This window comes from Perissodus microlepis, chromosome 10 (genome assembly GCF_051167445.1).
Source record: "Perissodus microlepis isolate ML-2025 ecotype Zambia chromosome 10, ASM5116744v1, whole genome shotgun sequence".
In the NCBI taxonomy this organism is placed as follows: Eukaryota; Metazoa; Chordata; class Actinopteri; order Cichliformes; family Cichlidae; genus Perissodus; species Perissodus microlepis.
Window position 1 is genome coordinate 32,292,279 of NC_140470.1, and position 144,179 is coordinate 32,436,457.

The 144,179-nt window shown below is 42.5% G+C and overlaps 9 protein-coding genes and 2 pseudogenes across 9 annotated transcripts; 10 read left to right on the plus strand and 1 right to left on the minus strand.

Moving 5' to 3' along the window:
* The first annotated feature begins 6,626 nt into the window (after positions 1-6,626).
* LOC146379710 (olfactory receptor 8G17-like) lies at positions 6,627-7,742 on the plus strand. The gene has a single exon (XM_084941313.1). It carries the CDS (start codon positions 6,801-6,803, stop codon positions 7,740-7,742), a length of 942 nt encoding a protein of 313 aa, XP_084797439.1. The 5' UTR covers positions 6,627-6,800.
* A 7,066-nt stretch (positions 7,743-14,808) lies between these two features.
* LOC146379711 (olfactory receptor 8G17-like) lies at positions 14,809-15,753 on the plus strand. Its single transcript, XM_084941314.1, has one exon. The coding sequence runs from the start codon at positions 14,809-14,811 to the stop codon at positions 15,751-15,753; it is 945 nt and encodes a 314-aa protein (XP_084797440.1).
* A 2,365-nt stretch (positions 15,754-18,118) lies between these two features.
* LOC146379712 (olfactory receptor 8G17-like) lies at positions 18,119-33,782 on the plus strand (annotated as a pseudogene).
* Positions 33,783-34,520: 738 nt separating this feature from the next.
* LOC146379713 (olfactory receptor 8G17-like) lies at positions 34,521-35,465 on the plus strand. The gene has a single exon (XM_084941037.1). The coding sequence runs from the start codon at positions 34,521-34,523 to the stop codon at positions 35,463-35,465; it is 945 nt and encodes a 314-aa protein (XP_084797163.1).
* A 6,087-nt stretch (positions 35,466-41,552) lies between these two features.
* Positions 41,553-44,525, plus strand: LOC146379714 (olfactory receptor 52P1-like; annotated as a pseudogene).
* A 687-nt stretch (positions 44,526-45,212) lies between these two features.
* LOC146379715 (olfactory receptor 8G17-like) lies at positions 45,213-54,487 on the plus strand. Its single transcript, XM_084941117.1, has 3 exons — positions 45,213-46,153; positions 49,446-49,525; positions 54,444-54,487. The coding sequence occupies exons 1-3, from the start codon at positions 45,264-45,266 to the stop codon at positions 54,485-54,487; spliced, it is 1,014 nt and encodes a 337-aa protein (XP_084797243.1). The 5' UTR covers positions 45,213-45,263.
* A 416-nt stretch (positions 54,488-54,903) lies between these two features.
* LOC146379716 (olfactory receptor 8G17-like) lies at positions 54,904-55,848 on the plus strand. Its single transcript, XM_084941039.1, has one exon. It carries the CDS (start codon positions 54,904-54,906, stop codon positions 55,846-55,848), a length of 945 nt encoding a protein of 314 aa, XP_084797165.1.
* A 7,234-nt stretch (positions 55,849-63,082) lies between these two features.
* Positions 63,083-64,021, plus strand: LOC146379717 (olfactory receptor 8G17-like). Its single transcript, XM_084941041.1, has one exon. The coding sequence runs from the start codon at positions 63,083-63,085 to the stop codon at positions 64,019-64,021; it is 939 nt and encodes a 312-aa protein (XP_084797167.1).
* Positions 64,022-91,815: 27,794 nt separating this feature from the next.
* Positions 91,816-92,760, plus strand: LOC146379718 (olfactory receptor 8G17-like). The gene has a single exon (XM_084941038.1). The coding sequence runs from the start codon at positions 91,816-91,818 to the stop codon at positions 92,758-92,760; it is 945 nt and encodes a 314-aa protein (XP_084797164.1).
* An 11,625-nt stretch (positions 92,761-104,385) lies between these two features.
* Positions 104,386-113,022, plus strand: or6at1 (odorant receptor, family 6, subfamily AT, member 1). Its single transcript, XM_084941042.1, has 3 exons — positions 104,386-104,421; positions 104,520-105,182; positions 112,688-113,022. The coding sequence occupies exons 1-3, from the start codon at positions 104,386-104,388 to the stop codon at positions 112,850-112,852; spliced, it is 864 nt and encodes a 287-aa protein (XP_084797168.1). The 3' UTR covers positions 112,853-113,022.
* A 16,336-nt stretch (positions 113,023-129,358) lies between these two features.
* On the minus strand, positions 129,359-130,303 carry LOC146379720 (olfactory receptor 52J3-like). Its single transcript, XM_084941118.1, has one exon. It carries the CDS (start codon positions 130,301-130,303, stop codon positions 129,359-129,361), a length of 945 nt encoding a protein of 314 aa, XP_084797244.1.
* Between the last annotated feature and the right edge of the window lie 13,876 nt (positions 130,304-144,179).

Genomic DNA, 144,179 nt, shown 5'->3' on the forward strand with positions numbered 1-144,179 from the left:
ATTTAGTTTTTGTTGATCTTAAGAGAGAGAGATAAGATAAGATAAGATAAAACTTTATTAATCCCTCGGGTAGGTTCCTCTGGGAAATTCGGTTTCCAAAAGCACAGCACCGACAGAAGTTACAGAGCGTGAGCAGAATATTATATATATACACACACACACATATATAAATACAGAGACATATATAAATAAAATATACGAAGGGGATAAATAGAATAAATAGGAATAAAAATAAAAATAAAAATACAAGTGAATTGCACATTTAAAGTATTGAGGTCTATTGCACCGTTGACTATTAACAAAAGTATTGCACAAAAGGTATTGCACAGTGAGGTGAAGAGGCTCTACAGCTTAGTTGTCCCCCCCTCCTTTGTCCTCCTGTCTCCCCTCCCTCTCCCCTCCAGAGAGGAGTTAAACAGTCTGATGGCGTGTGGGACAAAGGAGTTTTTAAGTCTGTTGGTTCTTGTCTTTGGGAGAAGCAACCTGTCGCTGAACAGACTCCTCTGGTTGTTTATGGCCGTGTGCAGAGGATGCCCAGCATTGTTCATAATGTCCAGCAGTTTTTTTAGTGTCCTTTTCTCTGCCACTGTCACCAGAGTGTCCAGCTTCATGCCGACCACAGAGCCAGCCTTCCTGATCAGTTTTTCCAGCCTGGATGAGTCCTTCTTTGCTGTGTTGCTCCCCCAGAACACCACACCATAGAAAAGTACTCCAGCAACCACCGACTGGTAAAACATCCTCAGGAGCTTCCTGCAGATGTTAAAAGACCTCAGCCTCCTGAGGAAGTACAGTCGGCTTTGGCCTTTTTTGTACAGGTGCTGCGTGTTGCATGACCAGTCCAGTTTATTGTCCACCCACAGCCCGAGGTACTTGTACATGTTGACCACCTCCACCTCCTCCCCCTCTATCTGAACTGGCAGTGGACCTGGTCTGGACCTCCCGAAGTCCACAACCAGTTCCTTGGTCTTTGAGGTGTTAAGTTGCAGGTGGTTTGTGTGACTCCATGTGACAAAGTTCCTCACCAGACTCCTGTACTCCTCTTCCTGATCATCCCAGATACACCCCATGATGGCTGTGTCATCTGCAACTTCTGAATATGGCATAATTCAGAGTTATAGCAGAAGTCAGAGGTGTACAGGGTGAAGAGAAGAGGGGACAGCACAGTTCCCTGTGGTGCTCCTGTGCTGCTGACCACAGTGTCAGACATGATGCCCTTCAGCCTGACGTACTGTGGTCTGTCGGTGAGGTAGTTGGAGATCCAAGTAACCAGGCAGGCGTCCCCCTGCATCCTGTTTAGTTTCTCCTGGAGCAGACAGGGCTGGATTGTATTGAAGGCACTGAAAAAGTCAAGAAACAGGATCCTGACCGTGCCTTTTCCCTTGTCCAGGTGTGAGTGGGCTCTATGTATGAGGTATAGGATGGCATCCTCCACTCCGACATCCGCCTTGTAGGTGAACTGTAGTGGGTCCTGGGCATGTTGTACCTGTGGTCGGAGGAGGTTGAGGAGGAGCCGCTATAGAGTCTTCATAAGATGTAACGTCAGTGCCACCGGTCGGAAGTCATTCAGCTCATTGGGCCGGTTCCTTTTGGGGACCGGGATGATGCAGGATGTCTTCCAGAGGGCGGGCACTCTCCCTAGTCGCAGGCTGAGGCTGAAGAGGTTTGCCAAAATCCCCCAAGTACTCACATGTGACACCATTGTTATCTCAATCACAATGGCTTCCTGTTGAATTTAGAATTTTAAGATCCTGGTCTTGACTTACAGAGCTGTGCATGGACTAGCACCAGCCTACATCTCTGATCTGCTACAGCCCGATGTCCCCAGCAGGGCCCTGAGGTCATCTGATCAGGGCTTACTTGCTATAAAAAATACTAAGAGGAGGACTAAGGATGACAAAGCTTTTGCCACTGTGGCCCCGAGACTGTGGAACTCTCTCCCCCAAACATTAAGAACTGCGGACTCAGTAGCTGTTTTTTAAAAAACAACTCAAAACTCACCTTTTTAAAACTGCTTTTGGTTCATTTTTTGCCTGTTTTATTTTGTCTTTTTAAATCTATCTTGTAATCTTGTGACTTGTAATCTTATGTGCAGCACTTTGTGATTCTGTCTGTGCTATATAAATAAAATTTTTTTTTTTTTTTTTTTAAGACTCGTTGTAGCGGCTCCCCAAGTTCAGCAGCACACACCTTTAGCATCCTAGGACACACCTTGTCTGGGCCTGCTGCCTTCCTGGGGCGAAGCTTCCCCAGTTGTCTCCTGACCTGGTCAACTATGACACTGGGAGGGGATTGGAAGGGGGGGAGGGAGGCTGTCATGCTGTTTAGAGAGGGGTTGGAGGAGGAGGAGGGGGTGTCATAGTGTCAGGGAGGGGGGGGAGCGAGGGGGGTACGAGAGTAGGGAGAGGGCTCTGTAGTAAAGGTGAGGGTGGGGGGGGGTTGTGGGCTGGTCAAACCTGTTGAAGAAGTTGTTGAGTTTGTTTGCCTTCTCCACAGTCCCCCCCACTGTGCTGTTCTTGATGTTGTGGCCTGTGATGGTTTTCACGCCATTCCAGACTCCCCTCATATTGTTCCTCTCCAACTTCTGCTCCACCTTCCTCCTGTAGGTGTCCTTTGCTTCCCTCAGGCAGCGTTTCACCTCCCGCTGTGCTGCTTTCATCTCCTCCTTCACTTTGCTCCTGAAGGCCTTCTTCTTCATGTTGAGGACAGCTTTCCCTATCCTAATAACAAACCCACTGTTTGCTATTAGGATAACCATCTTAGCAGGGGCGACCGCGTCCTCACAAAAGTTGAGATAGTCTGTCAGACAGTATGTCTGTGAAGGTTCTCAGTCATCCAGGTAATCGTAGTCAAAGGAGCTTGCAAAGAAAAGTGTCTGGACTTCTTTAAGTTACTTGAAGACGTTTCACCTCTCATCCGAGAAGCTTCTTCAGTTCTAAGGTCAAATGGTGGAGAGTCCCAGATATAAACCTAGTGGGAGTATCCCCCCACAGAGGGACAAAAGGACCCCCTGATGATCCTCTAATCGCCTGAGCCAAGGTGTGAAACTGGGTGTGGGTCCCAATCAGCCAACACAGAAGAGCCACCTCCACAGGACAAGACTCAGCAGTCCATCTGCATCTTAAGGATAAAGGACACTCTTTCGAGGATGCCAATGTTCACATTTTGGACAGAGAGGACAGATGGTTTGAAAGAGGAGTGAAAGAAGCCATCTATGTCCACTGTGAGCGACCATCTTTGAACAGAGGCGGTGGTTTACGACACCAACTGTCTGCCATCTATAATCCAGTTTTGAGTTCCCTCCCCAGACGCCTTAATGCCCACTCACATCCTGGGCCATCTGACCTCAGGAATTCACATGATAAGGTGGGGCCAGGTTTCACAATGAGCTCACCCGAAACTCTGGCTGATTGGGACCCACACCCAGTTTCACACCTTGGCTCAGGCGATTAGAGGATCATCAGGGGGTCCTTTTGTCCCTCTGTGGGGGGATACTCCCACTAGGTTTATATCTGGGACTCTCCACCATTTGACCTTAGAACTGAAGAAGCTTCTCGGATGAGAGGTGAAACGTCTTCAAGTAACTTAAAGAAGTCCAGACGCTTTTCTTTGCAAGCTCCTTTGACTCTGTCAGACAGTGTGTCGCCCCCTCTATGTCCTCACCCTGCGGGCTCAGAAGCACATCCCAATCTGTGGTGTCATAACAGTCCCTCAGAGCATCCTCCTTTTCTGGGGTCCATCTCCTAATGGAGCGTGTTGTCACAGGCTGCCTTTGGACAAGGGGTGTGTATTGTGGCTGTAGGTAAACCAGATTGTGGTTGGACTTCGCTAGTGGGGGGATCTCTCACATTAGCATACAGTAGGTCAATTGTCCTGTTACTCCGTGTGGGACAATTCACAAACTGGTGAAAAGCAGCCAGAGTAGAATCCAGTGTGGCATGATTAAAGTCTCCAGATATAATATAATGAAAGCCTTGGGGTGTTGTGTCTGCAGTCTTGCTGTAACTGTGTGTATTGTCTCACAGGCAGCCGCTGCGTCGGCCCTCGGAGGGATGTAAACACACACACAGATCACATGACTGAACTCCTGAGGTAGATAATATGGCCGCAAGCTAACGGCTAGCAGCTCCAGGTCCGGTCGGCATACCGATACTTTAACGGAGACGTGTCCAGGGTTACAAAATGTACAAAATGTTAAAATGTAGACAGTGAGTCCCCCACCTCCGCTTTTTCCGCTGGCCTGTGTCCCTATCGGCTCTCACGGATGTGAATCCACATAGGTCTATGTTAGCCTGCGGCGTTAGCTCGGTAAGCCATGTCTCCGTGAAGATAAACAAACTGCACCCACGGTAGAGTCGGTGGTTGTTCAGAGCACACAGTTCATCAATCGTATTCTGTAACAAGTTCACGTTGCCCATTATCACTGTCGGGATTGATGGCTTGAATCGCCTTTGGTGATCCGCTTTCCTCACTCCAGCCTTGCAGCCTCTGTAGCTCCTGTTTCGCTCGGCCGGGATGTTGTGTCTCATGCCAGTCTGTGTCTTTGTGTTTAGTGCCAGCAGCTCCATTCTCGAGTAGATGAAGGAGCTGGTTCCAGAAGTTTTAAAAAGTGCGTTATCCATACTATATCTAAAAGGTAGAAAGTAAAGTAACTAAAGGAAGGTGGAGAAAAAAAAGTTTGAAAGACAGCGCCATCTTGAAACTTCTAATGCTATTAATACACAGGTTTAACGATCAAAAGAAACTGAATCGTGTTTAGAAGATAAAATGCCTGTGTTCATTTAGTGCGTTTTCATGAGGAGACAGGCTGAACAAAACACATGCTCTATTGTTCACATGTTAAAATGTGTGAAACGAGGGAAGGTTAGGGTTGAAAATGTTTGATTTATTTTACTAAAATAAGCAGTTATAATTATTTTCATACACACATTGCGAATGTGCTCATAAGAGTTGGCACTCAGTCTTTTGAAGGCCAAAAGCTTTGTTCCGCGTGACTGTCCGGACTGATATATTGTATACTGAAATGACTTAGAGTGCAGAGGGGTAATTGCAAACACACTTAAACACATAGATTATGATTAGAATAAGTCTCTGGGTCAGAGAGCTCTGAATATGATATTCGAAACCAACTTTGAATCACTAGAAGAACAATGGATAATAACAGTAGATTATTAAGGCTAGGCAGAGAGGTGTTTTTGTTTTCTGTCTCTTACAGAGAAAGGAGCAGACACTAGATGAGGTCACGGAGATACGAGGATCCTTGGCAGCAGAAGCCGAGACTGCCAAGAAAGCAATTGGGGTCAAGGGTCATGCCATTTGGGCTCCTGCTAGTCACCTCGTGAGGATTCTAGAACCACAGCAATAATCACGAAGGGGGTTGGTGGAAATCCAGAAGCACTGCACCAAAGAGGCCGGAGGTCCTGACTTGGCTGAGTCAGAAAAAATCCCGGACCTCAGGGTATTCCACCCCTGAGTTTGAAACAAGAAGAGGAAAAGAGCTGCCCGCCCACATGTATTCACTGAACCTGGTCCTCTGTATCCCATTGATACATGGGGACTTGGTTGTATGTTTAAATTAACTGGAAGTGCTGTTTCTACAGGAAACTACTCCACTTTGGCCAGGCTGTCCCCACAAATTGACAACAAAACAGGTCCAGGACATTTCACCCCAAGAAAAGCTAACTATACTTGTTTTAATTTTACAGTAAGCAATCAGGGAAGCCACAAGCACGACGCGGGAGATGTCGACTCTGACTGGTTGGCTGTGACGTATCTGTCCAGAGGAAAGGTAAATCAAATCGGTGAGTACAGGCTGTTCGTCAGAATCCCTAGCTGGACTTCTGGCCTGTGTGCCATGGTACGTGTCGGGGTGCCTTTAGTTTTAGTGGGTGAAAAGGGGGTGCGACTGGGTGAACCCGGCACTGCCCAATTAACAGCGAGGCGTGGATGCCATGTTTTGAGGAAGCGCTCGATAGGCTCATTTGACCTTTCTGTGGGTTCACCAACGTATATAGAGGCTATTGGGCTGCCTAGAGGGGTTCCAAACGAATATAAATTGGCTGACCAAATTGTGGCTGGGTTTAAAACGTTGCCAGTAGTTGTGGGGATTATTTCAATTATCCCAATTACTCCAAATTAGACTGTGGACCTTATTAATTACGTCCACTACAATGTGCTTAGGTAGGCAAACTTAACTTGTGATGCAGTAGAAGGATTAGCAGAGCAATTAGGACCCACTTCTCTTCTCAACAATACTCCCCCTGATGAAACTGTGACCAGAGCACTGAAAGGCCTGAAGACCTTGTCTAAACTCATGTATGAGCTCTTGGGAGTTGACAATCCGCTGGAGGAGGGGATGACCTCTTTCTCTGGGCAATGGAAAGGTTGCATTATGTCCATTAGGGTTTTCTTATCATAGCTATTTTGGTAACTTGTGGGTGTTGTGTGCCTTCTATTGGAGGATTATTGGTAAGAGCCCTGATAACAAAGGAATTGCCTTGAGTTTTCATGAACAAAGCACCTTTGATCTTATTATCATTGCAATTACATCATTCAAAATCTGAGGCAATGTGGACACCCTCTGGGAGTCTGTGCCTATAAGACAGCGGAGAACAGTGACAAACAAGCTGTGCGTTGATGTATTAGTCTACCAACAGCTTTACATCAGCTTTTCTATAAATCAGCCTCATTGTTTTCACTACTATAAAGTTCCTTCTGTAACTTTTATTGTTTCTGATAAGATCATATGGACTTACTATCTCATAAGATCTGTAAGTGTAAAATAACAGCTTCGTTCTTTCAGGATGATGGAGAACTACACCTACAACAGCTACACCCTCCAGTTAGAGGGCTTAAACACTTCAAAGGATTCTCTCTACCCTGTCTTTCTTTTCTTGTTTTTCTCCTACCTGTTTATAATGATTATAAATGTGGGCATTACTATTTTGATTTTCATGAACAAGAATCTTCACCAGCCCATGTATCTCCTTTTTTGCAACTTGCCATTGAATGATATTCTTGCAAACTCTATCGTGGTGCCCCGTTTGCTTATAGACCTTATGAGACCTCCATCTGAGCGCCTCATTAGTTATTATCAATGTGTTGTTCAGGCCTACATTGCGCACTTGGTTGGAACCACAAGTCACACTGTTCTCATGATTATGGCCTATGACAGATATGTGGCCATTTGTAATCCTTTTCACTATGTTTCCATAATGACCAACAAAATTATGATCAAGCTGACAGTTTGTGCCTGGGGAGTGGCCTTTGTTTTGGTCGGGATTCTTCTAGGTCTGACCACACGACTGAGTCGATGCAGGACTTTGATCACAAACCCCTACTGTGACAATGCCTCATTGTTTAAACTTTCCTGTGAAAGTGTGGTCATTAACAACATCTATGGTATCACTTTCACTGTGGCTGTTTATGTGGGCTCTATAGGGGCAATAGTTCTTTCCTATACAAGCATTGCAGTGGTTTGTCTGACCAGTAAGAACAAGTCTTTGAACAGTAAAGCGTTGAAGACCTGCAGCACTCATCTGGTTGTTTATCTGATTATGACATTTAGTGGAATGACACTCATTACTCTGCATCGCTTCCCTCAGTACACAGAGTACAGAAAAATCTTTGCTGTTCTGTTCCCTATTGTTCCAGGCAGTCTGAACCCCATTATTTATGGTGTGCAGTCCAAAGACCTACAAAAAGCCCTTTTGAAGTTGTGCGTATCCAAGAAGGTTTTGGCATGATAAACAGAATGTGTTTCTGTTTGTTTTTATAGAAATTCAACATCTAAAGGGAGATCATCTCTGACAGCTATTTTAATCATAATTAGATGGAAGTTAATGTTTTTGCTGCTGTAAGAAACTAATGTATAAAACTTTAGTCAGCATTTCAAAATGTGCGTGTGTTTGTGTAAAATAAAAGCTTAAGCCAATCTGTGGTTTTGTCTCATTCATGAAGTTTAATTTACATTAGATGACGTTAAAGGCAAAAGCAAATATTCGCTATCTGCTGGTAAGCCTTTGTTAAACACAGACACAAGGACTGTGCAGTTTTATTGGAGCTAAATACATAATTAGTATTTAAGAAAGAACATAATGGTATGAAACCAGCAATAACACCCGGTTATACCGATGTAATGAATCTTAAAGGCCAAGAGAATACCTTTGCATGGAAGTAATTTTTAGTATTCTTACTTATACCATAGCTTTCATTTAAAACCAAAAAAGACAATCTCTGGACTTAAATCTGAGTGAGATGTTTATATGAACTTAAACAGGCCGTTTAAAATACAGCTGAATTAAAACAATACTGCAAAGGAGAGAGAGAGCTTTAATTAATCCAGTGACAAAAGACTCATTGGGAATAATTCACTAATATCAGCATGAAAACCTTCTTACCCCGTGAATAAATGTGTTTATTTACTTGCAAAAATTAGCTTGTATGAAAAATCCCTCACATTTATGACACATGCACACTAGCCAATTTTGTTCTTACTACTGTGCATATGTTGGCTAATCAGACTGGAACAGTGAATTAGGAACAGTTCACAAAATCAGCACATATCACCGTTTTGGTTCAGTATTGTATATGTAAGAAACTGAACCTAAACTGAAAGAATAAGGCAATTTGGCATTAGGCATGTCATTGTGATAATCTTAAGTGAGATTCTTGTACAGTAAAATTTGAGAAGTTGTTGATTTCCAAATGCATTTCATTTGTGAGGTAAACAAAACCCCCATTAAGATTGTTTTCTTTAAAATCATAAAGTTACTGCATAAAGTACATCAATAGTTACTCTTTCTCTCATGTTAACTCAAAGGAAAATGTTTTTAAAGAGTATGATTTTTATGCTAAAATACAATGACCCTGCCATCTGTCAGACCTTTTGTGCATGTTCAGAACACAAAGTGTATAAAGTTCAGTCTTTTTTTTTGACTCTTGGTCTGCTTCACCTTCTTCACTTTGGGGCCTAGTTGTCTGTGACAAAAAGAACTTACAAACAGAGATTAACAATAACCCAGTTATTTATAATACAATAAGGTTTTGGAGGGAAATGCACAAAGGGTTGGGCAGAGAAGATTTTTTTGACTCCTTTATTGAGAAACAAAGACTTTGTTCTAGGAATGTCTCGCAGTCTGTTTGATATGTGGCATAACAACGGGCTAAGGGCGATTTGTATTTAAACAACACACTGATGAACTTTCAGCAACTGGATTCAAATTTTTATATTCCTAGAGACAACTTTTTTGGGCTTCCTCCATGTTTGTAATTTTGTTAATTCTGAAATTTCACAATCTGCAGAAACAGCTATATATGAAGATTTGGAGACTTTTCTTATTAAACAAAAGGACAGAACTCATTTTATTTCTGCCTTTTATTCTTTACTATATACTCATAGTAGCAGCACATTGAGTGCTATTCATAAATGGGAGAGAGATCTTAATAATCAATATGTGGAGGAGGAGTGGAAACATAGCTAGATCTACTTTTACTTGCAACTGTTTGCAAGATACCCAATACAAAATTCGACACCGCCTAACTCCTAATGTCTGCATAAGATCAAATCAAATCAAATCAATTTATTTATATAGCACTTTTCACAGGATAAAAACCACAAAGTGCTTCACAGTAATATAAAACAGAAATACATAAAATACATTAATAATAAAACACACAGCACAAATCTAATTAAAAGCCAATCTAAATAAATGAGTCTTAAGCTGCTTTTTAAAAGAATAAATACAATCAAGGCAACGTAATGATGGAGGGAGAGCATTCCACAACCTGGGGGCCACCGCTCTAAAAGATCTATCACCTCTGGTTTTAAAATATGTTCGAGGGACTACCAACAGCCTTTGATTAGAAGATCTCAGGCTGCGAGAGGGAGCGTGGGGTTCTAAAAGATCAGAAATGTAAGCAGGGGCATCACAATTCAAAGCTTTAAAAGTCAGTACCAAGATTTTAAAATGAATTCTGAAATGTACTGGAAGCCAGTGTAATGAACGTAACACTGGTGTAATGCGCTCTCTTTTTCGTGTCTTAGCTAAAAGCCTTGCAGCAGCATTCTGGACTAACTGGAGACGTTCAAGATTCCTTTTGCTCAAACAAAGAAAAAGGCTGTTACAATAATCTAAGCGAGAAGAAATAAAAGCATGAATAACCATTTCTAACTCAGACTTAGACAGCAAAGTTCGCAGTTTGGAGATGTTTCTTAGCTGAAAAAGGCAGTTCCTAATTAACTGGCGAGAGTGTTGTTCTAGGGACATGGCAGAATCAAAGATCACACCAAGGTACCTGAGGCTCGGGTGAACAGATGAGCCAAGAGAACCAAGATGCTGTTTGATTAGCGATATCTGGTTGTCGGGGGCAATAATTAATGTTTCTGACTTCTCAGAGTTCAACTGTAAGTAGTTGTCACCAAGCCACTGTTCAATGAAAGCTAAACATTTAATTAAAGAGGACAGTTTATGGACTTCCATTGGCTTAAAAGAGCAATAGAGCTGAATATCATCAGCAGAGAAGTGATAAGACACCTCAGGGAACTGCCTAATTATAAGTCCTAGAGGTAACATGTACAAAAGAAAAAGAATAGGACCCAGAACTGAACCCTGCGGTACCCCACATGTCAGATCTTTAGAATGTGACATAAACCGATTTGCAAAAACACTAAAAGATCTGTTGGAGAGGTATGACCGAAACCACTCCAGAGCCAGACCGGACACACCAACTACGTCCCGGAGCCTGTTAATCAGGATGGTATGGTCAATGGTGTCAAAGGCAGATGTCAAGTCCAACAAAACCATGACTGAGGATGCTCCGGAGTCAGCTGACATCATAATGTCACTAGAGACTTTAAGTAATGCGGTTTCTGTTGAGTGACTTTTACGGAAACCTGACTGAAATTTGTCATAAATTTCATGTTTTTCTAAAAAAGTGGTAAGTTGATCTGCAACTACTTTTTCCAGAATTTTTGAATAATAATGGAAGCTTAGAGATAGGCCTATAATTCTTAAGCTGAGTTGGATCCAAACTGCTCTTTTTTAATATCGGCTCAACAACAGCATGCTTACAGAACCTAGGGACAACCCCTGTTAAAAGAGAGGCATTGCATATCTCTACAATAGAGGGGCCAATGACAGAGAGAGCATTTTTAAACAGCCCAGCAGGTAGAATGTCATTTGCACAAGTGGTAATTTTCATTTTATCCAGCAGGAGTGAAAGGTCATGTATGGTCATTGGGTTAAACACTGACAGTAAATGAGGGGGAGGTGGCCCAGAGACACAAACAGATGGTATTGAAGAACCAATGCTCATACGGACATGATCAACTTTATCCACAAAGAAATTCAGAAACTCATCACTCTCAGATATAGATGTCACAGGTACTCGGTGGACCACGGGGGAAGCAATAGAGTTTATGGAGTCAAACAGTACCTTGGAATTTCTCTTGCTTGATGATGTTAACTGAGAAAAATATCCTGATCTGGCTGTTTTTATGGTTTCATGTAAGGAAACCCAAAGTTTCCTAAGGTGGAGCCTGTGAACTTCGAGTTTGGTTGATTTCCAAAGGCGTTCTACTTTTCTACAGATTCTTTTGACCTTCCTTACATCATCATTTATCCACGGATGAGCTCTTTTTGGGGCAGCAATGACAGATTTCATAGGTGCCACTGAATTTAAAATCTCCAAGCAGTGATTATTAAAACAGTGTGTAGCAACATCAGCATCAGTGCAGCCACTGATCACATGAGGGTCCAACATATTAGAAAACTTCAAAGCAACATCCTGATTTATGAACCGCTTATGGAACATGAGATTAGAAGGTGGTGCGTACAGAGGGAAGCTAAGACTAAAAGTAACACAGGAATGGTCACTCACTTGTACGTCTTTAACACAGACATTAGTTATGTCTAAGCCAAGAGAAAAAACAAGGTGCAAGGTGTGGCCTTTAACATGGGTGGGTCCAGAGACATGCTGAATAAAACTAAAAGAGTCTGTAATAGATAGAAAGTCAGAGGCTATGCAACAGCTAAGATCATCCATGTGGAGGTTGAAATCCCCAATCATTAAGACTTTCTCCAGTTTAATAATGGAAGATAAAAAGTCCGTAAAATCTTTAATAAAAACACCAGCGGGGCTGGGAGGGCGGTAAATTAAAACACAATAAAATATATCTGAAGAACCAACCTTAAGAAGTTGTGACTCAAAGGAAGGGAAAAACTCAGAGTCCATAGTCCTGCAAGTGAAATTGTCTCGGTGAACAGTGACCAGACCACCACCACGACGGTCCAAACGCGGAGTCCCGATGAAGCGACAGCCGACCGGGCAGAGCTCATTAAGGTGGATAAATTCATTCTCCCGCTGCCAAGATTCCGTGAGAAACATGAAGTCCAGACTATTACTGCTAAAAAAGTCATTCAGTACAAATGATTTGTTGGCTATGGAGCGAGCGTTCAGGAGAGCGATCTGAAGCGGAGGTGACAGGCTGACGTCATCAACAGCTGATTGACGGGGAATTGACAGCAGACACCTGGAAAGAGGACGTAGACTCCCGGTACCTCTAGCTGTGGAACTGTGGTCTTGTAGAATGATAGGCCAAATATTACACCTGATGTAGCAGTGGAGACACTGGCTGGAGGGGGCCGCACAGCCGTTTATTGTATGGACTGATCATAAAAACCTTGAATACATCCGCTCGGCGAAACGGCTCAACTCACGGCAGGCCAGGTGGGCTTTGTTTTTCACCCGGTTTAATTTCACCATCACTTACAGGCCAGGCTCCCGAAACGTTAAACTAGACGCTCTTTCCCGGCAATTCGCCCCAGTCGGAGAGTCCAACCCCGGATCTGTTCTGCCTGCTTCCTGTATTATTGGAGCCGTTACGTGGGAGATCGAAGAGCTCATCCGGGAGGCACAAGAAACCGACCCTGATCCTGGCACGGGCCCGACTCTTCGTTCCGGCGGCTGTCCGGTCCCGAGTGCTCCAGTGGGCTCACACAGCCCGTTTTTCCTGCCATCCAGGAGTTAACCGCACCACTGCATTCCTGCGCAGGTATTTCTGGTGGCCCGCCCTCATTAAAGACTCACGGGAGTATGTAACCGCCTCCACCACTTGTGCTCAAAATAAGCACTCCAATCAACACCCGTCTGGACGTCTGCAGCCACTCTCCACACCCAGCCGACCCTGGTCCCACATCTCTCTGGATTTCGTCACTGGTCTGCCACCATCTGCAGGTAACACTACAATATTGACCATTGTTGACCGTTTCTCCAAAGCTGCCCATTTCATTGCGCTTCCTAAGCTCCTTACAGCCTTGGAGACTGCCCGACTCCTCACCACACATGTTTTTCGGCTCCATGGCATCCCTGAGGAGATTGTCTCGGACCGGGGCCCTCAGTTCGCGTCACGGGTGTGGAAGGAGTTCTGCTCTGCCATAGGAGCCAAGGTCAGCCTCTCCTCTGGCTTCCACCCGCAAAGCAACGGCCAAACGGAGCGCGTCAACCAAGAGTTGGAGGCCGCCCTCCGCTGTGTCGCCTCTCATAACCAGGCCATCTGGAGCGAACACCTGGCATGGATGGAGTATGCTCACAACAGTCACACATCCTCTGCTACCGGCGTGTCACCCTTCGAGGCGTCTCTGGGATACCAACCACCTCTGTTTCCCATGGTTGATGGTGAGCATACTGTTCCATCTGTCCGACATCACCTCCGCATGTGTCGCAGGGCCTGGCGGGCCACTCAGGCGGCTTTACTCCGGACGAAGGAACGCAATAAAGCGCTCGCGGATCGCCACCGGACAGCCGCCCCTGAATATGTGGTGGGGCAGAAGGTATGGCTCTCCACTGCAGCTGATCTCGAGTGAATTGCAGTTGTTCTCTGGCTCTTCTTAAGGCTGGGGCTCTGAGCTATTCGTCGCTGGAATATTGAGTAAACCTCATCAGTATTGCCTGGCTTCATTGTGAATCAGTTGTTCCCGTGCTTGCCGCCGACTTACCCTCGTTTAAGTTTATAGGTTTATCTGGACCCGCCCGTTTTGACTCCTGGACCCCGTGAGTGTGAGTGGGTTGCTCGTGTGAGGAGTGTTTGAACAAGGAGCGGAGCAAGTGTGAAGAAGTGTGTATCCCCGGCCAATTGATTCCCGGGACCCTGGTGTTTCTCCCCCCCCTTCACGTGTACATAGCGCACCGGAGTGATTAATAAAGTGTTGTTGAACCGTGCTACCTCAGTCTGTGTCTGAGTCCGTCCACCACCGTGACAAACCTGGCTTAATAAATGAGATCTTTGCCAACTCGATCCGCTGTCACTATTACAAATTTACTTCTCCAATTCTATTAATATGAATTAAAGTCATTACATTTCTGTCAGTACCAGACTGCTAAAATAAAAGGGAGTAATGCAACACTGCTGAAACTGCTTCTGAAGCACTGCTTTTTGCACTCTATCTGCGTGTATCATAAGGAAAAGATGGAAAGAAATTCCAAAGGAATAACAAAGGAATTGCCTTGAGTTTTCATGAACAAAGCACCTTTGATCTTATTATCATTGCAATTACATCATTCAAAATCTGAGGCAATGTGGACACCCTCTGGGAGTCTGTGCCTATAAGACAGCGGAGAACAGTGACAAACAAGCTGTGCGTTGATGTATTAGTCTACCAACAGCTCTACATCAGCTTTTCTATAAATCAGCCTCATTGTTTTCACTACTATAAAGTTCCTTCTGTAACTTTTATTGTTTCTGATAAGATCATATGGACTTACTATCTCATAAGATCTGTAAGTGTAAAATAACAGCTTTGTTCTTTCAGGATGATGGAGAACTACACCTACAACAGCTACATCCTCCAGTTAGAGGGCTTAAACACTTCAAAGGATTCTCTCTACCCCGCCTTTCTTTTCTTGTTTTTCTCCTACTTGTTTATAATGATTATAAATGTGGGCATTACTATTTTGATTTTCATGAACAAGAATCTTCACCAGCCCATGTATCTCCTTTATTGCAACTTGCCATTGAATGATATTCTTGCAACCTCTATCGTGGTGCCCCGTTTGCTTATAGACCTTATGAGACCTCCATCTGAGCGCCTCATTAGTTATTATCAATGTGTTGTTCAGGCCTACATTGTGCACTTGGTTGGAACCACAAGTCACACTGTTCTCATGATTATGGCCTATGACAGATATGTGGCCATTTGTAATCCTTTTCACTATGTTTCCATAATGACCAACAAAATGATGATCAAGCTGACAGTTTGTGCCTGGGGAGTGGCCTTTGTTTTGGTCGGGATTCTTCTAGGTCTGACCACACGTCTGAGTCGATGCAGGACTTTGATCACAAACCCCTACTGTGACAATGCCTCATTGTTTAAACTTTCCTGTGAAAGTGTGGTCATTAACAACATCTATGGTATCACTTTCACTGTGGCTGTTTATGTGGGCTCTATAGGGGCAATAGTTCTTTCCTATACAAGCATTGCAGTGGTTTGTCTGACCAGTAAGAACAAGTCTTTGAACAGTAAAGCGTTGAAGACCTGCAGCACTCATCTGGTTGTTTATCTGATTATGACACTTAGTGGAATGACACGTGTTACTCTGCATCGCTTCCCTCAGTACACAGAGTACAGAAAAATCTTTGCTGTTCTGTTTGGTATATTTCCAGGCAGTCTGAACCCCATTATTTATGGTGTGCAGTCCAAAGACCTACAAAAAGCCCTTTTGAAGTTGTGCGTATCCAAGAAGGTTTTGGCATCATAAACAGAATGTGTTTCTGTTTGTTTTTATAGAAATTCAACATCTAAAGGGAGATCATCTCTGACAGCTATTTTAATCATAATTAGATGGAAGTTAATGTTTTTGCTGCTGTAAGAAACTAATGTATAAAACTTTAGTCAGCATTTCAAAATGTGCGTGTGTTTGTGTAAAATAAAAGCTTAAGCCAATCTGTGGTTTTGTCTCATTCATGAAGTTTAATTTACATTAGATGACGTTAAAGGCAAAAGCAAATATTCGCTATCTGCTGGTAAGCCTTTGTTAAACACAGACACAAGGACTGTGCAGTTTTATTGGAGCTAAATACATAATTAGTATTTAAGAAAGAACATAATGGTATGAAACCAGCAATAACACCCGGTTATACCGATGTAATGAATCTTAAAGGCCAAGAGAATACCTTTGCATGGAAGTAATTTTTAGTATTCTTACTTATACCATAGCTTTCATTTAAAACCAAAAAAGACAATCTCTGGACTTAAATCTGAGTGAGATGTTTATATGAACTTAAACAGGCCGTTTAAAATACAGCTGAATTAAAACAATACTGCAAAGGAGAGAGAGAGCTTTAATTAATCCAGTGACAAAAGACTCATTGGGAATAATTCACTAATATCAGCATGAAAACCTTCTTACCCCGTGAATAAATGTGTTTATTTACTTGCAAAAATTAGCTTGTATGAAAAATCCCTCACATTTATGACACATGCACACTAGCCAATTTTGTTCTTACTACTGTGCATATGTTGGCTAATCAGACTGGAACAGTGAATTAGGAACAGTTCACAAAATCAGCACATATCACCGTTTTGGTTCAGTATTGTATATGTAAGAAACTGAACCTAAACTGAAAGAATAAGGCAATTTGGCATTAGGCATGTCATTGTGATAATCTTAAGTGAGATTCTTGTACAGTAAAATTTGAGAAGTTGTTGATTTCCAAATGCATTTCATTTGTGAGGTAAACAAAACCCCCATTAAGATTGTTTTCTTTAAAATCATAAAGTTACTGCATAAAGTACATCAATAGTTACTCTTTCTCTCATGTTAACTCAAAGGAAAATGTTTTTAAAGAGTATGATTTTTATGCTAAAATACAATGACCCTGCCATCTGTCAGACCTTTTGTGCATGTTCAGAACACAAAGTGTATAAAGTTCAGTCTTTTTTTTTGACTCTTGGTCTGCTTCACCTTCTTCACTTTGGGGCCTAGTTGTCTGTGACAAAAAGAACTTACAAACAGAGATTAACAATAACCCAGTTATTTATAATACAATAAGGTTTTGGAGGGAAATGCACAAAGGGTTGGGCAGAGAAGATTTTTTTGACTCCTTTATTGAGAAACAAAGACTCAATAACGGGCTAAGGGTGATTTGTATTTAAACAACACACTGATGAACTTTCAGCAACTGGATTCAAATTTTAATATTCCTAGAGACAATTTTTTTGGGCTTCCTCCATGTTTGTAATTTTGTTAATTCTGAAATTTCACAATCTGCAGAAACAGCTATATATGAAGATTTGGAGACTTTTCTTATTAAACAAAAAGATAGAACTCATTTTATTTCTGCCTTTTATTCTTTACTATATACTCATAGTAGCAGCACATTGAGTGCTATTCATAAATGGGAGAGAGATCTTAATAATCAATATGTGGAGGAGGAGTGGAAACATAGCTAGATCTACTTTTACTTGCAACTGTTTGCAAGATACCCAATACAAAATTCGACACCGCCTAACTCCTAATGTCTCCATAACATTACACCTGATGTGTCTGTATCAAATGTCAAAAAGAAACTTGTACCTTTTCCATTACTTTTGGCAATGCAAACTAATTAAAAGATTTTGGAGTTTTATATCTCAAGATCTGAGTAATATTTTTAAGAATTGGATCCAAAAGGACCCTGGATATTTTATTCTTGGTTTACCTTCAAAAGAATTAACATTAACTTACTCACAGCGTAAATTATGTGATAAAACTATTGCTGTTAGCTCGGAAATGTTTTCTTATTCTTAACTGGGTTAACTTCCTAAGACCTGAACTCTTGCATTTTTAATTTCTCTTTGATATTTGGGCTGATTGGAACCTAATGAATGTAAAAACAAAGAATTGCTGTTTTTTTTGTTTTTTTTTACCCGATTTTTGTTTCTAAGAAAAATGAGAGCCACATATGAAGAAATTTGTTTTCAATTTTGATAAAACAGAGGCAGTGTAATGTTCTCGTAAGTGGATATCAGTCCATTGTGGAGCTAAATTTAGTATTTTGGTCTAGACAACCCAAAATGTGATTTTAGATAGTGACTGAATTGCTTTTGAAATGCCTTTGAAATTGTCTTGTTCTTTCAGGTCCATGCAAAATACAAACAACATCTTCACAATACAGCTGGAGGGTTTAAATGTCCCACAGGAAGCCACATACCCTATGTTTCTTTTTCTTTTTTTCTCCTACTTGTTTCTAATTGTTGCCAATGTGGGCATTGCTGTTTTTGTTTTTGTTGACAAGAGTCTTCACCAGCCCATGTATATCCTTTTTTGTAATCTGTCCATTAATGATTTATTTGGAAACTATCATGATCCCTCGTTTTCTTGTAGACATGTTGAGGCCTCCGTCTGAGCGCCTCATCAGTTATTATGAATGTGTGGTCCAAGCTTTCACCACACATATGTTTAGTACCACAGCTCACACAGTGCTTATGATAATGGCCTTTGACAGATATGTAGCCATCTGTAATCCTCTGCGTTATGCTGCAGTAATGACAAATAAGATGTTGACGAAGCTGACAGTTTCTGCCTGGGGGGTGGCCTTTGTTTTGGTTGGGATTCTGCCCTTGAGACTGGGCCGATGCAGAACTCTGATCAAAAGCCCCTATTGTGACAATGCTGCACTGTTTAACCTGTCCTGTGAGGATGTGTTCATTAACAATGTCTATGGCCTCACTTTCACTGTGCTTTTGTTCACAGGTTCTATCGGTAGCATGGTTCTTACCTATACTAAGATTACTGTGGTGTGTCTAACCACTAACAACAAGTCTTGGGATTCTGCTCAGTCTGACCTTGAGACTGGGCCGATGCAGAACTCTGTTGCAGCCCCTATTGTGACAATGCTGCATGTTGGGTCTGTCTAGCACAGGCCCACCGCTGGAACGAGACAATTTAAAACACAGCAAAAGCATTGAACACCAAGTAGGCAAAGTTCTTCGTGTTACTCATGCATGAGGGAGACCTGCCTGGAGCCAAGTGTCGTTCCACCCACTTGACCTCCGTCAGACTCTCGTCCGCTCCCCCGTAACACTGCTCTTTTATTAAGGTTAAGGTTACTTGAATATACATAGATTCATTAACATATGACGTCTACATACAAACAAAGAGTACCTTGCCTGTGCGTTGTGTAAGTGTGTGTGTGTGTGTGTGTGCCCCCATAAATGACTTCCCTAACCCTGCTGGTCTGGAAGTCCAGCAGTTCATCTAAACAAAAGGCACTTAGCCTAAAACAGATATAGACACGTTTATCCTACCATAAAACAATAAGACAAGGTACGACCTCTCCCATGCTCCCAGGGTGCTCTGGAATGCACACAAAGTTTGCAGACTATTAAGGATCAAACCTCTACCAATCTAAAACTCTAAGCATATATAAGTAGATATTTCTAAGCATAAATGACAATCAACAATACAAAACCTAACATTCCCCCCTTTTTGACCTTTATGCTAGAAAAGTTCCCAGTTATGATCACCTCATGTCTGACAGTGTCAATGCAAACATTTTTATACTCAGCATATGTCAAATCACCCTAAATTACTGTAAACGTACACAGTTTGACAAATGTATTAGCAGCTATCCCATTCCTCATTGATCTCATCCAAAGGCAAACTGCATCCTACAAGCAAACAAATGAATTGTTAATTTAATAGTTAAAATAAGAAAGTAACATTTTCAAAAACATCCCAGCTTGGTGGTGCTCCTCTGGGCATGCAAATCACATGTCTCTCTGCAGAGTGGTTTAAGTTCTGCAGGGCGTCATGAATGTCTCTTCCAGTTGTTTCCATCACTGTCCATAGGACCAGAGTCCAAACGTATGTAGAATAGAAATTCATACATACCAGTTGGTTTTGTTGTTTGTCAATGAGGCTTTCAGCTATCTCCAAAGCTGCAGGCCTCGTCAGCACTCTTGTTTTATGGCCTCTATCAACCCCCATCACCTCACTTCAGGCCTTCGTCCTGCGAGGGGGGTACTTATGACTCCTCCATTGTCCATGCTCTGCAGAAAAAATCCTCTGTGGAAAGGGTGCTGGATCCAGTCGTCTTACTGCTGTTATGATCCCAGCAGCCTTCAGAGTGTCATCGTATGCACAGTACAGTGGCACAGCATTAGGTGATGTTCATAGGAAACTGCTGTCATCACCACCATAGCTTCTGGTTCCTGTGCTTTTCACAGAATCATGATGCCATCCTTGGACTCCCTCTGCGATGTCGATGGAGCGTGGCATGCTCCCCTCACCCTTCAGGTGCCCGTCTGTTGTCCACAATCTCCTCTGTTGGCCTCTGGAAATCCCCCTTGGCACAGCTCTCATTCCAACGCAGTTTCGTGGTCCTTGCTGTGGCTCCGGAATCTGATCTCATGATGGGCCCCAAACAGCTCGACCTTTGACCTCAACCACTGCCTGGGCTGTCAGCTATGCCTGGAATGGTTCTCGCTTCTCACTGGGCCTCTGAAGATTTCTCATGAGATTCCTTTCAGCAATATTCTGACTGCTACACCTGTATTTCCTTGCTAGGAGGAAAAACTTCTATTTGGAGAGCATGTCAACAAATTTGGAGAGCATGTCAACAATCATCAAACCACATTTTTTAGTTCAGTGAACTTCACTTATAGGCCATCAAAGCCTCATCTGAACATGAATGCACCACTTGCATAGGTTTAATACCCGTTGAATGAACTGTTAATCACACAAATCACTGCAAAAATCATATAAAACATAGTTTAATGTTAATTCATTGTTTCATCTTAATCCTGGACCCCTCCTCTTGACGCATGGACACTCCCATGAGTCAACTCATCAAAACCAGATTCCTGTCTTAAAGAAAAAGGTTAGCTAGATCACGTCCCAGGCAACATCAGGGTGTCTCCTCCTCTGGAGCAGCACCACCCCGGACCTATAATCCTGCAATAAAAGATGTTAGTGTGTTTTGAATATTACGTTTGCTTAAAAACTGGCTCCGCCAGGAGCCTGCATACACGCCATCATGGCCTGAAATACAAGATCTGGAAGTGAAATCAAACTTCACACTTAAAGTAATAAAGTATTCAGCACCAGCAAGACAAGTGTCATGTGCAGGTTTTCTCAAATCAGTAAACTACAATTATTTCCATAATTTGCCTCAGACATGGATCATCCCATGTACTCAGTCAACATTAATGTAATCGGTGACTTCTCTTAAGCAAAGTCAGTCAACTCATCAATCACTAGGAGCTCAATAGTGGCCAGCTAATGAGCCCCATATTAAACTATTCCATAAACACTGCATCTATTATTTGTTTTTCTCATGTCACTTGTCCGCTTCTGCTGAATCCTCTACATGCACTCTTAGAAAAAACAAACATTAGCAACACACATTGACCATCCCGGTGGTCAGACGCAGGTCGACAGGTTCCAGAGGTGCTATAAAAAGACCATAAAGCTAGCCATCCATAGCTGTGGAAAGGAGTGACACTAGTTTCAGCACAGGGAATGTCTCACATGTTATTCACATTGTCAAAATAACCTTTACATTTCCCCAAAAACACAGTGTAACAGCATCACCAACTCATAACCTGTAAACACAGTTTTCTTCATACATGAACCCAGAAATCCTGTCGTAGAAAAACATCAACCAGCTGTTCTGTTATAAATCACATGATCAACTCACATGAAGAACTGTAATGCTGTAGAGAAGAAAATGCAAATGTTAGCGCTGCACAGATGTATACACACTTTCTCACAGTTACCTCTGTAAGCAACACAAGATAGTGAATAACACCCCTGGTAGATGCACAGACACAGAAAGTGGCATTCAAAAGGTTAAATCGTCATGCAACCTCGGATGTTGCTGTCATCTTTCTGCTCCTGTAAAAAGAAACACACATAGATTCATCTGCACCTTTGTCAGGTGGGGGTTAACTTCGCACAGTGATGTCAGTCAGTCTGTCAGCTTCTGTCAGCTTTTACCAGTCATTTTTTCTCTTTCACTCATTCATTCCTACATTCATTCATTCTTTCTTTGCTGATAGTGAAACCTATCATCACATTTAGTTTCCACTCTCAGCAAAATGACATCATTCAAAAGAAAAAGAAGAATTTTAGATCGGATTACCTCGCTGAATCCTTTTTGGGCAGGGACCCTCTTTTTAATTGTCCCAGATAAGTGGCTTTCTCCTGAGCCCATTTTAATGTGGAGAAGCTCACTTGCAACAATTTTCTCGACGACGTGTCGTACAGCGCTTTCTGTTCTAATCGTGCAGATCTGCTCAGAGATTATCGAACAAAACTTTCAGTGCACTGTGAAAGTATCAAAATAAAAAGGCCTTGTTAAGTCATGACACAAGCTCCTCATCTCAGGAGGGTAAATCATACCATTAGCATGATTTATCATACCATCATGCTAATTGGCAGGCTCAACTTCACAACAAAAGAAAAACCATCAGCTAGATTCACTCCAAACCATCCATCAGCCACACAACACACAACATAACCCTAATATGTTATTAGATATGAGTTTAATCCCCAGGTCTGTGCTTTTCACTCATTTACGCCACAGATCTATTTTATCCAGTTTTTCTTTTTTCCCGTCATCACAAAACATGTGACATGTTGTCATGCACTTCACAAAAGAAGTTTGTTCTGACGTATTCAGAGTTGTGTATCTAGGTACAGGATTCACTCGCACATCAAACAGGAAACTCAGTGTTTTAGAGTCTCCACTCAACACACAACAAACTCCAAACATCCCATTCACTCGTGCTAGAATTCAATCACCTTTCATTAATCTAAGAACGATCAACTAATTTGCATATCAGCTATTAACCCACTAAGATGACAGGACAACAGAAATGCATGTTCAAAATCTTATCACAAAAATTCCCTCAGTAAATTACTTGTACTGCATCAATCAAGCAGGAAGCATCTCCCAATTTACTATATCAACGACTAAATTTATTGTCTGATCACTGGATGGTCAAACCAGAATCTTTTTTTTCCACGAAAATTAAACTGTTGTCCTGCAACCTAGAGAGTTAATTGTCAGCATTGGATAAATTCAGTATTTGATAACAAGTTTCTGTTAAATTTACACTATTTTAACACTGATGAGAGATAACAAGCTGATCTTCATTGCATGTGTGTTTGTGTTATTAGGCGGGTTTAATCAATGTCTGTGGAGCTGCATCTCCAGCAGGGCATGTTCTTAAAGCTGCCTTTGCTACACACTTCTCTGCTATTATTTGATCATTTCTTAACTACTTTGCTATGAGTCCACTGGTCTTTGCATCACTTTTCATCACACTAAGTGACTTGGACAAGATGATAAACAGACTCACATGCTCAAGATGCTGCCTAATCTTCATGAGCTCTCTTGTGTTTGTGTTAGTAGGGTTAATGCATGTTCTGCTTGTGTGTGTGATTTTGTATATGTTTCTTTTTTGCAGTGTTTCAGATTCCTTCTCAATTTTCCAACTTAAGCAGTCAGTTTTCTTTTCCCCTGGTTTGCTAACCCAAATTTTGATTTCCCACATTAAACAACAGCATTCTCACTTACTCTCACTCTGTTGTCCTCTCCCACTTCAGCAGTCCAATAGCCAGCAGTTCTCCTTCAGCTTCGTCCTGTGTTCCACTGTCTCTTCTTGCCATTTTCTCCAAAGGTGGCAAATGTCAAACTCCAACAGTCTCCTCAGTTCTCCTCATAAGTTCTTGTCACATGCACAGTGAAGTTGCAGCTTGTTGGAAACACAGTGCCATTCATCCAATCAGTCAGGATGATGGGTTTGCTCTTCTTCTCCGATGCAGTTTGTCCACACTGCTGCTGCTTGCTGGGTCTCTTTGCTCAGGACTTTGCTGCTGTCTCTTTATCTGCCATGTTATTGCTCTTTGGAACTGCATTCCTTGTCTTCAGGGAGGAGTGAGAGCTCGCTTGTGAGTTTGAGAGACACATGGTGCTGTAAATAAGTTAGCCAGAAACTTGGCCTGAATGTTTCCAATGATGTTAAACTATAACTGTCTTCCGACCGCTGCATGTGGAAAATTGATTCAGGTCTGCTTTTCACCTGAAAGTGACAAACTAAGACATTTTCATTATTATCATCACTGCTTAACTCACATCTCTCTCTCTGTTTTTGTGAACAGTCCTTTCTTAAAAGCAGAAAATGAGATTGTAGTTGTTCTTGGCTGATCAACACAAAACCTTTTTCCTATGATTATTTTTCATCTACAATGTAAATTTAGTCTCTTTTTTACTCTTTTGTTTTTTGTTTTTTTCCTTTACAATAGCTGGTGACCTGCAGAATCACCGCTCTCACAATCAGAGGCAATTACTTTTACACAGCGCACAAAAACACTGTGACGTCAGACACATTCACACTCCCTTTTTTCATCTGTGCAAATAAATCATATGGCTGATGGCATGTGCCATGGTGATCCATAAGTATGAGCACAAGTTTATTTAATAATTTTTCAACCCAACAAAACAAATAACAAAAACATGATGCTGATGCTATGAACACTCTACACACATGAGTCAAGATGCAGAAAAACTGCTGCGCATCTGAAAGAAGAAGCTGAACTCACGGACACGCTGCACACTCCAGTTATCATAGTTCTGTTTCCCTCTCTTTGATGAGTTCTCAGCCAGCTCTCGATCTGATCATGTGTAGCTTGCTCATCAGCTCAGAAGAGACTGCAACGCAACCTCACACAGTGGTTGCGTGCTTTGCCCACAGTGGCAAAGACTTGCACTTTCATATTCAATTCAACTTCCTCGTCAAGTAGTTTTAGCTGCTTCATACAGGGTTCAGCATGTTAGTTGTTTTCATAGGTGTGCTCTATATCTCAGCAATGGCTCATAATAAGACGACAGTCTTTCACACAGGTCAAGTGCCTCTATGCACGTAATTAGTTAAAATATTTACCTGCAGATTACTTTTAACAACTGACACAGACGTACACAAACAACACAAAATAGGCCTTTAAATTTCCCCAGCCTGCGTGAACCCGCACGGCCGTTGAGCTCCTGGACTCGCGTGTACCCGCGCAGTCACTAAGCTGCACCTGCCTGCGTGAAACCGCACGGCATAGGCGTCGCTCTCTTTTGTTTATAAGCCTGCGATTAACCGCACAGCTCAGGTCTGCGTGAAACCCGCGCGACCGTGCTCGCGTGTACCCGCGCAGCTAAGGAGCCGTCGCTCTCTTTCCTTTATAAGCCTGCGATTAACCAAACGGCTCAGGTCCGCGTGAAACCTGCGCGACCATGCTCGCGTGCACCCGCGCAGCTACAGCGCTCTTCTTTGTACAGTACTTACTTGGTGTTGCTCTTGCATTAATCTCGAATCCCGTCAATCACCATCCAGCGAGGAGAAAAAACAGACAGCTAATCCACCGGCCCGATGACGAATTCTCACGTCTCGGGACTTTACTACAGGAACTTCTATACGTCCTGGCTGACGTCTTTCGGCGTGTCTCTTTTTCCCCTCGGTGAATGTCAATTCTAGGGCTCTGGCTCCGAAGGACCAATTAATGTTGGGTCTGTCTATCTCAGGCCCACCGCTGGAACGAGACAATTTAAAACACAGCAAAAGCATTGAACACCAAGTAGGCAAAGTTCTTCGTGTTACTCATGCATGAGGGAGACCTGCCTGGAGCCAAGTGTCGTTCCACCCACTTGACCTCCGTCAGACTCTCGTCCGCTCCCCCGTGACACTGCTGTTAAGTCTAATTGTTGAATGTTGCCATTGTGTTTCTTAAATTTGTACAGTCTTAGTTCAAGCAGTAGGATCAAAGCCATTCCTTTGATCCTGACCACCTCTCCAACCACTCTGTGCTGGGGGAGGTTTTATTGCAGATACATCCTATCTGAAAGATCTGTTTCTTTTGATGTAAGCTTCCTGGGTTTACGACCCTTTGGTCAGCAGGAGGTCTGACACACACACACACACACACACACTTACAGAAGTTCACACATATACATACAAATGCTTTGTCTCAGAACCAAGGGGGCGTGGCTTTGTTCTGACGTGTTTTGTGTGAACTGTGTCTCAATAAAAAGAGCAGGAGGAGGTCAGATCTGGGGGTCATTTTCGTGGTGGACACAGACGAGGCCTCCCTTGCGCAAATAATCGATCGATCGACTGTCTTGTTTTCTTCATGATGAATAAGTCTCTAGAATTAGCGGGGCTTGTGGAAACACAGACCCAACATTTATTTGGTCCTTCGGAGCCGGAGCCTAAAACATCGCATCCACCGAGGAGAGGGAGAGGACGCCACCGCAACGTCTGGGATGATTGACGTAAAGCCCTGGTGTTCTTGGCGTGTCACCAGGCTGGGAAGTTTGCGCCTGAACTCCCCTCGGGATGGATGACGATTGACGGGATCCAGAGACTCTTCCCATGAACGTAAACAAACAGTGAGTACAGAAGGCCTTAGAGAGCGGCTACGTGACCCTGCGTTGAACGCAGGTACGGGAGCGCGCTAGCCGCGTGAGAGACGCAGGCTTCTCCACCGTGTGGAGCGTAGAGATAACCTAGGTTCGGTGACTCCGCCGTGAAGAGAGTCCGGAATCTCCGCCATTTGGGGCGTTAGAGAGTGTCCGAAGGTTGAATTCTCCGCCATATGGGGTGTTTGAGAGTTTTCAACAGAGAGCGCTAGCTGTGCGTGTAGACGCAAGCGATAGGCCTATGTTGTGTGTGTGTGCGGGCCAGACGTGGTCTGCGTGAGTGTGGCTGATTGTTGTCTTGTAATGGAGAATAAACTGTGTAAGTCTGCCTTGAAAGAGGATGAAATACACTGCAAAGTTTTCATTGGGCAGCACGTGGTGTGTGGATTGTTGACGAATGAAGTGTAATTGTGATCTAAGCAGAAGTGAGTGTGAGCGTGTCTGACGTCACGGTGTGTGTGAAAAGGTATCCAGCTGGGGCAGACGTGATTCTGCAGATCACCTGCCCAGTGGACAAAAAGAAATAAAATAGTTGTGTGGATGAATGATAGCACGAAGAGTGTTTGGTGTTTCTCAGTCTGAAACAGCTGTAATGCTATTTTCTGTTTTGGAGAAAAGTACAGTTTAAAAAAAAAAAAAACCAGACAGAGAGATGTATGTTGTTTAAGCAGTGATGAGAATAATGAAAATGTGATGAGAGAGGAACACAAAAACATACAGAAAATGCATTAACCATACTAACCCTACATGCATATACACAATAAATGATACTCATGAAGACCAGACAGCATCTTAAGCATGAGATTCTGTTTGCCATCTTGTCCAAGTCACTAGTAAGATGAAAGTGATACATAGACTAGTGGACTGAATATTATAGGAGGACAGATGGTTGCATCATAGAGGAGAAAACAGAATGCTGATGAGAGGTCTTAAATGAGTGAGCTGAGTGAGCTGATTGTGAGTTTCTGGTGTGTGAAGAAGTTTTACCATGGCACACATTTGGTTACATGAGAAGAAACTTATTATGTGCCAAGACAACAGGGTTATGCTGTATGTTGTGTGTATGGCTGATTTGGATGAATGTTTGAGATTAAACTGGCTGTTGATTTGTCTTTTGTTATTAAGTTGAGCCTGCCAATTGGGTTGTTACGATTTACCCCCCTGGCATGAAGAACACGTGTCATGACTTAAACAAGGCCTTTCTTTCCTTTGCTTTCCTTTATTTTCTTTCTTTTCTTTTATTTTGTTACTTTCATGGTGCACTGAAAGTTTTGTTTGATGATCTCTGTTTGAGCAGATCTGCACGATTAGAACCGAAGCGTCGTCGAAAAAACTGTTGCAAAGTGAGCTTCTCCAAAATTAAAATGCGCTCAGGAGAAAGTCACTTATTTGGGACAATTAGGAAACAAGTTCCTGTCCAAAAGGATTCAACGAGGAAATCCAGTCTAAATTATTTTTCTTTTTGAAATGACGTCGTTTTGCTGAGCGTGGAAACGAATGCGACGATAATTTCCACAATCAGCAAAAGAAGGAATCACTGAGTGAATGAGTAAGAATTTTAAAATAAATGGGGAACTGACTGACTGACAAAAGCTGACAAGACTGACTGACTTAACACCATTGTGTGAAGTTAACCCCCACCTGACAAAGGTGTGGATGTATCTCTGTGTGTGTCTCTGTTGCAGGAGCAGAAGGAGACCACAGGAGGAAATTTGGGTCACATGACTATGTGAACTCTGAAAATTTAACCTTTTTAGTTTAAAAATTTTTCTGTGTCTGTGAATTTACCAGGTACCATTCACTACCTTATGTTGCTCACAGAGATTACTGTGAGAAAGAGTGTATACACCTGTGCAGCGCTAACATTTACATTTCTTTTTACAGCAGATGGTTAATCATGTGATTTGATCATGTGATTTACAGCAGGACACAACTTAATGATGTTTTTCTACCACAGGATTACTGAGATTTTGTGTGAAGGAAAATTGTAGTTACAGGCTATATGTTGATGATGAAATTACACTGTGTTGTTGAGAGAATGTTGGAGAAAATGTGAATGTTACAGGGGAGAAATTAATACAGTTTGAGACATACTGTGTTTGAAACCAGTGTTACTTTTCCACAGCGAGTGTTAACTTTATGACTTTTCACAGCTCCTCTGGAATCTGGATGGCCGACACCTGACAACCAGGATGAACCGTGTGTTTGGCTAATGTTTGTTTTTCTTTAAGAGTGCTTGTAAAGGATTCAGCACAGACAGACAAGTGACAATTGAACAGAGGTGCAGTGGTTACAGAATAGTTACATGGAGCTCGTTATCTGACCGCTATTGGGCTCATGGTGAGTGACAAACTTAAGGAAAGTCACTGATTACAATGTGGAATGACATTGAGATGTTAAATAATTTGGAACAAATTATGGGAAAAAGTAGGAGTTTAATGAGTTTAGAATAAACCTGCAATGATACTTGTCTCTGTGACGCTGAATACTTTATTACTCTTATGATCTATAGTTGGTTGCAAATGTGTAGTTGTTTTAACTTTAAGACTTTGTCTTCCAGGATACAGGCTCCAGGTGGAGCTGGGAGTTAAACAAGCTTAACATGTAACTGCTGACTAATGTTTTTACACAGGGTTACAGGTTGGAGTATGGCTGCTCCAAGTGGGAAACCCTGGAGATTGTTTTAGAGAGAATGTGCAACATTCTTGTGCATGTCTCATTGGGGAGTTGACACATGGCGAAAGTCGTGTGGCGAGAGGAGTGTCATTTTTCAATTTGTAGATGTCGTGAGGTGCCATGACGAGAAGGAGTGACTCAGAGGATTGTCCACAAGATGGAAGCTGAGGCCTGGAGAGAGTCTTCAGGAGGATCGGAGATCACCTTCAGCACAGAGAGCTGTGCTACTGGGCTTCCAAAGGATTGTCACGAGGAGATCATCACGAGGAGACTTTGAATAGCAAATCTTAAATAAGATGAAAGAGTTTCGACGTTGACGTTAAGGAAGACAACTAAGGTGTACGACGTGCTCTGCCTTAAAAATCTTCAGCAGCGTTGGAAAATGGAACCTGAGGGAGCGTGCCAAGCTCCAGAAAGTGACAGCGCAGAGGAGGTCCAGTGATGGACTTGTGGTTCTGTGAACAGCACAAATGCCAGGTGACTGTAAAATAACTAACAGCACTTTTTCCACAAGTGAAGCCAGTAACTTACTATCCTAAAAGATTAGCTTTAGTTGCTTGTGTTTTACCTCCATGCGTGAGATCAGTATGTGCAGCAGCTTAAGCTGTACAATGTTTCAGGAAATAGTTTATTTCACCTTTTGACACTGTTAGTTCCACACGAGGTAGATGTTTACTACTGCAGACTAAACTTACATTTCTGTCACCTACAAGACACTTGCCTTTAATGTTACTGTTACTCTCACAACCACACATATTACCATAAAGTGGTGCACAATTCTGAATCTGTAAACCCTTTTTGCCAACGAAAGAAGAGGGCACTTCTCATGAGTAGCACGTGGAGAAGAACTGTAAGCCGAGGGATGACTTAATAGCTGTGCCACTCGTTGAGGGAAAGGTTTGGTTTGTTGATGATTTGAGTTTTACAACAGCAGAGGGACAGGCTAGAACAGGTTTTACTGTAGCAAACAGTGAGAAAGTTATCTATGCATGACAACTAACATGTTTCATATTTGCTTAAGCAGCAGAGATTCTAGCTTTAACGGAAGCGTGTAAAGCTGCAGAGAGACAATATACCCTGATAGCCAGTATGCATTTGCTACATTACATTTCTTTGTAGTGCAGTAAGTGAGACGAGGTGTGACAACCTCTACAGGGACACCTGTAGAACACACCAAACTCTTGCAAAATCTGCTGGAGGCAGTGTTATTAACCAGTGGAATTGCCGTTTGTAAATGTGCAGCACACATGTGAGGGAAAGATCCAGTTGCATTAAGGAAAGTTTTTGCAGATAACATTGCAAAAGAGGCAGCTTTAGGAGAACATGGTGTTCATATTTTAGCAGTACAACATCAGCAGACATGTAGGGCCACTCACCTATGGCAGGAAAACAGTTGTGGCTCACCAAGGGAGCGAGCTTGCAGGTTGGTGTTTATTATCTGTGTGATAAACCAATACTGCCTAATAATTTGTATAAGACTGCTGCTATTTTGAGCCATGGGCCATGCCATGTCTCAACAGGAGGGAGATGAGCAGTCGTTATACTCACTCTAGAAGTAGTTTATACTTTAGGATTATTAAATACTTTAAAAAAAATTTGCAGGCAGAGAGAACTAATAGAACAGTAAAGTTAAGACTTAGGAAGACAGGCAGGACATGGTTAGACTGTATAGAATTAGTTAAGATATACATGAGGATTACTCCAACAGAATGGTCTGACTCTTTGAGATTACATATGTTAGAGCATTTAGAGTTCTAGTCTTCTGTAGTGATGATAGAAGAGCAGAAGAGAGAGCATATTAGCAGATTAGATCCTTGAAATGTTTAAAAGTAAAGAAGTCATGAGAACAAATGATCTGCCAGATGATTCTGTTTCTCTGCAGGAGCAGAGTCTGAAGTCTGGAGATTGGATGTTGATAAGGCCATGGAGAGGAAGTGCTGGTCCAGTCCACGGTGGAAGGTCCCTATCGGGTGCTGCTGACAACGACCACAGCAGTGAAGATTGCTGGAAGAAACACTTGGATACATCAAGCGTACTGCAAGAAGGTGACACACATCCAGGCCAGCTCGGAGTAAGTGGCAGGAAGACCGGGTACAAAGGGGGGGGGAAGCCTCCAGGGCCCTTCGTCTCAATCCGGTGAAGAAACCAACTGAGCCACAGGTACTCATCAGAATGGCTGGGAATGTGTTGTGCATCTTCTTGAGCCTGTGGACCCAGAGTGGGATGACAGGGAGCGCACTGGGACAGAGCAACCCACACCCAGTGCCCGCATGGGTTTTCAACAACTACTGGTGGCAGTTTAAGAACACAACCGCTCACATAAACAACGAGACCAATGGTTATGCTTGTGATGCCACTGGCTACACATTCTTCTGGACTGTGGCCATATAGCATCACTGAGAGCGAGACAGTTTGTTTGGTTGCTTTAGCAACACATCCAGGAGTAAACCTACCTGGAACACTGCTAACTTTTCAACTCCTCGGAACTTGAATGGAAGGTCGATTCACCAGTAGCTGGGAAGGTGAACTGCTCTGGTACGACAGACCTGCTCGTCTGACCCAAAGAATATGACTTGTTGCAGGACATTGAACAGTTAAACGAACTGGAAACAGGTCAATTGCCTATGTGCATAAAGGACAATGGATTAGTCCAAGTTGGAGATTTACCATGGAACATGGCAACATCACCTATTCTTTTGTCTTCTGCAAGAAGGATGTAAACAGAGAAGCCTTTTGTCTACATTTACATCATGAACACTTGAGGTTTTGAGCCAAGAAGATCAAAACACCTTGATCCAATTTCCTTTACAAAGCTTTTTCTGTGGTGACAACAGGACAGGAGAAGAGTTGTAAATGCAGATAATTCGCCAGTTGACTCTAACCCCCACAGGATGCCTACAGTGAGATTTGGGGGGTTGATAGGAGTCATAAAGAAGGGTGTTGACCAGGCTGCAGCTTTGAAGTTAGCTGAGAGCCACATGGACAAACAATAAAGTCAACTGATGCGTTTAAATGCCTATGTCTGTATACAGTTGGATTGTAGTGACATATGATTTTTGAGAATGATGATTCTTCTTGTTCGACTGTTGACATTCAGTTGTTTACTTGCAGAACTACATAATGAATTGCACGGCAGGAGTAGAGCCGCCACAAGGCTGGAAAGCTTGGTTACTGTCTGGTCCTTGGTGGCATCTTCTTTTGAAAATATTAATTCCTGTTTTTGGACTGTTGACATTGATTTGCTTATGTATAGGATGTAGTTTACTGTGTATGAATGAAATCTACACTGACACTGTCCAAACAAAGGGTGCATAAGTTGAAATTTAAGTATACAATGACAAAAAGGAGGGAAATGTTAAGTCTAATTGTTGAATGTTGCCATTGTGTTTCTTAAATTTGTACAGTCTTAGTTCAAGCAGTAGGATCAAAGCCATTCCTTTGATCCTGACCACCTCTCCAACCACTCTGTGCTGGGGGAGGTTTTATTGTAGATACATCCTATCTGAAAGATCTGTTTCTTTTGATGTAAGCTTCCTGGGTTTACGACCCTTTGGTCAGCAGGAGGTCTGACACACACACACACACACACACACACACTTACAGAAGTTCACACATATACATACAAATGCTTTGTCTCAGAACCAAGGGGGCGTGGCTTTGTTCTGACGTGTTTTGTGTGAACTGTGTCTCAATAAAAAGAGCAGGAGGAGGTCAAATCTGGGGGTCATTTTCGTGGTGGACATAGACGAGGCCTCCCTTGCGCAAATAATCGATCGATCGACTGTCTTGTTTTCTTCATGATGAATAAGTCTCTAGAATTAGCGGGGCTTGTGGAAACACAGACCCAACACTGCTCTTTTATTGAGGTTACATGAATATACATAGGTTCATTAACATATGACGTCTACATACAAACAAAGAGTACCTTGCCTGTGTGTTGTGTAAGTGTGTGTGTGTGTGTGTGTGTCTGTGTGTGTGTGTCCCCATAAATGACTTCCCTAACCCTGCTGGTCTGGAAGTCCAGCAGTTCATCTAAACAAAAGGCACTTAGCCTAAAACAGATATAGACACGTTTATCCTACCATAAAACAATAAGACAAGGTACGACCTCTCCCATGCTCCCAGAGTGCTCTGGAATGCACACAAAGTTTGCAGACTATTAAGGATAAAACCTCTACCAATCTACAACTAATTATGAAACTCTAAGCATATATAAGTAGATATTTCTAAGCATAAATGACAATCAACAATACAAAACCTAACACTGCACTGTTTAACCTGTCCTGTGAGGATGTGTTCATTAACAATGTCTATGGCCTCACTTTCACTGTGCTTTTGTTCACAGGTTCTATCGGTAGCATGGTTCTTACCTATACTAAGATTACTGTGGTGTGTCTAACCACTAAGATCAAGTCCTTGAACAATAAAGCCTTGAAGACCTGCAGCACTCACCTGGTTGCATATCTGATTTTTCTTCAGTGGTATGTCCATAATCACTCTGCATCGCTTTCCTGAATACTCAGGGAGCAGAAAAATTCTTGCTGTCCTGTATCACATCATCCCTGGAAGCCTCAATCCCATCATTTATGGTATGCAATCCAAAGAGATAAAAAAATTTGTATCAAAAGTTAAGTTAAAGAAGGTTTTGCCATTATATTAAAGACAATATTCAGGGTTATTTGAACAGTTTGAAGTGACATATTAATGTTTTTTAAACTGACAGTGTGCAGAGATTGTAACCTGGCTTAATAAATGAGATCTTTGCCAACTCGATCCGCTGTCACTATTACAAATTTACTTCTCCAATTCTATTAATATGAATTAAAGTCATTACATTTCTGTCAGTACCAGATTGGTAAATTAAAAGGGAGTAATGCAACACTGCTGAAACTGCTTCTGAAGCACTGCTTTTTGCACTCTATCTGCGTGTATCATAAGGACAAGATGGAAAGAAATTCCTTGTCAAAATAAAAGATATCTGAATTAATTGAAATGGTAAAATGCTTGTTCCTACTTATTTGGTAACTTGTGGGTGTTGTGTGCCTTCTATTGGAGGATTATTGGTAAGAGCCCTGATAACAAAGGAATTGCCTTGAGTATTCATGAACAAAGCACCTTTGATCTTATTATCATTGCAATTACATCATTCAAAATCTGAGGCAATGTGGACACCCTCTGGGAGTCTGTGCCTATAAGACAGCGGAGAACAGTGACAAACAAGCTGTGCGTTGATGTATTAGTCTACCAACAGCTTTACATCAGCTTTTCTATAAATCAGCCTCATTGTTTTCACTACTATAAAGTTCCTTCTGTAACTTTTATTGTTTCTGATAAGATCATATGGACTTACTATCTCATAAGATCTGTAAGTGTAAAATAACAGCTTTGTTCTTTCAGGATGATGGAGAACTACACCTACAACAGCTACATCCTCCAGTTAGAGGGCTTAAACACTTCAAAGGATTCTCTCTACCCCGCCTTTCTTTTCTTGTTTTTCTCCTACTTGTTTATAATGATTATAAATGTGGGCATTACTATTTTGATTTTCATGAACAAGAATCTTCACCAGCCCATGTATCTCCTTTTTTGCAACTTGCCATTGAATGATATTCTTGCAAACTCTATCGTGGTGCCCCGTTTGCTTATAGACCTTATGAGACCTCCATCTGAGCGCCTCATTAGTTATTATCAATGTGTTGTTCAGGCCTACATTGCGCACTTGGTTGGAACCACAAGTCACACTGTTCTCATGATTATGGCCTATGACAGATATGTGGCCATTTGTAATCCTTTTCACTATGTTTCCATAATGACCAACAAAATGATGATCAAGCTGACAGTTTGTGCCTGGGGAGTGGCCTTTGTTTTGGTCGGGATTCTTCTAGGTCTGACCACACGACTGAGTCGATGCAGGACTTTGATCACAAACCCCTACTGTGACAATGCCTCATTGTTTAAACTTTCCTGTGAAAATGTGGTCATTAACAACATCTATGGTATCACTTTCACTGTGGCTGTTTATGTGGGCTCTATAGGGGCAATAGTTCTTTCCTATACAAGCATTGCAGTGGTTTGTCTGACCAGTAAGAATAAGTCTTTGAACAGTAAAGCGTTGAAGACCTGCAGCACTCATCTGGTTGTTTATCTGATTATGACACTTAGTGGAATGACACGTATTACTCTGCATCGCTTCCCTCAGTACACAGAGTACAGAAAAATCTTTGCTGTTCTGTTCCCTATTGTTCCAGGCAGTCTGAACCCCATTATTTATGGTGTGCAGTCCAAAGACCTACAAAAAGCCCTTTTGAAGTTTTGCATATCCAAGAAGGTTTTGGCATCATAAACAGAATGTGTTTCTGTTTGTTTTTATAGAAATTCAACATCTAAAGGGAGATCATCTCTGACAGCTATTTTAATCATAATTAGATGGAAGTTAATGTTTTTGCTGCTGTAAGAAACTAATGTATAAAACTTTAGTCAGCATTTCAAAATGTGCGTGTGTTTGTGTAAAATAAAAGCTTAAGCCAATCTGTGGTTTTGTCTCATTCATGAAGTTTAATTTACATTAGATGACGTTAAAGGCAAAAGCAAATATTCGCTATCTGCTGGTAAGCCTTTGTTAAACACAGACACAAGGACTGTGCAGTTTTATTGGAGCTAAATACATAATTAGTATTTAAGAAAGAACATAATGGTATGAAACCAGCAATAACACCCGGTTATACCGATGTAATGAATCTTAAAGGCCAAGAGAATACCTTTGCATGGAAGTAATTTTTAGTATTCTTACTTATACCATAGCTTTCATTTAAAACCAAAAAAGACAATCTCTGGACTTAAATCTGAGTGAGATGTTTATATGAACTTAAACAGGCCGTTTAAAATACAGCTGAATTAAAACAATACTGCAAAGGAGAGAGAGAGCTTTAATTAATCCAGTGACAAAAGACTCATTGGGAATAATTCACTAATATCAGCATGAAAACCTTCTTACCCCGTGAATAAATGTGTTTATTTACTTGCAAAAATTAGCTTGTATGAAAAATCCCTCACATTTATGACACATGCACACTAGCCAATTTTGTTCTTACTACTGTGCATATGTTGGCAAATCAGACTGGAACAGTGAATTAGGAACAGTTCACAAAATCAGCACATATCACCGTTTTGGTTCAGTATTGTATACGTAAGAAACTGAACCTAAACTGAAAGAATAAGGCAATTTGGCATTAGGCATGTCATTGTGATAATCTTAAGTGAGATTCTTGTACAGTAAAATTTGAGTTGCTGATTTCCAAATGCATTTCATTTGTGAGGTAAACAAAACCCCCATTAAGATTGTTTTCTTTAAATTCATAAAGTTACTGCATAAAGTACATCAATAGTTACTCATTCTCTCATGTTAACTCAAAGGAAAATGTTTTTAAAGAGTATGATTTTTATGCTAAAATACAATGACCCTGCCATCTGTCAGACCTTTTGTGCATGTTCAGAACACAAAGTGTATAAAGTTCAGTCTTTTTGTTTGACTCTTGGTCTGCTTCACCTTCTTCACTTTGGGGCCTAGTTGTCTGTGACAAAAAGAACTTACAAACAGAGATTAACAATAACCCAGTTATTTATAATACAATAAGGTTTTGGAGGGAAATGCACAAAGGGTTGGGCAGAGAAGATTTTTTTGACTCCTTTATTGAGAAACAAAGACTTTGTTCTAGGAATGTCTCGCAGTCTGTTTGATATGTGGCATAACAACGGGCTAAGGGCGATTTGTATTTAAACAACACACTGATGAACTTTCAGCAACTGGATTCAAATTTTTATATTCCTAGAGACAACTTTTTTGGGCTTCCTCCATGTTTGTAATTTTGTTAATTCTGAAATTTCACAATCTGCAGAAACAGCTATATATGAAGATTTGGAGACTTTTCTTATTAAACAAAAGGACAGAACTCATTTTATTTCTGCCTTTTATTCTTTACTATATACTCATAGTAGCAGCACATTGAGTGCTATTCATAAATGGGAGAGAGATCTTAATAATCAATATGTGGAGGAGGAGTGGAAACATAGCTAGATCTACTTTTACTTGCAACTGTTTGCAAGATACCCAATACAAAATTCGACACCGCCTAACTCCTAATGTCTGCATAAGATCAAATCAAATCAAATCAATTTATTTATATAGCACTTTTCACAGGATAAAAACCACAAAGTGCTTCACAGTAATATAAAACAGAAATACATAAAATACATTAATAATAAAACACACAGCACAAATCTAATTAAAAGCCAATCTAAATAAATGAGTCTTAAGCTGCTTTTTAAAAGAATAAATACAATCAAGGCAACGTAATGATGGAGGGAGAGCATTCCACAACCTGGGGGCCACCGCTCTAAAAGATCTATCACCTCTGGTTTTAAAATATGTTCGAGGGACTACCAACAGCCTTTGATTAGAAGATCTCAGGCTGCGAGAGGGAGCGTGGGGTTCTAAAAGATCAGAAATGTAAGCAGGGGCATCACAATTCAAAGCTTTAAAAGTCAGTACCAAGATTTTAAAATGAATTCTGAAATGTACTGGAAGCCAGTGTAATGAACGTAACACTGGTGTTATGTGCTCTCTTTTTCGTGTCTTAGCTAAAAGCCTTGCAGCAGCATTCTGGACTAACTGGAGATGGTCAAGATTCCTTTTGCTCAAACAAAGAAAAAGGCTGTTACAATAATCTAAGCGAGAAGAAATAAAAGCATGAATAACCATTTCTAACTCGGACTTAGACAGCAAAGTTCGCAGTTTGGAGATGTTTCGTAGCTGAAAAAGGCAGTTCCTAATTAACTGGCGAGAGTGTTGTTCTAGGGACATGGCAGAATCAAAGATCACACCAAGGTACCTGAGGCTCGGGTGAACAGATGAGCCAAGAGAACCAAGATGCTGTTTGATTAGAGATATCTGGTTGTCGGGGGCAATAATTAATGTTTCTGACTTCTCAGAGTTCAACTGTAAGTAGTTGTCACCAAGCCACTGTTCAATGGAAGCTAAACATTTAATTAAAGAGGACAGTTTATGGACTTCCATCGGCTTAAAAGACCAATAGAGCTGAATATCATCAGCAGAGAAGTGATAAGACACCTCAGGGAACTGCCTAATTATAAGTCCTAGAGGTAACATGTACAAAAGAAAAAGAATAGGACCCAGAACTGAACCCTGCGGTACCCCACATGTCAGATCTTTAGAATGTGACATAAACCGATTTGCAAAAACACTAAAAGATCTGTTGGAGAGGTATGACTGAAACCACTTCAAAGCCAGACCGGACACACCAACTACGTCCCGGAGCCTGTTAATCAGGATGGTATGGTCAATGGTGTCAAAGGCAGATGTCAAGTCCAACAAAACCATGACTGAGGATGCTCCGGAGTCAGCTGACATCATAATGTCACTAGAGACTTTAAGTAATGCGGTTTCTGTTGAGTGACTTTTACGGAAACCTGACTGAAATTTGTCATAAATTTCATGTTTTTCTAAAAAAGTGGTAAGTTGATCTGCAACTACTTTTTCCAGAATTTTTGAATAATAATGGAAGCTTAGAGATAGGCCTATAATTCTTAAGCTGAGTTGGATCCAAACTGCTCTTTTTTAATATCGGCTCAACAACAGCATGCTTACAGAACCTAGGGACAACCCCTGTTAAAAGAGAGGCATTGCATATCTCTACAATAGAGGGGCCAATGACAGAGAGAGCATTTTTAAACAGCCCAGCAGGTAGAATGTCATTTGCACAAGTGGTAATTTTCATTTTATCCAGCAGGAGTGAAAGGTCATGTATGGTCATTGGGTTAAACACTGACAGTAAATGAGGGGGAGGTGGCCCAGAGACACAAACAGATGGTATTGAAGAACCAATGCTCATACGGACATGATCAACTTTATCCACAAAGAAATTCAGAAACTCATCACTCTCAGATATAGCTGTCACGGGTACTCGGTGGACCACGTGTTATGAAACGGCTGTGTGCAGGCTGGAAAAGGACCCAAAGTGCAGACTCCGGAGACAGACGTGAACTCAAAAAACAGCTTTAATGATGAACTCAAAGTAACAAACCTCCAAAGTAGAAACATTAACGCAGGCAGGGGAAAAAACAAAACACACAGCATAAGTGAGGGTAGATAAGAGTAGATCACGACAATGACAAACTGAAACAAAGGGCTTAAATACATAGAGGGAGCAATCAGGGAATGGACAACAGGAGGGAAACACAGCTGGGGCAAATCAGAACTGATGAGACAAGGGGAAGCAAAACCAGACACATTAACATCAGACATGGACTTTCAAAGTAAAACAGGAAACATAACACAGACTCACAGGCAGGCACTATAACAAAGGGAACAGAGACGTGGGACCAGGGCAGACACAGACACTGACTGGACGTGGGGATACAGCAGACAGGGGAGACAGCAACTATGGAACACAGACAGAAAACCAGAACACTAAAACTCTAACCAAACCCCACCCAGAGAACCTAAACTAAGAATAATCCTAAAACCCATAAAGCAAAGCTAGAATATAATGAAATAACAAAATCAAAGAACCAAAAACACAATACACTGGGTCAACGACCCAGGGACCCTAACACCACGGGGGAAACAATAGAGTTTATGGAGTCAAACAGTACCTTGGAATTTCTCTTGCTTGATGATATTAACTGAGAAAAATATCCTGATCTGGCTGTTTTTATGGTTTCATGTAAGGAAACCCAAAGTTTCCTAAGGTGGAGCCTGTGAACTTCGAGTTTGGTTGATTTCCAAAGGCGTTCTACTTTTCTACAGATTCTTTTGACCTTCCTTACATCATCATTTATCCACGGATGAGCTCTTTTTGGGGCAGCAATGACAGATTTCATAGGTGCCACTGAATTTAAAATCTCCAAGCAGTGATTATTAAAACAGTGTGTAGCAACATCAGCATCAGTGCAGCCACTGATCACATGAGGGTCCAACATATTAGAAAACTTCAAAGCAACATCCTGATTTATGAACCGCTTATGGAACATGAGATTAGAAGGTGGTGCGTACAGAGGGAAGCTAAGACTAAAAGTAACACAGGAATGGTCACTCACTTGTACGTCTTTAACACAGACATTAGTTATGTCTAAGCCAAGAGAAAACACAAGGTGCAAGGTGTGGCCTTTAACATGGGTGGGTCCAGAGACATGCTGAATAAAACTAAAAGAGTCTGTAATAGATAGAAAGTCAGAGGCTATGCAACAGCTGAGATCATCCATGTGGAGGTTGAAATCCCCAATCATTAAGACTTTCTCCAGTTTAATAATGGAAGATAAAAAGTCCGTAAAATCTTTAATAAAAACACCAGCGGGGCTGGGAGGGCGGTAAATTAAAACACAATAAAATATATCTGAAGAACCAACCTTAAGAAGTTGTGACTCAAAGGAAGGGAAAAACTCAGAGTCCATAGTCCTGCAAGTGAAATTGTCTCGGTGAACAGTGACCAGACCACCACCACGACGGTCCAAACGCGGAGTCCCGATGAAGCGACAGCCGACCGGGCAGAGCTCATTAAGGTGGATAAATTCATTCTCCCGCTGCCAAGATTCCGTGAGAAACATGAAGTCCAGACTATTACTACTAAAAAAGTAATTCAGTACAAATGATTTGTTGGCTATGGAGCGAGTGTTCAGGAGAGCGATCTGAAGCGGAGGTGACAGGCTGACGTCATCAACAGCTGATTGACGGGGAATTGACAGCAGACACCTGGAAAGAGGACGTAGACTCCCGGTACCTCTAGCTGTGGAACTGTGGTCTTGTAGAATGATAGGCCAAAGATTACACCTGATGTGTCTGTATCAAATGTCAAAAAGAAACTTGTACCTTTTTCCATTACTTTTGGCAATGCAAACTAATTAAAAGATTTTGGAGTTCTATATCTCAAGATCTGAGTAATATTTTTAAGAATTGGATCCAAAAGGACCCTGGATATTTTATTCTTGGTTTACCTTCAAAAGAATTAACATTAACTTACTCACAGCGTAAATTATGTGATAAAATATTGCTGTTAGCTCGGAAATGTTTTCTTATTCTTAACTGGGTTAACTTCCTAAGACCTGAACTCTTGCATTTTTAATTTCTCTTTGATATTTGGGCTGATTGGAACCTAATGAATGTAAAAACAAAGAATTGCTGTTTTTTTTTTTTTTTTTACCCGATTTTTGTTTCTAAGAAAAATGAGAGCCACATATGAAGAAATTTGTTTTCAATTTTGATAAAACAGAGGCAGTGTAATGTTCTCGTAAGTGGATATCAGTCCATTGTGGAGCTAAATTTAGTATTTTGGTCTAGACAACCCAAAATGTGATTTTAGATAGTGACTGAATTGCTTTTGAAATGCCTTTGAAATTGTCTTGTTCTTTCAGGTCCATGCAAAATACAAACAACATCTTCACAATACAGCTGGAGGGTTTAAATGTCCCACAGGAAGCCACATACCCTATGTTTCTTTTTCTTTTTTTCTCCTACTTGTTTCTAATTGTTGCAAATGTGGGCATTGCTGTTTTTGTTTTTGTTGACAAGAGTCTTCACCAGCCCATGTATATCCTTTTTTGTAATCTGTCCATTAATGATTTATTTGGAAACTATCATGATCCCTCGTTTTCTTGTAGACATGTTGAGGCCTCCGTCTGAGCGCCTCATCAGTTATTATGAATGTGTGGTCCAAGCTTTCACCACACATATGTTTAGTACCACAGCTCACACAGTGCTTATGATAATGGCCTTTGACAGATATGTAGCCATCTGTAATCCTCTGCGTTATGCTGCAGTAATGACAAATAAGATGTTGACGAAGCTGACAGTTTCTGCCTGGGGGGTGGCCTTTGTTTTGGTTGGGATTCTGCCCTTGAGACTGGGCCGATGCAGAACTCTGATCAAAAGCCCCTATTGTGACAATGCTGCACTGTTTAACCTGTCCTGTGAGGATGTGTTCATTAACAATGTCTATGGCCTCACTTTCACTGTGCTTTTGTTCACAGTTTCTATCGGTAGCATGGTTCTTACCTATACTAAGATTACTGTGGTGTGTCTAACCACTAACAACAAGTCCTTGAACAATAAAGCCTTGAAGACCTGCAGCACTCACCTGGTTGTATATCTGATTTTTTTGTTCAGTGGCAGAGGCGGAGCCAGACATTTGAAACACCCGGGGCTTAGCCCTAAAGGGTAGTATGCATGTGGGATTTTTTTTTTTTTTTTTTTGGGGGGGGGGGGGGGGGGGGGGTTAGAAATGACTGAAAGATTAATTGGCTCTGTTTTGAGTTTTGTTCAAAAAAGAATGACTTCATATAGGGAAAAATATATATATATATGCAGGACACCTTAAACTAGTTTTTTAATTAAGCAGCAAGGCAGAACAAAGTCGGGGCTGTATCAAGACACGAGGACTAAACCCTAATTCAACCAGACCCAGAACTGATCCAGAATTAAAATAGGACTACAACAGTTAAAAATCAGGACTACTGAGGACTTAACCAAGACAGAACCAGAATCAGAACTAGATGATAGTAGCACTAAAAATCATCATATACCTGCACTACACTTGTTTTTTTAATTCTACCAAAGTACACTATTTAGATTGAGAACAGTTTATATAATTATTTAGCCTTGTTGTGCAAAGAAGCCTGCATAACTTAATAAATGTAGAATTTGAAAAATAGCAAACCTAAAAAGAAACACTAGGTACAAGATACATGAGTACCTATGATACGGTGATACTTTTGGTAAACAACCATTTGACTAACATGTGTGTCTCACCTGCTCTTGTTCATCTCTATTCTGTCCTCATTCTCCATCTCCCTCTGTGCTCCTCTCTCTCCCTCTCTGTTCCTCTTTGTGCTGACAATCATCAAATATACAGTTGAAACCAGACATTTACACACTCTTCAGATAAAAACACAAACACTTTTTTAATTGTAACATCAAATCAGACTAAATGTTTATTTTTTTAGATTGATAAATATAAAAAACATATTTGTTAACTTTAAGAGTAAATAGAGAAACTATCTGTATTTCTTAATTGTAAATGGCACCAAATTGTATTCAAACTTGAGCCACACTTATGGAGCTCCACAGTTCTTTTTCTGGTGTTTTGGTTGACATCTCTTGATTTTCCATTTCAAAGAAACAGGCTCTGTGTTTTGCCTTATATGCATCCACAGGTGTGCCACCAATTTACTCACATGGACTCTACTAACCAATCAGAAGCTTCTTCAGCTCAGAATGGAATCGTCTGGAGTTTTCTTATTAATTAACAATAAACTTAGTGTATATGTACTCCTAAATTTGATCAAAGTGATAAAAAAATAGACAGCTCTGTCTCTCTTTATTCTGACATTTAACTAATTCAAAAGATATTTCAATATTTATCTAAAACAAAAGTTTACTCTAAATTGATGTTGTACAGTAAAAATGTTTTATGTTTTCTCCCTAAAGTGTAAATATCTGGTTACAAATGTGAATATCCTGCTGTGTACTGAAATCCCTCTTGTTTTGCATAGAAATATACTGAACAACATACAAAGCATAATATATAAAATAACATGTACCTGAGTTTTTTCTTTGAAAGAACCCTCTAATGTCCATTCTTATATTTCAGTACATAACTGAAACCGATTTAGTCGGGGAGGGAAACAACTGAAAATATGAAATAAACACACGTAAGCTAAGACTCTCTAAAAAAAAATAGCATTTGTTCGGCTTTTCATTTCGCCAGTTGTTGATTCACTCGAAGAGCAAGTAACGTAATAATGGTCAAGTGATCAGCTTGATATCAATCTTTCGTGATACACCGTCATATTTACATTATTTGTACGGTACGAATGATTTGCTTTGGTACCTGGTCAAACTTAAGCTCTCCTTAGTATGGCTGGCTCCGTTTCTCCAACAGCGCACTCACAGGCAGCAGCTGCCCCGCCCCCTCGCTCAGTCGCTTAGTGCCTGAGCTCGGATCATACCAATATCAGGGGGGATTCACGCACAGTCGTAAATTCCCACAGTGTGCACTATGTGCTTCGAATATTGTGTGTACTTTTTGTTTTATACAGTTGTCAGCCAGGCATCTAACTATGAAAAAATTACACTCCAAAAGACCCCGGGCTTCTGACAAAACAACCCGGGCTTAAGCCCAGTAAGCCACCCCACGCTCCGCCCCTGTTCAGTGGTATGTCCATAATCACTCTGCATCGCTTTCCTGAGTACTCAGGGAGCAGAAAAATTCTTGCTGTCCTGTATCACATCATCCCTGGAAGCCTCAATCCCATCATTTATGGTATGCAATCCAAAGAGATAAAAAAATTTGTATCAAAAGTTAAGTTAAAGAAGGTTTTGCCATTATATTAAAGACAATATTCAGGGTTATTTGAACAGTTTGAAGTGACATATTAATGTTTTTTAAACTGACAGTGTGCAGAGATTGTAACCTGGCTTAATAAATGAGATCTTTGCCAACTCGATCCGCTGTCACTATTACAAATTTACTTCTCCAATTCTATTAATATGAATTAAAGTCATTACATTTCTGTCAGTACCAGATTGCTAAAATAAAAGGGAGTAATGCAACACTGCTGAAACTGCGTCTGAAGCACTGCTTTTTGCACTCTATCTGCGTGTATCATAAGGACAAGATGGAAAGAAATTCATTGTCAAAATAAAAGATATCTGAATGAATTGAAATGGTAAAATGCTTGTTCCTACTAATTTGGTAACTTGTGGGTGTTGTGTGCCTTCTATTGGAGGATTATTGGTAAGAGCCCTGATAACAAAGGAATTGCCTTGAGTATTCATGAACAAAGCACCTTTGATCTTATTATCATTGCAATTACATCATTCAAAATCAGAGGCAATGTGGACACCCTCTGGGAGTCTGTGCCTATAAGACAGCGGAGAACAGTGACAAACAAGCTGTGCGTTGATGTATTAGTCTACCAACAGCTTTACATCAGCTTTTCTATAAATCAGCCTCATTGTTTTCACTACTATAAAGTTCCTTCTGTAACTTTTATTGTTTCTGATAAGATCATATGGACTTACTATCTCATAAGATCTGTAAGTGTAAAATAACAGCTTCGTTCTTTCAGGATGATGGAGAACTACACCTACAACAGCTACATCCTCCAGTTAGAGGGCTTAAACACTTCAAAGGATTCTCTCTACCCCGCCTTTCTTTTCTTGTTTTTCTCCTACCTGTTTATAATGATTATAAATGTGGGCATTACTATTTTGATTTTCATGAACAAGAATCTTCACCAGCCCATGTATCTCCTTTATTGCAACTTGCCATTGAATGATATTCTTGCAAACTCTATCGTGGTGCCCCGTTTGCTTATAGACCTTATGAGACCTCCATCTGAGCGCCTCATTAGTTATTATCAATGTGTTGTTCAGGCCTACATTGCGAGCTTGATTGGAACCACAAGTCACACTGTTCTCATGATTATGGCCTATGACAGATATGTGGCCATTTGTAATCCTTTTCACTATGTTTCCATAATGACCAACAAAATGATGATCAAGCTGACAGTTTGTGCCTGGGGAGTGGCCTTTGTTTTGGTCGGGATTCTTCTAGGTCTGACCACACGACTGAGTCGATGCAGGACTTTGATCACAAACCCCTACTGTGACAATGCCTCATTGTTTAAACTTTCCTGTGAAAGTGTGGTCATTAACAACATCTATGGTATCACTTTCACTGTGGCTGTTTATGTGGGCTCTATAGGGGCAATAGTTCTTTCCTATACAAGCATTGCAGTGGTTTGTCTGACCAGTAAGAACAAGTCTTTGAACAGTAAAGCGTTGAAGACCTGCAGTACTCATCTGGTTGTTTATCTGATTATGACACTTAGTGGAATGACACTTATTACTCTGCATCGCTTCCCTCAGTACACAGAGTACAGAAAAATCTCTGCTCTTCTGTGTTATATGGTTCCAGGCAGTCTGAACCCCATTATTTATGGTGTGCAGTCCAAAGACCTACAAAAAGGAGGAGCTCGGGGCGGGAGGAGCTCGGGGCGGGAGGAGCTCGGGGCGTTTCAGGAGAGGTAAGTGACGGAAGTGACGGGGAAAGGTAAGCGACCCATGTTGTAGGTGACGTCAGACGCCGGAGATTTGGCGGAAAAAAAAAAAAGCGAATGGTAGCATAGAATTTAACAAAGTTTCTTTAAACTTCAGTATTGCCAAATAAACTAACCAACTGTCATATAACTAACAACATCTGTCCTATCATCTCTAACACCCTGGAGGACAACGAGGAGAGTTTAGACGCTCTCCAAGAATACATCGACCGGTGCTTTGAAGATTTAGTAATGAAGAAGGCCCAGAGCGCGTCTTCCCTGGCCAAAGCTGAGACGCCGTCATCTAAAAGATATCGCCCGGCAGACTCCCCCGGCACAACATCGCCTGCCGGCAAAGATATCGTCGACATCCTGGAGTCAATCGATAAGCGATTGTCCAGTTTCGATGCAAGGCTGTCCCTGGTGGAGATCTTACACCGGGAATTTAAATCTCTAAAAGAATCCCTGGAGTTCAGCCAGCGGCAGGTGGAAACACTTGCTGCGGAAAACGCCACGCTACGGGACTCGGTCAAATCTCTAACCGATAATGCGACCCAATTAAACATAGAAAATAAAAAAATAAAAGAGACCGTTATAGATTTACAAGCCCGTAGCATGAGAGATAATCTGGTGTTTTCTGGTATTCCAGAGTCTGCCGGAGAGGACCCGGAAACGACCGTGAGAAGCTTCATTAAAATCCACCTGAAGCTGCCGGAGGACACGGTGAAAAACATAGGGTTCGATAGAGTGCATCGCATAGGGGCTCCGAAGACAGGAAGTGGGAGACCACGTCCTATTGTAGCCAAATTCGGCCACTTCAAGCAGAAGGAGCAGGTGAAGAGTCGCGGCAGAGAGCTGAAAGGAACGGATTTCAGCGTGAACGATCAGTTCCCCAGAGAGATCCTGGAACGACGCAGGGTCCTCTTCCCAGTCCGACGTAGTTTTATCCAGAAAGGCTCCCGGGCTGTCATCGCCGTGGACCGGCTCTACGTGGACGGACAGCTCTACCGCGACCCTGGCACCACTCCATGGCTGTATTGACCGCACACCAGATAAGAATCCGCTACACTATTCTCTTCACTCACACTCTCTTGTATTAACTTTTGCTTAACTATGTAATTTCAGTTTGCTAATTTAGTATAACGTCACCGTCACTCTCCGCCAATGCTTTAATTGGAATGTTTCTGTTTTTATTTCTTTTTTCCTCTCTCTCTCTTGTCGCGCACCTTGCTCTTTGGTTTATTTGCTTCTCTTTTCTATCACTATGTCGATCACCTGTTTCCCTATCCATTCACAAACGACACTGTCTATTTCTACATGCTTACTCTGCACGATCACGCACACACATGCGTTTAAAGGCAACACATTTACAACAGCCACACAGCGCACACAGATATAGGACACATGCACACATTTGCTCATATTAGTTATTATGCACACACATAGTCAGACCTATGGAGCTTCTTGCCGCGCATTTTCTTCTCTTTACTTACCAAAAAAAAAAAAAAAAAAGATGTGTTTCCATTTTCCTCACCCGTCTAAGCGAGACACACAGCGTACATCATTAGCCACAAACACACAACTATGGGCATGCTAAGATTTGTCACATGGAATGTGCATGGAGCTGGCTCTAGGGAAAAAAGGTTAAAAATACTTAACCAACTTAAAAAATTACAGGCAGACGTTGTTTTATTACAAGAAACCCACATGCCTGTCACAGGTTTGAATAAACTTAAAACACCTGAGTTTCCTAATGTGTTCTCAGCCTGTTATAATTCCAGACAAAGAGGAGTAGCAATTCTAATACATAAAAATATTAATTTCACAGTACTCGATACAGTTATAGATCCAGAGGGCAGATTCCTAATCGTCAAACTATCTATACTTAACCAAAAGCTAGGTATTGTAAGTATATATGGTCCAAATGTTGATGACCCCTCATTCTTCCACGGTTTTTTTAGTACACTCTCCGAACACCTAGACTGCACAATTGTTCTGGGGGGAGACCTCAACCTGGGACTAAATGAAGAAATGGATAGGCTCAATACAGCAGGAACTCAGCGTAACTGGCAGTCCACAAATATAATCAAACAGTATATGAGCGACTTTGGTCTTTGCGATGCATGGCGCTCCCTTCACCCCAATAGTAAGGAATATACTTTCTTCTCACATGTCCATCACTCCTACTCTCGTCTGGATTATTTTCTGGTCAGCAGCTCACTGCTGAGTAACATTACAGACACTGAGATTCATCCTATAGCTGTCAGCGATCATGCTCCTGTATCTTTAACACTAATACAGATGAATAATACTACACCAAGAAAAAACTGGAGATTTAATACATCACTGCTCAAAGACGAAGAGTTTATCAAATACTTTAAAAAAGAATGGACTCTATATTTAGGCTTTAATGACATTCCTGGAACATCAGCATCTGTCCTCTGGGAAGCAGGGAAAGCCGTGATGAGAGGTAAAATAATCTCTTTCTCATCACATAAGAAGAAAGAAGAAAACAAAAAAATTCAGGAACTAGAGAAAAACATCAAATCCTTAGAAAAAGCCTATGTGTCACACCAAGATCAAGAAATATTAAACAAAATACGCAAGACAAAACTAGAATTAAATGAAATTATTAATAAAAAGACTAAATTCTTAGTACAAAGACTTCGCCTGCAAAATTATGAACACGGTAACAAATCCGGACAATTTCTTGCTAACCAGTTAAAAATCAATAAAGAAAAAAACAACTATATGTGCTGTTAAAGATTTATCTGGGAATACAATATATGATCCTAAAAAAATAAATAACATTTTTAGGGATTTCTATGAAACTTTATATACACCACAAATAAACCCATCTAAAAACGAAATTGATCAATTTCTCGACAACATAACTCTTCCAAAATTATTAGACACCCAAGCAATAGCACTGGATTCGCCACTGACGCCAGGTGAACTCCAGGAAGCTCTGATAAGTATGCCCAATAATAAGGCTCCAGGTCCAGATGGTTTTCCAACAGATTTTTTACAAAGAATTCTGGACAATTCTGGCACCAGTTTTTCACAGGATGTTGCAGGAAATCAAAGAAAATGGTAGACTACCACCAAATATGAACTCTGCAAATATCAGTCTCTTACAAAAACCAGGCAAAGACCCTGTATATCCCTCAAGCTATCGTCCAATATCCCTTATTAATGTAGACCTTAAAATAATCTGCAAAGCTCTCTCAAAGAGATTAGAGAAAATAACCCCCCTTTTAATTCATCCTGACCAAACTGGTTTTATAAAAGGTAGGCACTCATCAACAAATACACGTAGATTACTTAATTTAATAGACTACTCATGCAGTAAAAACACTGAAACCATAATATTTTCTTTAGATGCAGAAAAAGCATTTGACAGAGTTAACTGGAAATTTCTATTTGCAACTTTACATAAATTTGGATTTGGACCCTGTTTCATAAACTGGTTAAAAATATTATATAACTCCCCAACAGCTTGTGTCAGAACAAATGACCAAACATCCTCCCGCTTCTCTCTTCTGAGGGGCACCAGACAGGGATGCCCACTCTCCCCTTCACTGTTTGCAGTTTTTATTGAGCCATTAGCAGCAGCAATTAGACAGGCTACAACAATTAAGGGCATAAAATGTAAGAATATAGAACATAAAATCAGCCTTTATGCAGATGATGTGTTACTTTTTCTCCAAAACTCACAAACCAATATCACTGGGGTAATTGCATTGATAAATTCCTTCTCAAGTGTCTCAGATTATTCAATTAACTGGTCGAAATCAACAGTTCTTCCGATTAATTGCTCCTTCCATAATTCTTCTCCTTCCTCACTGCAATGTGGAAATATAAAATATTTAGGTATCAATGTCTCTCCTAAACTTTCAGAATTAACTAAATTAAACCACATCCCACTTTTAAAGACAGTAGAAGGCGACCTGGCTAGATGGAAATCTTTACCCATATCACTCATGGGAAGGGTCGCCGCTATAAAAATGATGATCTTGCCAAAAATAAACTATTTATTTTCAATGATCCCAAATAAGCCATCACAAGATTGGTTCAGATCTCTAGACTCGTACATTTCTAAATTCCTTTGGAAAGATAAACCCCCACGTATCAGCTTAAAAACACTACAAAGGACCAAGGATAAAGGAGGATTAGATCTATCTAACTTTAATCACTATTTTTTAGCCAACAGGCTTCAGTTCATCTCTAGATGGTTTAAACACACCTTCTTAGATGAACCTTGGATAGATGTAGAACAGGCACTATGTAATAACCTAGAAATTTCAGACCTACCATTTATCAGCTCAAACATCAAACGACATGAATGCTTTAAAAGCATCAATATTAGCTCTTCTCTGACAGCATGGTGGGAGTTTCTAAAAATGACAGAGTCTTCATTAATCCCATGCAAACGTACACCTATCTGGAACAACCCGGACATATTACAAAACAATAATATGATAAACTTTTCAGATTGGAGTTGCAAAGGAATTAAATACTTGGAACATATATTGGAAGGAACAGACTTTATTTCGTTTGACAGACTAGTTATACAATATGGGATCAACAAGAAACGATTTTTGGAATATCAACAAATTAAATCCATAGTAAAAAAGAAATTTAATCCCAGTGAAGCTGAATTACAAACACCACCAAGTGTGGTACAATTTCTTAGTCTAAAACCCCCCAAATTATTGTCTAAAATATACAGAACACTTTCTAAAATAGATGAATCAATATCCCTTCCTATTGCAAAATGGGAAGCAGATTTATCAATCAACTTAGACCCAAACCTTTGGTCTCAGATATGCTTAAAAACCTTTCAATGGATCAGAAATCCCAGTTTGCAATTAATACAATACAAAATATTACACAGAGTGCACTATACTGGTCATAGGATGTTCAAGATGGGCTATACGCCTTCCAACAACTGCTCACACTGCACAGCAAATACACCGGACAATTACATCCACGCTCTTTGGTTCTGTCCACCAGTTCAGAAATTTTGGCGTGAGATATGTGAAGACTTATCAAAGTGTCTGAAATGTAACATTCCAGCCTCCCCTTTAGTATGCTTGCTGGGCAACTTGGATGAGGTCACTGCAGAAATAAACACAGCCCACGTTGTTTTTACGGCCCTATGCATTGCCAAGAAAATGGTCCTCATTAACTGGAAAAATAAAAATAATCTTAATTCTAACCAATATAAAAACCATCTAATAGATCACATTAGTCTTGATACAACCTCTGCCATCACATTTGATCAATCCCTTTGGGCTCCTTTGATCGGCTTCATCACCTAGTGGGGGTGGGGGGTCATGGTTTGGTCCTGCCTTCGCTATTGTGGTTGATGTGGGGGTAGGGACGGCCTTAGGGCGTCTGGGGAGTCCCTAGGGACGTTTCCCTGGAGGGCCTAACCTGGGGGCTGTGGCCATGACCTGGTTAGAAGCTCTGGGGCTCTTGGATGGTGTTTTCCTTGTGGCTGCGTACAGCGGAGATGGGGGAGGGTCTGTGCTGGCGGACGTTGGTTACTGGCCTGGTAGCCTGGCTGCCCCTGGGAGGGTCCGGGACGGGCGTGGAGGCTTGGGGGTCTGGGGGTGCTCCGCCCCCTGGTCTGGGGTGCTGGCCGGGCCTTGGGTCCTGGCTGTTGTGTCGCCGGAGCAGTGGGCGGGTGGGTGCAGGGGGGCTCAGCCCCAGTGCAGGGGACCTCTGGTGCATCGGCCCAACTAGGGGGCTCTCTAACTGGTGGGGAGGTTGTTACATCTTTGCAGGTGGTCTCCTCACTACAGGAGCTCACTCTGCAGGTGGGGGGAGAGATATAGGAGAGGGGGAGAATGAACTCAACCTGGGTGTCTATTGTCTTGTGTAGTTTGGGAGATGATTGGATGATGGGGTGGGTGCAGTTTTCTCTGGGGTGGAGTCGGGTGGGCTGCCCCGGACTCTGTGGGGCTGGGCAGTGTTGCTGCTGCGGGCCCCGGTCCGGATGGGCCTGGGCCTCCTTGCCCTGGTGGGTTCCAGAGCGTGGGGGTGCCTACTGGGGTCAGCGGGGGAGCTGGCCCCAGGGAGGGGCCGCTTGCCCCTCCCTTTCTTCCCTCCCCATCCTCAGCTGCCTCCCTATTCCCGCTCTACCACACCTACCCACACACGCAGGGCTTGGGGTGCAGGTATGTCACCAGGGTGCAGGGGAGGCACTCCCCCTCTGTCCCCTTCTGGCCGCCTGTGCCTCAATTTTATTCTGCAACCTAGACATCCACATTACTCACACTCTCACATAACACATACATATAGGGCCTTGGGGGTGGGCACGTTTTACAGCATCCAGAGGATGGTCGTTGTACTCCAACCCACCTCTGGCGCTGGTGCCCTACCCTCAATTTTAAATGCATTTAGACACTGAGGGTTTTCGGGAGGAGCCGTGCTGCTCTCTGAGAGGAAGCTAGTACCATGCTCTCCTGAGTTTTAAATGCACTTTAGAACAGCACACAACAACATTACATATGAGCGGGCGTAGGGAGGTTTGAGGTCTTCACTCACCCCGGTTCTGTTAGCCGCCAGGGCTGGGGGGCTGGGAGGTGCTGCTGGCCGTCAGACTGGGGTCTGGGATGCGGGGCCTCCCTGCTACTGCAGATAAGGAGGTGGTCCGCTTGCCTCCACCCCAGAGAGAAGGGTTACATCTCCTGGGTCTAGGTGCGGCTTGCCCCTCTGGGGGCGGGGGTACCTGGACCTGGGATATAGAGTATGTTTGGGGAGTGCGACTGTCTGTGCAGTGTCTATTTGTGTCTGTCTACACGTTGGGTGAGTGCCGAGTATTTGGTTGTGCATATGGGGGTGGGAATGCACGTCTGTGTCCGCGTGTGCCTGTTTGTCTGTGTCTATATGTCAGGTTGGGTCTTAGACTCAACCTCTCTGGGTACATCTCAGGCCCTCTAAAGTACGGAGGCCTATCTCCCCTCACCACACTCCCTGCCGGTGGCTGATGCCCTTAGACGTTGGTGTGTTGGTGGTCCTTGTCATCTGGGGCTGGGCGCTCATGCATGTACCGGCTCACTCCTGGTGGCCGATTGGCGGGGCCGGGCGCCTGTGGCCCGGCTGGGCTCCTTCCGGGGGGTGGGATGCCCTCAGGCCTCTGGCCTCTGGGCCTGAAGCTCGGTCCTCTCTGGCACAGCTGGCTGCCGGCGGAGCCCGCGGGCACGCCACTGCAACCCCCTCTGGCCTCTGCTCCGTAGCTGCGGGGTGACCTCTCGTTTGGGGCTCTACTCAGCTCTTCCCAGGAGGGTGGCACGGTTCCCCCCCCCTTTGGTGGTCCTCCTCGGGTCCTTGTACTCTGGGGCCTCTGGATATCTGGGGCCTGGATCTCCTCCATACCTGCTTCATACCCTGGTGGACGGGGCTATGGCTCCCCACACTCCCTAGCAGATCGCTACATGGAGAAACCTTTGGAATACAAGCATGCTGATCCACACAGGTATGCACACAGATGTACACACGGGTGTTCACAGACGCGGACTACACCTTTCTTGGCTGCTGCCTCAAAGCACATTGTGCGCTGTCTATCTTGCGTGCTGCACAATATCGTTTATTATTTAGTATCTACTGTTATCTACTGCTAGCTAGTTTATTGTGATGGTGCTGTTTTTATTATGTTGCTCTTTGTTGTTTGCTTTCTCTTCTGTTTTTTTTCTCCATACAGGTGATCCAGGCGTTTTGTTTGTTTGTTTGTTTGTTTGTTTGTTTTTTCCTTTCTTCCCCCCCTTCTCACCGTCTCTTCTCCCCTTTGGTTTTCTTTCTCTCCCTCTCTTTCTTTCATTCTTTCTCCCTGTCCTATCCCCCAGTCACGTCTGTCCCGTTTGTAGCAACCAAAAATAAAATAAATACATAATTATAATAAAGGTCAATCAAATGGACCAATATGGCAAGGCCATGATGATCCACTTGGTAAAATAAATCCGCTTGGCATCTTTCTTGGCCTTAAGACAACAATTCTGATGGCTAAAGATCCAAACGGGACACAAAAAAAACAAAAAAACAAAAAAAAAAAACAAATTTACTTCTCCAATTCTATTAATATGAATTAAAGTCATTACATTTCTGTCAGTACCAGATTGCTAAAATAAAAGGGAGTAATGCAACACTGCTGAAACTGCGTCTGAAGCACTGCTTTTTGCACTCTATCTGCGTGTATCATAAGGACAAGATGGAAAGAAATTCATTGTCAAAATAAAAGATATCTGAATGAATTGAAATGGTAAAATGCTTGTTCCTACTAATTTGGTAACTTGTGGGTGTTGTGTGCCTTCTATTGGAGGATTATTGGTAAGAGCCCTGATAACAAAGGAATTGCCTTGAGTATTCATGAACAAAGCACCTTTGATCTTATTATCATTGCAATTACATCATTCAAAATCTGAGGCAATGTGGACACCCTCTGGGAGTCTGTGCCTATAAGACAGCGGAGAACAGTGACAAACAAGCTGTGCGTTGATGTAGTAGTCTACCAACAGCTTTACATCAGCTTTTCTATAAATCAGCCTCATTGTTTTCACTACTATAAAGTTCCTTCTGTAACTTTTATTGTTTCTGATAAGATCATATGGACTTACTATCTCATAAGATCTGTAAGTGTAAAATAACAGCTTCGTTCTTTCAGGATGATGGAGAACTACACCTACAACAGCTACATCCTCCAGTTAGAGGGCTTAAACACTTCAAAGGATTCTCTCTACCCTGTCTTTTTTTTCTTGTTTTTCTCCTACCTGTTTATAATGATTATAAATGTGGGCATTACTATTTTGATTTTCATGAACAAGAATCTTCACCAGCCCATGTATCTCCTTTATTGCAACTTGCCATTGAATGATATTCTTGCAAACTCTATCGTGGTGCCCCGTTTGCTTATAGACCTTATGAGACCTCCATCTGAGCGCCTCATTAGTTATTATCAATGTGTTGTTCAGGCCTACATTGCGAGCTTGATTGGAACCACAAGTCACACTGTTCTCATGATTATGGCCTATGACAGATATGTGGCCATTTGTAATCCTTTTCACTATTTTTCCATAATGACCAACAAAATGATGATCAAGCTGACAGTTTGTGCCTGGGGAGTGGCCTTTGCTTTGGTCGGGATTCTTCTAGGTCTGACCACACGACTGAGTCGATGCAGGACTTTGATCACAAACCCCTACTGTGACAATGCCTCATTGTTTAAACTTTCCTGTGAAAGTGTGGTCATTAACAACATCTATGGTATCACTTTCACTGTGGCTATTTATGTGGGCTCTATAGGGGCAATAGTTCTTTCCTATACAAGCATTGCAGTGGTTTGTCTGACCAGTAAGAACAAGTCTTTGAACAGTAAAGCGTTGAAGACCTGCAGCACTCATCTGGTTGTTTATCTGATTTTGACACTTAGTGGAATGACACTTATTACTCTGCATCGCTTCCCTCAGTACACAGAGTACAGAAAAATCTCTGCTCTTCTGTGTTATATGGTTCCAGGCAGTCTGAACCCCATTATTTATGGTGTGCAGTCCAAAGACCTACAAAAAGCCCTTTTGAAGTTGTGCATATCCAAGAAGGTTTTGGCATCATAAACAGAATGTGTTTCTGTTTGTTTTTATAGAAATTCAACATCTAAAGGGAGATCATCTCTGACAGCTATTTTAATCATAATTAGATGGAAGTTAATGTTTTTGCTGCTGTAAGAAACTAATGTATAAAACTTTAGTCAGCATTTCAAAATGTGCGTGTGTTTGTGTAAAATAAAAGCTTAAGCCAATCTGTGGTTTTGTCTCATTCATGAAGTTTAATTTACATTAGATGACGTTAAAGGCAAAAGCAAATATTCGCTATCTGCTGGTAAGCCTTTGTTAAACACAGACACAAGGACTGTGCAGTTTTATTGGAGCTAAATACATAATTAGTATTTAAGAAAGAACATAATGGTATGAAACCAGCAATAACACCCGGTTATACCGATGTAATGAATCTTAAAGGCCAAGAGAATACCTTTGCATGGAAGTAATTTTTAGTATTCTTACTTATACCATAGCTTTCATTTAAAACCAAAAAAGACAATCTCTGGACTTAAATCTGAGTGAGATGTTTATATGAACTTAAACAGGCCGTTTAAAATACAGCTGAATTAAAACAATACTGCAAAGGAGAGAGAGAGCTTTAATTAATCCAGTGACAAAAGACTCATTGGGAATAATTCACTAATATCAGCATGAAAACCTTCTTACCCCGTGAAAAAATGTGTTTATTTTCTTGCAAAAATTAGCTTGTATGAAAAATCCCTCACATTTATGACACATGCACACTAGCCAATTTTGTTCTTACTACTGTGCATATATTGGCAAATCAGACTGGAACAGTGAATTAGGAACAGTTCACAAAATCAGCACATATCACCGTTTTGGTTCAGTATTGTATACGTAAGAAACTGAACCTAAACTGAAAGAATAAGGCAATTTGGCATTAGGCATGTCATTGTGATAATCTTAAGTGAGATTCTTGTACAGTAAAATTTGAGAAGTTGTTGATTTCCAAATGCATTTCATTTGTGAGGTAAAAAAAAAACCCCATTAAAATTGTTTTCTTTAAAATCATAAAGTTACTGCATAAAGTACATCAATAGTTACTCATTCTCTCATGTTAACTCAAAGGAAAATGTTTTTAAAGAGTATGATTTTTATGCTAAAATACAATGACCCTGCCATCTGTCAGACCTTTCGTGCATGTTCAGAACACAAAGTGTATAAAGTTCAGTCTTTTTGTTTGACTCTTGGTCTGCTTCACCTTCTTCACTTTGGGGCCTAGTTGTCTGTGACAAAAAAGAACTTACAAACAGAGATTAACAATAACCCAGTTATTTATAATACAATAAGGTTTTGGAGGGAAATGCACAAAGGGTTGGGCAGAGAAGATTTTTTTGACTCCTTTATTGAGAAACAAAGACTTTGTTCTAGGAATGTCTCGCAGTCTGTTTGATATGTGGCATAACAACGGGCTAAGGGCGATTTGTATTTAAACAACACACTGATGAACTTTCAGCAACTGGATTCAAATTTTAATATTCCTAGAGACAACTTTTTTGGGCTTCCTCCATGTTTGTAATTTTGTTAATTCTGAAATTTCACAATCTGCAGAAACAGCTATATATGAAGATTTGGAGACTTTTCTTATTAAACAAAAGGACAGAACTCATTTTATTTCTGCCTTTTATTCTTTACTATATACTCATAGTAGCAGCACATTGAGTGCTATTCATAAATGGGAGAGAGATCTTAATAATCAATATGTGGAGGAGGAGTGGAAACATAGCTAGATCTACTTTTACTTGCAACTGTTTGCAAGATACCCAATACAAAATTCGACACCGCCTAACTCCTAATGTCTGCATAAGATTACACCTGATGTGTCTGTATCAAATGTCAAAAAGAAACTTGTACCTTTTTCCATTACTTTTGGCAATGCAAACTAAGTAAAAGATTTTGGAGTTCTATATCTCAAGATCTGAGTAATATTTTTAAGAATTGGATCCAAAAGGACCCTGGATATTTTATTCTTGGTTTACCTTCAAAAGAATTAACATTAACTTACTCACAGCGTAAATTATGTGATAAAATATTGCTGTTAGCTCGGCTCTGGCTGTTTTTAAGGTGCCCCCAGGTAATTAGGAAGTCAGCATAAAGGATGAGAGTTCACATTTGCAGTTTATTTTTTAAATGTGTGGATGAATAGATGGTAAATACTTTTTTTTCTTTCTTTGTAGGGCTTTTCCCCATATGTGTAGTCGGAAATGTATGTAATGACTTAAAATGTATGTGGATTTTAATATAGAAATATATACGTCTATTTATTATCAAACTTTTGATAATATGTCACTGTCTACTTTTTTAAACTTATTTTTCTGTCCTCTACTACGGCATAAGGCTGGGTTTCTTTAGTTAAGAAACCTTCCAGTACTTTCATTATGGCTTGTACTCTGACTTTTCTCTGACAGGCTGTTTAAAAGGAAGATGTATAGTGCTTGCACACATTTGGAGTTTTTATCAATCAGCATAAGCAGCTCTAAATCCAAAATGGTCCCACACAGTAGACCAAAATAGTGCCGCGGCTGGCACATCCTCCATCGCTGTCGTTACTGCTTGTGATTTCCACACCTTGGCTGCTGCACTTGACACTTGACCTCTCTGTTCCTTCATACTGGCACAGGCTATTGATTGTTATTTAAACGTGGGGGGGGGGGACTCCTGCCCTTGTCCCTCACTTTCATGAAATTTGGTTGGTGCTTCTGTCTCCTTGTGTCTCCTCTTGACACATAATAACAGTTAGTCAGGGCCTGGGGGAAATGTCTCACTATTGGGTGCTTTGGAAAAGCATAACCCCCATATTGACTCAACCCACAGTAAAATAAAGAGTTGATGTTTGTTTTGTCCGGCTAACTGCCTTCAATTGGCATTACCCACATGTTCAAAGCCATGTCATGACCACCGCATAGACTATGCGACTGCGCCATAGACCTCCTTCCCAGTGCCCGCTGCCATGCAGTTGCCTGTACAACCTGTTGTGGCCCGAGAGGGACGCTGGTGCCAAGCATCATTTGCCATCCTCCTGAGCAGTAGCTTTAGGATTTTTTTCCATGGTTAAGAAGGATAAGACTCCATGCATTGATCACCGGGGAGTGATTGACATTACAATAAAAAATGAATACCCTCTGCCACTCATTAACTCTGCCTTTGAACCACTCCAGGGGGGCACTCATTCCCAGTATTCTGTGAGAACTAACTCACATCTCCCTCTCTTTCAGTGAACTCTTTTACAGCAACTCTAGTTTGCCCTCCTGCCCCTGTGGTTAAGTCAACTGAGAAAAGAGTGAATAAACATTGCTTTCCTGTGAAATCTTCTGTCTGTTTGAGTCTGCTTTTCGGTCCACCTCTCAGCCAATTCAGCCTTTTTGACACAGTTATCACAAACTTTTGATTTCAGCTCTTGCTATCAAGACTGGCAAAACTAGTTATTAGGTTTAGGTGTAAAGTACTTTTTCAAGTAGGGGTTGGTAGGTTTGTATAACTTTTTGAAAAAAACTTTTCATCACTTTATATTCACTTCTTATAACCTTGTCTAATTAAAAATATTGCTTGGTGATCTGGAAAAAACCCTCAAAAATCAGACGATCCTCAATGAGCAAGCACTTAGAGATGATGGGAAGGAAAAATTCTCTTTAAACAGGAAAGGCTTTTGTATTTTATGATTTCTGTGAATTAAAAATAGTAAAATCACAATAATGTGTTGTATAGCATATCACACACATACACATATATATACATTATATATATGCACAATACAATAAAATTTTATTTATATAGCACATTTAAAACCAAAGGTATACCAAAGTGCTTCACAATAATACAATAAGTCATTGTGATAAAACATTAACATAGTACAAAAACAAGCACTAGTACTAATACTAACAGGAAGCACTAATTAAACTGGCAGTATGGGCTAAGTAAAATAGATGTCGGGCCTTGGTTAAGCGATAAAGTCAATTCATAAATATAAAATGTTATCTAGAAGAGTCAGCAATACTGCAGTAAAAAAAAGGTCACATGTAGTAAGAAGGTTAAAATGTAAAAAGGTTAAAATAGATGAGATAAGGGCACTAGGCTAGTAGGGAAATTGCAAATTAATTAGATACGTTTTCAACCGTGTTTTGAAAGACTGAATAGAGTCTGAGGCATAGTAACAGGAAGACTATTCCAGAGGTTCGGTGAAGCTGAGACAAAAACACGATCGCCCCTGGTCTTCAGGCGGGACCTAGGTTGGACCAAGCTCTCGACTTGGAGTATACAAGCTAAGAAGGTGGATAAGATAGCTAGGCGCATTGTTATTTATAATTTTAAAAATAAGCAACAAGATTTTAAAATCGATATGATATTTGCGGGGTAGCCAATGTAAGTCAACAAGAACTGGAGTAATGGAAGCAAATTTTCCAGTTAGGAGGAGATGAGCCAAGACATTTTGAACAAGCTGAAGTCTATGGAGATGGACGGATTGAACACCAAAGTAAAGGGAATTTCAGTAGTCTAATCCAGAAGTCACAAAAGCATGGGTACGTTTTTCAAGGTCACCGCGCTGTATAAAATGTTTGGATTTAGAGATTTGGCGCAATTCGTAAAAGCCAGATTTGACTACTGAGGACACTTGTTTATCAAGCTTAAATGAACTGTCCAGGAAAACACCTAGATTGCTTACATTGTCAGAGAGGAAGCTGGCAAAGGGGCCAATTAGAATGGCTAACTGGTCCCGAGGGATATGCCTATCAAACACCACAATCTTAGTTTTGTTTTCATTCAAAATAAGAGAATTGCCGACAACCAATCCTTGACCTCTTTCATGCAGTCTAACAAGCAGTACTGTGGCGTGGTTTAAAGCCAGACTGAAATTTGTCAGTAATATTATTTGTGTTTAAGTAGGGCTGTATTTGCAAAAAGACAATTTTCTCTAGTACTTTAGATAAGAACAGGAGTTTGGAGATCAATCTATAGTTTGCATGATCATTCCGGTCAAGGCTGCTTTTTTTAGAACAGGTTGCCCTGTCGCATGTTTAAAGGCAGTCGGGACACAGCCCACCAGTAATGATAGGTTCATCAAAGATAGAATATAAGGCCCAATTACATCAAAACCATCCTTAATAATGCAGAAAGGGGGGATGTCATGTACAGAATTCAAACTTCTCAGGTATTCAATTAATCTCTTGCGGGTGGAGAGTGAAATTGGCTCAAACTGATTAAAAGTTGACTGACATCTTAAAGTAGGAAGAGGATTCACCACAGAAGGGTGTAAAAGTGAAGCCTTAAAAAATAAAAATTTTCTTGTAAAATGAATTGCTCACAGAGAGCTGGGGGGGGGGCAAATCTGACATTCCAGGACAAGGATTGATCACAGAGTTAAAGATTTTGAAGAGGATACGAGGGTTGTGGCTATTAGCCACAATAATATCCAAGAGGAAAGCCGCTTTAGCAGTCTTAACAGACTCCTGGTAAATAGAGCAGCTCCTACATAGAGTGTCAAGGCATAACTGAAGCTTGTCTTTTTTCCACTTCCTCTCAGACTGACAACAGGCCCGTATAGAGTCATTTAACCAAGGTTGAGAAGAACATCTGGGAAGTTTCATCTTAACAGGGGCCACTGTGTCCATAACAGAGGAGCATGTGGATAACATAGAATTAACAAAATCATCAACCGAGTCGGGCGTATAACATTTAGTGTCCGTTCTATCAGGATCAAAAAACGCAGTGTTTAAAAAGGCAGCAGAAAAGTTAGCCACAGTCTCAGAATTAATTATACGTACAGGGCGACGAGGGCCCACAGAAGTCTATTCTATTGCATTTAACTCAGCATCGAACATAGCCAAAAAATGGTCAGAGGTGCCAGCACTGTCAATGCTCTTGATACAGATATCCAGACCATATGAAAATACCAAGTCCAATGAGTGGCCCTTTAAATGTGTCGGTTCACTCACCCACTGTGTAAGGTTAAAAGAATCAGTTAGGGCACGACAAGTCATCTTTACAACAAATATGTATGTTAAAATCGCCATAAATAAGAACCCGATCATAATTTAGGAAAAAAGAACTTAAAAGGTCAGTAAATTCACAGATAAAAAACTTATTATATTTGGATGGCCGGTAGATTACAGTAGAAAGAGTCATAGGAGGGGCAGCCAGCCTCAATAACTGTACTTCGAAGCTAGAATGTCGTCCTACTGGGCAAATCCAATGGTGACTAAGCAGTCTGAAGGACAGCCGGTCCCGAAAGGAGAAAGGAGGTTGCAAAATATCCAAAGTGGGATCGGAGTTAGCCGCAGCATGTGCCTTAAGGTAGACCTTAAAGCGAACACGGAACCCACTCCGTTTGCCTCGCTTTCTATAGTGCCTCTTAGGCAGGGAAGGTAGAGGCAGTGCACCAGTGGAAGGATATATATGGAGCAAAGTGGCATCTCCTAAGTTCCAGCATGGGCATTGACATCAGAGAGGCATATTACCAAAAGAAGGAGGAATAATACACAACAATCAAAAAAGAAAGATCGGAAACAGAGACGAGGACGGCCTGCTGTGCACACTGGCACCATCTTGTTTTTTCAAAACAAAGTATATGAAATATGCTTTCTCCCCCTATTTTTTTTATAGAGTGCTGATGACTATTTACCATTAATCCTGAGGTGGATTAAAGTTTCCCAGTGGACACCCATGTCCAACCACTGCACAAGATAAAGCTGTGGAGAGAAACAAGAAGCACATGAACTGATGCATTTCAGGTGATCATTAACAGTTTGCTTCTTGCCTTCAGATGATAACACATTATCTTGAATGATCATTCAGAAAACATTATTCTGTGGGTCCTTTTCAGTTTATTTTTCTCCCTTGAACAAATATTTATTATAGTGTTTGTCCTCCTTTTGCTGGTGGATACTAGATTAATATTTTAAAATGTGTGACTTTTGAAAAAGGTTTGCCTCACTGCTAATATTTGATATTTAATTTATTACATTTTAATTTTAGTTAATCTTTTTCCCTCCTTCTGCTTTTACTTCAGACAAGATGGAGAACTATATGTACAACAGTCCAACACTTCAACTTCAGGAGTTGAGGATTGTCAGGACTAACAAGTATCTGATCTCTGTCTTTTTGTCTTTTTTTGTGATATAAGCTCTTGTTTACAGATGTGGGAATGTCATGCGTGAAAGCTTTATTTAATGTTTTAGATAGTGACTGAATTGCTTTTGAAATGCCTTTGAAATTGTCTTGTTCTTTCAGGTCCATGCAAAATACAAACAACATCTTCACAATACAGCTGGAGGGTTTAAATGTCCCACAGGAAGCCACATACGCTATGTTTCTTTTTCTTTTTTTCTCCTACTTGTTTCTAATTGTTGCAAATGTGGGCATTGCTGTTTTTGTTTTTGTTGACAAGAGTCTTCACCAGCCCATGTATATCCTTTTTTGTAATCTGTCCATTAATGATTTATTTGGAAACTCTATCATGATCCCTCGTTTGCTTGTAGACATGTTGAGGCCTCCGTCTGAGCGCCTCATCAGTTATTATGAATGTGTGGTCCAAGCTTTCACCACACATATGTTTAGTACCACAGCTCACACAGTGCTTATGATAATGGCCTTTGACAGATATGTAGCCATCTGTAATCCTCTGCGTTATGCTGCAGTAATGACAAATAAGATGTTGATGAAGCTGACAGTTTCTGCCTGGGGGGTGGCCTTTGTTTTGGTTGGGATTCTGCTTGGTCTGACCTTGAGACTGGGCCGATGCAGAACTCTGATCAAAAGCCCCTATTGTGACAATGCTGCACTGTTTAACCTGTCCTGTGAGGATGTGTTCATTAACAATGTCTATGGCCTCACTTTCACTGTGCTTTTGTTCACAGGTTCTATCGGTAGCATGGTTCTTACCTATACTAAGATTACTGTGGTGTGTCTAACCACTAACAACAAGTCCTTGAACAATAAAGCCTTGAAGACCTGCAGCACTCACCTGGTTGTATATCTGATTTTTTTGTTCAGTGGTATGTCCATAATCACTCTGCATCGCTTTCCTGAGTACTCAGGGAGCAGAAAAATTGTTGCTGTCCTGTATCACATCATCCCTGGAAGCCTCAATCCCATCATTTATGGTATGCAATCCAAAGAGATAAAAAAATTTGTATCAAAAGTTAAGTTAAAGAAGGTTTTGCCATTATATTAAAGACAATTTTCCGGGTTATTTGAACAGTTTGAAGTGACATATTAATGTTTTTTAAACTGACAGTGTGCAGAGATTGTAACCTGGCTTAATAAATGAGATCTTTGCCAACTCGATCCGCTGTCACTATTACAGATTTACTTCTCCAATTCTATTAATATGAATTAAAGTCATTACATTTCTGTCAGTACCAGATTGCTAAAATAAAAGGGAGTAATGCAACACTGCTGAAACTGCTTCTGAAGCACTGCTTTTTGCACTCTATCTGCGTGTATCATAAGGACAAGATGGAAAGAAATTCCTTGTCAAAATAAAAGATATCTGAATGAACTGAAATGGTAAAATGCTTGTTCCTACTAATTTTAACCTTTTCTGATTCAGTATTACAATGGCTTTTATGACTCAACTTGTTGTTTATTAAAACAGAATTTCATTAACTTATTCATCAGGGAACTTAAAGTAACAAAGTAACAAAACCTGAAAGTAACAAAACTGGAATTAACACTTGAGCAATAAACCAAAGCAGCATACTTAATGTGACAACAACTCCAAACTCAACAAAAGCAGCTTGAAAAAAAAAAAAGCTGAACAAAGCCAGCTTGAAAACTAAATGTGAAATGTTTCAGTTTTTAGGCTAAAAAAACCCCCTGTAAGATCTGATCTGTATTCAGTTATTTTAAGATGAACCCTTTAACTTTTATTATTGTGCGTGGATTGCATTGAAATGAAATACAAGCTGCCAAAAATTCAAGTGCTAACCTTTCAGGGGCTCACATGAACGATCGTCTGTGATCATTTTAGCAGAGCAAAATGGGAAAATTGTAGATGTTTTTGGTGGAAACTGATATCATTGGGGTTTTTTTAAAACTAGCCACTGGATCACCAGTAAATAAGGAGAAAATCACAAACAACCAAACTGGACCATATGCTGTTTTTTTTTCTCACTTACTTTTATTACAAAGAACAGAATGGACTTTGAACTCTGACCTTATCACTGTCATGGCTGCGGTGGCAGACGTGTGAGGGTTGTGAGAGGCTGTATCCCAATTAGGGTCTGCAGCCTTGAATGACACGGCCTCAGCGGTCTACGCAGTGCAAAATAGTGCAAGACAAAACTACATTCAGGTACAGTGCAAAATACATACTGATACTGAGATTTGAAGTGTGTCTATTTAAGACGGTTTACTAGATTAAAACTCCGATATTTACCACTGTAGACATGATTTTCATATAGGAGTATTTGCTCCATCATCCTTTACAGTGAACCAGTACCTTTTAGTACATTTCCCTCAAGTACAATAATTAAAATAATGTTTCGACACGTAAAGTCATTTTTGTAAACTACAACAACAGCAACATCCATACTAATGGCAACAATGAAACAATTCCTGTCATTTTGCAAATTTTCCTTCACCAGAGCAGACCACTGTGCTGCAGGATTAAACTGAGTGTCCCAGCCCTGGACAGGTATTTTAATAATGAGGAAACTAGGCCTGATTTTCGCCTGAGCAGGGAGTCTCTTAAAGTGCTGCTGAATCTACCTAACCAGGATCGGAGACATGATTGGGGTGCCACAATTGAGGTCCTTGTTTTCGTTTTCTGGCTGGCAAGTGGAGTATCTCACAGAGTCGTTTCCAGAGTGTTCGCAATATCTCATTCCAGTGTTCACCGCATCGTCCACAGGGTCACAGAGGAGGTGGTGGCCATTTGCCATCAGGTCATCCACCTCCCTCGGACCCCTGAAGATCTACAAGTCGTGTCTCATGGGTTTGCAGAGCTGGCATGACACAGAGCCTTTTTGAAAGCTGTTGGTGAAATTGACTGGCGCCATATCGGCATCAAGCCTCCCAGCGACCCTGATGGTCAGTGATACAGGAACAGGACATTTGTTAGAGCTCCTGGGTTGTTGACCCAATGGTTTCTGTTTTGTACCCTTTATTTGTGTTCTCTTCTTAGTTTATTTTTGGTTTCTGTTTTGCATTTCTATTTTTTCCCCAGTTCTTCTTGGTGTTTGATTATGTAGTTCTCAGGTTTTGTTTTCCATACTCCCTCTATTCTGTGTCCTGTCAGTGTCTGTGTCTTCCCTGTTCCCACGTCTCTGTTGCAGTGCCTGCTTGTGAGTCTGTGTCTATAAGTTCAGTCTGTGTTTCCTGTTTTACTTTGATAGTCCGTGTCTCATGTTAATGTGTCTGACTTTGCTTCCTTTGTCTCGTTAGGCCTGATTTGCCCCAGCTTTGTTTCCCTCCTGTCTCTCATTCCCTGATTGCTCCCTCTGTGTATTTAAGCCCTGTGTTTCTCTGTGTCCGTGTTGTGATCTACCGTTATCTTGTACTGTGTGTTCTGCCTGCCAGCCTGCCGAGTTAGTTCATTTTGTATTCTAGTTCAGCCAGTTTTCTGTTTTGCCGTCCAGCATTAAAGCTGTATTTAAGTTCACCTTTTGTTTCTGTGAGTCTGCATTTGGGGTCCTTTTCCTGCCTGCACACAGCCTTCACATGACAAAATTGGTCCCTTCCATAATCCTGCAGGCGGTTTTTGACCATCAGGGCTGCTTCATTGATACATACAGTATGTGGGCTGGCCGGGGTCAGTGCATGACTCCAGGGTGCTCACAACAGACCACTGTACCAGCAGGCCATCTACCCTCCCCCAGGGCATTTCATCCTTGCAGATGGAGGGTACCTGTGTCTCCAACATCCACTCCCCCTCATTACTCCCTATAAGAGGCAACTCCAAGGTGTGGGAGCCCAGCTTTTCAACTCTCATCATTCCAGGGCACATTCTATTATAGAGCGTGCTTTTGGGATGATGAAGACGAGGTTCTGGGCCATCTTCCTCCAAGCGCTGGAGGTGCACCACACCGTTGTACCACATGTAAGTCAGTAGAATACATAGCCATTGTTTTTGGAATAGTCATGATGACATAATGGGAACTACAGTGTATGTTCATGTATATACACGTTATTTACAACACAAAACTTCTGTTTCTGGTCACAAGAGCATGTGCTATTCCCCACATAGAAAGCAGGTCTGGCCCGGATCTGGTATCAAGCCAGCACTGCTGGTTGACTTCTGGCATGATAAGACATATGTCATCCAGATATGGGCCAGGTCTGACAATGATGCCACTGTCTATGTAATGGCATGTCATATCTGGCTCAATTGTGGTTTGGGTTATGTGGCCCAGGCCTATGGAAAACAGGTCTTCCCTGGATGTGGCATCAAGCTGGCAATTCTGACTGACCCGTGTCGTGGCAGAGTGTCTGTCAACCAGATGTGGGCCAGGTCTGGCAATGATGGTGCTATTTATGTTCCTATTTTCCTATTTTAGTTAGAAGACCCAAATGCCATGTTGCAATACTACACTGCTGTAGTAGCCAACGTTTCAAATGCAGATTTGACAGGTTTGTGAGTGTACACTTTATCCAAAACATAGTGATGATTTACTCATCTTTGCCACTGGGTGGCTGTAGCTCAGGCTGATCGGAAGGGTAGCGGTTCGATTCCTGGCTTCTCCAGTCTGCAAGGGTGTGAATGTGCATGAATGCAGTTCGGGAGCACTCAGTACGGCAATACGGCATGTTATATAGAGTACTTTGCGTAATCCAAGTGAGTAGAAAAGCGCAAAATATATATATAGCGCTATGTTGTTATTACAGGGCTTGATTAAGGTACATATTAGGCTGACATCTAGGCCAGCACAGGGCCAGCAGTGTGTCTGCAACTGGCCCGTGGCTGCACACAATGTGCTTACACATGGCCCACATACCGCAAAGAATGACGGCCCTTTAGTGATCAGATTTGCCAGAGGTAGTCCACACATGGGCCAGCACAGGACCACCTCTGGCTAATCTGATCTGGGCCACTAAAGGGCCGTCATTCTTTGCGGTATGTGGGGCATGTGTAAGCACATTGTGTGGGCCAGATCGGGGCCATACCAATTTTGCTATGTGGGTCTGCACAACATCTGCCTCAGTGCTGGTGATGTTGTGTCCCCTGAGGATGATGTGCAAGATGAGGTGGAGACTGGTTTGGAGGCAGTCAGTTGTGCTCTCTGGCAGGATCAGCTATCTGCTGAGGTGTCTGGCCTGGAGGAGGTAGTTCATACATTCTGTTAATGTAGTACAGAGGTAGGCAACCTTTCTGATGGCGAGTGCCATTTAAAATTTCCTCAGAGGTCAGTGTGCCATATGATTGCATTAGCAATAAATTTAATAACGCTGTATATTAACAGTTACACACTATATAGAACCACTTTATAGAATTATATTTGTTCGCAGATGTTGGCAGCTATCAGCAAATAGTTATCAGCTATTTTGAAACAAAAAAAGACTTTTTATCCATAACAGCAAATGAACTGTACAACAGAAAATACAAATGCTATTTATGGTCTCCTCACAACAATGATAAGAAAAATAAACTAAGCCAATATGGCATGTCTGTTAATACAGAGACACACATGTTAATATGATCTCTGGTCTCCCACTCAGAGACACAGGTCTCCGAGTGTCCAGCATTCAGAGGCTACCTGAGGACTCATGTGAGAGAAAATCTGCTCACACAGACATGTAGAGCCAAATACTGTCAATAAGGCCTCTGCAATGTTCTGAAGACAGTTAAACTTGTCAGGTAGTGATGTCCAGCAGGTGAAAATTCAGCTCCATGAACACACACAGCTGTGGATTCCAGCTGCTTCGATGTTGCATTAACTGGCATTAACTCAGCCAGTTAATGCGAGACAAATCTAGCTGCTCATTAAAGCTTTCTGGTTTGATCAGAAAATAAAACATTGGTCCAAACACCTGAAAGTCCCAAAAACGCATTGTGAATTCTAAGATAAGATAAGATAAGATAAAACTTTATTAATCCCTCGGGTGGGTTCCTCTGGGAAATTCGGGAAATTCTGTCTCGAGTCTACGGATGTATCCGTGTATCTCCGTGGTGCTGATGCTGAGCGGACAGCTCCTGAAGCTTTTGAAGTGTCGGAATGTGGAAAGCTAACAACGTCCCTCTTACCAGTAGGCTACATTATTTTTAGCCAATTACAAGTTGAATCTGGTACTTGGGGTTGTTAGTTAAGATACCATCATTAAGAAGAGGCACAACTAATGTGTCTATGTGAGCTAATTTGCGATGTGCACCGCTGGCGCGGCCATTTATTTTTTGATGCACCTTCTCAGCTTAATTCACTGTGTGTCGTGCCCAGGGCTGGACCGGGACAAAAAAACAGCCTGTGCATTTTGACTAAAGACCGGCCCACCAGGTAATAAAGCCATAAAGCCTTTGAATGAAAACAAACGCTGTTGTTACAGTGATGTACAGTCTTGTTGGTATATGTATGATTTCTATACATTTTACATCAGATAAAAACTTTGGTTGTAAGCTTCAGATAATTATTTAATAACAGCCAGACATTTTAAATGAGAATAAGAAAGAAAAGTATTTCTTTGTGCCCCCTCTCCCTGTTAATGCCCTACCTGGCCCCCCTGGCAACACTTTGCTAGACCCGCCCCTGCACAGTTACCAGCTGTCAGCTACATAGAAAAGGATCCTGGTGTTATTTGTCTCTCAGAAACAGTTCATAACTTCCCTTCAACTCATTCATGTCACCTAAAAGGTAAACCTGTTTCTCCATCACCTGTTCAGCTCTGATGATTCAGTAAGGACATCTCCTTGTTTCATCTTCATGTTTCCCTCTCACCACATATCCAAACCGACATCATGACCAGCAGCTTTACAGCTGTGGCTCCAGCAAACATCAGCTGATACTAAATTAATATTAAATCAATTCTAACAACAGCTGATCAAGCTTAAACGTGCTGCTGTTGTTTAGCGCAACATCCGGCGGTTTCCTCTTTCTGGCGCAAAGTGGGCGATAAACAAACGAGAGAAAAGCCGATCAGCTGATCATTGATCAGTTTCATGATTAAAGTAGCAACAGGAGAGGGAGGGGAGAGAATGAGAGAAGAAGACGCAGCGGTGCAGCAAAGACAAAGAATAACTCCAGCTTTGTGTCTTTTTCCATTCTAGCTGAAGTCCGGGACAAACTGCGTCCCCTCTCAGCTCAACATGAAACGCGTAATAATTTCTCTGAATGCGGGAGGATTCCGTCTTTTTACAGGACCGTTGGCAACTCTACTAACTAACCTTATGAATTAAATAAAGTTCAACATCAGTAACATCAAAGCACCCACCCAGCTGTATAGAAACTCCGTCATGCTAGCTAGTATGCAGTACGAGTTATTGTAACTGACTGTAAAAAGTCAGCACAACAAAAATAAACTCCACCTAAACTTGGTTTATATCTGACCCAGATAGACTGCAGGTCATAACTTCTTACCTGAAGTTCAGTTCACCTGACGCTCAGACCAGCAGCCGCCTTGGGTCTCTCCTCGTCCTGCCTCCGATCTCCCTCATCCACCTGCTGGCCTCCACCACTTGTTAATTTTACTGAATCTGTGGAAGCTCCGCGATGCCACCACCAAACAACTGAGTTATTTTTACACACCGGCCAGCATCTGGCCAATCCAACACCTTCCATTGTTTATACCGTTACAAAAATAAAAAATAAATCATTGGGCCACCGAGCAAATGCCCGGTATGCCCGATGGCCAGTCCAGCTATGGCCGTGCCATCAGTTAACCCTAGGCACGCCTGCCACAGTTGGCACGCGTGCCTAGGGTTGCCGACCCCTGATGTAGTACATTGTTTGTCTAACAAATCAAATAAAGTTTAACTTGTATTCACAGAACTTACATTATTTTGTATTCTTTGTACATATTTTGCACAAACATTCATATAAAAAGTTTAACTCTCTCGTACAATGGGTTGTATTTACAATACTTTACTCATTTTTTTCCCACAACCTTCTCCAGTAGACATATCAGCCTGTCCATTCGCTCAGCACGTCTTTCTTCCATCTCCCTCTGCAGCCACATGTCCTCTTTGATTAATTCCAGGAATTCATCCTCCCTGTCCCTCTTTCTCTTTTCCAGTCTTGGCTCCAGCTGGGCCTCATCCTCCTGCCGTTCGTCATCCTGCACTTGGGTGCCCACTGCTGAACTGGGCCCTGGAGTCAATTACAACTGGAGGCCTGGTAGAAGGCCTCTGTCCTAACACCTCATCCATGAGGGCAAACCAGGGCCATGTAGCAGCAGTGGTCTTCCCACTCATCCCCTCACCCCCTCACCTGACGTGGGATAGTTGCAATCCTAAAGGCAGAGGGAATCAAAAGTGGCAGTTCACCAAAACAGCAACAGTATAGCTTTACATTAACAAGGCCCGGCCACCAGACGCTCGCCCTCGGGCACCCTCCCCGGGCCTGGCTCCAGGGCGGGGCCCCGGTAACCCTATCCCGGGCAGGGTAAACTGTTCCCTTGATATTCTTTTCATAAGGGTCTTCTGAATTGCTCTTTGTCTGGTCCCTCACCCAGGACCAATTTGCCATGGGAGACCCTACCAGGGGGCAAAAGCCCCCAGACAACATAGCCCCTGGGATCCCTGGGACACACAAACCCCTCCACCACGATAAGGTAGCGATTCATGGAGGAGCACATGTACTGTACATATTTTTTCTTAGATTGTCCCATTTTTTTTTCTGCCTGCAACAGAGTGATTTTCCCCGCCAGGCCAATCTTCTCAAGATTTGCCCTAACAGACAGAATATAATAGAACATGTCAATCATGTTGATCCCTGAACAGGATCTACAGCAAAATGTGCCAGCTTGGACTACAAGAAAGGCAAAGCACTCTCCATCATGCCCAACAGATTTATACATGCATACTGTTGCTGTACCTCCAACCCACAGCGGCTGAGTTCTTGGCACGCTGTGAACAGGTGTTCATTTTCACCCTGGAGTTTGGGCTCAGGCGGCTGCTCCTTACTCCCTGAAATATGACAGTACATTGGAGTAAATTCTCTACCATCTCACACTTCTGTTTCATCATTTTTCTGTTTGACGTTTGTACCGCATATTCAACTGTGCAAAGACTCCAAACTTTAATTTCAGCCAAACTGATTTTCTCAGGAACAAATAAAACACTGACATAAACCCTATGACGTTAACGCCATAACTGCATTAACGCAGCAAATCTCCATTAGCGAGTTAGCGCAGATCGCCCCGTGTGTGAGGCTGCACGGCGTCAACACGTTAGCGCCGTAAACTCGTTAACGCGTTAGCACCATCCAGATTAACAAGATTAACGTTGACAGCACTAATTAATTAATAACTCATGAACAAATCAATTAACTTTGCCTTACAGAAACCTGGTTACAGCAGGATGATTATGTTAGATTAAATGAATCAACACCCCCGAGTCATTCTAACTATCAGACACCTCGAAGCACAGGCCGAGGGGAGCGGTGTGGCAGCAATTTTCCACACCAGCCTATTAATCAACCAAAGACCCAGACAGACTTTTAATTCATTTGAGAGCCTGATGCTTAACCTTGTCCACGATACCTGTAAAACTCAGAAACCAGTCTTACTTGTTATCATCTATCGTCCACCTGGGCCTTACACAGACTTTCTGTCTGATTTCTCAGACTTTTTACCTGATTTAGTTCTCAGCTCAGATAAAATAATTATTGTGGGTGATTTTAACATCCATGTAGATGCTAAAAATGACAGCCTCAACATGGCATTTAATCTGTTATTAGACTCAGTTGGCTTCTCCCAAAATATAAAAGAACCCACCCACCACTTTAATCACACTCTAGATCTTGTTTTAACATATGGCATAGAAACTGAATATTTAACAGTGTTTCCTGAAAACCCTCTCGTGTCTGATCATTTCCTAATAACAATTAAATTTACAATAATTGATTACACAACAGTGGGAAGTGGTTTTCATCACAGTAGATGTCTTTCTGAAAATGCTGTAACTAAGTTTAGGAATATAATTCATCCATTGCTAAAGACCAGCTTCCTGAACGCTACTTCATCAGAGGTCAATTATCTTGTTAATAATTTGACCTCACTACGTATGACTCTGGATACTGTAGCTCCTGTGAAAAATAGATCCTCAAACCAGAAGTACTTGACTGGCTGATATAATTTCCAAACATGTAGCTTATAGATAACCTCTGACAGTGGACTCATCTCTGTGCTTGTCCTGCTAGACCTCAGTGCAGCGTTCGATACTGTCGACCATAATATCCTATTAGAGCGATTAGAGCACACTGTAGGTATTACAGGTACTGTGCTGCAGTGGTTTGTATCATATCTATCTAATAGACTCCAATTTGTGCATGTAAATGGAGAGTCTTCTTCACACACTGAGGTTAATTATGGAGTTCCACAGGGTTCAGTGCTAGGACCAATTCTGTTTACATTATACATGCTTCCCCTAGGCAACATCATTAGAAGAAATAGCATAAATTTTCACTGCTATGCAGATGACACCCAGCTCTATCTGTCCATGAAGCCAGATGACACACACCAATTAGTTAAACTGCAGGAATGTCTTAAAGACATAAAGACCTGGATGGCTGCTAACTTTCTGCTTCTTACAGTTTTTTGCAATCGCTAACAAGCGCCTACCCATACTTCAGATACTTTTTCTAAACTCTTAACACAGACTCACACCTACAAAACACAATTGGCCAAATGGATAATTTTCTTCTCAAGAATACATTTTGGTAAATATATACTAACTCTTCATTTCAAAATAGAACACATCTTTCTCTGCACACACTAACTGTACAAAAACACTATAAATCTGACTCAAAATGAAATTAGTCTGTCAAAGAATAACACTTGTTTTCACTTCACAAGGTACATGCAGTCAATCAAAGTACACCAGGTTTCAAAATACTGGCTATTATTGACATTACAAAAACTCCATAGACTTTTATGTTTCAGTTTTACAGGTATTTGCATGCGAAACATGCAATCCACCATTTTGACACCAGAAATGTCTTGGTTGGTAACTGTATGTCCACATGTACAGTAATGTTCACATTCAAAAGCATTCCAGTAAAAAGCAAACAAGTTTTTGTTTCTTTACTGTTTACTACAGGAGGTACAGTAGAAACAAGGTATGATAGGACAGAGGAAGTTTTACAGTATTGCTTACAGTGAACAAAATATCCATGAAACACACAAGAGCATTCTGAACAAAAAAACAACAGCAAAAAGCCAAGATAAAAAGGGGGGGAGGGGGGCTAAAAAAAGGCAAAAAAGTTGCATCTAATCTCTGCGATCTTCAGGGTTAGGCCACATGTTTTCATCAACATCACATCTGATGTTATCCAAGTCGATGCACCTGGGATAAAACCGCCTAGTATGTCGGATCCACCCTTGGCAATCGTCAACTGTGATGTCCCTGGAGCCAGCATCCATGGCTTCAAGGAGGGACATCTGGTCATGTGGCTGATGGTCATAAACCTTCCACCTCCATGCAGAAAAGAACTCCTCTATGGGGTTGAGGAAAGGTGAATAGGGTGGAAGGAAGAGACTTACCAGTCTTGGGTGGACTTCAAACCATGTTGTTATTGCTTGCGAGTGATGGAAAGCCACATTGTCCCAGGTAATTACAAAGGTCCTCATGTTTTCACCCTCCTGACCCTGCTCTGGAACCAGGCGCTGGTGGAGATCATTGAGAAAGGCAAGCAAGCGCTCTGTATTATAGGGTCCAACCTGACATCTGTGAAGGAGTAATCCTGCATTTGCAATTGCTGCACACATGGTAATGTTTGCCCCTCTCTGTCCTGGCACATCAACTGTGGCCCTTTTTCCAATTACATTTCGTCCACGTCGACGCCTTTTGGCCAGATTGAATCCTGCCTCATCGATGTATATGAATTCATGAGGGGCCTGGTTGGCCTCCAATTCCATGACTCTCTGAAACAAAGTTTATGTAAGTCATGTTATTACTGTATACCATACTGTACTGTAACCTAGCATTGTGTAGGTTACCTACTTGCAAAGTGCAAAGCTTATAGAACTGGACATTGGATTGAATATACACTATACCTGGACATATTGTCGTCGTAGCTCATTGACCCTCTCACTGTTCCTCTCAAAGGGAACAGTGTAGAGCTGCTTCATCCGCACTCTGTGTTTGGACAATGTCCGCGTAATGGTTGTGAGGCTGATTCTATCGATATTGTCAAATATCTCATGGTCCGCCACAATTCTAGTTTGAATTTCAAGCAGTTTTATTGCATTATTTGCAGTGACCATTTCTACAATGGCAAGCTCCTGATCATTACTGAGGAGCTTTCCTCTTCCCCCAGAGGGTGGAAGACGTTGCATTCTTTAGAAAGACAAAAAATTCAACATATGCATTACTGTATGACCATATTGACATGTCAAGTGAGAATAGAAACAATCCATGTAAAATGCAAGACTTACCTGTTGGTTTGTTGAAAGATGCGTATGATGGAGGCAACCGTTGACCGCCTCAAATTGGGATGCACTCTTTCACCAGCCTCTCTTAGTGAAAGACCATGGTTGATTACATGGTCAATGATAGTGGCACGAATTTCATCACTGACTACTGTTCTTGCAGCCCTTGGAATGCCACCACCACGCATTCTTACACCTCTACCTTGCCCTCTCCTTGGGCCTGCTCTTCTCCCTGGGCCCCTTGCTCTTATTCTTCCTCGACCAGACATTACAGTGTTTGTCTTTTTTTTGTTTCCAAAAACATCACTCCTCAAGATCTTGCCTTATAAACCCCACTGAGTCTAAGCCAGAATGGAAGAAGCTGTGGTTGGCCCAATTTACCCAACATAAATCAGCTGTGTGTCAATTATTCAATTGTTTGTTTATTATCAGCTGAGATATATTTTTGATATTGATATTGTTTTTGTACTGATATCATTGCAGAAGCAGAGGTTTTTAAACTGTATCTAAGGTTTGGAATATTGTTTTTGCTATTGTGGGATGTTGTGTGTTAACATTCGTAGATACTACAAAAACAGTCCATAATTTTGTTGGGAGGTATAGCTTGTCTGTTAAGAAAATGTAAGCATTGTGGAAATGTGTTCACTGACTGCATATTGGGTGAACACGACATGAAATGTGTGAATGGTATGGCCACAACAGACCGATGCTGTGCTAATTGTGTTTAGAGTTTTGCAAATGTGACAACTGTTTGGACAAACGCTTGTTAGCGACTGAAAAAAACTGTAATTCAGATCAAACTGAGGTTATTGTACTCGGCCCTGAAAATCTTAGAAATATGGTATCTAACCAGATTCTTACTCTGGATGGCATTACCTTGGCCTCCAGTAACGCTGTGAGGAACCTTGGAGTCATTTTTGACCAGGATATGTCCTTCAACGCACATATTAAACAAATATGTAAGACTGCTTTCTTCCATTTGCGCAACAGCTCTAAAGTTAGAAATATCCTGTCTCAGAGTGACGCTGAAAAACTAGTTCATGCATTTATTACTTCCAGGCTGGACTACTGCTATTCATTATTATCAGGATGTCCAAAAAACTCACTGAAAAGCCTTCAGCTAATCCAAAATGCTGCAGCAAGAGTCCTGACAGGGACTAGAAAGAGAGAGCATATTTCTCCTGTTTTGGCTTCCCTTCACTGGCTTCTTCTTAAATCCAGAATTGAATTCAAAATCCTGCTCCTCACATACAAGGTCTTAAATAATCAGACCCCATCTTATCTTAATGACCTTGTAGTACCATATCACCCTATTAGAGCACTTCGCTCTCGCTCTGCAGGCCTACTTGTTGTTCCTAGAGTATTTAAAAGTAGAATGGGAGGCAGAGCCTTCAGTTTTCAGGCCCCTCTTCTGTGGAATCAGCTTCCAGTTTGGATTCGGGAGACAGACACTATCTCTACTTTCAAGACCAGGCTTAAAACTTTCCTTTTTGCTAAAGCATATAGTTAGGGCTGGACCAGGTGACCCTGAATCCTCCCTTAGTTATGCTGCAATAGGTGTAGGCTGCCGGGGATTCCCATGATGCATTGAGTTTTTCCTTTCCAGTCACCTTTCTCACTCACTATGTGTTAATAGACCTCTCTGCATTGAATCATATCTGTTATTAACCTCTGTCTCTCTTCCACAGCATGTCTTTTATCCTGTCTTCCTTCTCTCACCCCAACCAGTCGCAGCAGATGGCCCCGCCCCTCCCCGAGCCTGGTTCTGCCGGAGGTTTCTTCCTGTTAAAAGGGAGTTTTTCCTTCCCACTGTCGCCAAAGTGCTTGCTCATAGGGGGTCATATGATTGTTGGGTTTTTCTCTGTATCTATGAAGCGCCTTGAGGCGACTTTTGTTGTGATTTGGCGCTATATAAATAAAATTGAATTGAATTGAATAGTCTTTGTCAGGTCACCTGTGCGGTTTCATGTCTAGCCACATCATATCTCAGAGTTCTTTGTACTGATGAGATTCAAGTTCATGTTCATGTTCGGTTTATTTCATAGTTCCATAGTCGCATGTACCTGTTCAGTTTCATGTCTATGTCTCTCGTCATAGTTTCCATGATTATTTAGTAATTTCCCAGTTTAGGTTTCAGGTTAGGGTTTGCTCTCTTTGCTTTCGCTTTGTTTTTGAGTTCACGTTTTGTCAGCAAAATAAACACCTTGCCTTTTGCTTAAAACTTGGTTCTGTCTTCTACCGTGTCTGCATTTGGGTCCCACTATTCAGTCAAACACACCGTGACAGTGCAACCTAACCATGTCGGACCCAGCAATACAAAAGAAGAAAATTCAGATCGGAAGGAGGCCATGGAGGAATTAGTTTGCCACTAGTGAGTATGTGTTTCTGTGTTTCCCTGGTTATGGGAGGTGCTGCCCCCTTTGATCACACTTCCTCATCACCACTCTACAATTCCGTCTGCAGCAGCAGCTGCCCAGCATGTGGGCTGCTTCACCAAAGCCTTGCTGTCGCGCACCCTCGCCGCCACCGACTCCAGGAGAAAGAGTGGGCTCTCTGAGCTTTGTGCATTTTCTGAACTCACCTTAATTTCCACCACAGTTGGACATCCCGTCGCATCTTTTCTGGCAAGGATGTGGGCAGAGGAGGAAGAGTTCGCTGCCACACCACCCACAGCTCTGGGGGTGTCTGCTTCCCTCACAGACGATTCTAGGAGGAAGTGGCGTCCACGTCGCCATTGCACTGTTCATCAGCCGTAGGTCAGTGATAGTGCTGTTTCACCTCATGGCTCTTCGGGCATAGACTTAGACCTCTATGAACGGCAGCAAGCAGTTTGCACCCAGCTGGAGGAGGAGCTCCGGTGCAAGCCATGGCACATCTCCAAGTCAAACTCTAAAGAAACAGAGTTAGAGGACTCCCAGCTCTCCAAAGCTGCCATTTGTTTTTCTTTAGCAAACCATTCAACCACTCAAACTGTCTTTTGTCACAGCCAGCTCATGCAGCCAGGGCAAACTGTGACCCTAGTGGGCTGATGGCAGAGAATTCCAAGAATGTGTTTCTTGGTGTTGAAGTCTCTTTGTAAAAAAAATGTTTGGAATCATGTATGATTTTCATTCCACTTCTCACGTGTACACCACTTTGTGTTGGTCTTTCACGTGGAATTCCAATAAAATTAATTCATGTTTGTGGCTGTAATGTGACAAAATGTGGGAAAGTTCAAGGGAGCCGAAATATATATATAAAAAAAATTCCCCACTCGCCCCTGTGGGCGGTCAATCCTTCAAGCTTGGGTCCTCTACCAGAGGCCTGGGAGCTTAAGGGTCCTTATTAGCTTAGCTGTAGTATCTTAGCTGTTCCTAGGACTGCGCTCTTCTGGACAGAGATCTCCGATGTTGTTCCCAGGATCTGCTGGAGCCACTCGCCCAGCTTGGGAGTCACTGCACCTAGTGCTCCGATTACCACTGGGACCACCTTCACCTTCACCCTCCACATCTTCTCGAGCTCTTCTCTGAGCCCTTGGTATTTCTCGAGCTTCTCGTGTTCCTGATGTTGCTGTCATTCGGAACTGCTACATCGATCACTACGGCCATCTTCTCATGTTTGTCTAGCACCACTATGTCCGGTTGGTTAGCCACCACCATTTTGTCCGTCTGTATCTGGAAGCCCTGGCAAAAGTTATATTTCTAACAATCATGTGAACCACTGATTATGAACCACTGGGCACCTACAGTGACATAAAGCATCTCCCTCACCTTCTTTCTATTTCTTAGGTTTTACATATGCATCACACTTAAATGTTTCAGATTACCAAACAAATGTTATTACTGTACAAAGATATCCTACATGAATACAAGATTTAGTTTTAAATGATAACTTTTAAAACTTTTTAAGTGTTTTAAGGGAAAAAATTTATCCAAACTTACCAAACTATTTGAAAAAGTAATTGACCCCTCTTGTTAAATTACAAATGAACTTTGATTAACCACATTTCTGGGAAGGTGAGTTCAGTGTCAGTACCCACACCCAAGCCTGATATCTTCCCAATGAATCATGAAATCACATGAATAGAACTTGTCTGACAAACTTGAGTACGGTCAAAGATTCATGACACAATCTAAAGAACTGTAAAATAACCTAAATGGATCTCTTGGTGGCGCTGTCACTTGGTGTTCGCTCGCTCTGCGGTAGAGTATCACTTCCTGTTCCTGCTCAAACACAGTGGTGTTTCTGAGTAGCTTATTTGCTTAGCAATTTAATTAACAACTTTTAAATGCATTCTTCTTTCATAGTATAATCTTCACGTGCTTCATCCGAAGCACACTTTCTGTGTACTCACTACCTAATTTATAGCCAAAGTATTCACTCACTGTCTCTGTACTGTTTTGCTAGCTTAGCTTAGCTCGTAGCCGACTCGTTAGCACCATGGCTACTTCACCTGTCCCTCCTGCACTTTCTTGCTCATTGTGTCAGATGTTTAGTTACTCCTCGGCCTCCTTTAGCAGTAATGATATCTGTAACAAATGTAGCATATTTGCAGCTCTGGAGGCCAGGATTACTGAATTGGAGACTCGGCTTCGCACCCTTCATTCACCCGTAGCTAGCCAGGCCCCTGTAGCTGGTGCAGCCGAAGATAGCGTAGGCCCCGCTAGCTGTTCCCCGGCAGACCCCAAGCAGCTGGGGAAAGAGGGCGGCTGGGTCACGGTGAGGAGGAAGCATAGTCCTAAACAGAAGCCCCAGGTACACCACCAACCCGTTCATGTGTCTAACCGTTTTTCCCCACTCGGTGACACACCCGCCGGGGGTCAAACTCTGGTAATTGGTGATTCTGTTCTCAGACATGTGAAGCTAGAGACACCGGCAACCATAGTCAATTGTCTTCCAGGGGCCAGAGCAGGCGACATTGAAGGAAATTTAAAACTGCTGGCTAAGGGTAAACGTAAATTCAGTAAAATCATAATTCACGTCGGCAGTAATGACACCCGGTTACGCCAATCGGAGGTCACTAAAATCAATATTGAATCGATGTGCAACTTTGCTAAAACAATGTCGGACTCTGTAGTTTTCTCTGGTCCCCTCCCCAATCAGACCAGGAGTGACATGTTTAGCCGCATGTTCTCCTTAAATTGCTGGCTGTCTGAGTGGTGTCCCAGAAACGATGTGGGCTTCATAGATAATTGGCAAACCTTCTGGAGGAAACCTGGTCTTGTTAGGAGAGACGGCATCCATCCCACTTTGGATGGAGCAGCTCTCATTTCTAGAAATATGGACAAATTTATTAAACCCCCCAAAATATGACTATCCAGAGTTGGGACCAGGAAGCAGAGTTGCAGTCTTACACGCCTCTCTGCAGCTTCTCTCCTCCTGCTACCCCCCCAAAAACCCATCTCCATAGAGACTGTGTCAGCTTCCAAAAAGACAAAAAACAAACTAAAAACCAGCAACAAACAACTTAAACATAAACAATCAAAAAGAAAGAACAATACAGTATCCACATCTGAACCAAAGAGTAAAACAGTGAAATGTGGATTATTAAATATTAGGTCTCTCTCCTCCAAGTCTCTGTTAGTACATGACTTAATAATTGATCAACAAATTGATTTACTCTGCCTTACAGAAACCTGGTTGCAGCAGGATGATTATGTTAGTTTAAATGAATCAACACCCCCGAGTCATTCTAACTACCAGAAACCTCGAAGCACAGGCCGAGGGGGTGGTGTGGCAGCAATTTTTCACACCAGCCTATTAATTAATGAAAGACCAAGACAGACTTTTAATTCATTTGAAAGCCTGATGCTTAACATTGTCCACCCCAGCTGTGAAACTCAGAAACCAGTCTTACTTGTTATCATCTATCGTCCACCTGGGCCTTACACAGAGTTTCTGTCTGATTTCTCAGACTTTATATCTAATTTAGTTCTGAGCTCAAATAAAATAATTATTGTGGGTGATTTTAACATCCATGTAGATGCTAAAAATGACAGCCTCAACATGGCATTTAGTCTGTTATTAGACTCAATTGGCTTCTCTCAAAATGTAAAAGAACCCACCCACCACTTTAATCACACTCTAGATCTTGTTTTAACATATGGCATAGAAACTGAACATTTAACAGTGTTTCCTGAAAACCCTCTCCTGTCTGATCATTTCCTGATAACATTTACATTTACAATAATTGATTACACAGCAGTGGAGAGTAGATTTTATCAAAGTAGATGTCTTTCTGAAAGCGCTGTAACTAAGTTTAAGAATATAATCCACCCACTGTTATCATCTTCAATGCCCTGTACCAACACAGAGCAGAGCAGCTATCTGAACGCTACCCCAACAGAGGTCGATTATCTTGTTAATAATTTCACCTCCTCACTACGTACGACTCTGGATACTGTAGCTCCAGTGAAAACTAAGGTCTCTAATCAGAAGTACCTGACTCCGTGGTATAATTCTCAAACACGTACCCTAAAGCAGATGACTCGTAATCTGGAGAGGAAATGGCGTGTCACAAATTTAGAGGATCATCATTTAGCCTGGAGAAATAGTTTGCTGCTTTATAAGAAAGCCCTCCGCAAAGCCAGAACATCTTACTATTCATCACTGATTGAAGAAAATAAGAACAACCCCAGGTTTCTCTTCAGCACTGTAGCCAGGCTGACAAAGAGTCAGAGCTCTGTTGAGCCAACCATCCCTTTAACGTTAACTAGTAATGACTTCATGAACTTCTTCACAAATAAAATTTTTATCATTAGAGAAAAAATTACCAGTAATCATCCCACAGATGTAATATTATCTACAGCTACTCTTAGTACCATTGATGTTAAGTTAGACTCTTTTTCTCCAATTGATCTTTCTGAGTTAACTTCAATAATTACTTCCTCCAAACCATCAACGTGTCTTTTAGACCCCATTCCTACAAAACTGCTCAAAGAAGTCCTGCCATTGATTAATTCTTCGATCTTAAATATGATCAACCTATCTCTAATAATCGGCTATGTACCACAGGCCTTCAAGCTGGCTGTGGTTAAACCTTTACTCAAAAAGCCATCTCTAGACCCAGCAGTCTTAGCTAATTATAGGACAATCTCCAACCTTCCTTTCATATCAAAAATCCTTGAAAGAGTAGTTGTCAAACAGCTAACAGATCATCTGCAGAGGAATGGTTTATTTGAAGAGTTTCAGTCAGGTTTCAGAGCTCATCACAGCACAGAAACAGCTTTAGTGAAGGTTACAAATGATCTTCTTATGGCCTCTGACAGTGGACTCATCTCTGTGCTTGTCCTGCTAGACCTCAGTGCAGCGTTCGATACTGTCGACCATAATATCCTATTAGAGCGATTAGAACATGCTGTAGGTATTACAGGTACTGCACTGCAGTGGTTTGTATCATATCTATCTAATAGACTCCAATTTGTGCATGTAAATGGAGAGTCCTCTTCACACACTGAGGTCAATTATGGAGTTCCACAGGGTTCAGTGCTAGGACCAATTCTGTTTACATTATACATGCTTCCCTTAGGCAGCATCATTAGAAGACATAGCATACATTTTCACTGCTATGCAGATGAAACCCAGCTCTATCTGTCCATGAAGCCAGATAACACACACCAATTAGTTAAACTGCAGGAATGTCTTAAAGACATAAAGACCTGGATGGCCGCTAACTTTCTGCTTCTTAATTCAGATAAAACTGAGGTTATTGTACTCGGCCCTGAAAATCTTAGAAATATGGTATCTAACCAGATTCATACTCTGGATGGCATTACCTTGGCCTCCAGTAACGCTGTGAGGAACCTTGGAGTCATTTTTGACCAGGACATGTCCTTCAACGCACATATTAAACAAATATGTAAGACTGCTTTCTTCCATTTGCGCAACATCTCTAAAATTAGAAATATCCTGTCTCAGAGTGACGCTGAAAAACTAGTTCATGCATTTATTACTTCCAGGCTGGACTACTGTAATTCATTATTATTAGGATGTCCAAAAAACTCACTGAAAAGCCTTCAGCTAATCCAAAATGCTGCAGCAAGAGTACTGACAGGGACTAGAAGGAGAGAGCATATTTCTCCTGTTTTGGCTTCCCTTCATTGGCTTCCTGTTAAATCCAGAATTGAATTCAAAATCCTGCTCCTCACATACAAGGTCTTAAATAATCAGGCCCCATCTTATCTTAATGACCTTGTAGTACCATATCACCCTATTAGAGCACTTCGCTCTCGCTCTGCAGGCCTACTTGTTGTTCCTAGAGTATTTAAAAGTAGAATGGGAGGCAGAGCCTTCAGTTTTCAGGCCCCTCTTCTGTGGAACCAGCTTCCAGTTTGGATTCGGGAGACAGAAACTATCTCTACTTTCAAGATTAGGCTTAAAACTTTCCTTTTTGCTAAAGCATATAGTTAGGGCTGGACCAGGTGACCCTGAATCCTCCCTTAGTTATGCTGCAATAGACGTAGGCTGCCGGGGGATTCCCAAGATGCATTGAGTTTTTCCTTTCCAGTCACCTTTCTCACTCACTATGTATTAATAGACCTCTCTGCATTGAATCATATCTGTTATTAACCTCTGTCTCTCTTCCACAGCATGTCTTTTATCCTGTCTTCCTTCTCTCACCCCAACCGGTCGCAGCAGATGGCCGCCCCTCCCTGAGCCTGGTTCTGCCGGAGGTTTCTTCCTGTTAAAAGGGAGTTTTTCCTTCCCACTGTCGCCAAAGTGCTTGCTCATAGGGGGTCATATGATTGTTGGGTTTTTCTCTGTATCTATGAAGCGCCTTGAGGCGACTTTTGTTGTGATTTGGCGCTATATAAATAAAATTGAATTGAATTGAATTAAATTAATTGCAAGTTTTTCAAAAGATAAACATATTGCCAGAAGTATTTGCTCATCTGCCCTGACACACATAAAAACGTAACTTCGAAACCATTCCCCAAACTAAACAAAAACAACCCCAATTAGTCCAAAAGTTCAACCTGTCCATAGGCCCAATCACAATCCCCACGACTGCCACATAACAGCCAACCGCGGTCCAGGCTGTGGCGACAAAACAATTCTGGTCGCCGACCCGATGGATGGCAATAGTAGCAACGGGCCTGGTGGAGGCAACATGGCAGCTCTGGTGGGCGGCCAGGGATCTGATGACAGCCTCGAAGTAGCTCCAATGGCTGACCACGGCTCCAGGGGCGGCGAAACTGTTCAGGTGGGCGGCTGTGGGCCTGGTGGCGGTGATGCTGCAATTCCGGCGGCCGACCACGGGTCCGGTGGTGGCGAAGTAGCTCTGGCGGCAGACCACAGGTCCGGTGGCGGCTAAGCAGCTCCGGCAACTAACCATGTAACAGCTCCGATGTGCAACGGCGTAGCACGGTAGGTGGTTCTTGATGTGCAGGCCATAATGGACGTGGACATGTAGGCCGTGCTGGACGTGGACATGCAGGTTGCTTCAGGGCGCTGACCTCCTGCTCTGACTGAGCGGGTCCTTCCGGCAGCGCTGCAGCTGCAGACGGTTGAGCCGATGGTGATGATGGTAGTGTAGCAGCCACCAGCGGTAGATTGGGCGGTGATGCTGCAGCAATAGGCAGGTGAAGTGATGGTGATGTGGTTACTGCAGACTTCTTAGCTACAGGCTGGGCAGCTAACTGAGCTACAGCCACAGGCTGGGCGGCTGACTGAGCTACAGCTACAGGCTGGGCAGCAGGGTGTTTCAACAGGTAATGACATAATCTCTTGGTTTCTCCCAACCGCTTCACAATTAGTAACCACAGGGTCCACTGACAGTGAGCTGACAGTCACTGAACTAACAGTCTCTAGGCCCACTGACTCAGAGAAACCCACAGTGGACAGTTTAGTTAAAACCTCTCTCTCTCCACTTTTAGCAGGCTTAGCATTGCTAGTGAGTGGGGAAGAAACGGCCTTAATTTTCTTGTTCATAGCAAGTGGAGTTAGAACTATGGTGGAGTCTGAGTTACTCACTGTGGCACCTTGCACTGCTGGTCCACAATCTGCTGATTCTTCTGAAGCCACAGGAGTGTGGTGAGAATTGGTTTGACGATGGATTCTCCTCCGAGAACCTGGGGCTGCATGTATGGAAACTGTCCCCTCCTGATTATCTGCATTTTTATCCTCTGTGAAAGGATTTATTAAAACAACAGAGTCTGGTCTACTCACTGTGGTGACTAGCACTGCTCGTCCTTTGTCTGCTGACTCAGCAGATGTTAAAGGAGTGAGAGGAGATGGGGTAGGGTGCCAATGGTGAGGGAGCCGTCTTCCCCGCAATAGAGGGTTCAATAAGTGAGCGGCGAGCGACGGTGGGGAAACTGTCCACCTATGAATCAAAAAAACAGGCAGCAATGGCTCCCAGGGGGGCAGATGCATCCTCCTTGCCCGGACTGCCTAAACCAAACAGCTCAAAGCTGGAGCTTGCCCTCAGCACGGTTACAATTTGAATTAGTTTTTTAATGTTGGCCATGTGTAAGCACATTGTGTGCAGCCACGGGCCAGTTGCAGACACACTGCTGGCCCTTTGCTGGCCCAGATGTCAGTCTAATATGTACCTTAATCAAGCCATGTAATAACAACATGTGCCGGAACATAATAGTGCAGAAGTAACATGACGGCAGGGTTTTGGATAAAGTGTACAATCACAAACCTGTCAAATCTGCATTTGAAACGTTGGCTACTATATAGCAGTATAGTATTGCAACATGGCATTTGGGTCTTCTACCTAAAATAGGAACATAGGCTAAAACATACCCTCTTAGATGAACCTTGGCTAGATGTAGAACAAGCACTTTGCAATAATCTAGAGATTTCAGATCTACCATTTATCAGCTCAAACATCCAACGACATGACTGCTTCAAAAGCATCAGCATCAGCTCTTCTCTGACAGCATGGTGGGAGTTTCTAAAATTGACGGAGTCTTCATTAATCCCATGCAAACGTACACCTATCTGGAATAACCCTGACATACAATAATATGATAAACTTTTCAGATTGGAGTGGTAAAGGAATCAAATATTTAGAACATATACTAGAAGGAACAGAATTTATTTCATTTGACAGACTAGTTACACAATATGGGATCAACAAGAAAAGATTTTTAGAATATCAACAAATTAAATCCATAGTAAAAAAGAAATTTAAACCGGGTCAAGTTGAACTACAAATACCACCAAGTGTGGTTCAATTTCTTACTCTTAAAACCCCCAAATTACTATCCAAAATATACAGAATGCTTTCTAAAACAGATGAATCAATATCACTTCCTATTGCAAAATGGGAAGCGGATTTATCAGTTAACTTAGACCAAAACTTCTGGTCTCAGATTTGCTTAAAAATCTTTCATTTAATTAGAAATCCCAGTCTTCAATTAATTCAATACAAAATACTACATAGAGTGCACTATACAGGTCATCGGATGTTCAAGATGGGTTATACATCTACCAACAACTGCTCACACTGTCAAACCAATTCACCGCACAATTATATCCACGCTCTTTGGTTCTGTCCACCAGTTCAGAAGTTTTGGCGAGAGATATGTGAAGACTTATCAAAGTGTCTGAAATGTAACATTCCAACTTCCCCTTTAGTGTGTTTGTTGGGCAACTTAGATAATGTCACTACAGATAAGAATATAGCCCATATGGTTTTCACTGCCCTATGCATAGCCAAGAAAACAGTCCTCATGAACTGGAAAAATAAAAATAATCTTAATTCTAACCAATATAGAAATTATCTATTAGATTACATTAGTCTCGATACAGCCTTTGCCACCACATCAGATCAATTGCTCTGGGCTCCTTTGATTAGCTCCATCACCTAGTGGGGGTGGGGGGTCATAGTTTGGTCCCACCTTCGCTGTTGTGATTGGTGTGGGGGTAGGGACAGGCTTAGGGTGTCGGGGGGTTCCCCAGGAGCATCTTCCTTGGGGGGCTCAACCCGGGGTAGTGGTCATGGCCTATTAGGGGCTCTGTTGGCTCTTAGGTGATGGTTTCCTCGTGGCTGCGTGCAGCGGGGCTAGAGGAGGGTCTGTGCTGACGGACGTGGGTTACTGACCTGGTCACCTGGCTGCCCCTGGGTGGGTCCGGGACAGGCGTGAGGTTCTGGGGGCGCTCCATCTCTGGGCTGGGGCCCTGGCCGGGCCTCAGGGGCTTGGGTCTTGGTTGGTATGTTGCTGGGGTTGTGGGCGGGTGGGTGTGTGGGGACCCTGGCGCAGGGTGCCGCCGGTGCATCGAGCCACCTGGGGGGCTCTTCAACTGGTGGAGGAGGCTGTTACATCTTGCAGGAGGTCTCCTCTCTTCAGGAACTCACTCTGCAGGAGGGGGAGATACAGGAGAGGTGGAGGAAGATCTCAGCCTGGGCGTCTATTGTCTTGTGTAGTTTGGAAGATGAGTGTGTGACGGGATGGGTGCAGTTTTCTCTGTGGTGGGGTCAGGTGGGATGTCCCAGGCTCTGTGGGGCCTGGCGGCGCTGCTGTTCTGGGCCCCGGACCGGATGGGCCTGGGCCCCCTTTCCCTGGCGGGTTGCGGAGTATGGGGGTGCCTACTGGGGTCAGCGGGGGAGCTGGCCCCAGGGTGGGGTCACTTGCCCCTCCCTTCCTTCCCTCCCCATCTCCAGCTGCCTCCCTCTTCCCGCTCCACCACAATCATCCACACATGCAGGGCCTTGGGGTAAAGGTGTGTCACCAGGGTGCAGGGGAGGCATCCCCCCCTCTGTCCCCTTCTTGCTGCCTGTGCCTCAATTTTATCTCACAACTTAGACACTCACATTACTCACACTCTCATAACACATACATGTAGGATCTTGGGGGTGGGCACGCTACACGGACTCCAAAAGACCATCAGGGTGTACACCTCTGGCGTCGTTGCCCACCTCTCAATTTTAAATACACGTAGACACTGAGGGCTATCAGGAGGAGCTATGCGCTTACCTGCTGCTCTCTGGCAGGTAGCTCCATGCCCTCCTGGGTTTTAAATGCACCTTAGAACACACATGCATCAACACTACATATGAGCGAGCGGAGGGAGGTTTGGAGTCTTCTCACCCCCTGTTCTCTGCGACCTGCTGGAGTGGGGGGCCAGGAGGAGGAGTTGGCCGTCTGACTGGGGTCTGGAGTGGGGGGCCTCCCTGCTGCTGCGGAGTCGGGGCGGTCTGCTTCTCCCCACCGCAGGGAAAAGGGTAACACCACCTGGGTCTGGGTGCAGTTTCCCCCTCCAGGGGCAAGGGTACCTAGACCCGGTTCTTAGAGTACGCTTGGGGAGTGTGATTGTGTGTACAGTGTCTCTCTATGTCTGTCTCCACATTGGGTGAGTGTTGAGTAATTGCATATGAGAGCATGAGGGTGGGAATGGATGTTTGTATCTGTGTGTGCCTGTATGTCTGTGTCTATATGTCAGGTTGGGTATCAGACACCACCTCTCTGGGGACATCTCAGGCCCTGTAAGGTATGGAGGCCTATCTCCCCCCACCACTTCCCCTGCCAGTGGCAGACGCCCTCAGACATCGGTGCGTTGGTGGTTCTTTGTGTCCGGGGGTGGGCGTCCAGGTACACACCGGCTCACTCCTTGGTGGCTGCTTATCGGGGCCTGGAGCCTGGGGCTCGCTCGGGCCACTTCGGGGGTGGGGTGCCCTCGGCCTCTCGGTCTGGGGCTCGGTCACTCTGGCACAGCTGGCTGCCGGCGGAGCTCACGGGCGCGTCACTGCAACCCCCCCTGGCTTCTGCTCCGCGGCTGCTGAGTGACCCCTCATCTGGGACTCTCCTCAGCTCTTTCTGGGATAGTGGCGCGGCTGCCCCTCTGTTGGTCTTCCTTGGTCTCTTGTGTTCTGAGGGCCTCTGGATGTCTGGAGTCTTGATCTCCTCCATACCTGCTTCATGCCCTGGTGGACGGGGCTGTGGCCCCCCCACACCCTCTAGCAGATCATTACATGAAGGAACCTTTTAAAAACAAGCGCGTCCACGCTCACAGGTGTACACACGGGTGCTCACACACACAAACTACACCCTTTTTGGCTCCTACCTCAAAGCACACTGTGCGCTGTCGATATTACGTGCTGCACAATAATGTTTAATATTTAGTATTTACTGTTATATTCCCATATATCATTGTGATGTTGTTTATTGTATTGCTCTCGTTTTCTTCTGCTTGTTTTCTTTTCTTTCTCAACAGGTGATCCAGGTGATTGATATATGTATTTTTTTTTTGTCTGCTTATTTAGTTGGTTTTTGTTTTTTTGCCCTTTATCCCCGTCCCTCTTCTCCACTGTTTTTTTCCCCCCCTCTTCCTTTCTCGCTTTTCTTTTCCTCATTCAAGTCTGTTCCGTATCTAGCAAGTGAAAATAAAAAAATAAATAAAATAAACAATAAAAGGTGAATCAAATAGACCATTACGGCAAGGCTGGGATGGTCAATTTGGTAAAGTAAATCCGTTGGGCATCTTTCTTCACCTTTAGACAATAATTCTGATGGCAAAAGAACCAAACGGGACAGGCAAAAAAAAAAAACCCAATAAAAAATAAAATAGGAACATTGAAACATAAATAGCACCATCATTGCCAGACCTGGCTGACATACCACTTACCATGCCAGAAGTCAGCCAGCAGTGCCAGCTTGACTCCAGATCTGGACCAGACCTGTCCGCTATGTGGGCCACTGTCTCCAAAGTGCTTGCTCATAGGGGGTCATATGATTGTTGGGTTTTTCTCTGTATATATTATTGTACAATCTACTGTACAATATAAAGCGCCTTGAGGCGACTGTTGTTGTGATTTGGTGCTATATAAATAAAATTGAATTGAATTGAATTGAATAAAATTGAATTGAATTGAATTGAATTGAATAGATGACCGCCCCTCCCTGAGCGTGTTTCTGCTGGAGGTTTCTTTCTATTAAAAATAAGTTTTTCCTTCTCACTGTAGCCAAAGTGCTTGCTTATAGGGAGTCATATGATTGCCTTAAGGCAACTATTGTCGTGATTTGGCGCTTTATAAATAAAATTGAATTGAAGCATTGAAAATGATGTGATTTTTAAAATATTTAATAGCTTTTTACTCTTAAAATGTTTTTTTTTTTTGCTTGGTATCTGTTTGTTCTCTTTGGCATTTTTCTGGATATTTAAAAAAAAAAGAGTTTGACATGCATTAATTACTATTTTTGCACAACAAACTGATTCCCAAAAAGCTATTAGCTGAAAGCATATATTTATTTCATAATCTTCATGATGTACAGGATCTACATCATACTGAGATATGTATGTATGGTTAACAAACAAAATTACTGAATTGAGTGAATTTTTTTCATTAGAATAAAATATATTTTTGAAAGACTGTCTTGGTAAGATTGATTTTTCCCATATCTTCACTGCAGCTTTGCCAAATTTCATGTTTTGAGTAACAACGTGCAAGTTCCTTTTGTAGTGTTTAAGATTTGACACTTAGACTACGTTTATTCTGCAGGTCTTAATGCTCAATTCCGATTTTTTGATCAAATCCGATTATTTTGTCTGCTTGTTCACACTACAAATAAAATGTGACAGCAAACGCGCTCTAGTGTGAACCCTCAAAGCGGCCCGCATGCGCAAAAGAAGATTTCACGCACAACGCGCTCTGTTTAGACTCAGAGCAAACAGTATTGTTTGACTGATGGCCCTTAATATAAAGACTTCGGACTTTATGTTTCCCAATTTTTGCTTTGAGTTATTTTGTTATTTACATAATAATGTAGATAACAAAATAATTATCGTTATTGCTGTTTTAGAGGAGCGGTGCTTCAAAGGATCGTTGCAGATTTCTGTCAGAATCTGCAGATTATACAGTACAAATAAAATGTTTACGTTTCTCCAACGTTGTCTTCCCAACAGTTTTACTAACATCTACACTGGATGGCCAGGAAGCGTTCGCGATGTCTTCTCCGGAGCTGATAATTGGCGTCTGTCTTGTGTCAGTGACGTAAAAGACGGATTTAATGCGACATGACCATCAAACAGCAGTCGCTTTCTAAAACATCAGATATGTATCGGATTCAGTACCACATACGAAAGTGACCCAGATCGGATTTGAAAATATCGGATTTGTGCCGTTCACACTGTCATAGCATGATCGGATAGATGGGTCGCATAGGGTCAAAAAAACCGTAGCCTAAGTGCTACCAGTGGGAAGTGAAGCTTGAGCAGACAAACATTACTTCATTGCCCACAAATTTTATTCCCCAGATTGTTGACAGTTGTTGTTGTCTTTATTGTATGACATCATACATTGCTTAAGCTAAGTGTTTGCATGGTTGAGATAATGCCCATATAACACTGCAACAGAGCGCATTCTGTGTAGGCATTGCCAGTTGTGAACTACCAGAAACAAGAAAGCGCAGACAACAGACAAAAGACTGAGAGTAGGTACCTCTCATTTAAAACTGAAATCAAAACACGTTTTTCCTACCACAAACTTGATTGGCTTACTTACCATTTTGTTCTTTCATGATGATTGAGAACTACACCTACAACACCCTCACACTCCAGCTGGAAGGGTTGAATATTTCAGTAGAGTCCACATATGCTTTGTTTCTTCTCCTGCTGTTCTTCTACCTGTTTATAATAGTAGCAAATGGAGGGATTGCTGTTTTAGTTTTCATGGACAAGAACCTTCGCCAGCCTATGTATCTGCTTTTTTGCAACCTGCCTTTTAATGATATTCTTGGAAACTCTATCATGGTACCTCGATTGTTGGTAGACATATTGAAGCCTCCATCTGAACGCTTTATCAGTTATTATGAATGTGTGGTGCAAGCTTTTACCACACATATGTTTGGTACCACGAGTCACACTGTGCTTATGATTATGGCCTTTGACAGATATGTGGCCATTTGTAATCCTCTGCGATATGCTTCCATAATGACCAACAAAATGGTGATCAAGCTGACGGTTTTTGCCTGGGGAGTGGCCTTTGTTTTGGTCGGGATTCTGCTTGGACTGACTGTACGACTGAGTCGATGCAGGACTTTGATTACAAACCCTTACTGTGACAATGCCTCTCTTTTTAAGCTTTCCTGTGAAAATGTGTTCATTAATAATGTCTATGGGCTCACCTTCACTGTGGTCCTGTTTACAGGTTCTATAGGCAGCATTGTTCTCACATATGCTAGTATAACAATTGTCTGTCTAACCAGTAAGAACAAGTCTTTGAACAGTAAAGCATTGAAGACCTGCAGCACCCACCTGGTTGTTTACTTGATTATGCTGTTGAGTGGAATGATTGTCATTATGTTGCATCGCTTTCCACAGTACTCAGATTACAGAAAACTTTGTTCCATTTTGTTTCACATCATCCCTGGAAGCCTCAACCCCATTATTTATGGTGTGCAGTCCAAAGAGATGCAAAAATTATTTGCAAAGTTACTACAGAAGAAAACTGGGCCATTAAAATAAGTTTTATTTGCACATGCATTATTAATTGTGCAGGATGACACAAGATAATTAAGAATAATTTATTACCAGCACTGTAGAAATGCAACACTATTTTCAAAGGCAAACCCTTGTGGTTACTTTTTTTTCAACGTGAGTTTTGTCAAATATTTAGTGATTTTATGGAAAAAAAATGAAAATAACATTGAGCAAACCTAGACCTAGAGAGTATTAAAGTGTGTAACAAAAACCCAGTGTCACTGACATGGTGTTATTACAATACATTACTGATATTAAAAGTACAGATGAGAATAAGATGACTTGTAAAAATTTGACCTAAGCTACAGCCTCCACCTGCTTTTACATGTTTCCTGTTGTCTTTATCATTTTCAATGATAGCCTTTTAACACTGTTTGTTAATAATGAAGGCTGCTGTTATATGAGTGGCTGACATACAAAAATCTGCTTCTCCAATTAAAGCCACGACAGTCCACATTTTCAATGCAATTTATAATAGAGTTTTGAGCCTGGTGATAGTATGTTTTCTTACCAAACACAACAGTACAGGGTGGGCCATTTATATGGATACACCGTAATAACATGGGAATGGTTGGTGATATTAAAGTCCTGTTTGTGGCACATTAGTATATGTGAGGGGGCAAACTCCTCAAGATGGGTGGTGACCATGGTGGCCATTTAGAAGTCGGCCATCTTGGATACAACTTTTGTTTTTTCAATAGGAAGAGGGCCATGTGACACATCAAACTTATTGGTAATGTCACAAGAAAAACAATGGTGTGCTTGGTTTCAACGTAACTAATATCACCAACCATTCCCATGTTATTACGGTGTATCCATATAAATGGCCCATCCTGTAGTTGCAGCTTTTTTCCTTCCTTGTATTTCACATATATTTTTACTGGGAATACAGTGTAAGTGTATAAAATTATCTGGGGGGAAAAGTCGTTTCTTTACAATTCACTGTGAATACTTTTTCACATAGTATAAATATTTTTTGTATTTAGTACACATAGCGAATTGGATTTATTTGCCTTGTTTAAGTAAAACCAAATTCTACATATCAGCACAAATGCCTCACACCAACTGTCAGCATGGTAGTGGAGGGATGATCAATCGTTTGCACTTGCTTTGCAGCCACAGGACCTGGGCACCTTGTGATCGGCGAGTTCATCATGAACTTTTCTGTATACCAAACATTTCTAGAGTCAAATGTGAGGCGATCTTTACCACAGCTCAAGCTTGGATCAAACTGGGTCCCAAACACAGTAGTGATCCCAAGCACCGCAGAAAATCTGCAACAGACTGCCAGAAAAAGAATAAAGATATAAAGATGTAAGTCTCCCTGCATCATGGAAGATGATAATTCCATTTTGGATGTTGTCAGAACTGAGGTCAGGGTCACTCCAGGCTGTCTGTCTCTGCTGGAGACTCGGGAGAGCTCCCACACAACCGTCTGTTCCTGCTGGAGGCTCAGCCACCTGTTCCCGTCAGACGCTTTTGAGAGTCCATCCCGCAACTACCTGCTCAACCACCTGCAACTGCTACACGGCATCTGGCCTGCCTCATCTTGTCCTGCCTTGTCTGGTACTGCACACCGGCCATCTGCCAAGCCACCCAAGAGCGTTCAGTCACATCCACTTCCAGCGCAACCTGCACGTCTACATCCATCCACCAAGCCACACCGACGACAGTTACCATCCAAGCCTACCAAAGCCCTTTGATTCCTTCATCTCCCTCTTCTGGTACCAAAGCCTTCATCACCACCATTGCCCTCTAGATCTGTTGACCAAGGATCTTCGCTTCCATGAGCGGCCTCCTGAATTGTGTTGCCGCTGCCGCTTTTCATGAGGTCAGTCCCCAGAACTGCTCCATCTCCGTCACAGCCGTTGGCTCCTTGGTTTGCCTCCTGAACTGTGTGTTGAACTCCAGTGCTGCTGACCTCCAGGTCAGTCCCCTGAACTGCTTGGATTTGGACTACTGTGTTTTTATGCCACACAGCGTAAACATGACAAGAGGGTTATCAAGGCCCCAACCTGGTGATTTGATTCGATTTGATCCAGTTTTGACTCAGACAATCAGAAATATTATAATTCTCTTCATTTATCAGTACAAATCCATATTTTTATATCTATCTATGAAAACAAAGCTGACACTTGTGAGACTTCATCAGAGGTGAAAGCATAACAGCAGATGCCTTTGTGTCAAATTAACTGAGGATAAAACATGAAGGAGATTTTCCTGGCCTGTTCTTTTATAGCAGATAACCACCTTAAAAATATTCTGCAGTAGAACAAAAACAGAAGAAAACCATGAATCAACAGATAAACATTACCTGATGCTGCTAAAGTAAAGCAGAGTTACAAACTTTTTATTAGAGACAGAGATAAGCATTTTGCATTTTGGCAGAATTTGTAAAAGCTGAAATTTCTTCAGTATTGAACAGCGGAAATTAGGCTTTCTTGTCGGAGGTCATTTTTATACACCGGTAGACTGGTGCATAATAAGCAAGCAAATAATACAGAAAACAGATTTTTGATGGTATAAACTGGTCTCTGAGTACAGAGAGAGACTTAACTCATAAGTTTATGAGTTAACCTAATTAACTAACTCCCTCATTAACCTGTCCAGGGTACCTTCCTCCTCATTTTGCCTCAGCGGGATCATGGCCCCTGGCCTTCTGACCCTGGGTCCGCTGCCTTGTTGATGAGACGCACTGCCAACATGCTAATACACGGCACACAGCAACAACAACTTACAATAATTGCTAAAATGTAGCGAGAGAAATCATAATAGACTAAATAAACCCTTTCCATTACCCCAAAATAAATGTCATGCATTCTTCCAATTGTGTTCTTCAATGTTCATGTAATATTGTGGCATAATTACTTCTATCCACAACAAAAAATCAAACAAATAAGTCAAGCACTAAGACAGCACCTCGTGTCTACGCCTGGCTGTGAGCTGTCCTACCTTACTTCCTGACACCCCATTTTCACCCCGCATCATAGTTTAAACCTGCTTCTGACTTCCCTCACTGCTCACTGTAAAATCCAAACAGATATAATTAGCTTTTTCCTAGTAAAAGGTCCTTTTGTAAATCTATGGGAACAGTCTCTATAGAGTTAACCCGTTTCCTCTTTACAAAGCACTCCTAGTTTCTCAGCACACAACTTTCAGTTCTCTTAACTCCCACTTTAACGGCTAGACTATATCAGGCATGAGCATTGTGTTTGGGCAATTGACATAACATAAAAATCATGCAAACTATTACTAAAGCTAATCCTCCCATAACTTTTCATTACTTTTGTGCTCACACCATAACCTCTGTCTAACGAGCTTTTGACCTTCTTTACAATTTAAACAACTAATCTTCTGGGACGGGTGATTCTCTGGGATCTATGCTACTTTTAGATCACTGTGTCCCCCTTTGTTAGCCAGATCCGTTCGGTCTGGTGCTTCCTGGATTCTCGCCAACCCCTTCGTGCTTTTGCTGTGGTTCTGGAATCTGCTCCTTCTGTAAAGGACAGAAAAGGCAAACACCTCTCTGCGAAGCCTCAATAAGCTAATTTATTCATCCATTGTTCTTTTAGCTATTCAAAGTTGGCTCAGAATATCATGTTTGGGACTCTCTGATCTACAGGATTAGTCTAATTATTATAAATGTGTGTAAGCGTGTTTGCATTTACCGCTCTGCACTCTAAGTCCTTCATTATTGTCATGTGTGTATGAAAATAATTATAACCGCTTATTTTAGTAGAAGAAATCAAAAAGAAATCAAACATTTTCAATCTTAAGCATCTTCCCTTCTTTCACAAAAGCATATGTTTCATTCAGCTTGCTGTCCCACAGTTTCCCCTTCAGTGTGGTACTCAGCTTCTCATGAACACATGCATTTTATCTTCTAAACGGGATTAATTTTATTTTTAATCATTTAAGCTTAAACATGAAAACAATGATTTATGCGTAAGTTTTACCGTAGCTAAGTTATCAAGCACACTAAAAAGTCATACCCTGATCATGCAATCCATTCTTTCAAATTAAACCTAAAATTCGCCCTTTGACACATTTTATGTGTCAAACAGAATGAAATTGCTTCACCACATCTAGGAAATTAAAAGAAAAAGGTTAGTCATATTATTTCTCAGAAAACCTCAGCAATTCTCCTCTCGAGTAAACTTGCTCCGGGCTTGCAAACCTGTGTTAAGAAATGAAATAATTTTAGTTATCATGTTAAATCTCTTCAACTCCTCGAGCTTTCTTCCACATCACCCAGACAAAAACTTTTAATTAATATGAACTTCCCATTTGAAACCCCATTTTCTTTTTATTTTCATTTTGCTTTTCCCACTTTAACATTTAGCATTTCCCAACAATGACCCACTTACAACCAATTAACCCAGTTTTCTTAATCCAGACATCAATAACCCAAATTTAGTAGCCAAAGGGTTCAGTCTTTTTTTTTTTTTTTTTGCCTGTCCCATTTGTATGGAAGCCCGTTTCCGCCACTAAAAAAAAAAAAAAAAAGGATCCATAACTCAAAATTTCGAGTTATTTTCTCGAAATTTCAAGTTATTTTCTCGAAATTCCGAGTTATTTTCTCGAAATTTCGAGTTACTTTCTCAAAATTTTGATTTATTAACTCAAAATTTTGAGAAAAGTAACTCAAAATTTCGAGTTAGCGCTGCCAATCAGTAATCTACGTGAATGACGTCATTTCCTCGTTACCCGGAAGCTGAAGCCCTCAGCTACAAATGCTACAGCTAAGCTACTGGTATTACATCCAGTCGTGAATGCACAGATTGCTGAGTGTTTTCAGCCTGGCTTCACAAATGATGAAATCCCTGTGTTATTAGCTGAATCACATGGTGTTACTATCAGCAAACGTACTCGCGAAAGCGCCAATTTGGGATCTGTTTTTGAGTGCGCATTCCTCTGCACCATATGCTTCCGGGTAACAAGAAAGCGACCTCATTCACGTATATTTTTGATTGGCAGAGCTAACTCGAAATTTTGAGAAAAGTAACTCGAAATTTTGAGTTATATTTCTCGAAATTTCGAGTTAATAAGTCGAAATTTCGAGAAAATAACTCGAAATTTCGAGTTATGGATACTAGCTGTTTTGTTTTTATTTAGTGGCGGAAACGGGCTTCCATACATTTGGTTCTTTAGCCGTCAGAATTGTTGTCTGAAGACCAACAAGGAGACCCAATGGATTTATTTTGCCAAATGAATCCTCGTGGCATTGCCGTATTGGTCCATTTGATCGACCTTTGTTTTTATTATTTATTTTATTTTATTTTCAGTTGTTACAGACGGGACAGACATGAGTGAGGGATAGGAAAGGGAGAAAGAAAGAGGAAGGAAAAGAAAAACAGAAGGGGAAGAGGGACAGTGAGAAAGGGAAAAAAAAATCTCCTGGATCACCTGTTGAGAGAGAAAGAATAGAAAACAAGCAAAAAAAAACAAAGCAACATACTAAACACAACACCATCGCATTAATCTAGCTAAGTGTAAACAGCAGTAAATACTAAATATTCAATGTTGTTGTGCAGCACGCAGGACAGACAGCGCACAATGTGCTTTGAAGTAGCAGCCAAGAAAGGTGTAATTTAAGTCTACGAACAGTGAACACGCGTGTGCACACCTGTGTGGATCAGCGCACTTGTATTCAAAAGGTTTCCACATGTAATGGTCTGCAAGAGGATGTAGAGAGCCATAGCCCTGTCCCCCAGGGCATGAAGCAGGCATGGAGGAGAACCAGGCCCCAGACATCCAGAGGCCCCAGAGTGCGAGAGCCCAAGGAGGACCACCGGAGGGGCATCCGTGCCACCCTCATGGGAAGGGCTGAGGATCCCCAGACGAGGCGTCACCCAGTAGCCACCGAGCAGAAGCTAGAGGGGGCTGCACCGGCGTGCCCGCCGGCTCTGCCGGCAGCCAGCTGTGCCGGCAGCCAGCTGTGCCAGAGTGAACCGAGCCGCAGGCCCAGAGGCCGGAGGCCTGAGGGCCCCCCGCACCCCGGAGGAGGCCTGACCGAGCAACAGGTGCCAGGCCCCGCCAAGTAGCCACCGGGAGTGAGCTGGTACAAACCTAAGCGCCCAGTCCCGGACACCAAGAACCACCAATGCACCGACCCCTGAGGGCATCAGTCACCGGCAGGGAGTGTGGTGAGGGGAGATAGGCCTCCACACTTTGGAGGGCCTGGGAGTTCCCAGAGAGGTGGAGTCTAAGACCCGACCTGACATATAGACACAGACAAACAGGCACACACAGACACAAACATGCATTCCCACCCTCATGCACACATATACAAATACTCAGCACTCACTCAACGTAGGGATAGACATACATGGACACTGTACACACAATCACACTCCCCAAACAAACTCTATACCCCAGGTCCAGGTACCCTCGCCCCTGGAGGGGGAAACGGCACCTAGACCCAGGAGATGTTACCCTTTCCCCCAGGGTGGAGGCAAGCGGACCGCCCCAGGCTCCGCAGCAGCAGGGAGGCCCCGCATCCCAGATCCCAATCGGACGGCCAACACCTCCTCCCAGCCCCCCCGCCCCGATGGCCAGCAGAGAACAGGGGTTTGTGAAGACCCCAAACCTCTAAGCCTAATCTTAAAAGTAGAGATAGTGTCTGTCTCCCGAATCCAAACTGGAAGCTGGTTCCACAGAAGAGGGGCCTGAAAACTGAAGGCTGTGCCTCCCATTCTACTTTTAAATACTCTTTACAACAAGTTGGCCTGCAGTGTGAGAGTGAAGTGATATGGTACTACAAGGTCATTAAGATAAGATGCAGGCCTAGCATAGCCTAGATTTACAGGTCTAGCATAACGTATCATCAGGGTGACTGAAAGCATTTGGCAGAGGCGGTATTTGTAACTTTTTGAAGCAACTGCACTCAAAAAAGTGAAATTGGCTGGTTATTGCATTTACATGAGTCTTACTTATAATTTGAACAAAATAATTTGATGTTTCTATGGTATATGTAATCAAATCATTTACGATTCGTATGAAATTCAACAACTTAACAGTTGCTAAATTAATTCCTGTTAAAATGATGTGACATAATCCAGCAAAAATGGTTAGTTGCTTGGACTCAAATAAATAAATAAATGTAAATGTTTTAATTTACAAATATCAACATTGTTGTTGTTAACAAAAATGTAAAGAAAATTTTTAAATCAAACCTTGTAACCATAGCTTTCCTACTTTTTTTCTTTTAAGTATAGAACGACAGCTCGGTGGCAAGCACTGTTTCCTCGCAGCAAGAATGTCCTAGGTCCTAAGATCCACCAACTGGCCAGGGCCTTTCTGTGTGGTGTTAGCATAATTGTGTTTGCGTGGGTTCTCTCCAGGTACTCTGACTTCCTCCCACAGTCCAAAGACATGTGAGGTTACTTGATGATTCTAAATTGCCCATAAGTATGAACTGTGAATGTTAGTGCATATAGCTGTCTGTCCCACCTCTGCCATAGTCCTCTCACCCTATGACAGCTGGGAAAGGCTCGAGCCCCTCTAGCCTCCGGGATAAGCAGAGAAGAATGGACGGATGGGTTCCCTCCCTGAGCCTGGTTCTGCCAGAGGTTTCTTCATGTTAAAAGGGAGTTGTTCCCTTTTTTTGTTCATTTAAATATTTGTTTTTTTGTTTGTTTGTTTGTTTTGTTTTTGTTGTTGTTTTTTTTTGGGGGGGGGGTGTTAGTGTGGACAGAGCTGTGGCTGTAAGGTTGTTAATGCCTGTCATGTTGGTAATCTCAGGTGGGGAGTCTTAACAGCCTTGTTTAGCCTGTGGGACTGCTGAGGCAGCTGACAGACACTGGCAGGCCAACTAGAGCGCAGCTCTGGAGGTCGTTGAACCCATGGAATTAGACTTTTGGTCAGCTTTGATTGCTCTGGCAATCTAGTACAGGTGGCCATTTCATCCCTGAGCTGAGGTGAAGAAAAAATTTAAAAAGTCATTGCCCTACAAATTGAGAATAAACACACACACACACACACACTTAAAGCAACAGTTTGTATAATGAGAAGGTTAAGCAAGTGTTTTGAAGCAGGTTTTTGTTACCATGGCTACAGGGATAATTATGTTTCTGTGCTTTTTGCATTTAAACCCACAAAGGTACCTAAAACAAGTCCCTTTGGTATTCTTTGTGTTCTTGTGTGTTACATTTTTAATTCTGATGCTCTGATGTAACTCGGCCTAATTAAAGTTTTCTGGTCACTCATTAGATAGTTGTTTTTTCTAGAAAAGGCAGAATGTGGAGCAGAGGACTTCAGTCCTGCTTAGACAAGCCAGTGATACCTTCTCACATATTTTGTAAAGCAACCTTTAAATCTGGAAGAGTTTCATTTGTGTTCTGCAGCCTTTTAATGTTTTCATGCACACATCAAATTTTTCTTCACTTGTCATTGTCGTTTATCGAGCTAATTTTTTCTTACCTGATCACCTGTTGGGAAGTTCATCTGTCTGTCTGGTGAGAAGAGATGGAGCTGTGGACATTCGATATTCCACTCCAAAGTCCCAGAGGTCTGTACCTTTACTGTCTTTACTTTTCCACCAACTAATTACTGATGTCCAGTCAAAACTTTATAATCTGCCATTTATATAAAACAGAAACACTTGTTAAAGGTGATGAAGTGTTTTTGGGGTTTTTTGGTAAAAATTATTTAAAACTGATTCTGTTATTGTTGTTGGTGCTTTTACAGTTCTGGACCCTAACCACAATGTTAATAACACATTTTCTTTTTCTTTAAATAACAACCATAGTTGGAATCCAAGAGATCAAATAACAGACAACTCAAAAATATATATAACAACTGCATTATTAGTGTTTGTGGTGTTTCTTTTAACTAATGTCATTATTTGATTAAATCTATTGTTTTAACCAAACCTACAGTATTATTTGAAGTTATAGTACCTGCTTATGGGGTACAGTAATACAGCAAAAGTACAATTTGGTTTTTGGTACAGTCATACTGAAGTTTTAGTCCAGTCACACTGATGTTTATTTGGGTTCATTTATTTTAAAATTTAGGGTTCTTAAAGTAAATTTAACTTAAAAATAGGTGGTACTCATTTACTTTGCTATAAGGAGTTCATGTGACTCAATTTTGAGTAAGTTGTTAGCTTAAGTTATTTAATAATTCTGAAACCATTAGATTTTAGATTAAATTAGATTTTTACAATAGAAATGGTGGTTACTTTCAAGGAGGTTAAGTGATTGTTTAGGTATGCTTGTCAGTGTGTTCACAAGTAACTTATTTTTACAGGAATCATTTTAATACAGCTCAAAATACCACAAATCTTGACGTTCTCACAAAAAACCCAGCCTGATCTCATAGCAGTTCATGATATACTCATGACTACTAATCTACTGATTCCCGTTGCTGGCCCACATTTCACAACAGTATGTTGTGTCCTTGAGCACAATTTTTCTTCAGTCCACTCTATTTGTTTATTTAAAAAGTTAGATAAATTCTAGATTAACAATTAACAAAGAGTGTATTCGTTTTCATGGCAGATGTGAAACTTTGAGTTACATGTCAGTTTTTCACAAATCACTTGTATGATTTTTTTTATCCATTAAATTGCATGTATGTCATTTGATTAAGGTTCATCATTTGAAACCTCTTGGTTAGGTTTTGAAAAAGTGATCTCAGTAAAATTATAAACCTTGTCACAGCTGGTGGTAAAACCTCCCTGCTTTTTCTGCAAAAATATGTGCTTTTGACACAAAATGCATTCCCTGCCAAAATGCATTACTTACAAATTTATGATAATTCATTTTTGACTATTTCCTACTCGTCACGGCTGCTACAACAGCCGTGTGGTGTTTGTGAAGGAAGGACCTAAATGCAGGCGAAGGCTGTGATTCGAGTGAGCGTTTTATTTACAGTGTCTGCACAGTGACAAAAACAGGAAATAATGATTGGGGAGCTACCAAAACCTAGAATGGGAAAACCAACGTCATGCAAACTCAAACTGAAAAACAAAACGCTAAACACTGTGATACCTGAAACCACGAGGAGACAAAAGGCACGGGAACACATGGCATGAGAGGCAGGGATGACACAGAGAAACACCAAGAAACGCAGAGGGCCCCTTCGCCTAATGTCCTGGTGCAGTTGTGTACTGAATAATATAATGTCTGTGAGTATACTGATTTTGAAGTACTGTGTAAAATGTAATTACAACCACAATGATAATGCTTTTGCTAAACATGGCTCAAACTCTCCTAGGTTTAAGTCATCATCTAACCATAGCTGTATTCATAAGATAAGAAATCTTGGTAATCCAGATCGAAGGACTAAAAAGTACTTTTTGTTTGCCTCTGAAGAAGGCAAGGACAAATTCCTTGGGCAAGTATTGGGATCATCGCTGAAAATGGCTTGAACCTTGTTTCTTTATTTTTGGAAACATGTTTATATATGAGTAGATGAATTCTGAATATTTTGGCCAGTCTGAAAAACTTCACTGTGAATGATTTTAAAGCATCTCAGCAGTAAACAGAATCAGAATTACAATTATTGTTTCTTTTTGCATAAAAAAGGAATTTGTCTTGCTATCATGTTACAAACAGTCGCTTAAAAATAAAAAAAAATATGAATATTTAGCTATGAAAAACCTAATATTTATACCAATATCACACATGACATATCACTCTCTCCACTAAGAAAAAGAGAGATTTTGAGGTTCGGGGCTTTTATGCTTTATTAAGTTTGTGAAATAGTCCAGCTACATGGGGGAAAAAAACTGGTACTGATGGACTGCAGCTTCCTGCCAGAGGTTAGTGGGACTAAAAATTTATGTAATGTGGGAATGGCAATCTCTCATGTCTGTCACAGACATACTAGTAGTACAAACTATACTGTGGTGGGTCCATCTTCTAGATTTAATGTTATGCCAAGAGAAAAAAAGTGGCTTTTTAACATATTGTCTGCCTAAATATAAATTTAATATATAAATATCCGTGTAAATGATGGTCATAGTTTCTGATTCTGAAAAGGAAAGCCAATGCAGAAGTGCCTGACACTTTCATTTTTTTTTTTTACCACGTCAGCAGAAGACCGCTCCTCTGGATGAAAAATCTCTTTTTGAAGTCTGTAGGAAACAACCTTAACATTAAGTTATTTTATGAGCTTTATACATACTTGATGAGTTTTGGTCTTACACCATAGTTTTAAATCTTATAAATTCAACATGATGATCACCCTGTTAATGGTCCCACAGAAAAACCAGAATAAAACACAGTGTGATTTGGGGCATTGTTACTTTATAATTGGCATGTTGCTATCATATAAGCATGGCACATCTTTCAAAAAACTTGAGGACAATAGAAAAAATGCTTAGTGGAACTTTACTGGCCAGTGGGTGCATCACAGCTGGGATCATATATACATCATATCAGCAGCACAAACAATGCACCTTTTTGGACTTGGACCCCTCTGATGAACACTGATGAGCTCTTTTTTCCTTCAGATTTCCCAACTTTGTCAACCAATCACAGATCTAGTTCTGTTAACGAGACCTTGGGACTCGGTGGTGTCACGTTCTTTATCATCCAGGGCCTCACAAACCTCGATGAGAAAAAGATAATCCTTTTTTCCATCCTGTTGCTGATTTACATCATGATCCTGGGAGGAAACAGCGTCATCATCTATGTGGTACAGAGAACAGTTTAATCAATATTGTCTTAGTCTAATAAAGAGTTGAGGTTGAGGTGAGGATGTGACGATTACCATCTATGTCTTTCCTGCTGCAGGCACTGACGGATCCAAAGCTCAACTCTCCACTGTACTTCTTCCTCTGCAACCTCTCCTTTGTGGACATGGTCTACACCACAACCACCATCCCCAACATGCTATCTGGCTTACTGACAGATATCTTAACCATCTCTGTCCTGGGCTGCTTCCTCCAGATGTACTTCTTCATTCAGTTAGATGTTACAGGCCGTGCCATTCTCACAGTCATGGCATACGATCGCTACGTGGCGATCTGCAACCCTCTGCAATACAACAGCATCATGACCAGGCCTGTCCGACTGCTACTTGTTGCAGGAGCCTGGGGATTCGGTGCAATTTGCACTCTTCCTGCTACTGTGATTGCCTTTAAGAGGCCTTACTGTGGCCCAAATGTGGTGAAACATGGCTGGTGCGACCCATCTTCTGTAAGGCGGCTTGTGTGCAGTGACACCTCTTTGGATAACATTGTGTCTATGTCTTTTGCAATCGTGGTGCTGCTGACCACAAGTGTCTTCATACTCTCCTCCTACATCTTGATTGGTTTTTCCATATCCAGGATGGTTGTTGCTCAGAGGCTGAAGGCGTTCAGAACATGTGCTGCCCACCTGACTGTGGTGTCCATCTCTTATGCAGCAGCCTCATTTGTATACATTTCCTACCGAGTGGGAAACTTTTCATCAGAGGTAAAAACTTTGCTTTGCTTTCTCTGTAATGTCTCAGTGCAGTACTCTGTAAAGGTCTTGAGCCACCCCTCATTTATTTCTATTTTTGGTAGGAAAACAAGAAATACGTGCAGAGATTTACTGAAACAAACAGACCAAAATGGAAATACAGTATCAATGACAAAAACAGCATTTGGACATTTCTAATGAGCTGTCGATATTTGGTATAACCACATTTATTCTCCACCTTTTCTTCTTCAGCAGAACCAGGACTCTCATGAACAAGCTTTCATGTCAAGTCAAGTCAAGTCAAGTCAAGTCAAGTCAACTTTATTTGTCAATTCTGCCACATGTACAGGACATACAGAGAATAGAAATTTCGTTACTCTCAAACCCTAGATTAAAAAATGCAAATAAAATAATTAAAAATAAAAATTTAAATAAATACAATACAATTTTACATATAACAAGAAAGCTATGCAATATACAATATACAATATTCAAGTAAGGATAAATGACCATGAGTGTAAACCAGGCAGAGTAGTGCAAATAAGCAAATAGTGCAAATGGAGATTAGTAATATACGGTAAGAGATGGTATGACAACAAAGTCTTATGAGGTACTGGCAGTCCAACGCTCCACAAAGTGACTGGTAACTGGTGCAGGCCAGTGAGTGAAGTCAGAGAGTGTGTGTGTGTGTGTGTGTGTGTGAGTGTGTGTGACAGAGTTCAGTGAGACCATGAAGGAGAAGAGGGGAGAGGAGGCAGAATCGGAAGGGAGTTAAGCTTCCTGACAGCCTGATGGATGAAGCTGTCCTTCAGTCTGCTGGTCCTGGCCTGGAGACTCCGCAGTCTCCTCCCTGACGGCAGCAGCTTGAAGAAGCTTTGCATCGGGTGCGTGGGATCAGCCGCTATGCAAAGGGCTTTTTTAGTGAGACGGGTGCTGTAAATGTCCTGGAGGGAAGGGAGAGAGACACCAATGATCCTCTCTGCAGCCCTCACTATGCGTTGGAGGGTTCTATGACAGGACGCATTGCAGGCTCCAAACCACACAGTGATGCAGCTCGACAGGATGCTCTCGATGGTGCCTCTGTAGAAAGTGTACATGATGGGGGCTGGTGCTCCTGCTCTTCTTAGTTTGCGGAGAAAGAAGAGACGCTGCTGTGATTTCTTGGCCAGTGCTGTGGTGTTGTGCGTCCAGGAGAGATCCTCTGTGATATGCACACCCAAGAACTTGGTGCTGCTCACTCTCTCCACAGACGCTCCGTCGATGGTCAGAGGAGCATGTTGGGTGTGCATTCTCCTGAAGTCCACGACAATCTCCTTCGTCTTCTCCACATTCAGAGAGAGATTGTTGTCAACACACCACGTGGCCAGGCGTCTCACCTCACTTCTGTAGTCGGTCTCATCCCTGTTGCTAATGAGACCCACCACCGTTGTGTCATCCGCAAACTTGATGAAGAGGTTGGAGCTATATGATGGAGTGCAGTCATGGGTCAGCAGAGTGAAGAGGAGGGGGCTCAGCACACATCCCTGCGGGGCCCCCGTGTTTAAAATGATGGTGCTGGATGTATTACTGCCGACCCGTACTGCTTGAGGTCTTCCGGTGAGGAAATCCAACAGCCAGTTGCACAGTGAGATGTTGAGCCCCAGCTGGACCAGTTTTTGAGTGAGCTGTTGGGGGATTATAGTGTTAAATGCTGAACTGAAATCTATGAACAGCATTCGAACATATGAGTCTTTTTTTTCCAGGTGTGTGAGTGCTGAGTGGAGTGCAGTGGAGATGGCATCATCGGTTGAGCGGTTGGGCCGATACGCAAACTGGAAGGGATCCAGGGAGGGGGGCAGGACAGTCTTGATGTGTTGCATGACTAGTCGTTCGAAGCACTTCATCAGGATGGGAGTGAGTGCAACAGGACGGTAGTCATTAAAGCAGGAGGGAGATGACTTTTTTGGAACCGGAATGATTGTGGTGGCTTTAAAACATGTGGGGACGACAGCCTGGATGAGTGATATGTTGAAGATGTCTGTGAAGACATCAGTGAGTTCCACTGCACAGTCTCTCAGTACACGACCAGGAATGTTGTCAGGACCCGGAGCTTTACGTGCATTGATCCTGCTGAGGGATCTCCTCACGCTGTCCGGGGACAGAGTCATCACCTGGTCACCAGGAGGGGGTGGGGTCTTCTGTGCAGTGGTGCTGTTTTGGGCTTCAAAGCGAGCAAAGAAAGTATTCAGCTCGTTCAGCAGGGGGATAGTGCTATCACAGGTCTGTGGTGGGGGCTTGTAATCTGTGATGGTCTGAATGCCCCGCCACAGGCTCCGTGAGTCTCTGCTGTCTTTGAAGTGATGAGATATTTTCCTAGAGTACTGTCTCTTAGCTTCTCTGATGCCACGGGAAAGGTTGGCCCTAGCTGTCCTCAGGCTCGCCTCGTCTCCATCTCTGAAGGCAACATTCCTAGCTTTCAGCAGCCTGTAGACCTCTCCTGTCATCCATGGTTTTTGATTTGCCCGGACAGTTATGGTTTTCGTGACTGTTACATCCTCAATACACTTGTTGATGTAGGCAGTAACAGTCTCCGCGTACTCCTGGAGGTCAGTGGTGTTGTTATAGGTGGCAGCCTGCTTAAACATGTTCCAATCTGTGGTGTTAAAGCAGTCCTGTAAAGCCTCTGAAGACTCTTCTGGCCACACTTGTATCCGCTTACGAACCGGTTTGGTGGTTTTAACGAGCGGTCTGTAAGCAGGCATTAGCATGACAGTGATATGGTCTGAGGCGCCAAGGTGGGGGAGGGGAAAAGCTTTGTAAGCTCCTCTCTCGGTGGTGTAAACAAAGTCCAGTGTGTTATTTCCCCTTGTTGGAAAGTCTATGTGTTGTTGTATTTTTGGAAATACGCACTTTAAGTCTGCATGATTGAAATCCCCAGCCAAGATGAGAAAAGCATCAGGATGGGCTGTCTGCTGCTCACTGATGTGCTGGTACAGTTCATTCAGTGCCTCACTCCTGTTGTTGACATTGGAGGAGGGAGGGATGTACACAGCACACAGTAATATGGCTGTATATTCCCTCGGTAGATAGAATGGCCGGCACTTAATAACCATAAACTCCAGCACTGGTGAGCAGTGTTTACAGACCGCAACAGCATCGCGACACCAGGCATCATTGATGTAAACACAAAGTCCTCCCCCGCGGGTCTTACCTCCCGCGACGATGACTCTGTCAGCACGGTAGCATGTTAGCTGGTCGAGCTGAATGGCGCGGTCCGGGACACTGTCGCTAAGCCATGTTTCCGTGAACACAAAAGCACAGCAGTCCTTTACATTCCTTTGAGATGAACGTAGCAGTCGGATGTCGTCCAGTTTATTTTCTAGCGAGCGTACGTTGGCCAGAACGATAGAGGGGATGGCGGGTTTGTGTGGGCTAGCCGCTAGCCTAGCTCGGATGCCGCCGCGCTTACCCCTCTTCTGCTTCCTCTCACACCGCTTGAGGCGCATCCATTGTGGGCGAGGTGCAGGAGTGGGGGTCGGTGATTGAGTAGGCCTTCGGAGCAGACCCAGATCTTTCAGCTCCTCGATGTCCACAGAGTTTAACTTAAAAAGTTTGTTTCTGCCGATGTCGAGAAGAAATGTTCGGGCATATCCTCACTTGCACACAGATAGACGCGACAGAGACTTACAAAAACACTGCAACTTACAGGACGAAAGACACAAAAAAGTAGTTTGTTTGGGAGAGAGAGAAGCCGCTGCGTGTGCACGCGCCGCCATGTTAGTAAAAACTCATGTAAACTCTTATGTAAACTCCCCTGAGTGGGTTAGGGTACTTGTTTCTAAATTGGCCTAGGTGTGAATGAGAGCGTGAGATGATCAAAAAAGAAGCCAGTGGCTAAAGAAGAAATTTGAAAGACCTTCAGAAATCCTGGAGAACTATTGGTTAAGACTAAAGGCGTCAAAAACTGACGTCAAAAGGTTTTAAAGTGTCAGAAGAAACGACATTAACAGTAACATTAAGAGTTTTGTGACATTGCTCAAAGTAAGTCTAAAGACCTTGGAAAGAAAGCTGGACTTCTTTAAGTTTCTTGAAGGCAATTCCCCTTTCATTTGAGAAGCTTCTTCAGTTGAGAAGCTTGAAGTCATCTAGGTCATCCTACCACAACCTGGATGACTGAGAACCTACACAGACATATTGCCTCAAAATAAGGTACATTTGTTCCACTTGTGTTTTCATTTAGGGCTGAGCCCAGAGAGTTAACAACCAGTGTTGGGAAAGTTACTTTTAAAATGTATTCCACTACAGATATATTACAGATTTATTACTATTACTGAAGGCTACTCGCCATTACAATGCCAACTAGATCATTAAATCTTAATATAATCTTAATATAAAATGGACATTAGGTAAGGCTGCACTTTTTGCAGTGATCGTGTATAGGAGACTGTTTCTGTATCAGTCTAAGAAGCTTGGAAAGCTTCTCATCCGAGAAGCTTCTTGAGTTCTGACTATGATGACCTGGATGACTGAGAACCTTCACAGACATATTTCTGGATCAGTAATATGTTTTCTTTTTATCTGTTAATAATCATGTGGAACTGCACATAATTATTTGCAGCTAGCAAGTTGTTAATGCTATCCATCAGTCTAAAAACACCATGTTAATATGTGGAGATCCTGAAGGCTGCTCAAAAAAGATTATATTTTAAATATTTGTTCAATTCAAATTAGTTCAAATTATTATTTTTTTCTTAAAGAAATCTACTACATCATGTATAATTTATGTCATGTGTAATTTCCATTGCAAATATTAATCACAGCTAAATTAAGAGGGGATGGCAGTAAAAACCCCGGACTGTGATGTCATCAAGTACAGTACCGTTCCAATTGTGGAATGATCGCACTGCGTTCTCGGGAAGTCTGGACTCCTGTGTGAACTTACGAAGTCCGGACAAGCGAAAATGCGAGTACGGACTCATGTACAGTGGCTTGCAAAAGTATTCGGCCCCCTTGAACTTTTTTTGTCACATTACAGCCACAAACATGAATCAATTTTATTGGAATTCCACGTGAAAGACCAACACAAAGTGGTGCACACGTGAGAAGTGGAACGAAAATCATACATGATTCCAAACATTTTTTACAAATAAATTACTGCAAAGTGGGGTGTGCGTAATTATTCAGCCCCCTTTGGCCTGAGTGGAGTCAGTTGCCCATAGACATTGCCTGATGAGTGCTAATGACTAAATAGAGTGCACCTGTGTGTAATCTAATGTCAGTACAAATACAGCTGCTCTGTGACGGCCTCAGAAGTTGTCTAAGAGAATAATGGGAGCAACAACACCATGAAGTCCAAAGAACACACCAGACAGGTCAGGGATAAAGTTATTGAGAAATTTAAAGCAGGCTTAGGCTACAAAAAGATTTCCCAAGCCTTGAACATCCCACGGAGCACTGTTCAAGTGATCATTCAGAAATGGAAGGAGTACGGCACAACTGTAAACCTACCATGACATGGCCGTCCACCTAAACTCACAGGCCGAACAAGGAAAGCGCTGATCAGAAATGCAGCCAAGAGGCCCATGGTGACTCTGGACGAGCTGCAGAGATCTACAGCTCAGGTGGGGGAATCTGTCCATAGGACAACTATTAGTCGTGCACTGCACAAAGTTGGCCTTTAGGGAAGAGTGGCAAGAAGAAAGCCATTGTTAACAGAAAACCATAAGAAGTCCCGTTTGCAGTTTGCCACAAGCCATGTGGGGGACACAGGAAACATGTGGAAGAAGCTGCTCTGGTCAGATGAGACCAAAATGGAACTTTTTGGCCAAAATGCAAAACGCTATGTGTGGCGGAAAAACTAACACTGCACATCACTCTGAACACACCATCCCCACTGTCAAATATGGTGGTGGCAGCATCATGCTCTGGGGGTGCTTCTCTTCAGCAGGGACAGGGAAGCTGGTCAGAGTTGATGGGAAGATGGATGGAGCCAAATACAGGGCAGTCTTGGAAGAAAACCTCTTGGAGTCTACAAAAGACTTTCGTCTGGGGCGGAGGTTCACCTTCCAGCAGGACAACGACCCTAAACATAAAGCCAGGGCAACAATGGGATGGTTTAAAACAAAACATATCCATGTGTTAGAATGGCCCAGTCAAAGTCCAGATCTAAATCCAATCGAGAATCTGTGGCAAGATCTGAAAACTGCTGTTCACAAACGCTGCCCATCTAATCTGACTGAGCTGGAGCTGTTGCGCAAAGAAGAATGGGCAAGGATTTCAGTCTCTAGATGTGCAAAGCTGGTAGAGACAGACCCTAAAAGACTGGCAGCTGTAATTGCAGCAAAAGGTGGTTCTACAAAGTATTGACTCAGGGGGCTGAATAATTATGCACACCCCAGTCTTCAGTTATTTATTTGTAAAAAATGTTTGGAATCATGTCTGATTTTCGTTCCACTTCTCACGCGTGCACCACTTTGTATTGGTCTTTCACGTGGAATTCCAATAAAATTGATTCATGTTTGTGGCTGTAATGTGACAAAATGTGGAAACGTTCAAGGGGGCCGAATACTTTTGCAAGCCACTGTACATGAGGATTTAGAAAAGGCCTAACAATCTGCAGTCTATAAACTACCCTCAGCTAACGCCAGCTAACAATGTTAGCTCGGTATGGAGTATTCTTCATTAAAAGTAATAAAAATCACACAGCAATAGTACATCAAAGATACTGAAGTTTCGCCCATCCCATTTTTCTTATGAGGTGGTGTCGGAATTTCCAAGAAATGCATTCCTGCCCGTGCACTGCTGGCTGTTGGGCTAACCAACATCAACAGGACACTTACATTACAGCCTCTTATTATGTGTTTTGTTTGGGTTTCCAGCAATCAGAATCAGATAAACTTTATTAATACCAGATGGAAATTGAGAAAAAGGAAGAAGAAAAAAGGTCCTGCTGCGAATTGTACTCGAACTCAGGCCGGCTGCTCATAGCCATGCGATATATGACTACATGCACCTGCGCCAAGTGCGTTTAATCACCAAAATTGGAGAAGGCATAGAGAGGGGATAGCCTAATATATGAAGCCGGAAACGATTGCTGTGTATTCTATTTATTTCAGCAAAGTAACTGTATTCTGATTACCACCTATTTAAATGGTAACTGTAACAGAATACAGTTACTCATATTTTGTATTTTAAATACATAACGCCGGTACATGTATTCTGTTACTCCCCAACACTCTTGACAACCAGGTGATATGTTAAATCTCCTTGTGGATACAATAAATCACGACAAACCAAAAAGGACTTGCATCATTACTGTGATGACATGTTGATATGACTTCCACCACAGAGCTGGATACTTTCATAATGTTTCTGGTTTAAATCCCAGGAAAAAAAAAGTCATGCCAGTTTTTACCAAGGGCCATGCAGCATGACTCCTGGGTAAAAAACCATTCATGCTAAAGGACCAGATGGACCAGCAATGTCATCCTCGAGTGTATTAACAGATGAATTAAGCATTACATCTGACTCTGTTTCAGGTGCGGATCATTGTGTCTGTGCTGTACTCTGCTCTGACTCCCTTCCTGAACCCGATGATCTATAGTCTGAGGAACAAAGAGCTGCGAGAGTCTATCAGAAGAACTTTGAGCAGGTTCATACCTGCTGCTGTGTTACCCACCAAGAAAATCAGCACTTTGTCCTGATCAAGTGTCTGACACAAATCATACTTAGAAATGGTGATCTTTTAATTACATGGTTGATTTTGCCAATATTAATAATAGATATCCAATTGTTTATGTACTGATGAGCTCATATATAAAATCTACTGATTAAGTACTGCATTAATTAGTTAACATTTTGTCATTTTGGTTCCCTTGTCTCTGTCACTTTCTTTTAATGTTTGAAATAAAGTCAATGTTAACACAACCTTTAAACGTTTTTACATTTCTCTTCAGCTACACCAGACAGTACAGCAGTAAGCTGTGAATCTTGAAGCTGTTATATTGTTAAATAGTGGTTAACAGAGACTACATGAGTTATCTGGGTCATTCATGAAGTGATTGGCTTACACCCAAGTGTTCTTATGACTATTTTACAGTTAAATAATAATTCATATATAATTATTATAATTATTACAGAGAATTTGTTAAGCAGTTCCTGCCCCAAGTGGAGGAGTTTAAGTATCTCGGGGTCTTGTTCACAAGTGACGGGAGAAGGGAGCTGGAGATTGACAGACGTACCGGTCTGTTGTAGTGAAGAGAGAGCTGAGTGTAAAAGCGAAGCTCTCAATTTACCGGTCGATCTACGTCCCTGCCCTCACCTATGGTCCATGAGCTGTGGGTAGTGACCGAAAGAATGGGATCGCGAATACAAGTGGCGGAAATGAGCTTCCTCCAAAGGGTTGCTGGCCTCTCCCTTAGAGATAGGTTGAGAAGTTCGGCCATTCGGGAGGGGCTCAGAGTAGAGCCGCTGCTCCTCCACATTGAAAGGAGCCAGTTGAGGAGGTTCAGGCATCTGACAAGGATGCCTTCTGGGTGAGGTTTTCCAGGCATGTCCCACTGGGAGGAGGCCCCGGGGCAGACCCAGGACACGCTGGAGAGATTATATCTCTCAGCTGGCCTGGGAACGCCTTGGTGTTCCCCCGGACAAGCTGGAGGAGGTGGCTGGGGAGAGGGAGGTCTGGGCTTCTCTGCTTGGGCTGCTGCCCCCGTGACCCAGTCCCAGAGAAGCAGAAGAAGATGGATAGATGGATTATTAAGAAATTTGTGATTGACAAAATGCCCAAGTATCATTAACATTAATTTTGCACAGAACTTCTTTTTGCAAGAATCTTAAAATCTGGTAGATAAAGCTCGATGGCCTTTGTTGAGGGAACTAGTGTGACACTAACTTCTGTTAAAGTTACAGTCGGCTGTTTGTTTTTTCTTTTTTTTACAAAAAACTGATGCAATTTCATAAACTTAGAATTAATTTATTAAAAATACATAGAAGCCAGTCTCCTGAATTGAAGCCGTGCAGGGCTCTAACACACCAAAATGTGCATAAACGTGCTCATTCATGGTTTCCATAGGATTATGCACTTAAATTGACAGCACTAAGAAAACACAATTTAGTTCACTGTGATCAGCACTTCACTCTCACACTGCAGGCCTACTTGTTGTAGAGTATTTAAATGTAGAATGGGAGGCAGAGCCTTCAGTTTTCAGGCCCCTCTTCCGTGGAACCAGCTTCCAGGATTCAGGAGACTACTTTTAAGATTAGGCTTCAAACTTTCCTTTTTACTTAATCAAATAGTTAGGGCTGGACCAGGTGACCCTGAATCCTCCCTTAGTTATGCTGCAATAGGTGTAGACTGCTGGGGGATTCCCATGATACACTGAGTATTTCTTCGTCGGTCACCTTTCTCACTCGCTATGTGTTAATAGACCTCTCTGCATTGAATCATAAGTGTTATTAATCTCTGTCTCTCTTCCACAGCATGTCTTTATCCTGTCTTCCTTCTCTCTCCTCAACCAGTCACAGCAGATGGCCCCGCCCCTCCCTGAGCCTGGTTCTGCTGGAGGTTTCTTCCTGTTAAAAGGGAGTTTTTCCTTCCCACTGTCGCCAAAGTGCTTGCTCATAGGGGGTCATATGATTGTTGGGTTTTTCTCTGTATCTATTATATTATATCTATCCACTGTACAATATAAAGCGCCTTGAGGCGACTGTTGTTGTGATTTGCCGCTGTATAAATAAAATTGAATTGAATGCTCTAGAAATTTCTAAGAACCTAAATATGAAAATATGCTGCTGAAATGTCACCTTTAGGCTTTCATCAAAAGTGTCTCACTGGCACTGGAAAAAAAAATTGAAAAAAATAAACCACAGTAAAGTTGATACTTTTGGAGCTGGGGATTTTTTTAGACCCTTATAAATGTTTCATTTTTTCCCTCTTATCTTTGTTACGAAATAAATATATATTGTTAGTGCTTATTTTCTGTTTATATTGGTTTATAGAGGCCAGTGTAGGAAAACACCCCTGTGAGTTAGAATGTGTGCCAAAAGTCACAGAGTACTGACAGAAGACTGCACGCGTTGTGCAGAGAACAGGAAGCGTGGCAGACAGAAAGTGAAACTAAGTAGAGTGTTTGATCGAAACTTAAAGTGTGCGTGAAGTCTAGAGGAAGTATATAAATAACCAGACTGCCTACTGCTGCTTCAGACTTGAGCTGATGTCTCTCTGCTCAGTCTCCGTTCCCGGCAATGTAAAATAAAGATCATTTTTTGAGCTTTGACCACTTTGAGCCTAGTCTTTCTTTGCCGTTAAAAGAATACAAAGAACTGAATTTAATATCTTCCCTACACTTTAAAGCACTATTATGGCCTCATTGAACAATACAAAAATGAAGACTTTTAAAGATCATGCACTCAAATAGTGGCCAGATAACACAATAATGAATAATGACAAACAAGCTGAAGTGATGCTCACTTTATCGATATACACCAGGGGTAGGCAACCTTTCTGATGATGAGTGCCATCTAAAATTTCCTCAGAAGTCAATGTGCCACATGATTACATTAGCAATAAATTTAATAACGCTCTATAGTAACAGTTACACACTATATAGATCAACTTTACAGAATTATATTTGTTCAGATGTTGGCAGCTATCAGCGAATAGTTATCAGCTATTTTGAAACAAAAAAAGACTTTTTATCCCTAACAGCAAATGAACTGTACAACAGAAAATGCAAATGTTATTTATGGTCTCCTCACAAGAATGATAAGAAAAAAAAACTAGGCCAATATGGCATGTTTGTTGATACATGTTAATGTGATCTCTGGTCTCCGAGTGTCCAGCATTCAGATGGCTACCTGAGGACACTCTTCATTTGAGAGAAAATCTGCTCACACAGATATGTAGAGCCAAATACTGTCAATAAGGCCTCTGCAATGTTCTGAAGACAGTTAAACTTGTCAGGTAGTGATGTCCAGCAGGTGAAAATGCAAGCTCCATGAACACGCACAGCTGTGGACTGTAGGCTAAGTTATTTTTAGCCAATTACAAGTTGAATCTGATAGTTGGGGCTGTTAGCTAAGATACCGTCATTAAGAAGCGGCACAACTAATGTGTCTATGCAAGCCAATTTGCATGCCAGCTATGGTACGCGTTCCCAGGGTTGCCGACACCTGATATACACCTACTTGACCCACTGTAGGATATTCTTTTGGTATTAAGAGGTGTTACCACACTCTGCAATTTTATCACAACTAATCCACAATTTGTCCCCATAAAGTACCTCTGACAAGGAAAATGTCTGATCAGTTTCCAAAGTACTTTGGACATGTTAGCATAAACAAAGACAAAAAAGAAGCGTAGTTCACCAGTAACTCTGTTACAGATGACACAAGAATTGTTTCTTTACATAAGACTCTTATTTGCTTAGTAATATATTTAATCTATGATTAATAATGATTTCTAAAGTAAACTTTACCATACAGAAAACAGATGATGTATTGTGTTTTGCCTTGTTTACCAAAAGTAGCAGTAGTTAACCTGACATTAAGTGATAATATGTTTTTGGTTAAATTAATTTGAAAAGGTTTCACTGGTGATTTGAGGGTGCTTTCAAGAAACCAAACGTTTTTTACATTTCTCTTATAAGGAAAAAGAGAACTTCCATTCATCCATTCTGAATGGATGAGAAATGGATGTGTGGTGCTGTGAAAGTCAAAAGTTAAAGAAATAATGGATTGCTAGAAAGTTTATGATTATCAGATTATTTTCACCCGACATCAGTAACCTGACAGAGGTTAAAACATGTTTCTAAGGAGCACATGAGATTTCAGCATGGTAGTTTAAAAAGGTGTTAGGAAAAATGTACATATTGAAAAAAATTAAAGCTAAAATTCTTAAGTATACAAGTGTCAAAGTAACAACATGCAATTAAACGCATACAATATTGCTGTTGCATAATAATATCACAAATTTCAACACAAAGTTCAACTGAATGAGTAGCTTGAGATGTGTAAAAATCACAGTCAGTTTCCTATATTAAATTATAACTCAAAGCCTGTTAAACACAGTTAAAAGATCAGTTTCTTATAGCTAAAAGTGAAATTGCCCTGCGGGAGAAGGAAGTCATTTTTTCCTTGTAAAAATGACAGTGATTTTTTCTCTAACGGCTTTGATCTGAAGTCCGTAAATAATGGCGTTTAAAGAAGGTGGTACCACGTGGAACAAGATGGATGCCAGCTTCCTATGGTCTGAAAGGTTCTCAAACCGATGCAAAATGATGATGATGTTTCCTGACAGAAGCAGAATGATGTACACAGCCAGGTGTGCACAGGTTTGCAGGGCTTTACTGTTCAGAGCCTGGTTTTTCCTACTCAAACACACCATGGAGATCCTCAGGTAGGTGATCGTCACACTGCACAGTGAGCAGGCCATTGTGGCCATGGCGGAGCCGAGGCCATAGAACATTTTCACATGAGAGCTTGAACAGGGAGGCGTTGTCGCAGAACGGGTTGCTGATGGTGCATCTACAGCGAGACAAGTGAATGCTGAGGCCAAATAGCAAAATAAATCAGAGAGAAAGCAAAAAAGTTATGACTGCCCAAATCAACAAATGGGTACAATGTTAGAAATAATTAATGTACTGGTTGAATCAACAACACCAAATGACCTGAAAGATCACAGAAGACAAATGAAATGCAGAGTAGCAGAATTATTTCCATGGTTAAGGGGAAAAATATGACATAACATTTAACCAAATCAAAAACACTTTTGACGAGGTTGCTACAATCAAAGCTACAATCAAGATGTGCCGTCATAAATGGAAATAAAGGGAGTTTACAACAAGCTGCAAACCACTTTTTACACTAAAGAAGAGGAAGGCCAGACAACATCTGAATGAGTCTGCACACGTCTTAAAAGATTCTTTGAACAAATGAAAGATGGAACTGGGTCAACTTTTTAGCAGCACTGATGCACGGACTGCTTCTAACCTGCTATGCTAGTGTGAACAATGTGGACAGAATAAGTTAGAGAAACCAACTAGGAACCCGCAGAGTGCCAGCTGAGATGCCAGCACCTCTCAGACAAAGCCATTTGTTGAAGCGGCTGTATGACAGTTTCTACAGGTGGAAGAAGAGCAGTAATCAACATCTGCACACGTATTGCCTGTAACAAGTAAACAGATTTTTTTGTGTAAGTCAATACTTGTTACAAATATTGTATAATTAATGTCCTCATTTGTTGTAGTACAAGCAAGATAAAAATAATATATGAATAAAGTTCAGTTCCGCCACTGAGTTAAATTTACATAGACAGTTCACCAGTTCAGAAAATAATAGAAATTGAAGGGAACTGCACTTACTACAAAAAGAAATTTAAACTTCATGGCAGAAACAGAAAAACCAGATGAACAGATTCAACCTGTTCAACCTTTTGGGATTTTTTAAAAAAAACTTTTGTTCCACATGCATACGTCAAAGGAGCAGTGTGGGATTTAGCAGTGAAGTTGCATATTACAACTAACTGAATTCAGTGAAATGCGACATAAGAAATGGAAAAGAGTAAGCGTGAGCTGTTACCTAATCATCACCTGATGCACCATCTAGGTTGTGGTTGTGGTTTGTTTTATTATGTGTGAAGCTCTTTAAGTTTGTGCAGCTTCCCCGCTTGAAAGGGATTGATGCATCTACCACAACTGGATTTTATACAATGACCAGGCAGATCTTTTGTTTTCCTTTTTTCTTTAATCTTCTTTTCGGCCATAGTCAGCTATAGGTGAAAAACATTTAAATACAAACCAAAAAACCAAAATACAAATTATGTTTGCTATCACACATCTGAGAATATTGTGAACAATCCCAAACATTTTTTTTACCACATCAATGCAGTGCATAAGCTTCGTAGCACAATTTGTACTTGAGTATTAAATGATAATTATAATTATTTATAATAATTATAATAATTAAATGATTAATCTGCATTTGAGCTTAAGCAGTAACAATAGTATTTATAACCAGCTTCTCTTAACCATATGCAAGCATTAACAGTCTTCCATATGCAGACCAACAATAAACAATAGTGCCGCTCGTAAACAGGCGACCAACTCACGGCACAATGTTAATGCTATGTAAGGACTTAGCCCCAGAACCGCTGTAACTTGAGCGTACCCGGACATTGACGTCCCTGACAATACCTTTTTTGTCTGGATTAGTGCTGACAACTATGCCCATCTTGAAGTGTCCTCTCAGCGCATTCTGATCACTTAACCAGACATCTCCAACAGCGACATTTGTGTGTGCAGTGTGCCACTTGCTCCTTACAAACAAATTAGGGCCAGCAAGTTGGCTCCAGGACCTCCAAAACTTGCTCACTTCTGCCTAAATCGCCTGGAGTCTCTTATAGGGGTAAACGGAAAAGTCAAACATCTTGAAGTCCCCATTTTGAGATGCTCGACCAAGCAAAAGAGTGTTGGGTGTGACGTAATGAATGCAACCTTCCCGACTCTGTACTCTGGCATCAATCGGGCGCTCATTTGCAAGGTTAGCTGCCACATGAAGAGCTGTCTGGAACTCACTGTAACTTAGCCCAGACTCCCTTCCAAGACTCTGGAGCGCTCTCTTCACAATGCGCACAGCAGCCTCAGCAGCTCTATTCCTATGTGGGGAATCAGCTGGATTAACTTTCCACATCCACTCTATTCCATTCTTTGCCGCAGTCTCCTCCAAGACTGACTTTCCAAGAATTCGTAAAGTTCCTTCAAGACAGACTTTGCTCCTATGAAATTGGTGCCTGGGTCGGACCAGATCTTTCTTGGATGTCCTCTAATTGCTGTAAATCTCTGGTAAGCCATCAAGAATCCTTCAGTCGACAAGGAGTTTACTAACTCCGTGTGAATCGCCCTGCTGGCCATACAACAGAATACAACTCAAACTCAAAAGGTAAAGCAGGTTGAGTTCTTTCCGGAGGTAAGTCACCCATTATTTGCCGGCAACTCTGTGCTTTTGCTTTCCGGCAAACCACACAACCATCAACAACCTTTTGGGCAATTCTTCTCCCTCTGATGACCCACGCTTTCTTCCTCATTCTGAGCAGGGTCCCAACAACTCCCTGATGACTCTCATTGTGGGCCTCCCGGGCTAACAGTGTAGACACCCACGCATCATAAGCCAAGATGGGAACACTAATCAGGTCTTTCTTAAAAGCTTGCACTCGGCCACCACAAACAAAGAGCCCAGAGCCTGGGTCTTTGTATACTACCAGTCTATCTGTAGTAGTGCTTGGGAAGACTGCGCTGTTTTGTGCAGCAAGGAAGATGTCTCTTAGGGCATCTTCACGTTCCTTCACTGAAATTACTCCTGCCAACGGGACTGCCTCCCACTTTGGGTCATTAGCAGCTGGATTTCCCCCAAGAAACTTTCTTGCTGCTCTCCAAGTCCAAGCAACTGATCTAACCAATCGAGTTAGGCCACGGAACCACTTGACATCTACAAGGTTCTTGATGATTGACCCTGCAGGTGGTCTTCGCTGCTCTCCCTGGGCCTCAGCCCGACTTTGCTTTTCTTCTTGTCCTCTTATCTTGGCCCTTGTCAAGGCAGCGACAAATGCCTTTCTTTGCAGCTTATTGACGTTTTCTTTGGCAGTGGCGGCTAACTCTTTAGCTGACCTAACTGGCCACTCGCTCACAGGCAGACTCAAGAACCTTGGACCATTTCGCCACTCTGAGTCTTCATCTAGATCTCTGGGACTAGCTCCTCTTGTGACTACATCCGCAATGTTCTGAGGGCTAGGGATCCACCACCAATCTTGAATCCTTGTGCTGCTCTGTATTTCTCCAATCCTATTTGCGAAAAAGGTCTGATAACCATAGCTCTCCCGCTGTATTGCCCCAATGACCGTTTGGCTGTTGACAAAGTGATACCACCTCTCAACCTGAATCCGGCTTTGTGTCTCAAAGTATTTCTTTAGGCGTGAGGCAAACACTGCCCCACACAGCTCTGCTTTGACAACATCGCCTTTGTGGTCCAATAGAGTTAACTTAGCTTTGGACTTCACCAACCTGATGATTGTGCCCTGATCTGAATTCAACCTTAAGTACAACACTGCCCCATAGGCTTGCTCACTTCCATCGGAGAAAGTAATTGCCCAGGGTTCTTCGGTGAAGCATGGGGGAGTTAGCGCCCTGGCAAATGTGAATTTGCTGAGCTGGACATACTCCTCAAAAAGCCTGATGGCGTCCTCCCTCTGGGCATCTGAGAGCGCCATGTCCCAAGTGTCCTTGACCAAACAGCTTTCTACTTTTGTCTCTTGGAATGCTCTGCGAACTAAGATTGCTCCTTTTTGCTTTGCAGGAGTGACCAAACCCACTGGATCATGCAACCCTGACACTTGACTGAGAAGCTCTATTCGTGTCAGCGGGTTTGGCGTGTGGGTCTTAATCTGCTCCTGGACAAGGTCTTGGCCAACTCGCATCTTTTTCTTCCTCTCGGAGAAGTTGATTGCTACCATGACATGAAGCTTGTCTTCTTCCACTATATAACCTATACCAAGAGCTTTGTTTTCTTCATCACGCATTTGGTTTGGTAAGACCATGGTTTTCATTCTTGTCTTCTCACCCTTGTCATCGTGCTTCCTCCTCCCACTTTGCCCAGATAAGACCCAAGGCTTCAGCTCAAATCCTCCAGCCTTCAGAATTCGCACAATGTTCTCTGTAATGACTTCTAGTTGGTTCATGTCATTGTGAGAGGTAAGGATGTCATCGACATAGCTGTCTTGCTGGAGTACCTGACGTTCCTCTTTGAGGTGGGAAAAGGAAGAAAGGCTGGCAGTTTCACGCATTGCCAGCTGTGCAATGCATCCTGCCGGTTTATCTCCAATATTCACCCTTGTGATTGCATATTCCTCCAGCTCGTCATCCTCAGAGTCCCGCCAGAGGAATCTATGCAGGTGCATCTCTGGTCTTCCAACCAAACTGAATTGTACATCTTTTTTATGTCACCAAGGGCGCAGTACACTCCACCTCTGAATCTGAGGAGAACAGCCCGAATCTGGTTGAGGACATCTGCACCCTTCATTAGCAGGTCGTTCAAGCTCACACCTCTAAACCTCTGGCTGCTATTCCACACAAGCATCACTGGAGTTGTAACAGAGTGAGGATTCGGAGCAATGAGGTGACTCACGTACCCCACTGGCCCATCCCAGTTACTGACCATGCCCTTGGACAACTTGACCGCAGCTCCACACTCCACCATGTCGTGCACCTGAGCGGCACAAGCAGCTTTCCATTCAGGCTCCTTGGCCAATTTCTTCTCTGTCCGGAGGAATGTGCTCTCAACCCCTCTTTTGTTGTCTGGTAAGGATGCTGGATCTTCAACCCAGGGGTATTTGGCATGCCAGTGTGGTTCCTCACTGTGGCTATCACCTGTGACTTAGGTGAGCCCTTCTTTTCTTTCTCTCTCTCCTCAGCCAGTGTCATTTCTTTCCCACCTGGCTGGCAATTTCCGCACCGGCAACCCCCACACTTTGGCTCACATGCAGCACCAATGCTATCCCATTTCCACCAGTCTAAGAATTCTCAGCTGGTGGTTGAGGTGCTTGACCTCTGAAGCTTAGCAGGAACATGCTTCCTTGTCGAAGACTGGTCTGACCCCTCGCCAATGAGCTCCTCATACTTAACAGCTGCCGCTCTCATTGACCTGGCAAAGTGTGTCTTGGACATGTGGGCAGAGACAGTAAGCTCCTCGAAGAGCTCAGGGTGAGTTCCCCCAACTGCCTTTCCAAGTGGCCCATCCCATAACACAAGGTCACCAATGACTCTGCTCCTCTGAGCCGCAAGCTGACCTTCTTTATGACTTATAAGCAGATGAATGTCTTTCGGTCTTACAAAGAACATTTGTAGCTGACTCGGTGTGACATGTTTGTGGACTTCTGCTATGCTGTCGAGTCCATAGCATCATGATAACTGGCAGCTCTCGAAGCCCACCTTCAAATAGGAGAATTGGCTGCTCCTTGGTGGTGCTGCATGCCCTGGATGCAGTGTTTGAAAATGCATCCCTGCATTCTCTTGCCAGTTCAGGTGATAGTTTTCTGAGGAACTCCTCCTGATCCTCCGTACATTTCCTACTGACCTTTCCTCCCTCTGGATCAGATCTGTTTTGCATCCCTGCTGCACTTCCCTTCCTCAGCTCAGCATTAGGGCATAGGTAGTAATGATGCTCTGCAGCGTGCGCATCTTTGCAGCCTGGGTTTTTGCACAAATAAGTGGGTTTGCAGTACGACCCGTTGTCATGAATCTCGAGACAACTCCAGCATGCCCCTAGTTTCTTGATTGCAGCCTTCTTTTCTGCAAGCTTTAATGTTTTAAACTGCCTGCAGAAGTAGAGTTTCTTTTTGTGTTTTCCATCACCGCAGACCACACACCCTTCATCACTGCCCAATTTGGTGAATTTGGTTCTGGAATGTTTCGGTTCCACTCTTTCTCACTTACTTGGCTCTTCCTCTCTCAGATGATCAAGCTGTTCATATATGGTTTCTTGCTCTTTGAGGAATTCCAGAAGACTATCAAATCGTTTTTTTTGCTCGTGTTTCTACTGTCAGCAACATAAATAAGCCACTCCTTCTTGAGTGTTTCTGGAAGTTTACTTTCCATTGACTTTGTCACCAATGGGTTTTTTATAGCCCCCGTGTCACCAGCTGAAACTTTTTGATCTCTTTCGAACCAGATGGCTCCGCCTGCCCCTGAAGAGCCTCCCATTCCTTCTTCCATCTGTGGAAGTCTCGTTTATTTCCAAGAAACTTGGGAAGGGCTGTTGGTTTCAGCTTGATGATTGGCATGGGGCAGCTGGAGGTAGCTGGCAATGAAGTCAGGCGCTCAGCATCCTCCTTTATTCTCATCTCCAGAAAGTCAGCTTTTCTGGAAACCAGCCTGGGGATGCAGAGTTCCAGCTTCTGTAGATTGCTTTGAAGATCCCTCCAAACACTCGATGGGATCCAATGCTTCCACTTGCTGTACCTCTCCTTTGTCACTCCCACCAGCTCTCTCAGGTGGCCAAGTGTGAAATCATACACTTCATAATTGCCATCAGGCTTAATGGCAGTGACATGTTCACACTCAGCCTCTGCTGCCTGTAGTGCTGTGGACAATTCTGCACTTCCAAAGTTGGCCCAGACAGTCTCTCAGACTAGGGCTTTTATTGCCTTCAGTTTTAACTCACATTCACTTGCAGTCTTTGCTAAGTCGACTTTCTGCTGTTCTGTAAGCACAACTGCTTCACTTGTGTCAAGCTTCGCCTCTAGATCTGCAATGAAACCAGCCTCTAGATCATCATTGGCCTCCATGAGTTTCTCTGCTTCCATTGTCAATCTATTGAAACTGTCTTTGAGTTCTCCTTCGGTCATATCCTCATGCGTCCTCGTAATGCTATTAACCAGACGAGAAAATTATCTCTTTGCTGTTGTCGTCACTCATTTGAGTTGTTCAACTGACTTCCAAGCAGCTTGGTCTGCCATTTTTGTATGCTCAGGCTTGAACTGGGGTTTATTTACTAATGGGAATGGCACATGCAACTTGAGGGATTCTCTGAATTTTCTCTTTGCACTAATTATTCCCTTTTCCCAGGACTCCAGGTCATTGCTCCCAGATTTTGATTTCCCAGTTTTTCACTGTCAAGCTCTTTAAGTTTGTGCAGCGTCCCCGCTTGAAAGGGATTGATGCATCGACCACAGGTGTTTAACTGGATTTCACTCAATGACCAGGCAGATCTTTTTATTTCCCTTTTTCTTTAATCTTCTTTTCGGCCATAGTCAGCCATAGGTGAAAAACCTTTAAATACAAAGCAAAAAACCAAAATACAAATTATGTTTGCTATCACACATCTGAGAATATTGTGAACAATCCCAAACATTTTTTTTTTACCAAATCAATGCAGTGCATAAGCTTTGTAGCACAATTTGTGCTTGAGTATTTTTAAATGCTCAAATTATGTAGTTCACTCTAACAATTGTACATACAACTTAAAAGATACTGCTTTCTATAAAGTGCTCAATTAAATGATTAATCTGCATTTGAGCTTAAGCAGTAACAATAGTATTTATAACCAGCTTCTCTTAATCATATGCAAGCATTAACAGTCTTCCATATGGAGACCAACAATAAACAATGGTGCCGCTCGTAAACAGGCGACCAACTCATGGCACAATGCTAATGCTACGTAAGCTAGCGACAGCCGCGATTCTTTAGCAACCCGCTTCAACCAGTCTTTTAACATCGTCAGCAACCATTTCCTTACCGGCTGCCTCCCTGGCTTTGTAGATACATCAGTTCCACACAATATCCATGTTGGTGACAACTTATTGAAAGAATTATGCTGGGTTAACTTTCCCGTAAGTGGCAACTTCCTGTTGTTCCCCAGTTCACCTTCTTTTTCCTCCCCGACAGAAACCGAGACACAAGATCAGTTCCGCCCTCCAGTCACTTTTTTGCCTCAGGGCTCTCCACCTCCTACTCGGTTTGTCTTGACATTATGTATCAGATAAATATTTTGGCATTACAGTTTTACAGTTACACAGTTTTAAAGGTCCTTAAATGAGCTTTAAATAGCTTACTATAGATAACATAGATAATATTGTCTTAACAGATTATATTTCTGCAGTTTGAGAACTTTGTGTCCATCTTTGTCTCACAAAAGCAGGTGTGTCTATGACGTTAAGTGTGACTGACTTAGTTTTAATGTCTGAGGTTTTAGAGACATGGTGAAGGATCTAGTTTACTAAGTCATTACTGCAGTTAAACAGAATCAGAGTCTGCTGGATCGATGACTGGCTGCGTTCTTCTGTCACAAAAGCAGGTTTGAACCACACACAGTGAGGACACCAGAATGCAGGACGGAATTCAATCAAGTTTATTGCCACCTTTGTGACACATGACATATTTTCCATTTCTTCCAGATCAATATGGGAATACTATGGAATATTAAATATGCAGTGCAGTTTGCAGTTAAAACAGTGTCTGCAGACCTTACCAATCTGTTCCACATAGCAGATAGAAAGGAAGCATGGGCCCAACAGCACAGTTATATCTAAAACAGTGGAAAAACATTATAGAACTCCTTCAAAAAAGAAATCCAATGCAGTGTGGCAAAAATATTTTGCTTGTTCATGGTCAGCTTTGTATTAAATTTGGAGCAAGTACAAACAAAATGTAGTAAAGATGACTGCTTGAAGAAAATATGCAAATTTCCCTTCACATTTGTGATATAGGGTTACATACCTGGCAAGAGGAGACAGCATCATCAACTCAACGGTAATTGCAAAGGTTAATACTCAAATTTTGTACAATGTTCTCATTTAATTGATTGAAAGCAGGCTTGGTGATGATTTGGTCATTTTTAAGGTTTATAAGGCATCTTGCTGCAGAGTAAAGATTATTAAAGTTTTACTTCATGAAACTCATTTGAACTTTATACTTTATATTAATTATTATTTCATTATTGTTTATATAATGAAAACAACAGTCACCAAAAGATAGTTTAGTATTGTAAGATAAATACCCTACAGAATGATACAGGACTGGCGTGTCAGTTCAAAAGCAATGCCAGAACACATTCTGGATGCCAATCCAACAGAAAAGTTATGCTGGAAACGAAATATAATCCAGTTTATTTAAACTTTGATTACATAACTCCAAATCGCAACAATAGTCACCTCACGGTGTGTGATGGACCGAGTTGAAAAACAGGAGTCGTCCCAGGAATTACTAGAAAAATATAGTTTTCATTTATTTAACCCCAAAAAATTATATTTACAAAAGTAATAAATGTTGAGCTCATAAAAGAGGTCAAAGAAACAAAACTGAACTCAGGCAAAGACTGCAAACTTAACAAACCAAATAACTGCCCAAACATACATAATTGACCTAAACATGAAATGACATACAAGGGTATATATAATGGCTGATCAGACCATTGTGACACATGAGGGGTAACAAACAAAACACAATCATAAATCACAAACGATGCAGTACAATCTAGTTTGTTAAACTAAACACCAAAGAAGAAAATCAAAACCCATTAAACCCTAAACTCAAATATTTAATTAAATACAAATACTTTGTTTTTAAATTAAAGAAAACACACATTCTCCCCTTCAGCAGGAAGTGGTGGTGTGGTCCAATTATCCCCCTTTGCATTTAATGGTTTCAAACCCTGGCTACCATCTTTTGTCCAGCATCTCCCAGGGATGATGGCAGGTAAGAAATAAAAAGACAAAGGATAGTCAAAACTCAAAGTAATGAAGTGGTATGAATACATAAGTAAACTAAATGTGCGCGCTTACAAATAGAACAAATGTATCCAAACCAATCAATAAAGTTATTGGAAACTAAAGTGTGTTACTGTGTTCAAATGAAGAAACGAAAATACAAGAGTTACCGACTTCAGAGTGTGGCCACGGGTTTGGCCATCACATGGTGATTTCATACCATTTTAATACAATGCTCCAGCCTGCAAAGTTGATTTATTAATGCATATGTACTGCAGAGTCCTACTTTGGATGATTCCAACACTGAAAATAAAACTGAACAAATTAGCCACAAGTGTGTTTAACTATTCCTCATAAACATGAACAATTTTTGCCTGACTTCTTTGATCTGCATCTCATAATTAACAGCATTCATTGCTGGAATAACCTAATGGAGGCTAACAATGGAGAAGCAATGGAGTATGATAGTGACAGTGCCTGACACAAACATGATGACCTACATAGCCAGTTGGTCTGGATGGTGAAGTATCTCAGAGATCAAAGCCTTGATCATGGGAACAGTGTGAGAGGCGCTTGCATGTATTTGAACACACGAGGCCTGAATGACAATACAGTGGTCACACTGATCTCACCTGAGAATAAATGTGTCACTTAGCCTTTGGGAAATTATTGTTGTGGCCCCGAACACAGAATTAATAATTTGGCATGCATCTTCCTTTCAGGGCGGTGGGCCATCTTGAAGAGCCATTGGACTACGGCTGTACAAGCACTGACAGCAGCCCATTGTTCATTTTCATGACTGACACTGGATTGCCCGATCAAATCTCTGAATGCAACTGGCCCCTCTCCTACCATCACTATGTGCTCAAGCAGCTCGTAGGAAAGGTTTAGTGTGGTGAGAAGGTGGAGCTAAAAACCCGAGAGAAAACAATAAAAAAGAAACTAACGATAGATGCAACAAAGTGTGTCAAATTAACGACATGTTGGCTGCCAGTTCTGCTTCACCATGAACAGTAGTACCAGCAACACTAGTAACCAGGCCTCACAGTCACAGAAGGCTTCTGCTAGTATCTGCTGTGGGGAAGGGAGGGAGAGATAGGAGAAGGTGAAATTCAATTGGTATGAAACTAGATGGAGGGAAATAATAAGCAGTGATGCGCGATACCACTGGTTTCTTTTTCCAGTCTAATAAAGTAAAATTCAGGCTGGTATTGACAAAACTGATCCAATACTGATTCTACTGATTCTACATTCTGTTGTTTTTGTGGAACAACAACAACAACAAAGAAACAGCTGGCACTTAACAGTGTACACTGCATTACTCTGTTTGTGTCAGGGGACACATGAGTGTAGGTTTGTGTCAGGGGACACAATCCTACATGAGTGTGGACCAGTTTTTGGTGAAGCAGGTTTTGGGGTTTAAAAGCCACATAGACCCGTTTTTTAGAGAAAATGCATCTCACCTATTCCAATGTTGGGATTTCCTTACCTGGGTGACTGAACATGCATCAAGACATTTAACTTTTATGCTGAAGGCAAGCAGTCTTTGTGTCCAGTTTTCATCACCCTCTTCAAAGTTTCACAAGAAAATAGTAAGTGTTTATGGAGAAGTTAGCATTTTCAATGCAAGGTTAGGATGAGAGGGTTAATGTGCTACAGATCAAACAAATTGCATGGAGGTATCGGGCGCAACACCACAAATGTCTTCAGGGCAGTTTTCACATACCGACTGACAGCGTCTCCCTGCAACCACTGGTTGTCAGGCAGACACCAACTGGTGTCTGGTGTGACTGAGGCCTTACCTGCATTATATTGAGGGGAATGCAGATGTCTGAGGTGAACTACTGTGATGTATGTATTTAGTAAAATACACGAAGGAAATCGGGATATGAGAAATAAAAAAAATGAAAGGCAGAAAAACGTACTGTAAATATATTTATTTATTTATTGAGAATATGAATCATTTCCCATCAGTCACAGTCACTGTATTCCTTGTGAACATGATGAACATTTTTTGTCGGACTGCTTTGATCTGCATCCCATAGATAACAGCATTCAGTGCTGGAGGAACCACATGGAACATCATGGAGGCTAACTTCCTTTGGTCTGTCAAATGTGGGAAGCGATGGAGGAGCACCATGACAATGCATGACACAAACATGATGACATACATAGTCAGGTGGGTGGTGTAGGTCTGGAGCGCCCGGCTGTTCAGTGTCTTGCTCTTGCTGCTCAGACACACCATGGCGATCCTCAGGTAGGTGATAGTGACGCTGCCAATGGAGGAGCCCATCAGAAGGACAGTGTAGCCGAGACCGTAAATGTTATTGATGAGGATGCTTTCACAGGAGAGCTTAAACAAAGAGGCATTGTCACAGAAAGGGTTAAATATGATCCACCTGCAGCGTGACAGGCGAACGCTGAGGCCCACGAGGATTGTCACCATAACGAAGATTACTGCCCAGGCCAAGACCGACAGCTTCACCACCATCCAGTTGGTCATGATGGTGGCGTAATGCAGCGGGTTGCAGATTGCCACATAGCGATCAAAAGCCATGATCATGAGTATAGTGTGAGAAGAACCTGCATAAATGTGAACACAAAAGGCCTGAATGACACAGTCTACATAGTGGATGTACCGATCTGAGCTGGGAATAAAAATATCCCTCAGCATACGTGGAAAGATTGTTGTGGCTCCAAATACATCATTAATGCTCATGTTACAGAAGAGCAGATACATGGGCTGGTGGAGGCTACTATCCAGCGTGATCAGGATCACCAGGACAATGTTGGAAAACATGATGAAGATGTAAATGAGGAAGAGGAGGATGAAAGCAGGAATGGAGGCATCTGGGCTGACTTGTAAACCTTCTAAGAGCAGGATATCTAAAGTCTGGTTTTCCATAGTGCAGAAGGTTAATTTCAACCTGGAGAGAAGACAGAAAAACATGTTTATTTTCAAACTTTAAAGGGATTTTAAAGTGTTTTTGAAAGATACTATTCTCTTGAAGAAAAAAAAAAAACCGTGGTAGTATTTTAGCTACCACAGGTCTTTGGTGTGTGCCATACCTTTTTGGATTTAGACTGTTTTATTTAGTAATTCTTGATCTCTTTAAAATTCTATTGGTTTCACAACATTCTCTTGACCCACCCTCATTAGTTTCCCCTGAGCTTAATCTGCCACACATCCCAAATCATATGATCAGTTTCCTCAGTTTGTTTAAACCTCTCACTGGCTTTATTCGTATCTTTTCAATTGTTGTCCTGCCTTTTTTCTTCCACATTTGCATTTTCCCATCTGTCTTGTCGGTGGAGAGTGTAGAGAGTGCCACTTTGTGACATTTTTTCAGCGTGTTTGTGAAGCCTGCTTGAATTAAAGATTTGGGATAGGGATTTTATTTCTGTTCCTTGGTGATGCACTATACATGCTTCCCTTAGGCAGTGTCATCAGAAGGCATAGCAAACATTTTCACTGCTATGCAGATGACACCCAGCTCTATCTGTCCATGAAGCCAGATAACACACACCAATGAGTTAAACTGCAGGAATGTCTTAAAGACATAAAGACCTGGATGGCCGCTAACTTTCTGCTTCTTAATTCAGATCAAACTGAGGTTATTGTACTCGGCCCTGAAAATCTTAGAAATATGGTATCTAACCAGATTCATACTCTGGATGGCATTACCTTGGCCTCCAGTAACGCTGTGAGGAACCTTGGAGTCATTTTTGACCTTCAATGCACATATTAAGCAAATATTTAGGACTGCTTTTTTCCACAAATATCTATTAGAAACATTGTATTTGAGAGTGATTAAAAACTAGCTCATTATTACTTCTAGGCTGGACTACTGTAATTCATTAGCGTCATGCTCCTGGGCCTGGAGACACAGTGTTTTGTGTTATCATTATTTGCATTCTGTAATTTAGTGGGTTTTAATGGTTTAGTTTTGTATTTCTAGTTCCAGTAGTCATTCTTTATTGTTGTTTGTTGTTTTCTGGTCTGTAGGTTATGTTACTTTGCCCCCCTTGTTTCTCTTGTGTTACTTCTAGTCATCCTTGTCTCTATGTTGGTGTGTTTCCTGTTTTACTTTAACAGTCTTTGTCCTGTGTCAGTGTATTCTGTTTTGCTACCTCCTGGTCTCATCGTGTCTGATTAGTCACAGCTGTGATCCCCTCCTGTTTGCTATCTCCTCGTTTACCTCTGTGTGCATATATAGTGTATATTTCTCTCTGTTCCTCGTTGCACCGTCTGCATATCTTCATCCGTATTGCCTCTGCGTTTCCTCCATCAGCTTACCCCCTCTCTGGTCTCAGTCCTCAGGTTCAGTGTTATTCTTGGCTTTCCCCAGTCAAGGTTTCTGTTAGTTTTCTCACTTCCTCCTGTTTCAGTGTATTGCAGCCAGAAATAAAAGCTCACCTTTCATTATCATCCAACGTCGTCTCTGTGCCTGCGTTTGGGTCCCCAATCTCCTCACACCATGCCGTCTGCTTCGGCAGGCGTGACAGTATCAGGAAGTCCTAAAAACTCCCTGAAAAGCCCAAAGTTAATCCAAAATGCTGCAGCGAGAGTCCTGAAAGGCACTAGAAAGAGAGAGCAGATTTCTCCTATATTGTTTTCTCTTCATTGGCTCCCTGTTAAATCCAGCGTCAAATTTAAAATCCTGCCTCTTTGCCTATAAGATCTTAAATAATCAGGTCCCATCTTGTCTTATGGACTTGCAGTATCATATTACACCATTAGAAAACTTCACTTTCCTATTTAAAAGTAGAGAGAGAGGCAGAGCCTTCAGTTTTCAGGCCCCTCTTCTATTTAACAAGTTTCCAGTTTGATTTCGGGAGACAGACACTATCTCTACTTTTAAGATTAGGCTTAAAACATTCCTTTTTGATAAAAAGGAATGTAATCATTACATGGGTCTTTTTTTTTTTGTCTCCCACTTCTCACTCCCAACTGGTCACAGTGCGAAATGAACTGAATATTCTCCACCAAGATGAGCACATCTTTTTAAATAAGGCTGTCTTGAAAAATGTAGCTTTGTGCTTTTTGTATTTAACCCAAAATGAAAATGCATCACACAGTGTTGGGAAGGTTACTTTTAAAATGTATTCCATTACAGAATACAGAATACATGCCCCAAAATGTATTCTGTAACGTATTCCGTTACGTTACACAATGACAGTAACGTATTCTGAATACTTTGGAATACTTAATATATTATCATGCTTTTTACAATAATAATAATAATAATAATAATAATAATAATAATAATAATAATAATAATAATAAATTTTATTTATGAGCGCCTTTCAAGTCACCCAAAGACACTTTACAATAGGATAAAACAACAACAACGTGAATGTACTATTGCTGTGTGATTTATTACTATTACTGAAGGTCCGCGACTCCGAACTGTAGTAAAGGGACCTCTGACTAATACGGCGGGGTCCCTGTCGGCTCGTAGCCGAAAAATAGCTTTACTTTGTTGTGTGGGTCAACTTTTCTTGCGAGAGACAGAGAGAGGCGTTGAAAGGCTGCTGCAACGGAACTTATTGTTTTCGGAGGAAAACACGAACACAGTGTACAGTCGAGTCTTAATAGCTTACTTACAGCTGGGCTCGTCAGGCTCTCTTCTTGGCTACAGTGGTTATTATTATATTTACATGCTTCCAGCTCCCGTTTTTGCTCGATGACAACTCGTACCTTTCCACTCCCCTTTTTCTCCCTCCTCGCGCTCACAGACCCATAACGTGTATGGCAGTCCATTCTCCCTGCAACACGGACTACACTGCCCATGATGCTACATTCTTTAGAGCTATGCTTGTAGCATTCTGCCTGTTAGCTTAGCACAACAACAACAACAACGAAAAGGCGCTCTCTCACCCAGGAAACACACAGTCGCAGAGAGAGAGAGAGCGTCGCCCTGTAACCATGGCAACCGTAATGCTGCCGCCTGGAACAACAGAACGTAGCTGTCAAACAAAACCCAAACAGTCCTGACCCGCGACAAAATGAAACAGGAAAGTACCGCAGTGTAATCCATTTATTTCAACAAAGTAACTGTATTCTGAATACCACCTTTTTAAACGGTAACTGTAACGGAATACAGTTACTCATATTTTGTATTTTAAATACGTAACGGCGGTACATGTATTCCGTTACTCCCCAACACTGATCACACAACACTGCAGCTCCAGCCAAAAAGAAAGGGATGAAGAAAAGTGTAATTTAAATTTTACATTTCTGTTTAGGGAATAGAAATGCGAGATTCATCAGGGAAACACAATGACATTAGATACCACTGAAAAACAACAGACCCAACTACTCTCTGCGGTTTCAAGGGATCTTCCAGAAATGGTAACCTGATGTTCCCCTGATGAGTCATCATCAGGTACAAACTTGATTTCAAAACTCGGTAAAAGAAACTATATTTTATTGCCACTGTTTATGCAAGATCACAAATAAATTAAAAAGTCTAATCGAAACTTTAAACATGTGATGCTTTTCCACTTCTTTTGTTTTTTTACAAGCACAATTTCTAAAGCTTGTTGTAGCAGTAGGAAATGAACAAATGTTCCTCTGGTGATAGAATTAGAATTCCTGAATTGAAGTTTCCTCATGTTGAGTTTTAGTTTGTTCACTGAAATTTCATTCCAAGTGTTTTCTTTTTTTTTCAGCAGTATAAAGATTATAACGTGCACAGCAAAGGAAATTAGATTTGAAGTGCTCAAATGGAAAAATTATTCCTTTTTACATCCACCAGATCCCCATTAACCTTTCAAGGGTTAGGGAGAGGTTTTGTTTTAGTTTCTTACTAACCAGACATACTTTCAGACCTTTTCAAATTTTTGGCTATTACTACTATCAGTAGATTACACAATGCAGTGTTAACCAAAATCAACTCCTAACTAATACCTCTGGGCAGGTCAACCACCTAAAATTGTTATTAACAAAAACAAACAAACAAAAAAACAATCAGCCTAACACTCTAGTCTTTGGGTTTGCCTGTTGTTTACTCCTAAAACCACATTTTCCTGATAGTTCAAACCACCAGCATTAAGATTTTAATCAAAACTATATAAACTACATACATATATAAATCAGAGAGCAAAGAAAGGCCATCCAACAACGAATTAGTGACATGAAGTCTTAACTCCACCAAATGCAACACAAATAAAACACAGCAAAGGCTACAGCCATTTTAGTCTATAGAAAGATCATGTGTGTGTTTGTGTCTCATACTCACCTCAGTTGACGTGAACCTCCTGATATCACACCTGAGGCTTGGCTGACACGTTTTTTATAATGTGAACACGGCCCTGATGCTGATGGTTTGTCGCGTGAGTAAACAGTAAGACCTTCCCCTCCCCGGATGGCTGAACTCCTCACCCTATCTCTAAGGGAGATGCCAGCCACCCATTTCCGCCACTTGTATCCGTGATTTCGTTCTTTCGGTCACTACCCACAGCTCGTGAGCATAGGTGAGGGTAGGGACGTCGATTGACCAGTAAATTGAGAGCGTCCCCTTTTACACTCAACTCTCTTTACTACAACAGACCAGTGCAGCCTCCGCATCACTGCAGCCACAGCACTGAGGCCACCCAAGTGAAAGCCTTCTGCCACTTAGCTATGCCCAGAAATTCTGTTCATAAAAATTATGAAGAGAATCTATGACAAAGGGCAGCCCTGGCGGAGCTCATCACCCACCGGGAACAAGTCCAACTTATTGGTGGCTATACGGACCAAGCTCTTGCAATTGTTGTATAAGGATCACATGGCCAGACACCCGATACTCCTGAAGCACCTCCCACAGGAAACTCAGAGTGACATGGTCAAATGCCTTCTCCAAGTCCACAAAACACATGTAGACTGGTTGGGCAAACTCCACTGCGCCCTCAGGTATCATCGAGAGGATAAAGAGCTTATCCAGTCTTCCATGATAAGGACAAAAACTTCATTGTTCCTCCTGTATCCAAGGTTCGATTAATGGACGGACTCTCCCTTCCAGCACTCTGGCATAAACTTTCCCAGGGAGGCTGAGGAGTGTGATCCCCCTATAGTTGGAACATGCCCTCTGGTCCGCTTTCTTAAAGATGGAAACCTGCACAGCGATGGGAGGCTGTAGCTCAGGTAGTAGAGCGGGGCACCAACTACCCAGAGGGTTGTTGGTTTGATCCCAGTCTGCTCCACTCTGCATGCCAAATATCCTGAATATGAAGCTCTGGCAGAGGTGTGAGTTGAAGATCTCATGTACCAGGCCTCCGAGTGGCATTCCCAGTGCACCCTCACTATACATTTAATCTGTCAGTAACATTTATTATTTATCATTTACTGTTAGTTATGCATATTGTCACGGCGGGGTGAGCCGGTGTGAAGAATGAGGTAGACCCAAGAGCAGACACGGTGGAGACAGAACTAGGTTTCCAAAATAAGGCAAGCCTTTATTGTGGCTGAAGGCATGACAAAAACACTAGGGAACACTGAAACTGGGAAAACTAAGAAGACAGAGAACACTGTGTAAACTAAAAAGGCTAAGACACTCTGTGAAGGAACTATGGAAAAACTATAAACACAGTGTCACAATAAGGGGAACTACGAAAATACGAGGTGAGGATAACAGACGATCTGACACTGACATAAAGACACACTGGGCTTAAATACACTGAGGAAGTCATCAAGGAATTAGAGACAGAAGGGGAACACAGCTGGGAGGAATAAGACCTAATGAGACAGGGGGAACAAAGCTAGAAACACTGACATAAGACGGGAACATGAACCTTCAGAGTAAAACAGGAAACAAGACACCACTAAACAAAACGCAGACACGACACAGAGAGACAGACTAGACACTGAACTAAACCTGCAATAAACATGAGAACACAAAAACCTACGAACTAATCCCTAAACAAGAATAACTGAAACATAGAGTCATAATCATCATTATCATCATAATAAGAAAAGAATCCAAAATGCAAAAACACACCAAAACATAACAACTCAAAATACTGGGTCAAACTGACCCAGAACCATGACACATATGTTGGTTTGCTGTGGTTTCCCTGCTGTGTTGTTTGTTGCCTTTTTTCAGCAGGTGGTCTAGCAGATTTTCACTATTTTTTCTCTCTCTCCTCATAAATGGTAAATGGGTTGATTCTTAAATGCCACTTGCCTACTCTACTTGAGCACTCAAAGTGCTTTACACAAGTTGCCTCATTCAAGTGCTTTCTTCAATGCTATTTCTGTTGTTGGGATTAAATAATTTGCAGTGCCTCAATAATGTTATGCTTTTTTTATTAATAAGTGTTATAAAGTGACCATCTCTAGTGAAAAGTTACTAAGACACTGTTGTTTAGACTAGAAAGAGAGAGCTTCTGTAATAAAACTGTTAGGGCCCCAGTTTGAGATCCGTGCCATGCAGGACGCATCTCCCTTCTAGAAGTAATAATGTAGTGGAGATATCAAAGATAGGCACGGCTGTGGCACTGATTCAGTCTTTGAGTGGCTGTGGAGAGGACAGATTGAACTGCTGCTCAGGGGATGCTGGATTACAGTCATGCTCAGTCTTACTGTCCCCATAGGCGGCGTGCGGATGCTTGGACCCACCCAGTGGGAAACTGCCTGAGCGAGGTGGAAGATGAACCGGCTTGAACCAAGGAGGTGAATTATGGGAGGCTTTATCTGGAAACCTGAGAGCTGGTGGAGGATCTGATGACAGACTCTGTCCTGGGTGGTCCACGACCATATTAGCAGGTGGGATTGCCATTGCCTCTGTCTTAATGGCTGGAAACACACATGCATCTTGGTGATGGGGGTTCAACACTGGTGGGTCACTAGGCAGTGGTTCTTCCTCAATTGGATCTGGCCACGGTGGTGGGGCAGGCCAGTCATCATCCTCCTCAATCTCTGGTGCATCACCCGGTAGCGGTGACTGCATTAACTTACTGGTTTGGAGAGAAGATGGGCCCTGCATGCTCTGGACAGCTTCCACTAACTGTCTCATTTCTGCCTGCAGTGCCTTGAGTTCGACCAGATCTGAGGACATACGTTGCTGGGTCTGCTGGATGAGGTGGCGCTCCTGACGGATATCCTCTAACTCTGCACTTATTTCCTTATTTGGATGTGTATAGGGGAGCACGAAGGGTAGAGGAGTAGAGTGATCATAGGCTTGTTCCCCATGCCATCTCTCTGGATACAGCTGGGGGGCTAGCTGATTCTCCTGGATGTGCTGTTGGCTCTGAGCTCCATAGCGCGAGGCCGTCTCATGGAGAATAGCATCCTGCCTCCACTGAGGGCTGGCTAGGTTGCAGCTAAAGGGGGAAATGAGGGAGGTCATCCTGGCCTTGTCCTCTTGGTGTCTGAGCTCTACATCCTCTCTATATGCCTGGCTAATGTAGCCTGGGTACTCCACCTCATAATCTGCGTAGCGCACAGGTGGGCGAGCATGTCGTTTGGGGCGTGCGCCACGAGCCTCGTACTCTGGGCCTGATTCCATCTCTGAGGCAAACCTAGTGCATCCGGCTCGAAGGACCAATTAATGTAGTGGAGATATCAAAGATAGGCACGGCTGTGGCACTGATTCAGTCTTTGAGCACTACGGTCACCCCGGTGTGTCGGCCAGAACACCACTTAAGGCCAAATTGTCCCAGAGTATGAAAGAAGGAGGGAGCTTGAGGTTCCGTTTGAGGCACTTTATTGTCACCACTCAATTTCTGGGGCTGTAAACACAGCGGGTGTACATAAGTGTGTGTGTGTGTGGTTTCCTACAAAGGAAATAAACAAGGGAAATAACGATAATTAAAGAGAATAGACAAGTCAAATACTCAAATATAAACATAATACAACATAGTTAACATAATCACATATAAAGATCAGAAAAATATAATACACTTCAAACTGCTCACACTATGCAACTAAATAGCATTAGTTCGAGGTTAAGCAACCGTCAGTACACAGGAACTACTTCCGGTAGTTGTACAAAATAAAAGCGTCCCCCATTATAATCCGCTATAATGCTCTTATTGTGAAGGGCAAGCGGGACGCTATACTTCCGATCAAACTACGTTCGCTATTTTATTAATCCACGTACCTAACTGTTCGCTACAAACTCCGCTACTTCAAAGTAAACAATCACAAGCATCACATACAACATACAGAGAAGGTCTGATAACACAGGAATGACATTATGGACATATGAGCGACCGTACATGCGTCAACAAAGCTAAACCGGGGTAAGCTAACAACATAAATTAGCATATGAAATGAGGGTGAACTCACGCGTTGCATGCATGGCCTACCGCTCCAACTACGGACTACATTAGCTCCCAAATGGTAACATACTACAGTACTGACACAAACAAAGGCAAAATACAACACAGGTCACTACTTACTTGTCATTTACGCACACATAACATTCCCCAGGAATCAGTGCATCCCCTCCGGACCAGCACTGCTCATCCGACATTAAACTGCCCACCTTACTAACCGGATGATGTCACTAGAAGGTGGGCTGGCCCAAACTGACAGAAGACTGGCTATTACATGAACTTATAAACACCAGTAAAACTATCCTATGAACTTTGGGGCCTTTTATCCCCCAAATGTATGTAAGACATTTGCTCATCAATAAGGCAACAAAGTTCTAGGGTTGTGGTGAGTTCGACGCAGAGCTGTCCTCATCTTCTCCAGAGGGCAGCGCCGGGAGGACAACCAGTCTGGCAACTGGCCGAGTGTAGACTCTCTCCTTCTCCTTCACGTCAGCTGACCTGATGCGTCCATCAGGGCTAGGATGAGTTTTAATCACCCTCCCCACAGGCCAGAGAGCCCTGGGAAGCTGTGGATCAGCGATCATCACCACAGAGTCCTCGGCCAAATCAGCCGCCGTTGTTTGCCACTTCTGGCGAGTCTGCAGACTGGGAATGTACTGACGGATGAAACGTGACCAGAAATGGTCAGCCAAAACCTGGGAGTGCTTCCAGCGACGGCGACTGAGGAGCTCACTCTCTGGGTATACTATCTGAGGTAGCGATCCATCCGGCCGCCCCATGAGAAGAACATTGGGAGTCACCGGATCTGCATCTCTGGCATCGGAAGACACATACCCCAGGGGTTTACTATTGAGTATCCCTTCCACTTCGATGAGTACAGTGCGAAGCACTTCTTCTGGAACTGACTGAGCACCAACGGTGGCATAGAGGGCATACTTAACCGACCGGATCTCCCTTTCCCATGCTCCCCCAAAGTGTGGGGCACCTGGAGGATTAAAGCGGAAGCTGATCCTCTGGGGTGCTAGAAGCTGTTGTAGTTCCGGGGCCATCTTCAGAAAGGTCTCATGCAGTTCCCTCTCACCTCCCCTGAAGTTGGCCCCCTGGTCTGAAAACAACTCGGCAGGTGTTCCTCTACGGGCGACGAATCGCCGAAGAGCCATCAGGAATGCATCTGCATCAATGGTGTTAAGAACATCCAAGTGGACTGCCCTGGTGGTAAGGCACTTGAATATGATTCCCCATCTCTTCTCAATACGCCGACCAACCTTGACCTCAAACGGCCCGAAGCAGTCCATTCCCGTAGAGTAGAAAGCCGGTTTATATAGACGTAGCCGGGCTACTGGCAGGTCTGCCATCCTTGGCACTGTAGGCCTAGCTCTCCACCTTTGACAATCAGCACAGAGGTGTTGGTAGCGCCGGACAGCTTCACGCCCTCGCAGAATCCAGTAGGAGCACCGAAGTTCTGCGAACACCCGCTCCGGGCCAGGATGATGGAGGCGGCGGTCAAAGTCGTGGATCAGGAGTTTGGTCACTGGGTGGCTTGGGTCTAGGATAATCGGATGGAGTGTCTCCAGAGCCAAATCTTCAGATCGACGAAGTCGTCCTCCAACACAAATGAGCTGTCTGGTCTCATCCACCTCGGGTGACAGAGAGAGAAGACGACTGCTCCTGGGAACTGGCTTACCGACTTTCAACAGGTTGTACTCCTCCGGGAAACTATCCATCTGGGCCCTCTGTAGGATCAGCCTCTCCGCCTTGCGATAGTCTTCAACAGTGGGATGACCATCTGGTTGGGCCGCCCCATGTAGCTCCCGCGCTGTAACCTCTAACATCTCACTCCAGGTTTTGTAGCGGCTCAAATCTGAAGTTGGCTGACCTGACGGAGTAGTTGCTGTGGTCCCACAGAACACAGCCTTCCGCAGCTCCGAGGCATCTCCATCTTGGTCAACCGTGAGATCCTCTGGCCAGGAGTCTGGACTGCGCAGGAGAAAGGATGGTCCTTGGCTCCATCTATTTGGTACAGTGAGCTCCTTCAGCTTCTTCCCACGTGTCACATCGTCGGCTGGATTCCTTCCAGAGTCGACGTATCTCCAGGAGTGCCTGTCTGTCAGCTCTTGTATCTCGGCTACACGAGTGCCCACGAAGACCTTAAATCGGCAGGATTCAGACCTCAGCCAGGTCAGCACTGTTGTAGAATCAGACCATAGGACCGTCTGGTCGATTCTAAGGGTGAGCTCCCTTTCCAGCACTTGTGAGAGCTGTGCCCCAGTGAGTGCAGCACAGAGCTCCAATCGGGGCATGGAGTGGAACCGCTTAGGGGCAACCCTGGAACGGGCCACCAAGAATGACAGATGCACTTCACCATTTCTGCCAGTGGTCCGGAGGTAAGCTACTGAGCCATAAGCTTCTTCAGAGGCATCACAAAATATGTGCACCTCTCTCTGACAGCCGAAGGGGTCCACTTCCTTAGGCACATATGGTCGGGGAAGAGTAATTTTAGGTAGAAATTGCAGCTCCTCCTCCCAGGCTGTCCACTGCTGCATAAGCTCCTGAGGTAGGTGTGGATCATCCCAACCCCTTTGCTTGTCCCAAAGATGGCGGATGATTACCTTCGCTCTGGTTGTGTAGGGTAGGATGAACCCTAGGGGGTCGTACTGGCTGGCCAGGACCTTGTAGATATTGCGCATCGTGGGGACTGCATATGGAACTTGACGATGCTTGTAGCCTAGGACATCTGTGTGGAATAGCCAACTCAATCCCAGGGTAGATTCTGGGGTATCTACCTTGTTCTGGGCCAGCCATAGCTCCACACTAGCGGAGCAGCTCTCTTCTGGTAAATGACTGATGACGTCACGTTCATTGCTGGCCCACTGTCGTAGGTCAAACCCTGCTGAGGCTAGGATGGCCCGTAACTTGTCGACAAGGTTCCTTGCCTCTTCCACGGTGGGGAAACTCTGAAGGCAGTTGTCCACATAAAAACACCTTTCGACTGAGAGTCTCACGTCATCATCTGGCTGGCTGTTATCCATGACATGACGCTGCAGGGCAAATGTGGCACAGCAGGGGCTACACGTGGTTCCGAACGGGAGCACCCGCCACTCGTAGACTGCTGGAGGGCTCTCGTCGCTGATGTCTCGCCAGAGAAATCTGAGCAGGGCACGATCTTCTGGTAAGAGATGAACCTGGTGGAACATGCCTTTAATGTCCCCACTCACTGCAACTGCATGCTCTCGGAAGCGTAATAGGACTCGCAGAAGCGACGCACCTAAGGTGGGCCCAGGCAGCAGGTAGTCGTTCAAGTTCTGTCCTCTGTACTGAAATGAGCAGTTGAAAACCAATCGGTTCTTGCCATTATGGCTCACCATGTGATGAGGGATGTACCACGCCTCCTGACCTTCTGTCACAGGTGTCCCAGAGCCACATTTAATGATGGAGCCAGCCTTGATAAGCTTCTCCATCTCCACCTTGTAGGCTTCAGCACGTTCTGGGTCTTTGGCCAGCCTTCTCTCCACACCCCGTAGACTTGGCATGACGGCGTCTTTAGTTGCCTGCAGTAGAGGCATCCCCTTCCGGCGAAGCAGTGGGGTGGCATAGCAACGTATGCCTTCAACCTCTATTCGGACAGTTCTGGTCTCCAGAATGCGTATGGCCTCTTGGTCTTGCCTTGAACGAGTAACAAGCTTCTCGTTTCGGAATGGAACGATGTCGACCTGCCACAGTTTCTCCACATGTTTCATTAACTCACTGACCTGAGGTGCAACAGTCATCAGTAAGCACTGCTGCGGTTGGGTAAGCTGGCCAACTATACTTGCTGGCCCTTGTAGCGCCCAACCTAGACTGGTACGAATAGCAGCAGGCCCTCCTGGAGGTCCCAGCCTGACTGGTTCAACGGGGGTAACCAGATGGGGATGGTCACTGCCAATGAGTAGCAAAGGTTTCACATTTAATAAGGTGTGGATCGGAAGGCCAATCAGGTGCTTATACCTGTCTCTGAGTTGCTCCATGGGATAAGTGTGGCCTGCAAGTCCGATGCGTGCAGCAGTGAAGGCCCCAGCAATCTTGAACCTGGTCCTGGGCCTTGACGGAGAAGAAACAGAGAACGACACTGACTCACCTCTGAGAGTCTGCACATCCTGCCTAATCGTGCGCAGTGGGACATCCTCTGCGATCCCTTGCATGCCTAACTTCTCGGCAGCCTCCGGCAGAAGCATTATCCTCTCTGACCCGTCATCCAGTACAGCGTAAGTGCTGATTGTTCGCTTGCCATAATGAATGCAGACTTTGACGATCTTTAGAAGGACTTTGCAGCCTTCAGTGGGTCTGTCTAGATACAGGACGTCGGTCGCTGCCTTCGAGTCACCGCTCACCACCGCTGTTGTTAGTGACCCTTTAGGTGTTCTAACATTGACATCATGCAGTACCTGCAGGTGCTTCCCTTGGCAGAGGCTGCACGTCTTCCTCAGATTGCACTGGGCCACCTGGTGTGACCGTGCGCAGCGCCAGCACCTCTTGTTACTCTTTATCCACTCTGTTAGCTGGTCCTTTGTCAACTTGGATACCATTGTGCACTGACTGAGATAGTGCTCTTCCGTGTTACAGAATGGACAGTATGGCTTGTTCTTACTGGCCACACCACCTGGCCTCACAGCCTGTGGCTTTGTCGGTACCTCCTTAGCACCATGAAGGACTGTGATGGATCTCTTACCCTGGCGCACCTCAGGCCTGGGCCACTGTTTCTCCTTTGTCCCTTTCACTGCTAGCTGCCCTTCAGAGTCTTGGCACCAGGACTCGTACTTAAGCCACCCTGCGAGATCTGCCAAGGTATGCATCCTCACACCTTGCTGGAACATGCAGCGGCGGAACTCTGCTCTCTGCTCGGGGGGTAGTTTACTAAGCAGACGAGCAACATGTGAACCACAGTGTAGTTCCACTTCTCCTTCTGGGCCTAGTGTCCTTAACATCCCCACAAGTGACTGTATCTGGAGGGCAAATCTCTCAAATGCTGAGACGTCTCCGCGCCTGATGTCAGGTGAGTCCATCATCGCAGCAATACGCCTCAGCACTATCTGATGTGGCTGGCCGAATTTGTCATTGAGGGCCTCCATAGTATCAGTGAAGGGTGTGGTAGAGTTGAGGTAAGCATCGGCTATTAATCTGGCCTCCTCTAGGTGCAGGTGATCAACCAACACTTGATACTTGAACAGCTCAGTCGCGTCCTCAGGTAGAAGATTCCCCAATGCCATCTTAAGCCTAGCAAACTCACTAGGGTCTCGACTTGAGAAGTTGGGAATTGTTGGGCAGGGACCACGGTAAACTGTCTCTGAGGTGATAGGAGTCCTGCCCGGATTCGGTCTCTCCGGCAGTGGCTGTGGAGAGGACAGATTGAACTGTTGCTCAGGGGATGCTGGATTACAGTCATGCTCAGTCTTACTGTCCCCATAGGCGGCGTGCGGATGCTTGGACCCACCCAGTGGGAAACTGCCTGAGCGAGGTGGAAGATGAACCGGCTTGAACCAAGG

Bases quoted from the DNA above. Each gene is read 5' to 3' on its own strand.
- LOC146379710 (XM_084941313.1), top strand. From the start codon at position 6,801: ATGATGGAGAACTACACCTACAACAGCTACACCCTCCAGTTAGAGGGC.
- LOC146379711 (XM_084941314.1), top strand. From the start codon at position 14,809: ATGATGGAGAACTACACCTACAACAGCTACATCCTCCAGTTAGAGGGC.
- LOC146379713 (XM_084941037.1), top strand. From the start codon at position 34,521: ATGATGGAGAACTACACCTACAACAGCTACATCCTCCAGTTAGAGGGC.
- LOC146379715 (XM_084941117.1), top strand. From the start codon at position 45,264: ATGATGGAGAACTACACCTACAACAGCTACATCCTCCAGTTAGAGGGC. The intron at 46,154-49,445 runs CCTACAAAAAGG...AGACCTTAAAAT, and splicing joins TATGGTGTGCAGTCCAAAGA to AATCTGCAAAGCTCTCTCAA. The intron at 49,526-54,443 runs GTAGGCACTCAT...GTGTATCATAAG, and splicing joins CCAAACTGGTTTTATAAAAG to GACAAGATGGAAAGAAATTC.
- LOC146379716 (XM_084941039.1), top strand. From the start codon at position 54,904: ATGATGGAGAACTACACCTACAACAGCTACATCCTCCAGTTAGAGGGC.
- LOC146379717 (XM_084941041.1), top strand. From the start codon at position 63,083: ATGCAAAATACAAACAACATCTTCACAATACAGCTGGAGGGTTTAAAT.
- LOC146379718 (XM_084941038.1), top strand. From the start codon at position 91,816: ATGATTGAGAACTACACCTACAACACCCTCACACTCCAGCTGGAAGGG.
- or6at1 (XM_084941042.1), top strand. From the start codon at position 104,386: ATGATCCTGGGAGGAAACAGCGTCATCATCTATGTG. The intron at 104,422-104,519 runs GTACAGAGAACA...TTCCTGCTGCAG, and splicing joins ACAGCGTCATCATCTATGTG to GCACTGACGGATCCAAAGCT. The intron at 105,183-112,687 runs GTAAAAACTTTG...ACTCTGTTTCAG, and splicing joins TGGGAAACTTTTCATCAGAG to GTGCGGATCATTGTGTCTGT.
- LOC146379720 (XM_084941118.1), bottom strand. From the start codon at position 130,303: ATGGAAAACCAGACTTTAGATATCCTGCTCTTAGAAGGTTTACAAGTC.